Source organism: Vipera berus (genome assembly GCF_964194415.1).
Source record: "Vipera berus genome assembly, chromosome: 14".
NCBI classification, from domain to species: Eukaryota; Metazoa; Chordata; class Lepidosauria; order Squamata; family Viperidae; genus Vipera; species Vipera berus.
In genome coordinates, this window is record NC_138217.1 from 1,513,642 (window position 1) to 1,654,403 (window position 140,762).

A 140,762-nucleotide genomic window follows, 5' to 3' on the forward strand; every position below is an offset into this window, starting at 1 on the left:
AACTCTGTTGTGGACCTGATGGAGATAATAATGCAATATGGGAAGGTTTCTGGATTTAAAGTTAATGCACAAAAAACTAAAATTCTGGCCAAAAATATGACAGTATCGCAAAAGGCCCTTTTAGAAGGATTAACTGGATTTGAGATTGCTAAAAGGGTCAAATATTTGGGGGTGTTTTTGTCACCCTCTAATACAAAGTTATATAAAAATAACTATGAAAAATTATGGGGGAAAATTCAAAAAGAAATGGAGAGTTGGGAAAAATTGCAATTGTCTTTGCTGGGAAGAATCGCAGCAGTGAAAATGAATGTCCTGCCTAAATTTCTATTTTTATTTCAAATGATTGTTGTTGTTGTTGTTGTTAGCTGCGAAGTCGTGTCCGACCCATCGCGACCCTATGGACAACATTCCTCCAGGCCTTCCTGTCCTCTACCATCTTCTGGAGTCCATTTAAGCTCACGCCTACTGCTTCAGTGACTCCATCCAGCCACCTCATTCTCTGTCGTCCCCTTCTTCTATTGCCCTCGATCTTTCCCAGCATTAGGCTCTTCTCCAGTGAGTCCTTCCTTCTCATTAGGTGGCCAAAGTACTTGAGTTTTAGCTTCAGGATCTGGCCTTCTAAAGAGCAGTCAGGATTGATCTCCTCTAGGACTGACCGGTTTGATCGCCTTGCGGTCCAAGGGACTCGCAGGAGTCTTCTCCAGCACCACAGTTCAAAGGCCTCAATTCTTTGGCGCTCAGCCTTTCTTATGGTCCAACTTTCACTGCCATACGTTGCAACTGGGAAGACCATAGCCTTGACTATACGCACTTTTGTTGACAGGGTGATGTCTCTGCTTTTTAGTGTGCTGTCTAGATTTGCCATGGCTTTCCTCCCCAGGAGCAAGCGTCTTTTAATTTCTTGGCTACAGTCCCCATCTGCAGTGATCTTGGAGCCCAGGAAAATAAAATCTGTCACTACCTCCATTTCTTCCCCATCTATTTGCCAGGAATTGAGAGGGCCAGATGCCATGATCTTGGTTTTCTTAATGTTAAGTTTCAACCCAAGTTTTGCACTCTCCTTCTTCACCTGCAACAAGAGGCTCTTTAGTTCTTCTTCACTTTCTGCTATTAGAGTGGTATCATCTGCGTATCTTAGGTTGTTGATATTTCTTCCGGCAATCTTAATTCCAACTTTTGATTCATCTAGCCCTGCCTTTCTCATGATGTGCTCTGCATATAAGTTAAATAGGCAGGGCGACAGTATACAGCCTTGCCGGACTCCTTTCCCAATTTTGAACCAATCAGTGGTTCCGTGTCCCGTTCTCACTGTTGCTTCTTGACCCGCATATAGGTTTCTCAAGAGACAAATAAGATGGTCTGGTACTCCCATCTCTTTAAGAACTTGCCACAGTTTGTTATGATCCACACAATCAAAGGCTTTAGCATAGTCAATGAAGCAGAAGTAGATGTTTTTCTGGAACTCCCTAGCTTTCTCCATGATCCAGCGTATGTTGGCAATTTGATCTCTAGTTCCTCTGCCTCTTCGAAATCCTGCCTGCACTTCTGGTAGTTCTCGATCCACATACTGCTGAAGTCTAGCTTGTAGGATTTTAAGCATGACTTTACTAGCATGAGAAATGAGTGCAATGGTGCGATAGTTTGAACATTCTTTGGCACTGCCTTTCTTTGGAATTGGAATGTAAACTGATCTTTTCCAATCCTGTGGCCATTGTTGAGTTTTCCAAATTTGCTGGCAAATTGAGTGTAGCACTTTTACTGCATTGTCTTTTAAGATTTTGAATAGCTCAGCTGGAATACTGTCACTTCCACTAGCTTTGTTGTTGCTCAGCTTTTCTAAGGCCCACTTCACTTCACATTCTAGGATGTCTGGCTCGAGGTCAGTGACCACCTCATTGTGATTATCAGGGACGTTAAGCTCATTCTTGTATAGTTCTTCTGTGTAATTTTGCCACCTCTTCTTAATCTCTTCTGCCTCTGTTAGGTCCCTGCCATTTTGGTCCTTTATCATGCCCATTTTTGCATTAAACGTTCCCTTCATTTCTCCAATTTTCTTGAAAAGATCTCTGGTCCTCCCTATTCTATTATTTTCTTCTATTTCTTTGCACTGTTCATTTAAGAAGGCATTCTTATCTCTTCTAGCTATTCTCTGGAATTTTGCATTCAATTGGGTGTATCTTTCTTTTTCTCCCTTGCCTTTCGCTTCCCTCCTTTCCTCAGCTATTTGCAAAGCTTCCTCAGACAGCCATTTTGCTTTCTTGCATTTCTTTTTCTTTGGGATGGTTTTGGTTGCTACCTGTTGTACAATGTCGCGAACCTCTGTCCATAGTTCTTCAGGCACTCTGTCTATCAGATCTAATTCCTTAAATCTATTTGTCACCTCTACTGTATATTCAACAGGGATATGATTTAATTCATACCTGAGTGGCCTAGTGCTTTTCCCTACTTTCTTCAGTTTAAGCCTAAACTTTGCAAGGAGCTCATGGTCTGAGCCACAGTCAGCTCCTGGTCTTGTTTTTACTGACTGTATAGAGCTTCTCCATCTTTGGCTGCAGAGCATATAGTCAATCTGATTTCTGTGTTGACCATCTGGTGATGTCCATGTGTAGAGCCGTCTCTTGGGTTGTTGGAAAAGAGTGTTTGCTATGACCATTGTATTCTCTTGACAGAATTCTATCAGCCTGTGCCCTGCTTCATTTTGCACTCCAAGGCCAAACTTGCCTGTTATTCCAGTTATCTTTTGGCTTCCTACTTTAGCATTCCAATCCCCCATGATGATAAGAACATCATTTTTTGGTGTTAGTTCTATAAGGTGCTGTAGTGCTTCATAGAACTGGTCAATTTCATCCTCTTCAGCACTGGTGGTTGGGGCATAGACCTGGACTACTGTGATATTGAATGGTTTGCCTTGGATTCGAACTGAGATCATTCTGTCATTTTGAGGATTGTATCCCAGTATTGCTTTTCCTACTCTTTTATTGACTATGAAGGCTACTCCATTTCTTCTGAAGGATTCTTGCCCACAGTAGTATACCTGATGGTCATCTGAATTAAATTCACCCATTCCTGTCCATTTTAGTTCGCTGATACCTAAGATGTCAATGTTCAGTCTTGTCATCTCTTCTTTGACCACGTCCAGTTTTCCTTGATTCATGGATCTTACATTCCAGGTTCCTATGGAGAAAAAATCTTTACAGCATCGGACTTTCCTTTCACCACCAGACATATCCACAGCTGAGCGTCCTTTCGGCTTTGGCCCAGTCGCTTCATTCTTTCTGGCGCTACTAGTACTAGCCCTCTGCTCTTCCCCAGTAGCATATTGGACACCTTCCGACCTGAGGGGCTCATCTTCCAGCGTCATATCGTTTTGCCTTTTGGTACTGTCCATAGGGTTTTCATGGCAAAGATACTGGAGTGGTTTGCCATTTCCTTCTCCAGTGGATCACGTTTTGTCAGAACTCTCTGCTATGACCTGTCCGTCTTGGGTGGCCCTGCACGGCATAGCTCATAGCTTCATTGAATTACGCAAGCCCCTTCGCCACGACAAGGCAGTAATCCATGAAGGGGATTTCAAATGATACCGGTTCTTAAAAAAGATTCTAATTTGGAAGAATGGCAACGGGGTATCAATAAATTTGTTTGGGCAGGGAAAAGGCCACGAGTTAAACTTAAGATTATGCAGGATACTCGTGAAAGAGGTCGTCTCAAAATGCCTAATCTTAAATTATATTATGAAGCTGCTGCGTTATCAGGAATAAGTGATTGGATTAATTTGACACAAGAGAGATTATTAAATCTTGAGGGCCACGACTTGTTATTTGGCTGGCATGCATATTTGTTGTATGATAAGAAGGTAGATAATGTATTTAAAGTGCATATTTTAAGACAGGCATTGTTGAGAGTTTGGAAGAAGTATAGACATAAGTTAGACTGCAAGATGCCGTTGTGGGCAATTCCAAAACACGCAATAGAAAATATAAATGTTGGTTTCAAACATGATGTGACTACGTATAAGGAGATTTTAAGCTTGGAAAGAAGTGTCTGGTGTTTAAAGCCGTATAACCTCTTGTGAGATGAGAAGATTGTTCAAACTTGGTTTCAATATACTCAGTTATGGGCCAGGTGGAAAGAAGATCAGAAAACTGGTTTTGCAATGACTGACGAAAATTTGATAAAGCAAATTAGAAATCAGGGTCCAGCACATATCAAACGGATATATCTTGCATTGATAGAAATTGACTCAGAAACAGAACTTGTTAAAGATTGTATGATAAAATGGGCCCAGAATATCCAAGAAGTTATTACAATGGACACGTGGGAAAAGATCTGGGTGAGGAACGTAAAATTTACACAAGCTCAAAACCTAAGAGAGAACTTTTATAAAATGTTTTATAGATGGCATTTATATCCTAAAAAGCTTGCAAGTATGTATCCGAATTATCAGCCAAAATGCTGGAGGTGTGGTGGCGAAGATGCAACATATTTTCACATATGGTGGACCTGCAAAAAGGTTAAGGCTTTTTGGATAAAAATTTGGTGGAATATGCAGAAGATCTTCAAGCAAAGGATAAAGTTTTGTCCGCAATTGTTTTTGTTGGGTATAATTACAGATGCTACTGTTGTGGACACTAAGCTGATGTTGAATTTAATTACAGCAGCAAGACTTTTAATAGGTCAATATTGGAAGAAGGAGGAACTGCCGACTATAGAAGAATGGACTTTAAAGGTTTCTGACCTGGCGGAAATGGCAAAGATCTCGGCTTATTTGAAAGATCATTCGCAAGAACGTTATATTATGGAGTGGAAAAAATGGATTGAATATATCCAGAACAAATATGGGACTAAAAAGTTTCATTTAGCATTTGAATAAGTCTTCCTTTCTTTTTTCTTTTTTTTTCTTTTTATATGTAATATTAGTATTGCTTGTAGTTATCTTATCTGAGCTAGAGAGTGATAGATTTAAGAATTTATTGTTGGTAGCATATGGATGTTTATGATTGTTCTTTGTTTTTATACCTTGTACTTAGCTCTGGGAAGTTGGGGGGGGGAGGGGGAAAGGGGGGGAGGGGTAGGGAGGGATAGGTAGGGGTGGGGGGAGGGGGGATTGTTAAAGATAAAATGTATTCTAAAACTTTTCAATAAAAAAAAAAAGAAAGAAAGCAGAACTCTTGAAACAGGCATTGTCTCAAAAGGAAACTTTTATTAAGGGCTAGTGACAGTAGGGAAGGGAAGGCGAGATCTGGGGAAAATCCCGCTCAAACGGTATAGTTAAACGAGCAATATTCCTCCTCCCACCAAAGTCATAATGTCCATTTGAAATCCAGCCAATCCACAGGTGGCACAGTCGGTGTGCATCTCAAGGTCTTCTCCAGTTTCATTTCTGCATAACTCTCTCCTGATAAGGGAGGCACTTTCTTCTCTCAAATGGATAGAGGCGGGAGAGGAAAGGTAGAAAGCAAAAGTTATCCCAAGCGGAAGGAAATCCTCCCTCCTCCCAGCAGAATGGCAGGCCCCAAACAATAGCATATATGCAAGAGGGAAAACAATAAGGGTTTGAGGATCTGACAACCGGTTTATATCTCAGTTCAGGCCAATCTCAGCTTCTGCTTAAAATGTTATTTTTAGCCCCTAGCTCTATGCCCTTCGTTGGGTCTGATATTCTGTCTTCTGTATGACTGGGAGGGAAATCCGGGCTGGCCGGCCTTTCCTGTTTCTGCCCTGCTTTTGAGGTAGCCCCTGCTTTTGGTCAAAGATATGGCCGGTGTCCCCCTCCCCACAAGAGTCCTGCTGCTGGAAGGACACCTCCCACAGTGCCCCCCCAATAGCCCTCAGAGTCTTTTATTCTGGGCACAGGCAGCCAGGACCTCGGAAAGCCTGTTGCTGCCTATTTAGTTTAGTTTAGTTTAGTTTATTAATATTTCTATACCACCCTTCTCCCGAAGGACTCAGGGCGGTGTACAGGGCAAGAATAAAACATAAAGTTACAAAAATTAAAAAGTTATTAAATACATGCCCATAAAAAACAATAAATACATTAATAAAACCCCCAATAAAATGATAATAAAAACCCCAGCAATCCCACCCTCAGGCCAGGCCGGCTTGTTCGAACAGGTATGTTTTCAGATCGCGGCGAAAGGAGCGAAGATCCGGCGCCGTCCGGAGCTCAACCGGTAACTGGTTCCATAGCTCCGGAGCGCCCACAGAGAAAGATCTCCCCCTGGGGGCCACCAGTCTACATTCTCTGACCGGTGGCACCCTGAGGAGTCCCTCTCTGTGGGAACGCACAGGGCGAAGGGAAGTTGACGCCGGCAGCAGGTGTTCCCTAAGGTACTCCGGCCCCCTGCCATGTAGGGCTTTAAATACCATAACTAGTACCTTGAATCTCACCCGGAAGACAACTGGCAGCCAATGCAGCTCACGGAGCAGAGGTGTGACATGGGAGTATCGGGAAACTCCCAACACAACTCTCGCGGCTGCATTCTGTGCCAGCTGGAGCTTCCGGGTGGTCCTCAAGGGCAGCCCCATGTAGAGAGCGTTGCAGTAGTCTAGTCGTGAGGTCACGAGCGCGTGAGTGACCGTGCATAGATCATCCCGGCTTAGATAGGGCCGCAACTGGCGCACCAGGCGAACCTGGGCGAAAGCCCCCCTAGTCACAGCTCCTATATGGTCTTCCAGGGTGAGCCGTGAATCTAGGAGGACTCCCAAGTTGCGAGCCCTATCTACGGGGGGTAATAATTCGCCCCCATAACGAGAGGTGGAATGTCCGAATAAACCCGGGATGAAGGTATGCAAAGCCACTCGGTCTTGTCGGGGTTGAGTTGAAGTCTGTTCCTCCCCATCCAGACCCGAACCGCCTCCAGGCAACGGGACATCACGGTGAGGGCATCACTGGGGTGGTTTGGGGTCGAAAAGAAAAGCTGGGTATCATCAGCATACTGATGATACCCAACTCCAAAACCACGAATGATCTCACCCAGCGGTTTCATATAGATGTTGAACAGGAGAGGCGAGAGGACCGACCCCTGAGGAACTCCACAAATGAGAGACCTCGCGGTCGACCTCTGCCCTCCTGCCAACACCGACTGCGAGCGTCCCCGGAGATAGGAGGAGAACCACTGCAAAACCGTGCCTCCCACTCCCAACCCCCGGAGACGCCGCAGCAAGATACCATGGTCGATGGTATCGAAAGCCGCTGAGAGGTCTAATAGGACCAGAACAGAGGAATGCCCCCTGTCCCGAGCCCTCCAGAGATCATTCACCAGCGCGACCAATGCCGTCTCCGTGCTGTACCCGGGCCTGAAACCCGATTGGCACGGGTCTAGATAATCCGCTTCATCCAGGACCAGAGGGAGCTGATGTGCCACCACACTCTCAACAACCTTCGCAAGAAAGCGAAGGTTGGAGACAGGACGAAAGTTGTTCAATATAGCTGGGTCCAAGGCAGGCTTCTTGAGGAGAGGCCTCACCACCGCCTCTTTCAAGACGGCGGGGAAGCTACCCTCACTCAAAGAGGCCGATATAACTGCCTGGAACCAGCTTCGTGTCCTCTCCCGGGTTGCATAAACCAGCCAGGAAGGGCACGGGTCCAATAAACATGTGGTGGTGCTCAGCCTCCCCATGATCCTGTCCACTTCCTCCGGAGTCACAGAGTCAAACTCCTCCCAGGTGATATCGACAAGACCACCCGTGTCCTGCTCGACAGACTCTGCCCAGTCAGAGTCCAGACCGGTCCGAATCCGAGCGATTTTGTCCGACAGATGCTGGTTAAACTCCTCGGCACGACCCTGCAAGGGATCCTCCCTCACCTCCTGATTCAGGAGGGAGCGAGTCACCCTAAACAGGGTGGCCGGGCGATTATCTGCGGACGCGATAAGGGCGGCGAAGTGGTTAGACCTCGCCTCCCTTATCGCAGCGAGATAAGACCTAGTATAGGTTCTTAGTCGCAATCGATCGGATTCGGATCGGCTGGATCTCCAACCGCTCTCTAGGCCCCGTCTCCGACGCTTCATCTCCCGGAGCTCCACGGAGAACCATGGGGCTCGACGGGATCTGCACCGGGTCAGGGGCCGCAGGGGTACAACTCGGTCAAGAGCCTCAGTGGCTGCCCTTTCCCAGGCTTCCACTAAGGTATCTGCCGAGCTGTGAGCAAGGGAGGCAGGTGGGGACCCCAGCGCTGCCTGGAACCACTGGGGATCCATTAAGCGTCTGGGGCGGTACCATTTAATAGGTTCCACACACCCACGGCGGGGGGTGGCAAAACGGAAGACCAGCCGCAGGAGATGATGATCGGTCCATGACAGGGGCATAACAATTGGGGAGCCCCCACCAAGATCATCTAACCACCTATTAGCCTATGCTAATTGCTATCTATTTATCCATCAAATTTGTATCTCACCACAATTGCAAATGGATTCTTGGCAGCCAATGCCTGGCAATAGTGAGTACTCAGAATAAACCGCAGAAAGTTTATCTACTGTACAAACTGTATGCCATGCAACTTAAAACCTGGCATTGGCATCCAAACAGCTTCTGGAAAAGCTCCATCTTCAGATGCTTCTGGAAGGCAGACAATTTTTTATTTTTATTTTTAATCCCATTTATATCCCGCCCTTCTCCGAAGACTCAGGGCAGCTTACAATTTAAAGCACAAATCAATGTGCTTAGCAATAGCCTTCATTCTATGTATATGCCTGCTTATTAGGGCTTTTGCCCCCCCCCCAAGTGGCATTATTACAAAGTCAGCTTATTGCCCCCAACAATCTGGGTCCTCATTTTACCTACCTCGGAAGGATGGAAGGCTGAGTCAACCTTGAGCCTGGTGGGATGCGAACCTGCACTAATTGCAGGCAGCTGGTGTTACTTAAGGAGGCATTAGCCCACTGCTCCACCAAGGCTCATTGATCCTCCCTCCTGTGGGATGCCCTCACAGGCAAGCAATGACTCTGGGCTTTCCCCCCCCCCACAACAAGCTCCCCAAAATGGGACCAGCCAGGCTGACTCAGCTGGAGAGTGCCAATCAGACTTTATTTTACCCACATCTCCCTCTAAAGTTGCCCTCATGGCTCTACAGAGGAGGCCCTTTAGGGTACTGGTAGCTTTCAGGATGCCCTGTTCTCAATCAGGCCCCTCCCAGTCCCAGACCAGAGGGAAGAAGGCTGTGCAGAGACCCTCCAGCTGCCCAAGCAGGCCCCTTCAGAAGAGGTGCTGCCATGGAGGGCAGGAAGATGTCAGAGATGTGGCTGGGGGCAGTGTGACCCCTAGGTTGGTGGATATGGGGGAGCTGCAGGGAAAGGGGGGGCAGAGGTGGCAGCCTGTGGCTCGTGGCGTGGTAGAGAGCTGGTGAGGCCGGCATGATGGGACTTGAGACCAAGGAGGCAAGACCACTTTTGAGAGAAATGGAGGCACTCACGGTGTGGCATTGTGGGGGAAGCACACTCACCTTGTCTTTGCTGCCCTGGACTTGGGCAGGCAAGCAGGTGTGGCATCTCCTGGGATGCTTTTGGCCTATGGCTGAGGAACCAGGGGTTGACCTCAGACCAGAGGCAGCCTGGAGTCTGGTGCTGTGGGAGTGCCAAGCTGGGGGGCTCTCAGTATGGCTGGGGATACTTTTTCTTCTGGAATTGCAGACCTGGAGGGTGGGCTGTGGGATATCACACACACCCCAGGACCTTCCCCTGGAGCCTGCCTTGGGGGCCTGGTCTGGTATTTTGATCACCAGCCTGATCCAGAGGGGAGGGAAGAGGGCTAGAGTGGCCCCCTGATAGGACCAAAGTTGCCTGCTCCCCAGGAAGGCCCAGGAAGCCCATCCCCCACCCAGGCATCCCCTTGTCCAGACCCGCTCCATGCATCGCACAAGCCATGATTAAGCGGATCAGTATGGAATACGGTATTGAATAAGCCACACCTGAGTAAGCCAAAGCTAAGTTATCAGCCAGAAATGCAGGTCTAGAGATGTTCTTAAAATTTTATGGATGCTTCAGAGTTGCACTTCTAAAAGAAACGGGTGCAACCAGACCAAAGAACTGATTTCATGGACAGTTTGTAAGGAAATTGAAAATACAGTCCAGCCCGACACATACGTGGTTACTGTGGGAAAACAGGAGGAAGGAGCACAAAGTTGCATAAAATGCAAGTCAGACAATAGTAAGAACAGTAAATGAAATACTTTCAGATCATGGATTTAATGTCTCCCAGCAGTCACATTAAAATGGCAATTTGGGAACTGCAGTGGCAGATCTGCGGGGTGGCTGTCAGGGTGTCAATGGCTGCCACTTTTGCCAGAAACCAAGTTTGATACTAACTCAGAGGCCCATAAGCCCCTTTAGGGCTTAATGGACATCTGAGTCCAGCACTAATGAATGCTGACATTCAGAATTCACACAATGGTTTCTGTTCTCTTTATTTTTTAGCAGTTCTTCCCTATAAGAGTCCCAGACAGGGGAAGGACAAACCTCAGCTGAGGCCGATTAGTTTGGGAGCTCACATTCCCACCCTGTGATGAGTGAGGAGGGGCTGGAAAACAGCCGGCAACGACTGAGTGAACTAGCAAGCAGCCCAGCCAACACCCAAGAGAAAGGCCAGGCCTGCCCCGCCCCACGTACACCCTGACCTGACCTGCTAACAGGCAGCAAAGTGTCACAACTTCGAAGCGTTGGGTGGAGGGTGCCAGGAAAAGACTGTTTTCAAACTAGCATGGCTGATTATGACCCAAACCTACTTGCCTCAGTTGTGGGCTTTTAAAAATGCATTGTGTCCCATTAAGCCAATGTTGATTTTTAGCAACCACAAAGAGAGATTTTCTCCAGGAGGCTCAGTACCCAGCCTGGCTCTGGGGGGTCTTCCAGAGATGCCCCCATCTCTGCTCTAACAAGCCCTTCCCCCTTGCTGCTAGTCGTCCTCTTCTGTTTCCTTCTGTCTCTCCCAGCATCAGGGACCCCTTTAGAGAACTGGGTGTTTGCATTATGAATCCAAGGGATCATCTGAGCTGGTCATTTGTGCCTTGAGTCAGAACTCTGGGCTGATTTCTTCCGTGATCCATCAGCTGTTTCCTTGCCTGTCCATGCTCTTCCCAGGATGCTTCTCCAAAGCCAAAAGGCATCAATACTCTTCCTATCCTGCTTCTCTAAAGTCTGACCTTGGCTTCCATAGAGGGTCACAGGGAATGCCATGGCTTCGTAGGTATAGAGCATTTGAATATCTTCTCCAAGACCTTCCGGCTGCTCTGCCAAGCACTTGACTGAGGTGTATTTCTTGATGGCTTGATCCTCTACTGTTGATGATTGGTCTTGAAGGGCAGAAGCTCTCCACTACTTCAGTATCTCTTCCTTGTCAATTCAAAGGCTGGCGGTTCTGCTTGCTGTCCTTAGTCTGGTCTCTATATTTAATTTAATCCTGGTCTTTCACTGTACTGCGTGACTTTGACTACTGAGGCTTGTGGATGCTTTGCATTTTCAGCTACCTAGCCAGAGTCATCAGCACAGTGCAGCTTACTGACGTTTTCCCCCTCAGTTTTGAATCCAGGCTCCTCCCAATGCTGCTCCCCTTAATACATTGTCAGTATTGTGTAGTGGGTCCGACGCAAGGAAGAGGCGCCAGCCGGTGTGTGAGTTCAGCTCTTTATTGGAGGGGGGCAGCGAACTGGGGAATGAGGGTTACCTGGCCTCCTTAAATACCTAGCCAGGTAAGCGGACAGCCAATGGGGTTGGCCCTAGGTTTCCCGCCGAAACTGGGTTTCCCGCCAAAACCGTTCAGGCCAACGCCCCTTGGTGGCTGTTGCTATGCAGGTGCCTGCATACATAACACCCCTCCCCCCTTAGAGAAGAACCACATAACAATGAACAACTTGCAACTAACTATAACTATATACACTGTGTGTCAATGAAAAAAAACCAATGCAACTGTGTAAGGGTCATTTGCACACATAGTCCGACAGGTAGGCAGGTGTCCTGTGAGGCCGGGTGGACCGTCTGGGTGTGGCCTGGCCCTGGGCTTGGACGGCGAGTTCCTGGGGCCTCTGTACTGGGTTGAACAGAACTGGGTTCAGGAGGCCCTCCTCCTCTGGCTCCTGCTCTGTGTTGCTTCTGGTTGGGCTGGCCTCTCCTGGGGTGTGGCTCTCCGGTTGGACTCTTCCTCTGAGCTGGTCGATGTGTCGCCTTATGTGTCTGTCCCCCTCCACCCAGACAATGTAGGAGAGGGGTCCAGTTATTTCAACCACTGTTCCTGGAACCCATAGGTGCCCTGCCCCGTAGTTCCTTGCCCAGACCAGGTCCCCCACGTTGAGAACTCTGTGTGCTGGTGATGATGACGATGAAGAGGGTGATGATGCTGATGCTGATGGTGGTGGTGACCTAACCGTCTCGGCTGCTACCCGGTCTGGGTGTAAACGGTCCAGCTTGGTAATGAGGTGCCGTCCCCATCGCAGCTCTGCTGGGCTCTCCCCGGTAGCAACGCATGGTGTAGTGTGCTGGGCGAGTAGGAATTTGGCCAGTCTGTGGTGCCAGTCCCCGCTAATGATGCGCCGGAGTGCATCTTTGGTCGTCCTTACCATCCGTTCGGCTTGCCCGTTGGTCGATGGATGGAAAGGTGCGGAGGTGGCGTGCCTAATCCAGTTCGCCTTCAAGAATGCCTGGAAATCAGTAGCGGTAAACTGAGGCCCATTGTCAGACACAATTACGTCAGGGAGGCCGTGTGTGGCAAAGAGAGCTCTGAGCACCTGGATTGTCCTCCCCGAGGTCATGTTGGGCACTGGGACTACCTCCAACCACTTGGAGTGGCTGTCCACCACTACTAAGAATAGCTGGCCCTGGAATGGCCCTGCATAGACAATGTGGATGTGGGACCAGGGTGTGTGTGTGGCCTCCCACCTGTGCACGGGTGCGTGTGGCATTTCCGGTCTGGATCTCTGGCACGTGTAACAGGCCTTGACCCGTTCCTCAATGTCCTTGTCCAGCCCTGGTCACCAGAGGTAGCTTCTGGCCAGGGCCTTCATCCTAACCACCCCCGGGTGTCCCTCATGTAAGGAGTCCAATACCCTGCCCCGTACTGCGGTGGGAATGATGACTCTGCTTCCCCAGAGGAGGCAGCCCCTGTGTGTGGAGATCTCGTTGCGCCTGGTGAAATAGGCCTGGAACTCAGCTCCCAGGGACTTGTCCTGCCACCCTGTGCAAACCCAGGAATGTACCCTGCTCATGATGTTGTATGTGGCTGTGTGGCTGGCAATGTCCTTGGCATGAACTGGGCACTCTGGCAGCTCCTGCAGTGCTAGGATCTGTGTGGCTGGGGCTGGGTCTGGATCAGGGGTGTCTATGGGTAGCCTACTTAGACCGTCTGCGTGGCCCATCTCCTTCCCTGGCTTATGTACCAGCTTGCAATTGTAGGCTGCAAGGAAGATGGACCACCGGAGCATTCTGGGGGACAGGATTTGTGGGGTCTCCCTGTCCGTTGTGAACAGGCCCAGGAGTGGTTTGTGGTCCGTGTAAACAGTGAACTCCCTGCCATACAGATAATCGTGGAATTTTTTGATACCTGCCACGATTGCCAGGGCTTCTCTGTCGATTTGGGCATAGTTTCTTTCTGCTCCAGACAGCGTCCTGGAATAATAGGCTATGGGGATTTGCGCCCCATTGGGCTCAAGGTGGCTGAGTACTGCGCCCACACCATAAGGGGATGCATTGCATGTGATGCAAATGGGCTTGGACTCGATGAAATGGGTTACTGTGGACTTATCTGACAGTAGTGCTTTCAAGGCCTTGAAGCTATGGTCGTGGGCAGCAGTCCAGACCCATGCTGCCTGCTTGTCTAGTAGCCTGTGGAGTGGCTCTGCAATGGCTGCCTTGTGTGGGAGGAATGCATGGTAGAAATTCAACAGGCCCAGGAATGCCTGTAGCTCTGTCTTGTTCTTGGGTGTGGGTGCTAGCTTGATGGCCCTCACCTTGGATTCTGTGGGGTGAATTCCCCTGGCATCTACTCTGAACCCCAGGAATTCTGTGGAGGGCACCCCTATGCTGCATTTCTCCCTTTTGAGTTTAAGTCCAGCTGTGCGTAGCCTGGACAGTACCTCCCTGAGCCTACTTGCTAGTTCTTCTGCTGACGCTCCTGCAATCAGGATGTCATCAAAATAGGGGCAGACTCCTGGGATGCCCTTGAGTGTCTTCTCCATGACTTCCTGAAAAATGCCAGGAGCCACGCTAACTCCAAACTGCAGCCTGTTCACCTGGAACGCCCCCCTGTGTGTTACTATGGTTTGAATGTCAGCTGTAGCCCGCGTGACCGTGAGTTGCTGGTACGCCTGCGCAAGATCGAGCCTTGCAAAGATGGCACCGCCTTGGAGGGAAGCGAGAACGTGGCTGACCGTGGGGACCGGGTAAGCGTGCGGGTTTAGGGCGCGGTTCACCGAACACTTGTAGTCGGCGCAGATCCTAATTTCCCCATTGGATTTGAGGGGGTGACGATTGGGGTTTCCCACTCCCCCCCATCGACGGGCTCTAAGATTCCCTGGGCCACTAGCTTATCTAATTCGCGCTCTATTTTTTGTTTGAGCGCGAAGGGGACTCGCCGCGGCCGGACCCTAATTGGGGGAATGTTCGAGTTAAGCTTGAACGATATGAGGGGCCCTGTGTACCTGCCCAGTGTCCCGTCGAAGACGTCTGCGAACTCCTTGCAGACGGTCTCGATGGGGTTCCCCTGGATCCGGTGGATCCCGGTGACTGCGATTCCCAGGGCCTCAAACCAGTCTAGGCCGACTAGGCTGGCTCTCCGGCCCTCCACTACTACAACCCCCAGGTGCTCTTCGCGACCCTTAAACCCCACCGAGACGGTGGCCTCCCCTCTTACCTTGACCGGTGAGTTCTGGAAATTGGTCAGGGTTAAATTTGTAGGCCGTAATTTAATCCGCTGCTTGCTCCGGCTATTTATGTAGTTAAGGGTCTCGTCCGAAATGATCGAGACCGCTGATCCGGAGTCAAGCTCCATGCTGCAAGGGATGCCTTGCAAGCAGATTGTTAATCTAATTTTAGGCTTGAGTAGCCGGCGGCTACCCGTGTGATTAATGGCCAGCCAGCTCTCAACATAGCCAATTCGCGTTTTGGTCGGGGCCCCAGTACCTTCGAATGGTGATTCCTCCGGCTGCAGCTCGTGGATCTCCTCTTGGGGGCGGCGGCTCCGGCAGACCGCGGCTATGTGGCCTGTTTTCTTGCAGGCCCGGCACGTGGCTGACCGGAACTTGCAGAGGCTGCGCACATGGTTCCCACCACACCCTGCGCACTTCTGAGGGTTAGCGGCGTTGCTGGGAGGCCTGGGCTTGTCTGGCTGTCTGGCTCGCTGGTCTGGGGTCGACTTCCGCTGGAGGAGGTCGATGCTCTGGTCGTCCTCCTCCAAGGCAAATTGCCGGTGAACGCTGGTCGCCTGGTTGCCGGACCGGGTTTCCTGGCAGGTTTGGATGGCCCCGCAGGCCGCTTCGTGGGCGAGGATGGCGTCCTCGGCTTCCTGGAGTGAAACCTCCTCTCGAACAGGCGCTCTTGCAGCCGCCTGTCACGTAGGCCGCAGATCAGCCGGTCCTGTAGCCGCTCCTCCAAGTTCGACAACCTGCAGGCGACGGCGGCTTCTCGTAGGGCGGCAAGGAAATCAGCACCAGTCTCGTTGGGGCGCTGGTCCCTTTTTTCGAATTGTGACCGTGCGGCCACCTTGAAGTGCCGGGGCTTGAAATGGGTGTTGAGTCTGGCCACGAGGTCCTGGTACGCGACGGTGTTGATGGCCTCCTGGGGGAACAGGTTCGTGGCAATCTCCAACAGTGCTGGCCCCCCGAGGCAAAGCAGTGCTGCCGCCTTCGCACCATCCTCTGATATCTGGTTGAACCACATGTACAGTTCAACGTGAGCCAGGTAACGGGCCCAGGTCTCGGGGTGGCGGGTGTCGAACTCGTGGGGTTGTCCGGCTCTTGCCATGGCGGTGCATTGTGCGGTCTGGGTTTCGGATGCAGCGACCGGCGTGGTCCGGTCAGCTGGTCGGCTGGCGGTCGAGGGGGGGAGAAGGAAGGAAAATGCCTTTCCCTTCAGCTTGCGGAGCGTTCCCCCAGTGACTTCAGCTCTTGGTCGGCAGCAATCCCACCTTCTTCGCCACTATTGTGTAGTGGGTCTGACGCAAGGAAGAGGCGCCAGCCGGTGTGTGAGTTCAGCTCTTTATTGGAGGGGGCAGCGAACTGGGGAATGAGGGTTACCTGGCCTCCTTAAATACCTAGCCAGGTAAGCGGACAGCCAATGGGGTTGGCCCTAGGTTTCCCGCCGAAACTGGGTTTCCTGCCGAAACCGTTCAGGCCAATGCCCCCTGGTGGCTGTTGCTATGCAGGTGCCTGCATACATAACAGTCAGCATGCAGGCTGAAATAACAAACGGAGAACACCTAGCCTCGTTGCACCCCTTTGTCAGCCCAGAACTGGTCTGGTTCCCCAAGTTCTCTGCCTGGGGCTTCCTGACTTGCTAGTAAGTTTCTCGGGAGGGTAAAGCAGCGTTCTGGAGGGATTCCTGTTTTTCTGAGCAGTTTTCGCACCTTGGCATGTGTTATGTATTGATGTAAATTGCTTGGAAACAGTAATAGTTAACTGCTGTGTCTGTTTAAACTCCAGACTGCTTGTCTCCAGAATTGTTAGCTTGTGTTTTAAGCAGGAAATACTGCTTTAATTCCATTGGCTGCTGCCTATTGGTGGTCTGTATAAATAGAAGTTAAGCGGCAGTTCGTGCCGCTTCTGTGTTAACTTAATAAACGTGTTGTTGTTTTTCACCACCACCTTGTCAATGCCTCACCGATCCCGATACTTAACAATGGCAACGAAGGTGGGATGTGCTGCTAAGGAAGAGAGAGCTAAGAGTCACTAAGGGGTAAGACCAGGCATCAGCGCCCTGGTAGGAACCATGTTCCCCCCTCTGCCTGCCAGCAAGCCCATCCTAAGGGACCCATCCCTAGGATTAACACAGAAGCCTTTAGCAGCACAAGGCATTGAGAGGTCGTTAACAGCTAACCATGGCAAGCTGTCGGAGTTTGACCTGTTGCATCTCGAGAGGTGGAGCTTGTATGTTTCATGAGTCGAGAACTATCTGCGGGCTAATCAAGTTAGCGAAGATGGCTTAAAGGCCACAATGCTACTGTGTGTGTGTGTGTGGCCAGGCGACATTCAATATAGCTGAAAACCTAGTTACTCCAGCTACACGAGAGTCGATCGCCTACTCCAAGCTTAAGAAGAAGCTCAAGGAACATTTTGAGCCGAAGCTCTCCATCATTGCATGGAGACATGCATTCGAGCAACAGGAGTAGCAACCAGGAGAGTCTGCTGCTGAATTTATAGCCACACTACGACAGGCATCCCGGCTCTGCAATTTCACAGACCTCGAAGGGAGACTGACAGACCATTTGGTATGCAGGTTGAGGAACAGGGACCTTCAGCAGAAGCTGTTTGCAAAGGAAACCCTGACGTTCCAAGATGCCCTGAAAGAGATAATGGCCGAAGAAGCTTCTGGGTGAGCTGTTAAAGCCTTACGGCCCTCCAAGAACAATCCCAGCCCAGAAACCGTCCACCATGAGGATGCAGAAAGAGCCGATGACTCAGACATGGACAATGAGATTGACTGGCTGCGGAAGATGCCAGAAAGAGGACAGCGGCCATTTGAAAAGGCAGTTCCCTTCACTCAATGTGTGGGGTGTGGAGGCAGACACAGGCATTCGGAGTGCAGGTTCTGTATAGCAATGTGCCGGGCATGTGGCAAACAAGGCCACATAACCACCGTCTGTAAAGGTCGCCAGAGGGACGTTCCACAAGAAGAATTCCCCAGGAAAGGTACAGGGGCCCTGGGGCAGAACAGAGTTGTCTATTGCTCCAGTAAAAGGAGCGTCTTTAGAACAGGTGCCCATCACCACCTAAAAGAAAAGCTTAGGCTTAAAGTCAAGCTTCAAGGAATTCCCTGCCGCATGGAACTGGACACAGGGTCAGCTCTGTCCATAATTTCTCAAAGAACTTTTAACAACATATGCAACTGCAGCGGCAAAAGAGTTAAACTCAAGCCATCAAATCTGCTCTTAATGGATTTACAAAATTCCTGTGTAGCAGTTAAGGGAGAAGCTACACTCAAAGTGCCTTTTGTTCTCAAACCAAAAATAGATGCAGAGCTGGACAAGCTGGTGCAACAAGGCATGTTGCAGCCAGTAGATAGCAGTGTGTGGGAGACCCCCATAGTTACACCCAGGGCTTTTTTTCTCATAGAATGCTCAGAATGGTGTGCCGGCACCTTTTTTGCAAAAAAAAGAGCTCCCTCTGAAAGCCTATTGCAGGGCTAGGCAATCTTGGCCCTTTTTTTATGACTCGTGGACTTCAACTCCCAGAAATCCTGAGCCAGCCATGCTGAGGGGAAAGGGAGAGGTTTCCAAGCTCAGCCATGCTGGCTCAGGAATTCTGGGAGTTGAAGTCCTTGAGTCATAAAAGAGCCTGCACTAGAGGAGGACATTAAAATTATTTACAGGGTTACTTATTTAGGAACAAAACTTTTAGAATCTAAAACAGCTAATTCAAAAAAGCCAACAGGAAAGAACCTCACATTTTTCATCTGCTTCTGTCTTTTGGAAGGTAAAATTAGATAACAAAATAATCTATTTCCTATGTTAACATCTCTGCAATGAAATCAATAAAGGTAACAGGAAAGAAATGAGAAACATTTTTCTCAATGTAATATGTCTTATTCTGGATCAAGCTGTTGTATAATGATTTCTCCCCTTGCTAAGATCCCTGTGCTGGTCTGTATAGGTGGATTCTATCATTGATAACAGCTCTTGCCAGATAGTAGAACTCATGAAAATATCTTTTATCATCCAGAAATACCTTTATTTGCATGCAGAGTAGATTACAGCAGATGAAGTGAATTAGATGATAACGCATGATATTTCCAAGGTCAAAAGACAGTATCAACTCACAGTGTCTGTGCGTGTGTCTGCCGGTTATGGAGGAGCACGTGTATCTGCCGGTTATGGAGGAGAGTCCCCAGGGAGAAGAAGGAGGAAGTCAATCCCAGAAAGGGGAGGGGTGAGAGGCACATGATCAGGAGAAGGAGGAAATATGTCATAGGGAAGGAGGAGTTGGCTGACCAGGTCAAGATAGCATATTATAATTTCCCCAAACAACCACGTGGTGGTAGCACACTCCCCATCTGGTATTTCATAATACCACTATAAACTTGATACCGGTAGGTATGCAAATACAAATAAATGGTTGCGATTTGCTTGTTGTCTTAAAAACCTGAGAGATATAAGAAATAAATCTGAGATATATAAGACATAAAAACCTGAGAGATATAAGAAATAAACATGCATACATATTGCAATAATAAGAATTGCCATTACAGGCCTAAAACAGTCTAATTTAAAGTTCAAATCACTTTTCTTCTTGGAGTCAGGATCCAACCAGGAAAGGTGATGAATTCAGTCTTCAAGAGGCAGAGGCAGGACAAGCTCTGTGATGGGTCTGATGAAAGTTTTGGTGCCTTTCAATTCTTGAGCTTGTTGGTCCTTGAGCAGAACAAGGTTTCTAACTTGGAGATTGGGGTGAAGATGAGACATTTGAGACTGGAACATGATTTTGTTGCTCCCCGCCATACTGCTCCCCGCCATAATTCAAAGCAGGGTTGGATGCAGGTGGTTGCTGTGAATTGCCTAGAAGTGGAGCAGGATGCATAGCTGTAGCGTGCTTGTCACTATCGCATTCTGTGCACTTGACAAAGGCAAAATGATCATATGAAGCACAGCACCTGTAGCATATTCCAAGTTTTTGGAGAACCTCTTTCCGCTCTTGTACAGTCATTGCTCTAAGCTCACGACATTTTCTAAGAAGGTGAGGTTTTTTGTGAATAGGACACTGACGATTAGGATCTTCATCCCCACCACCTGAATCACTCCATTGAGGAGGAGATGGTACAGGAGGTGAGATGTCCGTTTTTCTTGTAAGCACAACTCCACGTGAGTCTCTGTGTTGAGCTGCTGTGAAACATGCCTTGGTGATGATGATGGAGCAGGCACACTGGGTTCACCGTAGTTGAAGCTGGGATCATTTCTTCTCCAGGCTTGGTGGCTGATGAACCTGCAAAAATATGAGAATGGGGGGAAAGAAACACCATATTGTTCTTTGTAGTCTGAGCCTTGCTGTGTCCATTTCTCCTGCAGGCTGTATGGCAGTTTTGACACCACTGGATTGACACCATGGGAGGTGTCCAGGTAGCTTAGACCAGGTAGACGTGGGTCTGTTTTTGCCAATTCTATCTCCATGAGGAGATCACTTAGTTCCTGGAGCTTGTGATTGTCTTTGTTGCCTATCTTCGGAAAGTTTTGTAGTTGTTTGAATAGAGCATTCTCTGATGCTTCTGGGCTTCCGAAGGCTTGTTCAAGTCTTGCCCACGCAGCGGTGAGACCTGCGTCTGGAGAGTCAACATGCACTGATCTTAGTCTTTTAACATGATCTGCAGATTCTGGCCCCAGCCACTTTATGAGTAGATCGAGTTCCTCCTTGGCGGTAAGGTTCAGATCAGCAATAACAAGTTTGAAGGTTGATCTCCAGGATCTGTAGTTCTCTGGACAGTCATCAAACTTTGAGAGGCTAGTGGAGATGAGCTCTCGACGGGTCATATGTCTGGCGTAGTCAGAATGGTCTGATCTCTTACTCCTTGATGCCAAAGAAACTTGTGGGACCCCTTGGGCGTGAAAGTTCTCTGGTGAATAAGGGTGAGGTATATCAGGATAGAATGATGTTGCAAGAGCGTTCGGCTGTGGTGTAGTCCCTAAGGCTTGTGCTGGCTGTCAATTCAACCGTTGTTCATTGCTGGAAGTTACGTTGTCATTGGCAAGAGGTGATGCAGTTTGTTGGCGTACCTGTGTTGTGGCGTTGAAGAGGTGCAGGCTTTTGCAGGCTTGGGATCTGTGTGCTGTTCGTAGGAAGCACAGTTGATGCACCTATGTTGTAGTGTTGAGGAGGTGCAGGCTTTCACAAGCTTGGGGTCTTTGTGATGTTCATGGGAAGTACAGTTGATGCACTTGTGTTGTGGTGTTGAGGAGGTGCAGGCTTTCGGAGTTCTGGGGTCTCTGTGTGGTGAGTCAGGACAGCGTTGTTCGTAGAAGGTACAGCAGATGGCACTGCATCATTGCAAACATTATGCTTTAGCACATATTGACTGGTGCATTCCATCGGATCTTCCACTTCTATTGGAATGGAACAATCTACATCGGTGCTTTCCTGCATTGCCTGTTCATAGACCTTCAGTTTTGCTTGGGCAGCTGCCTCCTCCCTTTCCATTCACAGAATCCTTATTTTGGATTCTGACTCTGCTTGGCAGGCTTTGCTTTGAGCTTCCATCTGTGCTTGGTGGGTTTGCTCTGAGCTTCCATCTGTGCTTGGTGGGCTTTCTCCTCTGCTTGGCGGGCTTTGCTCTGAGCTTCCATCTGTGCTTGGTGGGCTTTGCTCTGAGCTTCTATTTCAGCTTCCTTTCTGGCAAAAGAAACATGCACTTTCTTTGCTTCTAGGTGTGCACGGGCCTCTACCAACTTGTCATGTATCCTTGAAGCCCTGGAGCGAGAGGATCTAGCAGAGCGTACTGTGACTTTAGTTGATGTGGATCTATGAGATCTCGTCTCCTGCAGTTCAGCAATACGGATTTCTGCCTTATACTTTGCATCTTGCACTACGGAATCTCTTTGCTGGTTTAGTTCATCAATCGTAGTTAGCTCTGCTGAGGAATCATCTACATTAGAGTCATTCAAAAAACCTGTGTATTTTGCAGACAGCCACTGGTAACGTTCATAAGCTGCAGATAGGCGATTAATTGTTGTTGTTAGTTGCGAAGTCGTGTCCGACCCATCGCGACCCTATGGACAACGTTCCTCGAGGCTTTCCTGTCCTCTACCATCTTCTGGAGTCCATTTAAGCTCACACCTACTGCTTCAGTGACTCCATCCAGCCACCTCACTTTCTGTCGTCCCCTTCTTCTCTTGCCCTCAATCTTTCCCAGCATTAGGCTCTTCTCCAGTGAGTCCTTCCTTCTCAATAGGTGGCCAAAGTATTTGAGTTTTAGCTTCAGGATCTGGCCTTCTAAACAGCAGTCAGGGTTGATCTCCTCTAGGACTGACCGGTTTGATCGCCTTGCAATCCAAGGGACTCGCAGGAGTCTTCTCCAGCACCATAGTTCAAAGGCCTCAATTCTTTGGCGCTCGGCCTTTCTTATGGTCCAACTTTCACTGCCATACATTGCAACTGGGAAGGCCATAGCCATAACTATACACACTTTTGTTGACAGGGTAATGTCTCTGCTTTTTAGTGTGCTGTCTAGATTTGTCATGGCTTTCCTCCCGAGGAGCAAGCGTCTTTTAATTTCTTGGCTACAGTTCCCATCTGCAGTGGTCTTGGAGCCCAGGAAAATAAAATCTGTCACTACCTCCATTTCTTCCCCATCTATTTGCCAGGAATTGAGAGGGCCGGATGCCATGATCTTAGTTTTCTTAATGTTAAGTTTCAACCCAAGTTTTGCACTCTCCTTCTTCACTCGCAACAAGAGGCTCTTTAGTTCTTCTTCACTTTCTTCCATTAGAGTGGTATCATCTGCATATCTTAGGTTGTTGATATTTCTTCCGGCAATCTTAATTCCAACTTTTGATTCATCTAGCCCTGCCTTTCTCATGATGTGCTCTGCATATAAGTTAAATAGGCAGGGCGACAGTATACAGCCTTGCCAGACTCCTTTCCCAATTTTGAACCAATCAGTGGTTCCGTGTCCAGTTCTCACTGTTGCTTCTTGGCCCACATATAGGTTTCTCAAGAGACAAATAGGATGGACTGGTACTCACATCTCTTTAAGAACTTGTCACACTTTGTTGTGATCCACACAATCAAATGCTTTAGCATAGTCAATGAAGCAGAAGTAGATGTTTTTCTGGAACTCACTAGCTTTCTCCGTGATCCAGCGTATGTTGGCAATTTGATCTCTAGTTCCTCTGCCTCTTCGAAATCCTGCCTGTACTTCTGGTAGTTCCTGATCCACATACTGCTGGAGTCTAGCTTGTAGGCTTTTAAGCATAACTTTACTAGCATGAGAAATGAGTGCAATGGTGCGATAGTTTGAACATTCTTTGGCACTGCCTTTCTTTGGAATTGGAATGTAAACTGATCTTTTCCAATCCTGTGGCCACTGTTGAGTTTTCCAAATTTGCTGGCAAATTGAGTGTAGCACTTTTACTGCATCGTCTTTTAAGATTTTGAATAGCTCAGTTGGAATACTGTCACCTCCACTAGCTTTGTTGTTGCTCAGCTTTTCTAATGCCCACTTCACTTCACATTCTAGGATGTCTGGCTCAAGGTCAGTGACCACCTCATTGTGATTATCAGGGACATTAAGCTCATTCTTGTATAGTTCTTCTGTGTAATTTTGCCACCTCTTCTTAATCTCTTCTGCCTCTGTTAGGTCCCTGCCATTTTGGTCCTTTATCATGCCCATATTTGCATTAAACGTTCCCTTCATCTCTCCAATTTTCTTGAAAAGATCTCTGGTCCTCCCTATTCTATTGTTTTCTTCTATTTCTTTGCACTGTTCATTTAAGAAGGCATTCTTATCTCTTCTAGCTATTCTCTGGAATTCTGCATTCAATTGGACGTATCTTTCTTTTTCTCCCTTGCCTTTCGCTTCCCTCCTTTCCTCAGCTATTTGCAAAGCATCCTCAGACAGCCATTTTGCTTTTTTGCATTTCTTTTTCTTTGGGATGGTTTTAGTTGCTACTTCTTGTACAATGTTGCGAACCTCTGTCCATAGTTCTTCAGGCACTCTATCAGATCTAATTCCTTAAATCTATTTGTCACCTCTACTGTATATTCATCAGGGATATGATTTAGTTCATACCTGTCAGCTCACAAAGGCTGCATTCTTTGGGATAGTAGGGTCGTAGTTCCAAACTCTTTGAGGACTAGGATCTTAGAATCTCTGCACGAGGGACATCCTGGAATTGTCAGGATGAAAGCACTCACAAGAAGTTACCTGTGGTGGCCAGGGTTATATAAGGATATTGAGGCCCAAGTACAAAGTTGCCACGTTTGCTAGCAATCCAGACCCGAAATGCCTCAAGCCCAAGTTCACCGCTGGGAAACCACACAAGCCCTGTGGTCAAGAATCGACATAGATTTTGCGGGACCATTCCAGGGACAGCTGTTCCTCAATGTCATGGACAGTCACTCTAAGTGGTTAGAGGTCGCACCTGTCCCAACTATGACTACTGCCAGGACCATCCAGGAACTGCGCAGAATCTTTGCGGGTTGTCTGACATTTTAGTGTCCAACAATGGGGCTCAATTTACCGCTGGAGAATTGCAGTCCTTTTTGAGGGCTGACATGATCAGGGACGCCACTTCGGCTCTCTTTCACTCAGCCTCAAATGGTGAAGCAGAACGCATGGTCTGGACAACCAAAGAATCGTTAAAGAGGATCGTAACTGGCGATTGGCAGCATCGGTTGGCAGACTTTTTACTTTGCCAATGCACGACTCCCTGCACTTCCATGGGCAGAAGCCCAGCAGAACTTAGATGGGGTTGGTGCTTAATCACTCAGTTGGATCGTCTGCATCCAGACCGAGTTGCCTCAGACACAGCACAGCCAAAACCACCATGAAGCTTGCAAGTTGGCAACCAGGTTTGGGCACGAAACTACAGTCCAGGGGCACTGTGGGTGGTAGCTGTGGTTTGTAAGGTGTCAGGGCCTTACTCTTACGAAGTGGTCCTAGAAGTTGGTCGAGTGCTACACCAGCACATCGACCAACTGTGCAGGAGGCTAGTGAACCAGTCACAGGATAATGACTCCCGTGAAAGTCAAACCCAGGGTCAACACGACAGTGGCCTGGCATTGGCATCTTTGAGCACTGGCGAGGCTCCCAGAAGAGAGGATGGGGCACTAGTGGACAGTGAGTCTCTCCGGAACTCAGAAACTGCACCCACTGAGCAAAACCAGCAGACGGCCCTGACTTCCAGCTCTGCAGAAACTGTTCCACCAATGGACATTGGCTCAGGTCTACCCGGACAGACCAGCCAGAGATACGAGTCTACCCATAGCGAATGGGTCCCACAATTCCAGTCTACCCAGCCTGGCAGGTGAGCTGGTAGATTGGGAACCTCCAGAGGTATTTGCAGGATTAAGTTCAAAATTTGACATTGTGAAGTATTTAGGGGGAAGGGGTATTATGTATAGATGTAAATTGTGACTGCTTGTCTCCAAAATTGTTAGCTTGTGTTTTTAAGCGGGAAATACTGCTTTGATTCCATTGGCCGCTACCTATCAGTGGTCCGTATAAATAGAAGTTAAGCGGCAGTTCGCACCGCTTCTGTGTTAACTTAATAAACGTGTTGTTGTTTTTCACCACCACCACGTCAATGCCTCACCGATCTGATACTTAACAGCATGATTGAACCAGTCCAAAGCCTCTCTGCAATCAGCGAGGCCCACCCTGCCTGTTTTTTTTGTATTCTTTGGCTTTCTCCCTTATCCAGCAGGCATGAGAAATAGTGCCTCCTGTTGCTCAGCCATTCTTCTGCTGGCTGGAGCATCTGGCAACTTTTTCCATGCTGGGCCTTTTATCTGGTAGATGATCCTAAGCACAATTTGGTTAGGATATGAAACTAAGGCACTTGTACGGTAGTTGGTCTCTTCCAATCTGTTGGCCACTGTGTAATTCTCCAGATTTGCTATTTAAGACATTTATGGCCTGAGGAGAAGATAAAGGGTGGGGGGATAAGCTGAAGATGGACTGGGTGGGATTAAAATGGAAACCTCAAGGACCCCACTTCCCATTTCTCCGAATTCCTAGGACTCTCCTCCTATCCCCCCCCACCCTGGCTGCAGCAAAGGAGGGGAAGGGAAGGAGGCCGGAGGGGCCCTTTGCAGCCAGCTCGGGAGAGGGACAGGTGTGGGTGTGTGTGCTGCAAGAGGGTCACCGACAGAGGTGGGGTCAGGCTTAGGCTCAGCCCGTTTTTCCTTCCCAAGCAGAGAATTAGCAGCTGGGATTTTTTTCCTCCTTTCGAGAAACTCCAAGGTCCTTTGCTTGTCTTCCCGGACAGTGAGGCAGTTCGCCAAGCGCGCGCGGAGCCGTCGAAGTCCGGGCGAGGAAGGAACGTGGAGGGCTGCGGCCCCCAGCCCGGTGCGCGTCTCCCCGTCCGACGGCCGCCGGCAGGGGCGGGGCGGGGGCGCGCTTCGAAGGGGCGGGGCGGGGGCGCGGGCCTGCCCGTCCCTCCTCCCTGCCCAGCCCCCGAAGGGCCGCCCGGCCCTGGCGCTACTCCGAAGGGCGCCTGGTCGGGGGTGGCAGCCGAGCGGGCGGGCCACGGCGGCGGTATGGGGCTCTCGAGGCGGGCGGGCTGCTGCGCGGGGCTGCTGCTGGCGGCCGTCGCGGCGGCGGGCGCGGGGCTGCTGCTGCACTTCCTCGGCCGTTCCGGGTGCGACCCTCCCCGCTACTGGCACGCGGCTGTAGCCGCGGACACCCGCAGATGCTCGGAGGTCGGCAGGTAGGAAGGAAGGCCGCCAAATAGGGACGGGCGGGAGGCGCCGTCGGCGGCCGCGAGCGGGGCGGCCGGCGGAGCGGGGGATGAACCGCGGTGCTCCTTGCCCGCTTTTCGCCGCCGCCGCCACCGCCACCGGGCTGCTACGGCGGCGGGGCGGCTGCAGACGGAGCGGGAGGGGGGAGAAAACCGACGGGGCTTTTTCAGCGCTTCTCGAGCGCCTCGCGAGCCCGGAGCTGAGCAGGGAAGGAGGCGGGTGGCTCCGTCTGCCGCCCGGCCGTTTGGGTCGCCTCGCCTAAGCTCAGCTCCCAGGCAGACCGAGAGGCGCCCAGGGAGCAAGACACCGCTTCGGAGCCTCCCGCCTTTGATCCGTTTCATTGTGCAGGCTCACTGCTTGAGATGGCAACCTTATACAGCGTTTAAATAAATGTCCAATAATTGTTGGAACTTTTCCTAGAGCATGTCATATACCGTACAGTCATGTCATTTGCTGTTATCTCTTCAATAAGTCCTTAACTTTTAAAACTTAGCTTCCCTCATTCTTCGCACTTACCCATTTCTTACCCATTTCTTTCGTTTTGTCTCAACATAGTGTCTAAATGCACGCAATTATGATTTAACAAACTAATTGAGAGGGGTTTACTGTAAGATGTGAAGCCAGATCCTCTATTTTGCTTGTTTCCTAGAAAAGAGGAGTTCAGGAGAGGTGGCGTCTTTAAAAAAGAAAACCTCTGTAACTAGACTGGTTAGAGTTCTCTCTGGATGGATTTCAGTTCTGTTGCAACTTTTCTTGCAAGACCAGGAGGGTCTTTAGAGACCTTAGTTGTCATTATCTTTCTACTCCGATGGCATTGTCAAATAGCCCAGTGGTTATCACCTCTGGGGTGCCATGCATTGTGGTCAATGAGTTTTAACTCAGTTGGGAAGATTGACTTCAGCTACACTGTATTACTTCTTACTTCCCTCCATGTAGATGTAGACTCATTGAGTAGCGTTTGTCAGCCAGTTACAAATCCATCTGGTGGTGATGCTGTCTATCACACAATTTTCTAGCTTTCCAAGAAGTAGGTTGTGGTCTATGTGGTTGAATGCCTTGCTGAGGTTAAAGTATACTATGCCCACAGCATTTCACTGGTCTACTAAATTAATCACTTTGACAAAGAATGAAGTAAGATTTGTCTGGCATGATCTGTTTTTGACAAACCCATGTTGGCTGCTAGTTATAACTTTGCTTTCTTCGAGGTGTTCAAGCAAAAAGTTATAAATCATACCTGTTTTAACATAATTTTTATTAAAGATGTGAATTGCAGTAATAAAAGCTAATACAAACTCAGAAAGAGAAAGAAAATAAAAAGTGCAAACAAAAGAAAAAGAAAAAATGAAATAAAGCAAAAGAAAAATATAGAAAGAAGTGATTTCCAATCTTCCTCACAAGTTTGGTAGCTCTTCACCCCATAAAGTTACAAGCAAAGCTCTTTTTCCCTATTCCATCTCTTGTTGTTGTTGTTAGCTGCGAAGTTGTGTCCGACTCATCGCGACCCTATGGACAATGTTCCTCCAGGCTTTCCTGTCCTCTACCATCATCTGGAGTCCATTTAAGCTCACGCCTACTGCTTCAGTGACTCCATCCAGCCACCTCCTCCTCTGTCGTCCCCTTCTTCTATTGCCCTCAATCTTTCCCAGCATTAGGCTCTTCTCCAGTGAGTCCTTCCTTCTCATTAGGTGGCCATCTCTTATCTATAAACAAATCCATAAAACATAAGACATCAGTTTTTCAATCCCGATATCAGCAAAAAGTCTGTAAAGAGTTCCCAGAATTTCATAAAAATATATCTTACCTTGATCAAATAAACCAACTTTATAATTTCTTCCTTTTATCTCTGAAAATCTTAATTTTTAATTAGTTCAAATATTGTCATAGGATTTGATCTCTCTTCCATTCTTTATCCCATCACATAAATCCTCTCCCATTCTTCAAGGCTTCAGCAAACCTCTTTTGAAAATCCAATGAAAAGACATTATCCAAGTCATTCTTGCGGTATGTCATTCGTATTTCCCCTTTAAGTTTTAAAACTGCAGCCTGCTCCTTTTGTATATCCAAACCCCATCTGGATCATTCCCTTGGCTAGTCACTTGTTCCACTTTAAATGCCTTCTCTGTCTTATAATCTACATTTTTTTTTAATCCCATTTATATCCCGCCCTTCTCCGAAGACTCAGGGCGGCTTACAATCTAAGAAGCACAAATCAATGTGCTTAGCAGTAGCCTTCATTCTATGTATATGCCTGCTTATTAGGGCTTTCGCCCCCCCCCCCAAGCGGCATTATTACAAAGTCAGCTTATTGCCCCCAACAATCTGGGTCCTCATTTTACCTACCTCGGAAGGATGGAAGGCTGAGTCAACCTTGAGCCTGGTGGGATGCGAACCTGCACTAATTGCAGGCAGCTGGTGTTACTTAAGGAGGCATTAGCCCACTGCTCCACCAAAAAACATTGTTTTTAATCCAATGTTTATGATACTATTATTTCTGTAGGATTAGTTTCACATCTGTCATTCCTTCATTAACAACCATCACACTTAGTCGATCCTTAGAAGCAAATATTTAGCAATATTGTTGATATTGTGGCTACTAATTTTTCACTCCATTCTTCAAAATTTAGATTAGACTAGAATCATGGAGTTGGAAGGAATCTTTGAGGTCTCCTACCCCATTTAAAGCAGGAGATCTTATACCATTCAGACAAATGTTTGTCCAGTGTCTTCTTGAAAACCTCCAGCAATCTCTGTTAATACTTCAAACATTTAAGATAGAATAGAACTGGAAGGGACCTTGGAGGTCTTCTAGTCCAGCCCCCCCCTCCTCTGCTCCAGCAGGAGAACCTATGCCTTCTCAGACAAGTGATTGTCCAGTCTTTTCTTAAAAACCTCCAGTGATGGAGCGTCCATGATTTCTGGAGGCAAGCTGTTCCCCTGGTTAATTGTCTTCACTGTTAGGAATTTTCTCCTTAATTCCAGGTTGCTTCTCTCTTTGATCAGTTTACAGCCATTGTTTCTTGTCCTGCCCTCTAGTGCTTTGGTGAATAACGTGACCCCCCTCTTCTTTGTGGCAGCACCTCAAATACTGGAATACTACTATCATCTCTCCCCTATTTCTTCTTTTCATTAGAGTAGCCAGACCCAAGTCCTGGAGCCGTTCTTCATATAGCCTTTGATCATCTCAGTTGCTCTTCTCTGAACTTTTTCCAAGGTCTCAACATCTTTTTTGTAGTATGGTGACCAAAATTGGTTGCAGTATTCTAGGTGTGGCCTTACTAGGGTTTTATAAAGTGGTACTGATACTTCGCGTGATCTTGATTCTCTGCCTCTGTTTATTTAACCCAGGATTGTGTTAGCTTTTTTGGCTGCTGCTGCACACTGCTGACTCATAGTCAAGTGATCGTCCACTAGGACTCCAAGGTCCCTCTCACAGTTTTTGAGCCAGGTCTCACCTAATCTGTATTTATATCTTTAATTTTTCCTGCCTAAATGTAAATACATTTGCTTTTCTCCACATTGAAACTCATTTTGTTGGATAGGGTTCAAGTTTGTCAAGATGTTTTTGAATCCTGAGCTTGTCTTCTGGGGTGTTGGGTATTCCTGCCAGTTTAGTGTCATCTGCAAATTTGATGAGAAACATAGTATTTGTATCATTTTGCAAACTTGAATCCTAAGGCAAAGGCCAAGTTATTTTTTCCCCTTTTTCCCTGGAATCTTTAATCTCTTGAAGTGCCCAATTTAAGTTGTCAGATCTCTAATATGACTAAACAAAATAAGTTAGGTTGCCACACAAAGCTGTTTCTTTTGTATAGTTATTTCTAAAATCTTATGGTAAAGGTGCAATTCTTGTCTGGACCCTTAATTTATTTATAATTTTCTTGGTTCCAAATTTTATTTAGCTTTTTGTCATTTATTTCGAATTCTTCAAGTTCTTAAATTTATAGGTAATTTTTGCTATATTTTCTAATTTTCTCATTTTTTATTCAAAAATGAAGATAGACTCACCAGATTTGTCATTTCAAACCTCTCTAGTACTTTTAAAATGATTAGATAAGCCATTTCTGAAAGCGGCCTTTAAAAGTCTCCCCCGTTACCATGAGCTTGATGGCTGATTGCTTCATCTGTGGGCACTGAACCCCACCCGAGAGACCCCTGCCCTGAGGTCTCCTCACAAGGTGCATCCGTCTGTGGACAATTTCCTCTCCTCTCTTCACCGAAAGAGGTTCTGAAAGACAGGTCTTTGGACTTTGCTGTGGGCACGTTCTTGGTTCCAAATTTTATTTAGCTTTTTGTCATTTATTTCGAATTCTTCAAGTTCTTAAATTTATAGGTAATTTTTGCTATATTTTCTAATTTTCTCATTTTTTATTCAAAAATGAAGATAGACTCACCAGATTTGTCATTTCAAACCTCTCTAGTACTTTTAAAATGATTAGATAAGCCATTTCTGAAAGCGGCCTTTAAAAGTCTCCCCCGTTACCATGAGCTTGATGGCTGATTGCTTCATCTGTGGGCACTGAACCCCACCCGAGAGACCCCTGCCCTGAGGTCTCCTCACAAGGTGCATCCGTCTGTGGGCAATTTCCTCTCCTCTCTTCACCGAAAGAGGTTCTGAAAGACAGGTCTTTGGACTTTGCTGTGGGCACGTTCAGCTCATCATGGAAGTCTACACAACATACTTTAGCTTTTCTGAGATTCTAGTCTCTCTTTCTTAAGTAAGTTTTGGACAACCAGGTTTGCCTGAATGGAAACATTCTGCATTTAAGACACTTCCTCACACAATGGAGGGGTTGAGAAAGTGGTGAACCCACAAGCAAAGATCCTGTGCAGTGCCCAGATTCCCTGCCCTCCGCCAGTAAGCCACAGGGTTGCCATTCTGCAGAGGTCAACTAGGATCTCTCACCTGCGGAGACCCCCCCCCAGCACTTTGCCCTCCATCTCACCGGTTGAAAAAGCCAAGGGAGGAGCAGGATGGAGATGGGGAGGGGCAAGGGGGGAGAGAAGGAGAGAGACACAGAGCAGCCAGAGAAAGGGAGATGTGAGCAGAGTCTCCCTCAAAGGGTGGCAAGACACCTGCCAAGCAAGCGCTGCCCTTCATGCCACCCTTTGCCTCACCTCTTCTTCTCCCTCAGGAGGGGCCCCCATCAGGAAGAGCTGGCAGCCCCTCCCAGCCTTTGGTTGCCAGGCACTGGCTGGTGTGGGATGCAGCTGAGCCTCACAATAGCATTTGTTAGCCTTAAAAGGGGATACCAGCTCCTTCCCATTCTTCTCAGAAAATACAAGAAGACCCTTCCCCACCATTTAAATATTGGGGGAAGGTGGACCAGGGTTACTGGAGGCAGCAATTCAGGAGCATCTCTTAGGGACCTATGCAGATGATTCTCTCTCTCTCTCTCCCTCTCCCTCCTTCCTATCTATCTATCTATCTATCTATCTATCTATCTATCTATCTATCTATCTATCTATCTATCTATCTATCTATCATTATTATCATTATCATCATCATTTTCAGAGGGCAGGACCTGTATGCTTGGTTTCTTTTAACAAATAACTCTTTCAAACATTCTCTTATCTTCAAGCCATTTCATTAACTTAAAAGGATTGAATGTTTGAATATTATTTCTGTAAGGGGTTTCCTCCGCCTTCCGGGTCCACCTTCAGGCGCTGCAGGATATCCTCTTCTTCCTCCTTGGTGTGTCCCTAAAAGTTGTTTCTGATTTCTAGAGATGCAGAAGGCCTCTGTGCCCTTTGCTCATTCTCATTTCCCTGAACTTCCTCCTCTTTGGTTTGTTCCTTGTTGCTTGTCAACGCTACTGACATCAAATGTTAGCTCCTTTCAGCTTCAGGGCCTTTTTGGTCCGGGGAATAATCTTTCATTTTCCTCACCAGTGGTAATGGGGCCATTCAGTGTTCCAATCTTTGGACTTTCTTTCCTCTAGCGCCAATTTGTCCTTGCTGCAAATATAAGTCAATTTGTTTTGAGAGAGGAGAGCAAACACACCATAGACGTCTGAATTATGTCGGTTCCTCTTCTGTTTTTTAGGCAGCACTAGTAGAAAGACACACAGGGAAAATTGAGTACAGTCGTTGAACACGCTGTCTTCACAAACTTTGTTCCAACTTTGGGCCAGTCACTCTCTTTCAGCCCAACACAGGGGGTTATAGCTGTGGGAAAGAAGGTGGGAGTGTATTAGGTATGTTCTCCACCTTTAGTGAGCTATAAAAATAACAACGGTGGAATACAAATGAACAAACAAATTAACAAACATTGTATTAGCTGCCTCTGTAGCATATGTTTGCCCAGTGAATTGCCTCTCCAAAATCTGGTTGCCTTATATTCCTAGGCTGCAACTCTGCTTACTCAAGCAGGCATTCACTCCCTCACAATCAGCAATTATCATCAGCAACTCTCAGGACACATTTCTTGTAACAGCAACTGTTTGTGAGCTGTCTTTTTCCCCACAATAGCTGAGCGTGCAATTCCTCAGAATCCCTGGCTGTCTAGACATTCTCTATCCTTCCCTGCCCCTTCCTGCTGATGGATTGTGTTGCAAGTCTCCTTTGAGCTCTGCTGTTTGCTTAACCAGTGAGGACAAACAAGCGCACCAGAGCTGGAAGGGAGAACTGCATGCACTTTGTGGGTTCATCTGCATCCTCAGAGATGGTCCGCGGTCTTCAGGTGAAGTCCTGCTCCCCACTACAGTTAGATCAGCAGCCACCGGTCACTAGCCTCTGCCTGCTGAAGGGCACCATTGAACCTTTCAGGCAGCTGTTCTGGTCCAATCTGCCTTCCAGAGGCAGAGGCCGGTGACCCCATTGTGCCGGATTTCCCCGGAGAAGCTCTTCAGCTGCCGCTGGGTTTTTGATGTTTCACGCTCTGTCCTCTCCATGCCCCACAGGGACATCTTGAAACGTGGCGGCTCCGCTGTGGATGCTGCTATTGCAGCCTTGATCTGCACGTCAGTCCTGAATCCGCAGAGCATGGGCCTGGGCGGAGGCCTTATTTTCACCATCTACGATGCACCCACAGGTAGGCTCATCCAAGCTCAGGAAGAAGAGTCCTCCGGTGGGACCATTAATGTAGCAGCAGGCACTGCTCCTCAGAGGGCTGGTCACTTTTGACTACTTTGAATTGTGTTTTTTAAGGCCCTAAGGAAATTAAGAAAGTGTAGGCTACCAACAAACCATAGCTTTAAATGTCGATTGAACACGGGGTTTGTGAGTGAAAGAAGAGATTTAAGATTGAAATCTAGGTAAGCTTTGTCAGGACAAAGCTAGATGTTATTCATCACCTCCACAGAAGCTGTGTGGATTTTTCAATGTGTTCTTTGGACTGCAGGAAAAATTGAGGTGCTCAATGCTCGTGAAAGGGCTCCCCAAAACATCACTGAAGGTTTGCTGAAAAAGTGTACAGACACTTTGCTTCCAGGTAAGTGTACAATTCAATAATGCCATGGTTTGTATCAGTGGGGCTGGGGAGGAAATGCATGCTTGGGGGATTGGAGACCCTGTTCTTTGATCTATTTGGGAGAATCAGCCCGGCAGGTGTTACCTTGACCAAGATATGAACTCATTTCCACCGGAAGAAACATGAAGCTACCTTGGGATAAGAGCCACACACACCCCCCCCCAGAGGTGGTTTCACCATAGAGGCAGGTTGTGTAAGATGGCATCGACACATTGGCTGGCCTCACACACACACCCCAAACCATTATAAGTGTCTTCAGTCCAGTGTGTGAATCAAGTTGAGCTTTGCAACCCATGATTAATGGCTTAGGGTTTTGTGTGAATTAGACCATTGTAGTGTATTCAGCAATGTTTAATTAAAAGAATGCATGGCTTACAGTGATGCATTGTGCCACTTAGATGCCCTAAGACTTTTAGAATTTCACATGTCAATCAATCAATCAATCAATCAATCAATCAATTAGTCAATCAGAATAGGAAAGGGACCTTGGAAATCTTCTATCTAGTTCAACCCCATGATTAAATAGGAGATCCTATACCATTTCAGACAAGCGACTGTCCAGTGACTTTAAATACCTTAAAGACTTAAAATGTGGAGGAATTTAGCCTCTTTAATCCCAAAGAGGATTCCTTAAGCAAACATACAGGTGGGCATTCATATCAACAGCCATTCTCTTCTGACTTATGACCCTTAAGAACATCAACCATACTTGCATCTGAAAGGGTTTTGCTAGAATGAGTGATCAGCTAGGCTAGTGTTTCTCAACCTTACTGATTTTAAGATGTGTGGCTGGCTGGCTGGGGAATTCTGGGAGATGGTCCACACACCTTATCAAGGTTGCTAGGGTTGAGAAACACTGAGGTAAACACTCAGATTTTTCTACTCATAATTTTGGTACTTTTTTACAAGTCACAAGGGAGTTCTGGAACTAACCCAAGCAATCTAATAGTGAAATTGGGGTGATATATAGAAAACTAATTTGAGAAGACTCTGCATTAACTATAATGCCTTCCTTCGACAGGATCTGAATGGATTGCTGTTCCTGGGGAACTTCGTGGCTATGAACAAGCTCACCTACGCTACGGCAGATTGCCATGGAAGGACCTTTTCGAACCCACCATTGAGATGCTTGGCCTTGGAATCCAGATACCAGAGGTTTTGAGCCAGTTTCTGAAATTCCTGGAGTCACCTTTGAAGAACTCGTCCTTATGGTGAGATCAAACTTTTAAATGTGGGATTGGCCAATGGCAGGCCACTATCCTGTTTGGATTCTTTACAGCAACGTTGAAAATAGCCAGGCTAAGAAAGTTTTCTATAATCCTTTTGCCATCACAAAATAATGCTTGCTACTTGGGAGAAGATTCTTAGAAATATGAAACTATCTTCAAGGTTCTCTAGTATGAACCTTCCTATTCAGCTTCTATGAGTCAAGTCTTTTCATACCTCTTGATACCAACTGGACTTATACGTGTACATTTGATTTCTGTCTTCTAAGTGATGAACGGAGTCTCTTATTTTCAGCCAGCTTCTTTAATCCTTGAGCATTTTTAAATGCTGTTTCTGTCTTTTAAGCATTCTATATCTCACCGAATACTATATGATCTGCAAATCTGATGTCTATCCCCTCCACTTTTTTATCCTAAACCTTGTGGTACCCCTTAGTACAACCCTCCAATTTGATTAGGAACTAAGGATATTTGAGTATAATAAAGTCAACAGTTGACCATGTATTAATTAAGTTGCTAATTAAAATATGGGATACACTATCAACTGCTGTGCCCAAATAAGTTACATTGTGATAATATTCCTCTTACTTCCCTAATCTGATTTATATAGCTGTCCATCTGGCACAAGTGACTCTGAGGTGGCTTACAGCAATAAAACACACAAACCCACCACATGTAGCCCCTCCCCCACTTCCCAAGGATAAGGCAGGACCCTGCTCAGCATCAATAAGAACCAGCCATCTGACCTTAGTAGTTGAGGGGTGGGGAGAGACAGTCAGATCGTCAATTGCAAAAACACTGTCCATAAAATTACTCAGTAAAAAGAGGAAGGTCGTTGTATAAAGCATGTAATTCACAAATCTCTGCTGACACCTAGGTAGTATCGCTGTGTTTCCAGGTTGTGCCCAGGCTGATCATCTCTAATCCCTCCCAGGCCTCCATTGTTTGACTGGCATGCCCTCCCCCTCCCCTTTGGAAAAGAGGGACCTTGGCCTTATCCTTCCAGCTCCCCAAGAAGGATAAGGATAGATAGGGAAATAGCACCACAGCCCCACTTTCAGGGAAGGGGCAGTGGGGGAACCTGCCCTCCTACCCCTTGGCCCTCAGGAGCTTCAGCCGCTCCCACCCGCAGAACCTTCAGTCCGACACAAAGGGAGAAGACCCGCACATCAAGGCAATATCTGGAAAGGGTGGAAACCGTGCTCGCCCAGAGTGATCCTAAATGCAGTACCAAGAGAAATGGACAGGGAGTCCTTGCCTTATGACCACAGTTAAGCCCAAAGTTTCTGCTGCTAAGCGAGACAGCTGTTAAGTGAGTTTTGCCCCACTTTTCAACCTTTCTTGCCACAGTTGTTAAGGGAATCCCTGCAGTTGTTAAGTTAGTAACATGGTTGTTAAGTGAACCTGGCTTTCCCATTGACTTTGCTTGTCAGAAGATCAAAAAAAGTGATCACATAACTCCGGGACACTCCAACCGTCATAAATATGAGTAAGTTGCCAGGTTTCTGAATTTTGATCACATGACCACGAGTTAAGTGAAAACTGGTCATAAGTCACTTGTTTCACTGCTGTTGTAATTTCGAATGATCTCTAAATTTAAATGAAGTCGCGGATTACCTTTATTTAAAGGAAAGTCATATCTGGCCACAGATTAGAGACTCGCCTCCATTCTTGGGTGTTAACCAGAGCTGGTTGTATCTAGAGGCTAAACTGGGGCTTACACAAAGAGGTCCCAAGAGCAGGAACCGCTGACTGGCGCCCTTCTTGGCCTCCCTTTCAGCCAACTGCTTTGCAGTGACCGAGGAGCCGTCCTGAGCCACGGAGAGGACTTACACTGGGCAGCCCTAGAGAAGACCCTCAAGGCCGTGGCAGAAAATGGGGCTGAAGAATTCTACACCGGGAAGACGGCAGAAAAGTTAGTGCAAGATGTCAGAGCTGAAGGTAGGGCTAAGTTGCACGGTTCCTTCTGATGTTCCGGCCAGTCACAAAGTGAATAACCTGCAGTTGTTTCATGCTGGGGTGATCTCTGAGCAATGCAGCCACTCAGGTTCTGTGCACTGGGGCAGTGCCGGACCCTCGGCTGAGAGAGGGTGAGCCTGTGCCTGTGGGGAGAAGAGGCTCTTGCTTGGCCTGTCTGACCTCCCTTGTGCTCTTCCTGTCCCCTTCAAAGGGGCTTGGGAGATGCTGGAGTAGAGAGAAAAGGCTCTCCGTGGGCATGGTAGCTCCTTCCAGCAAGCCTTGGAGGCCTGGTCAGGCGGGCTCCTCTTGCCCAGAGGCCTTCCAGAGGCCTCACTGGTAGTTGGGGCATGAGTCCCCTCGGCTCTCGTCACAGCCAGAGAACAGGAAGTAAACAGGGAGAATTAATGGATAACTGGTAGGAGTGCAGAGAAGGCAAAATCGGGTCTTGCTCTGTCCTGCTTTTCACAACCAGATAAAGAATAAGAGGAAGCAGTGAGTTACACAGGTTTGTAAATATGTCCTATGGCTTCTAGAAAATTTCCCCCTTTTGTAACACTCCAGTCAACAATCCGGGAGGACAAACGTCATACTGTTTTTTGCTGAACTCTTGGCTCTGATAATATTTCAGAGAAGCCCCCTGCATCCCCAGCTGCTGCAAGCTCTTTAGGTCAAAATGGGAGCATTGCTGAATATTGAAATTGCAGCTAGCAGTTTGCGTGACATAAATGGGTCGACCACGGGCTCTTCCCCAAAGCCATCCACGAGTTCTTAAGGCAGTAGAAAACAGCAGCAGCATTTTTTGTTGCCCCCTCGGGTGATCCTCTCCTCCCACAGGTACAGAGCCTGCCAAGGGTGCGGTTCTTACTTCTGGAATGTGGACACATGAAAGTCAGGTTCATTTCACATACAGATTTTGCGCTACCTCCACAGCATGCTAAGCCCATGTTCAAAACCAGCCCAAACCAGCCAAAAGACATCAGGAGATTTGCTCTCCTTCTTACCCCCACCTCCCTTTGGGGGCCCCTCCACTACTCCTGCTGGTCGGCAGCTGTTTGGACTGCTCCAAGTCCTGGTCTACAGAGGAGAAAGTCTCAGTGAAGAGAGCCCAAGACTCCCAGTGCCCAAAGCAGAGGGAAACGAGAGGGGAAGAGATGCTGACCCAGCCCAGCTCTAGGACAACTCGCCACAGCCAACTCGCTGTGGGACAATTCAACACTGTATTAATTGTTTCATTCAGTTCTTTTTATTACTGGTGACCATGTTTTTCTTGAAACATTTGTAACTTTTGACTTTATTATTATTGGCCACGGTCCCATTGAAATAAATTTAACTTTTGTATTTGTTGAATTGTCCCTTGGTGACTTGTCCCATTCCGGCCTGGAACAGCCAAGAGGTGCCAGGATCCGTCCAACCTGCAGGGATCTCTGCACCTGTGAGGTCACAGCCATGCAGAATGGATGTTGGGGTAAGGGAAAAGCAGTACTTTCTCACCAGCACAGCGAGGGATGCTGTAAAGTTGACTGAGACTTGGGCTGCAGATAAGAAAAAGAAAAATGCGATACATCCATATTTGTACCACAGTTTGGTTCAAGTGGGGAAGGGCTCTGCAATGGCTAAGATAGCCAGTGGTTCTCCCAATGGTCTCACTTTTCCAAAATGGCTCTCACATGTAGTTGCACAGAAGTCCACTTTAATTATGGATACGGAATCAAAGATCTTCTCTCCAGAAAAAGGGGCAGAGAAGAGTGAGCTGCTGATAGTTTTGAAGGCTGTCTGTTGGTCACCACGGCAGCTCTCAGGCTCAAATCTGCTCCTAGTCTGCAGACTTCAAGGAGAGAGAGAGAGAGAGGGGGGGGGGATCACCACGCAGCTCCTTTCTGAAAATTATCCCCACCTAGGAGGATTGAAAGATTCACTCTCTTTTGCCGTCATTGTTTAGGTGGCACTTTGACATTGGAGGACCTCAAGAATTACCATGTTGAACTGGTGAAACCCTTGAATATGTCACTGGATAAATATACCATATTCTCAGCCCCAAGGCCAGCAGCCGGAGCAGTCCTTTTCTTCATTCTCAATGTCCTAAAAGGTAAACGAGCAAAGGGCAGCTCTTGGGCCCCAGGGGCCTCTTGATTAGCCAAGGTAGGGGCCCAGCTGGGGAAGAATCACAGCTGGCTTTTGGGTGGTGAGGTTCTTGTGATACCAGATGGGGAAAGGCTCTTCTTGGAGAACTAGCTTGGAAATTCATCCTCGGTGATAGTCCTTTAGCTGGGCTGGCAGTAAAAAAAATGTATGGTCCATTGCAACTTATTCCATAAGTCAAGCACCAGGCTTCTGCAACAGGCTTTGAGCCTTCCCAAAGAGGGCTGCCCTTCCTCCTAAGACACGGTTTCTCCACCTTTAAGACATGTGGGCTCAACTACCTGGCTGGGGAATTCTGGGAGTTGTCAAGATGGAGAAACCCTGTCCTTGGGACTTGCTCAAGGCTTGGGTTTTTCACCTAGGAACCCAGAATTCTACCTGCCCGGAACTGAGGGGGATGGGACCTGTATCTGGGTCTTTACTGGCATTAACAGGGACTTGGGGTGATTGCTGTCTGAGCACAGGGCACTGCTGCAGCATTTATTCAAGACCAAACAATTGCACAGAAGCTTTTTTTCCAAAAGCAGAATTGTTAACTCATGGCATAAAGCAGATGATTCTGGAGGAAACCCAGCATGGTGCTGCCTGCCAGATTCAAATTAATGTGGTATTGCAGCATCTATTCAAGATACAAATGAGGGCTGCGCAGAGGCTTCAGCAAGAGAAGAGGGAATAGAGGGTTTGAGTTTTCTTTTGTTTACAGAACTCGAGTTCTTTTCGTACAACAATTTTCTATGGTTAATTTGGCTACTTGCTCTTCACCTCCAATAACTGTCATTACAATTATTCTGTGATGTTGAAAGCCACTCCTTGCCCAGATGGTTTTCCAGAATATTAATAGTATATAAGCTGTGGTGGCCCAGTGGTTAGAATGCAGCACTGCAGGCTACTTCTGCCGACTGCCAGCAGTTCGGCAGTTTGACTCTCACCGGCTCAGGGTTATCTCAGCCTTCCATCCTTCTGAGGTCAGATTGTGGGGGTCAATGTGCTGACTCTGTAAACCATCTACAGAGGGCTGTAAAGCACTGTGAAGTGGTATATAAATTTAAGTGCTATTGTTATTGCTGTATTGATCTTTTTTTGTTTTTCGTTTTTCTTCGATAGGAATAAGTTTTTTCCCAAAGCCACCCACATTACTTTAGTTTTAATGAGGCAAGTTATTCTTGAGCTGAGCATGAATTCCACTGTAATTATTATAAATTGTAGCATTCATATTTATGAAGTAATTTTGCTTGATAAATAAGAATGCTACAATTTCAACAGCTTTGGCTGGTTGATTAAATTAGAGTATATAATTATATGGCAATGGATTTTTGATTCATTGTTGTTTCTTTTTTTTTATTAAAGAGTTTTACAAAAAAGGTTTTGCAAAACATATCCCAAAAACCCACCCGCCGAAAACCACCCCTCCCCCCCCACTTCCCAGAGCTGAATACAGGGTCATAAATATAATAATCATATTCTAACTAAAATTATCCATTATAAAATTACCGTAACCAAATTCATAACGTGCTTTAACTCCCCTTTAACATTGATACATTCAAATTATTAAAAACATAATAATAATAACTTAAACAAAAATATAATCAATACTAATACTAAAGTTAATAAAAATCTAAAATCTACTCATAAGCTAAATGAAACTTTTTAGTCCCATATTTATTCTGAATATAATCTATCCATCTCCTCCAAACTGAAATATATCTTTCTTGCGAATGATCCTTCAAATAAGCAGAAATCTTAGACATTTCTGCAAGATTCGATACCTTAAGTACCCATTCTTCTATAGTAGGCAAACTATCCTTCTTCCAGTATTGTCCCACCAGTAACCGTGCTGCTGTTATCAAGTTCAACATCAAATTGATTTCTTTAATATCACAATCTACAACAATACCCAATAAAAACAATTGTGGAGAAAACTTTATCTTTCTCTTAAAAATCTTTTGAATGTTCCACCAAATTTTAATCCAAAAAGCTTTTATATTTCTACAAGTCCACCACATATGAAAATAGGTGGCATCTAAACTATCACATCTCCAGCATTTAGACTGTAGGTTAGGATACATGTTAGACAACTTTTTGGGATCCAAATGCCATCTATAAAACATTTTATAAAAATTTTCTCTCAAATTTTGAGCCTGAGTAAATTTAACATTTCTGACCCAAATTATCTCCCAGGTGTCCAACGAAATTGGTTCCTGAATATTTTGTGCCCACTTTATCATACAATCTTTAACTAATTCCGTTTCCGAGTCCAATTCAATTAAAACATTATATATCCTCTTTATATGTGCACGATTTAAATCTCTAATTTGTTTTACTAAGTTTTCATCTGTAATTGTAATGCCAACCTTTTGATCTAACTTCCACCTAGCTTTCAGTTGGGTGTATTGGAACCAAGAGTAACTTATGTTTTCCTGTTTTAACTCATCTAATGATTTAAGTTGCCAATTATTCCCTTCCAATCTAAGTAATTCCTTAAAGGAAAACATATCCAAACTCACTCCCATAGATACGCCTTCTATCGCATGTCCGGGAATTCCCCAAATCGGTATTTTATAATTTAGATTCATTGTTGTTTCTGATACTGTATTTTAATGATGTTCTTGTTTCCTCAAATTAGAAAAGATATGAGTTAATTTCTTTGCATGCTCTGATAGAATTCCTTGATATTTTAAAATGTTTTTTGACTCAAAAGTCCCCAAAGTTTTCATATTGTGGATTGATACATTTTATTTAACCCTTAGGTAATGAGTTAGTGAATGGTTTGCCATATAAGGATGGCTTTCTTTTTGTAATTTGCCTTTAAACCTTTGACCTGTATAAGCAGAAATTCTGAATATAGACTTGGTCTTTTTGTGGCCACTTTGAGCTCCACAATTCTATGATTTTATGATAACAGAATTGAGTAAAGAGCCAAACATAAGATTTTACTATATGCTTTCTTAAATTTTATACTCCTAATCTCATTTAATGTCATTTTGGATTCTGTCTATAGATTTGAATAAATCAGCTTCAATACTCTTGTATTATAACTGTAGAAACAATCAAGATTTTAGGCTGAATTTGTTTATCTTGGGCTAAGGATTTCCAGGAATTCTTCTCAGCCAGGACATGGAAGGGAAGATAAATGTAACTAGGAGGAATTTAATTCCAGAGTTAATTGACATCATGCAAAGCCTTCCTGTAAAGACCGTGACATTATTTATTTTATTTATTTTATTTTATTAGATTTATATACCGCCCTTTCCCGAAGGACTCAGGGCGGTATATATATTATGTTAAACTAATTCCCAAGACATCTAATACATTTCCTTGGTAGGAACATCTTACAAGATTTTACCTTTTGAGAAAGGGAGTTTTACCCATTTCCTGTCTTCCAGCTGGGCCTCCATCAGAGGTTGTTGGTCAGTGGGAGGAACAGGGAAATTCATTGTTTAGGTCTTTAGGCTCACTTTGAGACTTACTACCTGGAGATCTGGGCAGGAACGGGAATCCTACTGGGACGGGGATTTCAGTGCAATGCTGCAAGAAGGCAGAAGCCTGGGGCCCTTCCCCATGAAAACTTTGTTTATGGGATAATTCGATTTGAAAACAAGATCCAGATATTTGTTTTTAGTGAAGTGAGACTTTAATAACATTATTGTTTTTCTAACCATTCAGTTCAAAGAGAGCTGTTTTGAAAACTTTGGCAGACATGAAAATAAGCTTGATCTATCTCAGTGTTTTATTCAATGTAAAATTTTATTTTTTGGGTCCAGTGGTTGGCCAACACCACCCTGGAACGAGGAAGGTCATTTTCCAGCTGTTTGTTTCTGCAGAAACAGAGATCCCGACTCTTGGAACAGAGTTCCAAATGAATTGCCCTGAGTAAAAGCTGGCTCAGGTATTTATATACAAGGTTTATTATTTAAAGCATTTCAATCGATGTGACTTTTTTCTCAAGGCTAGTGTTCACACTTGGTTGATTACATTTGTCATTTCTGCTCCAAGATTACATTTGTCATATTTAGTACAAGATTACTCACAATGGGTTCTTGTGAAACCTTCCTAATCCTATCTCTTTATCAGGACTTGTCTGCCTGTCTGTGGATTGTTTGTTAGTTTCTCAGCTGGCAAAATGAAGCTTAGATAGTCCAGTGCATAATTTAATCAGTTCTAACTTTTGGTGGCTCATTTCTACAGAGTGTGATTGATTCCTGCCTGATGCTGTTTAAAGCTCACCGGGAATAGCTGTCTACAACTATTAAGAATGTCTGGCCCTGGAAGGGCCCCCCATAATCTATATGTATCCGGGACCAGGGGTTGTGTGTCGCCTCCCACCTGTATACTGGTGTGTGAGCTTGTTCTGGCCTTGACTTCTGGCATTGGTAACTCCCTGCTACCCTTTCCTCGATTGCCTTGTCTAACCCAGGCCACCACAGGTGACTCCTGGCCAGAGCTTTCATGCGTACGATCCCCGGGTGCCCTTCGTGTAATTCGCAGACGACCTTGTCTCTAAGTTTCTCTGGCATTACTACCCTGTTTCCCCATAGTAAACACCCTAAGTGTGATGACATTTCGTCCCTTCTCCTGAAGTATGGCTGGAATTGTGGTCTGGGCTTTCCCTTGACCACCCTCCTTGGACCCATGCTGCTACCCTGCTTAGTACTGGATCCTTGCTGGTGGCAGTGGCAATGTCTTTGGCTGTTAGGGGGCATTCTGGGAGTTCTTGTAATGTGAGGATTTGACCCACTGGTGCTGGATCTGTGTCTGTGTCTGGTAGGGGTAGCCTGCTTAAGGCATCTGCATGGCCCATTTCTTTCCCCGGTCTGTAATTTATGGAAAATGTATATGCTGATAGGAATATTGACCATCTCAACATCCTAGGTGACATTATCTGGGGGGTCTGTTTGTCGGTTGTGAAAAGACCTAAGAGAGGTTTGTGGTCCATGAATATTGTGAAGCTCCTGCCATGCAGGTAATCGTGGAATTTCTTCACACCTGCCACGATTGCTAATGCTTCTTTGTCAATTTGTGCATAATTCCGCTCTGCCTTGGTCAGAGTTCTGGAATAATATGCTATGGGCCTTTGTTCCCCCTTGCTGTCCATATGACTGATCTCTGCCCCCACCCCATATGGTGATGCATCACATGCCAGGTATATTGGCTCACCCTCTATGAAGTGGGTGACTGTGGACCTGCTGGACAGTATCTCCTTTAGTGTTTGGAAACTTCGTTTGTGTTGTTTCTGCCACTGCCAGGTGGTTTTCTTGTCAAGTAGCCTGTGTAGTGGTTCTGCTACTTTATGTGGTAGGAATGTATGATAAAAGTTTATGAGACCTAAGAATGCTTGCAGCTCTGCTTTATTTTTGGGTGCTGGGGCTGATTTAATTGCTTTTATTTTTTCTTCAGTTGGATGTATGCCTTGAGCATCAATCCTGTATCCTAAAAATTCAGTGGATTTTACCCCAATAGAGCATTTTTCCTTTTTTAATTTCAGCCCTGCAGCTCTAAATCTCCCCAGTACCTTTTCCAACCTCTCAGCTAGGACTCCCTCGGTTTTCCCTGCTATTAATACATCATCAAAGTAAGGGCATACCCCAGGTATACCCTTTAAGGTCCTCTCCATCACTTCTTGGAAAATGCCTGGGGCTGTAGCAATGCCAAATTGCAATCTGTGGACTCGGAACGCCCCCTTGTGGGTAACTATCGTCTGTGCGTCTGCCGCTTCCCGGGAAACTGTGAGTTGCAAATACGCCTGCGCCAAATCGAGCTTGGCAAAGATGGCGCCGTTCTGGATCGTCGTGAGGACCTGCTTCACTGTGGGGACCGGGTAAGCATGCTGTTTCATCGCTCAGTTTAGTGTCGCTTTATAGTCGGCACATATTCTCACGTCCCCGTTAGGTTTAAGGGGGGTGACGATGGGTGTCTCCCAGGGGCCCCCTTCTACCGGTTCCAGTACCCCCTGGCCTACTAACTTGTCTAACTCCGCCTCAATTTTTTGTTTGAGTGCCTTAAGCCTTATGGGGGTTACTGCTGGATCGAGATTAAAGTTAATGGGTGGCCCCCTGTACTTCCCCAATGTGCCATCGAAGATGTCTGCGTAGCTGTCGCAGACGGATTTTAGGGTTCGCTGTTGTATGGTGTTTATTCCCCCGACCCATATGCCTAACGGACCGAACCAGTTGAGGCCGATTAAGCTGGTTCTTTGGCCCTCAGTGACTAGGAGGTCTAACAGCCCTTTGAACCCCTTGAAACAGACATCAAGGGTGACTCTTCCCTTCACTTTGATGGGTGTCCTCTGGAAGTCTGCTAACTGTATTTGTGTGTGTTTGATGGGTACTCGCTGCCCACTTCTGGCTTCGATGTGCCTCAGCATGTCCCCAGATATGATGGACACTGCTGCCCCCAAGTCCACTTCCATTTTACAGGGGATGCCCTGGAGCCTGACCTCGATCTTTAGTTTGGGGCTTAGTAGCTGGTTGATGACCACCCCCTCCCCCTGGCTAGGGCCCTGTGCCTGTGGCCTGTGGGTCTCTTTGCCACTTTTGCGGGGGGTTACCTTACCTGCGGCCCAGGCGTCAATGTCATGGAGGTTGTTGCGGGGTCTGCCTCTGCAGATTATTTGGATGTGGCCGGTTTTCCCACAGTTTCGGCATTTTGCGTTCCAGAATCTGCAGCTGGCACGGGGATGGTTTCCCCCGCAGCTTCCGCATTTGGCTTCGGGGTCTCTTTGTCTGCTTGGGCCTTCTCTCGGCGATCTGTGCAGTTGCGGTGGTGGTGGTCTCCTGGGACGGTCGGTGCCTTCCGCTCGATTGGTCCTCGCCGGGATTTTTCCGATTTTCCGGGTGATCTTGTCAATGTCCGTCTCCCACAGGTAGTCCTCCACCCCACCGTCCACAAGGCACTCTTGGTTGATGGCTTCAGCCGCGCCGTTGCTGTTATGGGGGGGTCGCGTTGCCTCGTGGTTTCGTACGTGAGTAGTTCGTCCAGAACTTCTTGCAAGTTCCCCGTGGGCTTTGCGATGATTCTGTTTTGTAGTTGTTCATCGCGTAGGCCTAGGACCACTCTGTCCCTAATTTGCACCTCCAGATTGTCATATTTACAACGGAGTGCGGCTTCCCTCACTGCAGCCACAAATTCTGTTATGGATTCCCCCGGCTTCTGGTTCCTTTTCTCGAAGATTCTTCTCCAGAAAAGCTCCGATCGTTTGGGGGTAAAGTGCTCTTTGAGTTTTGCTACGAGCTCGGCATAAGACACGCTGGCAACGGCGGCCGGCTGGCACAATCCAACGGCGACCCGGTAGACCGGTGTACCGCTGATTGTTAGTAGCGCGGCAGCCTTCTTCCGGTCTTCTGTTATGCCGTTCACTAACATGTACCCCTCGACCTGGCCGACGTACTCATCCCAGTCCTCCAGATATTTGGGGTCGAATTCTCTCACTGAGCCGACTTGAGCCATTCTTGCTTCCCGTCCGCGATTCTGTACCGCTGGGCTGAAGACTCGTTGTGCTGCTGACGGCTATTTGAATTTCCCGCTCCGCGCGCTTTCTGTTCACGTGCCCTTTTCTCCGCTGTTCTGCCACAATCCCATCCTCGTCGCCACTGTTGTGTCCGGCTGGGTAACAGATAACACGGAGACGGATCTGGGTATAGTCTGTTTATTAAGCTGCACGTGGTAGAACTGGCCTCACATGGCCCCGTGTTGCTTATATGTCCGGCAAGTGCCGGACGCTAGCCAACCACCCGGCTGGAATCTCCCGCCTTGCCTCAGGTACCCAACCCGGTGCCCAGGAATTCCCGCTGGCTGGATTAGCCAATCACAAGGCTGTGCAGTTGTGTACAGAACAAAAGCCATGAGTTGAAACCTTTTCTTGTAAAAGCCGTTCCTTTCCTAGGGAACTTATGGCTTTTGCTAATTGAGAAGAAAACCGCAGACAGTGGCAGCTTCTTCTCCAGGTCCTCACTTGTCCAGACACTTCCTGGGTTTTTTCGGAGGGTGCTTTTGTGTTGCTGTCTCTAGAATTTAAAGGGGAATCTCCCTATTTGTAGGATTTCTTTACTTTATATTCATCATTTTATATTCTTATGCTATCAGGCTATTACAAATGCCTCCTTAAGTAACACCAGCTGCCTGCAATTAGTGCAGGTTCGCATCCCACCAGGCTCAAGGTTGACTCAGCCTTCCATCCTTCCGAGGTAGGTAAAATGAGGACCCAGATTGTTGGGGGCAATTAAGCTGACTTTGTAATAATGCCTCTTGGGGGATGTGTGTGAAAGCCCTAACAAGCAGGCATATACATAGAATGAAGGCTACTGCTAAAGCTTGTAAGCCGCCCTGAGTCTTCGGAGAAGGGCGGGATATAAATGGAATTTAAAAAAAATATCGTCACTGGTTTTGAAGTTCCACAGCTCTGGAGGACTTAAATGCCTTATAAGTCAATAAACTTTCTTCATAGTAAACTCGAGCTGGTGAAATTTATATTAGTTTTTACATGGCTTCTAGAATAACAAGCCTGAAACACAGTTAAAGAATGGGAAATCAGTTTCCTGTGAACTGCAGGTAATATAGCAACAACCAAACATGAATCTAAGGAACATTTAATGTTGCGATCACCTTGCTGCTGGAGATCGGAATATTAACTCTTTTTGATTTCTTCTTGTCCTATTACCTCATCTGAGGCTCTCATCAATGGGATTATCAATGTGTTGGGCTCAATTGCTGCATCTTAAGAATGCAAATGTTCTTCTTACTTGCATCCATGGTGTTTGGAGTAAAGATATCAAGAGCTGACATGGAAACAATATTGTTTCGTCTACAGAATTTTGTTATTTAGTTGAGCATAACAAAAGTACAGGTAGTGCTCAACTTACAACCATTTGTTTAATGACTGTTCAAAGTTATGTGGTGCTGAAAAATGTGAATTATCACTGCACTTAAGACCGTTGCAGTGACCCCAGTCACATGATCAAAATTAGGCTCCTTGACAACCGGCATGTATTTACAATACTTGCAGCATCCCAGGGTACCATTTATGACCTTCCTACAGGGTTTCCAACAAGAAAAATCAACGGTGGAAGCCAGATTCACTTAACAAAAGTGTGATTCACTTAATGACCATGGCAAAAAATTGTTAAAATCAGTCACAACTCACTTGATGATCACATCAATTAGTGATAGAAATTCTGGTCTCAGTTCTGGTCGTAGCAATAACAGTAGCCCTTAGACTTATACACCGCTTCACAGTGCTTCACTGCCTTCTCTAAGTGGTTTACAGAGTCGGCCTGTTGCCCCCCACAATCCGGGTCCTCATTTTACCAACACTGGAAGGATGGAAGGCTGAGTCAACCGTGAGCTGGTCAGGATCAAACTGCTGGCAGTGGAATGCAGAGTCAGCCTGCAATACTGCACTCCAACCACTGCGCCACCACGGCTCATAAATCCTTGTAAGTTGAGCGCTTCCTGTAAACATTTTTTTAAGTCTGTTGATGGGTAGGTCATTCACAACTCTCCTTGTCTTTCAGGGTTCAATTTCACCAAAGTGGATCTGGAAGAACCAAAGGGAAGAGCAAGGGCCTATCACTACATCGCAGAGACCTTGAAGTTTGCCAATGGCCAAAGAGCAAAATTAGATGACCCCAAATTTTCTAAAATAAATGAGGTGGGTCTTTCCTGGAGCTCTCCTTCAGATTTTTGGAATTACATTAGGGTCAGCAGGTCAGTGCTCAGAGCCATCCTGGTGCCCACTTGCATGTGTAGTAGGTGTGTGTTAAAAACTGGTACTTCGCTCCCAGGATCTTTCATCTCAGATGACAAGGGCAACGTTATTACTGTTTTTTAAACTTCCAGATGAGTGGAAGTTAATATCTATTTTATTCTTTACTTATTTACCATTCATAGCCTGTATTTCCAAACCATTCTTTGCAAGGTAGGTCTTAACTGTCCCCTAAACATTATAAAATGAGCTCGATATTTTTATTTTGAAGGGAGCAAATGGCCCAGAGAACATTCTGATGCCGTTCACAGCACAGAAAAAGATGTGCCAACTGTTGGGTAACATCATGAAATCAGCATTTAAAGGCGGAGTGCCTCACCTTTCGGTCCTCACCACTGCTTGCATGTGATATGAAAAGAGAGTCCTGAATTTCTAAACTGCTTTTTGCAACAGCTCAGAGAAGTCAAATAAAGATAAAAGTTCAAATCTACAAGCAGAATAAGGAAAATATAAAAGTTTTTCTGATTTCATATTGTATGAAGATGCTGGAAGGATAAGAGGGCAGCTATTTAATTTACAGCGGCTCTGACTGAGGCATCGGCACATCCTGTGTGCTAATGCAGCAAAGAGAGTCTTTCTTTTCCTGGGTGCCCCACCCCTCGTTCTGCACACAGAGCCCCGTAAAAGGGCACAGCTTTCTCTGCAATGGGCTGTGTGGCTCAGTTGCTGGGAAAGCAGCTCTGAGCCTTCAGCTTCCCTTGCTCCACTGTCCAGAAACTCCAGTTTCTGTTCACAGCCTTCCTGGCTTGTGAGCATTTTGGAAAGTGGTCTCAGGGCCACCCATGGCAGTCTCTTTCCCTGACTGGAATGCCCGCCCTTTCAGGAGGTCCTCCACGAGATGATGTCAGATGCCTTTGCTGACCACATCAGGCAGTTGATCGACAGCCGGGGTGACCACCCAGCCAGCCACTATGACTCTGCCTATCTGAGAACGGCCCCCTTTGGCACCTCCCACGTGGCTGTTTTGGCAGAAGATGGGAGTGCTGTGTCAGCCACCAGCACCATCAACCACCCGTAAGTGGGGGCAGCTGTGGACCTGTGATGCTGAGGGCAGCCTTGACTGTTTGGCCCTCCATGTCCAGGAGGTCTCACCCTTGGTTTTTTTGCTAACTGCCACCTCCTTCCAGTTAGAGTCTCTGCAGAAGCACCTGTGGTCACTCCATTGAAAGCCACTCCCAGTTGCCGAGTCCACCCACAATTCCATGTGTGAAGCTGACCCAGGGGGGCTTGTGCTCCTCATGGCCTTCGCTTCCAGGAACAATTCTGCTCCTCCTTTGTTAACTGAAGGTCCCACAGGCAAAACCTGTAAAATGTTGGGGAGGTTGCTCGCCACCTTCCCCGGACTAAGTCAAGGCCTGTCCCTCCAGAGTCCCCTCCCAAGAGCTTCTCAGCCAGCAGAGGAGCTTTGCCTCCTTAAGGAGAGGCCTTCCTTCCTCGCAGACATGCCAAGAACGCCCAGTCTGAGAGGGAGGCTATTGCTGAGGCTGGCAGGAAAAGGGTTCTCTGAGGACACGTGACACAAGCCAGAGAAAAGAGCAATAGCACTTAAGACTTATATACCGCTTCACAGTGCTTCTACAGCCCTTTCTAAGCGGTTTACAGAGCCAGCATTTTGTCCCCAACAATCTGGGTCCCCATTTTACTGTTCTCGGGATGGAAGGCTGTCAACCTTGGGCTGGTCAGGATCGAACATCCCCATCTGAGGATGCCTCTGGGGCCTATGATCCTTGCAGGACCTGCCCATCTCTGTACCAGGAGGTGGGTAAGGTACCAGCTGAGCCCCCTGGAGCCCCATTCAGAGGGGGTACCTGAGGCCACACAGCCAGATTCACAACAGCCTCTTGATCAATGTGTTCCCAACCCTGTTCTCCCCTCCCCCGTCTGCTTTCTCTCTGCTTAGGTTTGGCTCAATGGTCTATTCGCAGCAAACTGGGATCATCTTAAACAATGAGCTGGCTGATTTTTGCATGAAGCAGTCTAGTGAAAGCATTTCTCCAGGTAAAGACCACTGCTTCCCCCCCCCCCAAAAAAAAAAAGAATCACACTGAACTCTCTGGGTCTTCCTCGGAGGCTAGAATTGCTGCTACCTTATGTGTGGGTGTTGGGTTTCCGAAGAGATGAATCCTGTAGGAAGCCAATACTTTGGGGTCCTTGGTGCTCTCTGAGCTCGGTTGATTTATTACAGACATTTCATTACTTGATGATGGTGATGTTACCTAGTTTGATAATTAAAAGTTTGCAAGACAACCACCAAGCCCAGAGAGCACCACGGACCCCACAGTTCAACTCTGTGCTACAAAGATTCTCTTCTATCAGCTAACACTTTATCCTGTTCTCTCCCCAGGAGAGATGCCTCCCTCCTCCATGACACCATCCATTCTTCTTTCTAAAAATGGGAAGTCCAAGCTAATAATAGGCGGCTCAGGTGGGCCCCTCATTATCCCTGCTGTAGCCCAGGTAAGCCATGGGAAGCCCACTGCCATACACGAGAGCCGCCCTTGAGGATGGCCCAGAAGCTTTCATTAATAAACCCCACCCTGCAGAGTCCAGTTCAAAGCCTTGTTCCGGAGCTGCCGCCACCCCCCACCCCCTGAGTGTTTTCCTCTAGTTCTGGGATTTTCCTGGAAGAAGCTGTTCTTCTCCTCAGCTGAGAGCTAGCCAGGGGTTTCCCTTCACAGCAGCCTGGTGGGATTATTTTTCCCATGAAGAGTCAAGTTTTAGTCATGTTTCTATGCAGTCAAATCCCTTTCATTTACAGGAATAGGCAAACTCCTGTGGGAGCCCTTGACCTTCTGTGGCTGGATAGATGTTGCAGTTCAAGTGATGAGAGAGCTTGGGGCAAAAGACTACCTTGATATAATTTAATTTAATTGCATCCACTGAATGCTCCCCATGACTATTCCTTAGCTTCCATGAGGATGCTCCTGGCCAGACGTCTTTTTCATGGGTTTATCAAAGGACTCTCTGTTGCAGGCCATCGTCAATAAGTTATGGTTTGGGTACGATCTGGATCAAGCCATTAGAGCGCCCATCCTCTATGCCACCGGGGATGGCTCCATTCTAGTGGAGAAGCGGTTTCCACAGGTGAGATGCAGACCTGATTCTGGGCTTTTCTCTTTCTCCCTCCACCCACCCCCCCTAAATTGGTGGTGGGGATCTCGTGTCCTGCACACATGTTCACAGCAGCAAGGCTGGGTGAAAAAGTCCTCCTTGAGGAGAGCCACCTCCGTTACTTCCCAGGCTTGGTCAGGTTCTTACTCCATGAAGCCTGTCTGGGATTCCTTCCCCTGTCTCATTGTGGGAGGCATTTGTTGGGGGGGGATGCTCACGGAGCTCAGCTACTTTGCCAACTTTCCAATAAAGGAAAAGAAATAGAACAGGCAATCCCATCCCTTCTGCCTGCCCCCATCCCTCAGCAGGGCATTCTCTCCATCTTCTCCTAGGTGAACAAGAAAATGGAAGGTCAGTCATTTGCTTTAGGAAGGGTGGGGGTGAAAGGGTGAAAGGGACAGAACCGAGAGAAGAGGGGTCCAGCTGGAGACTTGGAGGAAGACGTTTCCAGAATAGCTCCCTTGTCTGTTACTCGGATGGAAAAGTCCCCAATAACTTCAGAAACTTATTTTGAGGTACTTTGGGCAGCTCTGCAGTGTCTTCCTGTCCTGGAATTCCCTGCCCAGCTGATCTTCCCAGAAATGGACTTTAGATTGTCCAAGTCCTGATTCTGGGATTCACCTCAGTGGGTCGGACAGCCATCCAGTCTCTGAAGACCCCCAAGAAAGCAGAACTCGCCACTTCATGGGGCAGTCTGTTCTACTGGCTTACGACTTGTAGTGTCAGGAAGTTCCTCCTATGCCTAGCCTGAGCCTGCTGCTACCTGCTAGTTGTAATCCACTCACTCTGGTCCTGCCCTGTGAGTCAGTGGAGAGAATGAGGCTCGTGTACCCTGAATTAGAGCAGCCTGTTCTGCATCTGCCCAGGTCTGGCCAGCCCAGCCTTCTCCCGAGGGGTCTTCCGGCTGCCTCGTCTCATTGCCCAGGCCCCCCTTCCTGACCTGGTGGCCCAGAGAGCCCTGCAGGAAGTCTTTGAAGGGGGCATGGGGGGCATACTGTTGCTTTTTTCTCTCTCTGCAGAACCTCACGACCGCTTTGATCACCCTGGGGCACTCAGTCCGCACCGCACCGCATGCCCTGAATGTGGTGCAAGGCATCTCCCAGGAGGGCACCTGCATCTTCCCTTACTCTGACTGGAGGAAGCGAGGAGAAGCCTCCGGCTACTAGAAGCCGTGAGAAGCACCGCAAAACTCTGAGGCAACTGTTCTTCTTCTCTGGCGGTTCTGCCATCAGCCTCTGGATGCATTCCTGTGCAAACCCCCCCCACACACACACACAGAGCCCAAACTGTGTTCTACATTTCTCCTCTGTCAGACCTAACTTCCTGCTGCAAGTTGCCCCGAACTGGACTTTATATCTGCACACTCGAGACGTTCGTCCTGCAGCAAGAGAGAAGCTGAGTGACGAGTCTGTCTCCTGCGAGTCCAGAAGTTGAGGGCAAGGGGTGCGGGGCTGAAGTGGCCTCTTCTCTCTCCTGAGGTAATGTCCTCCTGGAACCATTGAGTGTCTGTGGCTGATGGAAGCCGAGGATGCCCAGCGAGGAAGATTGAGACTGGGACGGGTGGGAAATTACGTGACGGAGCCTGAATTTGGTAGGAACGCGGAATCCTGATGGACACCCCCTTCGGGACTGAAGAGAGCAGAAATGCTGCAGCCTGCGTGGCAGAAGCTCTTCCAAGCTCCAGGCTTTGGAGGAAGCTTTTGCTCAGGGGAAAAATGAGCAAGGAGCCTGGCAAGCGAATGAGCCAATGCCCAGGGGGCCTGAGGCAGCCCCTCCCCCAGGGGTTGAGTAGGGTCTGCTGCCAAAGCCCTGCAGAACCCAGGAGCCATTAACCTTTGATGCAGAGGCCTTTCGTGGACCGAGGTCTCAGGCTGGGGGGGGGGGCAGGAACTTTTCCTGTTCTTATTGCTGAAAGTGAAAGTTGTATTCCCAGCTGCTGAGCCTTCAATCAAAGCTGCAATTCTGCCGACTGTTCCTGTGTTGGTAACAAGCGGGGAGGCGAGACATGGGGGAGCTCCACTAGGAATGGGGGAGTCATTCTGGATTATGAGCTTTTTTTATTTCTTCATGCACACATTTGCTCTATAGAAAGTTTAAAGTATATTTTCACAAATTATTTCCAGGTCTGTTTCTTTTCAAATCTCATGGCCTTCAGAGCTTCCCAATACAGAAACATTTTATTTTAGGCTGGGAATTGTTTGTGGAGGATTTTCAAGGATTTCATTTTTTCCCTTTGGCCATGGCACCTCTTAACCAGCCCACTCCAGCCACCCTCCTTGGGGTCAGCAGTGCAACATGGGCAGCTTTCCCTTCGGCTTGTCCTCAGTGGGACACCAAGGGTGGGGGGCAATGGGCAGCTTCCCCTCTGGGGTCCAGTGGGCCAGCCTGCTCATTGCCTTGGTTCCACATACACGTCCACCCACTATCGTGCTGGGAATTGCCTGGATTGTGCTCGCTTTTTAAAATTGGTTTCCTTGATCCAAAATGGGTGCTCAGTTTCCAGAAAGCCCAGTTTCTAGGTGGCTGCCCTTCCTGGTGCCAAAGGAGAAATTGGAGAGCATGAAAAACCCTGTAAGTGTAATCAGAAGAAACTGGTTATCCGTCTCCTGCACAGCCACATAATTTTTGGTCTCTTTCAGGTAACTGAAGAAACTTCGCTTGTTTTATTCCCCCAACCAAATTCCGTGGATTTGAATTATCTTTAGCAAGCTTTCCTCTAAAGAAAATCTCTGAATTAACCTCACCTCATTTTTAAGGAAGAGGAGGATAATTAAATATGAGCTACACGATATGAAAAACAAACCAGAGAGCCAGCTCTGCCATCCTTAGTAAAAGAACCCATCCCTTCAACCAAATGGAGCTGAGGGTCTTTCTAGCTGGGGCAAGCCTGGCACAGAGTCTCACTGAGGTCTCCTCATCACCCTGGAGAGAGGCATTGTTAAGTGACAGGTCACACGTTCCAAACTGGACCTCCCAGCTTATCTGATTAATGGTGAACCAGCGGCAGGAAGGGTTATATGACACACAAAAACCTTTTGAAAGAAAAAACTTAAAATGATGCAGAGAAATAGATGAAATGCAGCAGCCACGAAGCTCCTTACTTAGAAAATGATCTATCAGATGCCCGGCGTGGGACAGGGAAATACCTTGTTGGCCACAGACTTGCCAAAAAGATGTTGAAGCTTGACTAGAATCTTTACATAACACTTGAGAAAGGATGAAAATATTAGGAACAGCCTTTTTATAGTTAGCTATTTTGAAGTAATTTCTGCTTGACCCTGGCCCCATTTTGGTTGGCACCCCACTAACCCGTTGGCTTCTTGCTCCGGGTGGGCGATGCCTTGTGCTGGGAATGGCCTGGTGCCTGTTGGCCCCTCAAGAGCGCGGGGTGGGTGGGTGGGGGCTCTGATCTGTGGGAGCTGCCTTCCAGCCCACTCTGGTTTGCTGGGGCAGCAGAAGGGGGCATGGCTGGCAAAGGGGCGAGAGAGCGCTCTCCGTCTCCCAAGGCCCATGTCTTCTCCCAGTCCTCTGTCTTCTGAACCTGGGTCAAAAACCAGCCCAATTATCAGGTTTCCTTGCACCTGGACGAGGCACACTTGGGTTTGCTGACAGCCCATGTGGAGGCTACCCCCTCTCCCTCCCTCCCTTCCGAGGGAAGGGAATCTCCTTCTGCTCTATGTTTGCCAGTGCAGAGCGCCATCTGCTGACCTGTCTGGGAAAGGGACCCGTGGGAGCAGCTGGGATGCCTTTTCTGCTGCCAGAGACACAAAGCCACAAAAGGCACTTTGGGTTGTCTGGCTTTCTCCAGGAGGCCTTGCTAGCAATTCCTGCATCCAGTAGGGGATCCACCGAGGAACCAATGGCCAGATTCTGTGGATCCTTAAAAAATGCCAAGGCCAAGCGGATGCCAACTCTGGATTTTCCCCCCATATCTCTACATATATATAGTATTTGTCAATGAAGCAGTGTCCCATGGTCATCTCATCATCCTATGTTCATTATAAATCTATCCCACAGTCTGCATTGGTGAGATGCAGAATCACTTGCTCCAGAGAGCTGTAGAAGGTGGTGAGCCGGCCAGTCTCAGCCTCCTGAGCTCTGTGTAGCTGGCCAGCTCAGTATCCTGCCGGGAATCCCCCTTTCCGGGAATCGGAGGCTGCAGCCCAGCCACTTTCAGTCCAGAGAATGGCCTGCACCACAGCGCCTTCATCAGTCCTCTTCACCTCGTGTTTCCTTCTCACCAGGTCTTCTTCTATTTCCTAGGAAGGAAAAAGCAGGTGACGCGCCCTCATCTTCAACAGATCCAAAAGCATTTCTTACCTCAGACTCTTTTGCCTTGGGGGCCAGAGATGACTGCACTCAGTCAAGAGACAGCTGCTCCCAGCTGTGGTCTCAGGGATGTTCTGTCACAAGTTACCTGTCAGCTGGATTGGACAATGCTACTATTTGGGAAGCCCCTTGAGCTAAAGGGAGCAACTTCACCCAACCTGAGACTCTGCGTGTTTTAGAATTGTAGCCCTCTGATTCCCAGGCAGCCTAACTGCACAACACTATGACAGAAGTGGGAAAGCCAATCCTGAAAGAGAACCCTTCAGCTCTTAGCCCTCTTTGGGTTAAACCTTTCCCCTGATCATTCCATTATTGAACAGACCTTTATCACATCCTTCTCCAGAAGCGTAGCTGAGGGGAACAACTGGTTATGAACTCGCGGCTCCTCCACAGCAGTCTTAACATCATAGCCAAACCACAAGGCATTGATGATTGTCTGCACGAAAGAAGAGGTACGGGATTAGGTCTCCAAGCATCTCCTGACAGGATTGAAGCTGATGTTCTTTCCAGGGATCCATGAAGCCAGGATGAATTGTGAGAGACCCCAGAGAGACTTTAGCTGCTCAGTAAAATGTCTGCCTTGCCAAGGAGCTTTGAGATGTACTTGACAATCGCTTTAGCCAACAACAGTTTTCCCCAAGGGGCTGAGTGTGGTGCTGGCCATCCCTCCCTCCCCCTCCCCCCAATTACGTGAAATAGATAATAATGGAAAGCTCAGAGCCACCGAGGAATTTCAACATGGAGCGATTTGAAACTTTCCTTCACTTTTTCTGGGATTCCAATTTTACTGTTCAAACTGTAAATTTTGAGGGGCTTGCAAATCCAAATGTAACTTTATATGAGAGACATCCACCAACCTTTTCTCTCCATCTTCCTTTCAACTCCCCCAATCCAAAGCTGTAGCTAAACCCATTCTATGGCAAAGAGTACAAAATTGATATAACTATGTGGGTTAAACCTCCTTTTTCCCCAGAAAGACAAAATCTAGACAGCTTCAAAACTAGTCTGTTCAAGAACCTGAAAGGAAAACCTGGTGAGGCTTTGGAAGCCACTTCTGTCTTTTTCTGTCAAGTATCACACGCACATCCCCTTCACTGGGCTGATTCAGCCCTGTTTGCAGATCTCGGTCTTAGCTCAGACTTCCCTCCTTAGGGGTCTCCATAGTTGACCTAGCAACATCTCTGGTCCTGGGAGGCACACTGGTATCCCCAGAGCAGAACAGAGATGCCCACCACTTGCCCTGCTGCCCGTGAGTGCTGCCCGTCCCACCCCACAGAGAGCCCACGGGGTCCAGGGCTTCTTGACGGAGCAAGACGAGGTGGTCTCCAGAAGCATTCCTCAGCCTACCCAGCGTGACCCACCAGGGCTGTTGCTGTTGTGATTTTTGTCCCTCCAGAAGCACCGACCACCATCCTGACTTTGTTCTTCTCATCCACCAGGATAGTCGGACACATGGATGAGAAAGGTTGTTTACCTGTTGGGGATGGAGCCAGGTGAGATGCATTGCTGGACACGATCCTCGAACATGCCACTTAAACCACTAGCCAGTATAGTTGTAGTAGTAAATATCCTGTGAACTATGTGCTGGTTCCCATCATCCCTTCCTTTGCTCCTGTACAGGTGAGAGAGCATGGGAGGGGTTGGCCAGCCAGCATCTTACAAAGGTAACTTCTCCCTGTGCAAGAACGGCTGAGCCTTTCATCATCCTGGCCAGAGTCCTTGCTGCGTTTTTACAAACCTGCCAGGGCTGTCTTCTCTCAGGCCTGTCATGGAGCTTCCCAGGGGCCCCCCGAGTGGGGCTCCACCGTGCTTGTTTGGGTGGCGGGACCAAGGCTGAATTACACAGATGGGGCTCGCCCTTCTCTGCCTACGGTCACCCCAGATTCTGAGGCAGGAGTTGGGTGATTGGGTAAGAGCTGATCATACAGGCTCAAGGGGAAAATATCCTCAGCACTAAATCCTAGGAGAAATGGGGGACTCCTTCCCACAATCATCCCCTTGGTAAGCTGCTTTCTAGGCAATTTCACAGTGCTGTTATCCCTCATGGTTAGCCTCAGGTACAAGTTGGATTTTCCTGTTTTGTAAACAACACAACTTATAGGGAGTCAGGGCTTTTCAACCGGTGGAACATGTACCACTAGTGGTACATTGGCACCTGGCAGGTGCTATGCATATGACGGGTTGAACAGCACTGTAAAAAAAAAGTGTAAAAGTGGATGAGGTGAAGTGGCAGCAGCACCGCCCAGGATCAAAGCGTGGAGCTCCAGCTGATTGGCGGTGGCCTTGGGGGTGGCAGGCAGCCTCACATCATCTTCGGCTGGAGATTCAGCTAGAGCTGCTTGAGGCATTGCCTGCCTGGGTCCTGCTGAGAGCCCAGGATTGGCACGCGCAGCTCCAGATGATTGGGGGTGGCAGGCAGCCTCACGCAGTCTTCAGGCAGAGATTCAGCTGGAACTGCGTGAGCCATTGCCTGGGTCCTACTGAGGAGGAGAGAAGAGAGGATATAAAGGGGGTGAGAGAACAGAGGATATAAAGGGGGGTGAGGACTACCTGTACTTTATCACTTTTCCCCCAATTTTTTTGGTCATCAAGTTTTTGACACTTTGCTAGGCAACTGGTGGTACTTGAAGATTGCCATATTCTAAAAGTGGTACAGTCGGTGAAAAGGTTGAAAAACCCAGCTCTAGAGGGCATCACAATCAACACAGGAAAGCAGTTGCTGCCCCCAAATCAGGGAGAATCTCCACTGCCCAAAACGGAGAAGACACAATTCCCATGCTAGAGCGACAAGGGAAGCAGGGAAGGGGGTTGGTCTGTGTGTCCAGGGGGTTCCAATGGAGGACATGGAGGGTCACCAACTGGAACTGGAGATCAAGGATGGCCTCACCCCACCCACCCCCCCGCTTGGGAGTCTGTGCTGCAAGTGGGGTTCAGACAGGATAGCAGTCTTCCAATGTATCTCAGGGGCTGCCACAAAGAAGAGGGAGCCAAGCTATTCTCCAAAGCCCCTGAACGCAGGACAAGAAGCAACAGATGGAAACTAACTAAAGAGAGAAGCAACCTAGAACTAAGGATAAATTTCCTGACAGTGAGAACAATTACTCAGTGGAACAACCTGCCTCCAGAAGTGGTGAATGCTCCAACACTGGAAGTTTGTAAAAAAAAAAAGACTGGACAACCATTTGTCTGAAATGGTATAGGGTTTCCTGCCTGAGCAGGTATAGGGGTTGGACTAGATGACCTCCAAGGTCCCTTCCAACTTTACTACTACTACTACTACTACTACTACTACTACTACTACTGTTAACAGCATTTGCATGATCTGTGAAAAGCATCATTGCCAGAACACTGGGAAGGAAAAATAAAGCTCAGAATGAGTGCATCAGCCATGAGGGCCTGAAAGAAAATGTCTGGAGCTCACATCTAAGAACGTCTAAGAACAATGTCTCCAAACATCTTTTTCTACCATATTATTCTAATCTGTAGAAAATAGATGAATATCTTTGAAAGCAAAAGGGCTACAGGTGAACAGAGACCGTTTCTGTACAGACCTATAACGACCAGGGAAGTCTCAGAAGCAACTACAAAGAACAAACCATGAAGGATGCCTGGTCCCGGAGTCTCTGCTATTGCCAGGCTCCAGAAACCAAGAAACACCCATCGTGGCTCTTCTAAACAGCCTCCTTTATCGTTCCTCACCTGTAGACAGGTAAGCGGGGCAGCCTACAAATATTATGAATAAATAAATAAATCTTGCCCAACTCCAGCTGTCTCCTTGCACCATCCAAGAGTTCCTCTGGGAGTTCCCAGGGAGGAGTTGCTCTGTCCAGTTCTCTTCCTCCCTCTCAACCTCTCTCCACTCTGTCTGGAATGCAGCCCCTCCCAGCTGGGAAGCCGGGCTACATTCCTCCCCCAGGAACTCAGATAACCTTTGCAGGGCCCAAGGACCTCTCTTGTCAGGGACTTGGAAAGAGGCCAGGATAACCTTAATAGCTAAATAAGGACGAAGATTGACTTCAGTCAGAAATTACAGACCAAAATCAATAATGAATTACCTTGAGTTATCTTGAGGCAAGATGGGTGGCCTATAAATTTAATAAACAAACAAACAAACAATGATTATAAGTTGTTCACAATGATTTTAGCTGAAAGGTTGAAAATAATAGATGCAGAGAAGGCTTTTGATCATTTGAACTGAACTTCGTTTGTTGAAGGTTTTGGAAGATATGAATTTTGGAGAGAATATATATTTTGCAGATAGCGCAAATCATTGCTAATGAAGATTTAGCTAAACCATGTGAGTTTAGTCCTTGAAATTCCTCTTTTAGTCCCTGAAATATTAAATAGAGATGTGAGACAAGATGAGAGGGTCACCGGTGAAAAGATGAAGAAAGAGTCGTAACAAGTTAAGAGCTGTTGTAGATGACTTGATTTTGATTTTGGCAGATTCTTCAAAGGGAACTGAACTTTGAATGAGTAAATTAATAGAATTTGGATGATTAATCAACAGAACACAAACATGTTAATTAAAATATATAGTGTGTTTTGTGCAGTAGCGCAGAAGCCAAGGGATCGCGGGGCTCCGCACCCTATGGCAGATTTCTGCCTGCTAATTGGGCCTGAAGTCGCCCCAAAGAGGTGACATAGAAGGAAGGAAGTCCTTCAGATTGAGGAGAGATGGCGGTCGATCCAATTAGTTTGGGAAAAGCCCTCCAGAAACCAGTAGGAGAAAGACTAGCTTAACTTCAGAGCCTAGCCCAACCTACAAGCAGCCGAAGCCCAAAAACACTATTTTAAGTTGATTGTAAACAACGTGTTTGGAACTGGGTAAGAACAGTGATTTTCTCTCTTCTACTTGATAATTGGTTTTCTGGAAAAAAAACAACCAAGAAGCAAAAAGCCTCCGAAAGTGAGAAGGAGGGGGATCTTTGCCCCACCCTCCTACAGACAGAAGCGGCGAATTAAACCATTTAGGGGGAACAGAAATGTACTGAAATGAAATTAATATAAGACTTAAATCAGGATAAGTTTGGTGGAATTTCCTAAGACTTCCCTTTCAAATCATGAAAATAAAAAGAAAATAATTGCCTATTACTGAAAAACGAACTGGTGCTGACATCTAGTGGTGGATAAAAATATACAACAGCAGTTGTTCTATAACAGGAACTGGCAAAGCCCAGGAAAAGATAAATTTGTTTCTGGTGACCTTCAATGTCTTAATAACAGATAACAGCTGTGAAGAAAAAAGAAAGAAAACATTTTGGACTATCTACAAAGCAAGGATTATAAACTTTAGAAAAAAATTTGACCTTTCTGGATTACAAATACCTAGTTAACTGTGACTCTAAAGCTGTTTGCAGAGGAAGGAAAACCCTGATTTTTTGCTATCATGGAAAACCAGAGATCTGCAGAAAGAATGTACCAAGAAAAAACAAACACTTTCCAGGAGGAGATATATGCTATGTTGCAACTAATTCAAACAACAATGATCTCAATCCATGAGGAAAGTAAAAATAACTTTGAAAATATAAATGAACACATCTCCAATTTAACTTTAGAACACAAAAATTCTCAGAAAATAAAAATAGAGAGTGAGCAGATAAAATAAACAACTCAGTATGAGCCAGAGGAAAGAGATTTAAAGATGAAACCTAACAACAGAAAGAAGTATGACTTAACTCAGGTGGAAAAAAAATCTACAGGAAAGATAACTTATACTCTAAGATTGATTACAAAATAAGCCTGAGGACAAGAAAAATGATTTGACAAAATGGATTACAAAGCTGCCAGGAGAACTACGAGAACTTGAGAGACAAAAAATGATAAGTGAAATTAAGAGAGAAAGAAAGGAAAAGATCTTCAATGAATATGAAGAGGTGAAACCTTCCTATAAAAACATCTTATCTGTTTTGTCCTTTGTACCTGTAACAACTATAGGAAGACTCTTTGATTCAGCGAAGCTTATTGATCAGGAAAGATGTTTGGCAAAAACAAAAGGCTAAAGTGAGAATTAAAAAATTAGATGATGGTATTTATCAGAGGGAATATTTAAAAAATAAACATTTGTTTGAATATGGTTAAAGAAATAGAAAGAATTTGGATATAAATGAATTTTAGTCTAAGAGAGATGAGCCCCTCAAGTAACAATATTTTTTCTTTCTTTTTTCCTTTGTGTTTTGTTTTTTGACATGAGAAATATAAAAATGTTGGGATGGTTTATATAAAGGACAAGTTTTAGATACTTAAGTGTAATCGATCTTGAGAAAATTTCAAATGGACAAAACTGTTTCAGATAGATTCAAAAGATTAGATAATTGAATTCATTAAATGGAATATTTAAGTAGTATACTATTTTATTTTATTTTTCTTTCTTTCTTTCTTTCTTTCTTTCTTTCTTTCTTTCTTTCTTTCTTTCTTTCTTTCTTTCTTTCTTTCTTTCTTTCTTTCTTTCTTTCTTTCTTTCTTTCTTTCTTTCTTTCTTTCTTTCTTTCTTTCCTGTTCTTGAGATGGTCTGTATGAGGAAAAAGACTTAAGTGTAATCAATTTTGAGAAAATCTTAACCTGTAAGAATGTTTTGAATATGGTGGGGAAAACAAATTTAAATAAGAATTTTGTAAACAGGATCTATGATGAGACAATCAAGACGATCAGTTAGAAAAGAAGCTTTATATTGATATGTTTATTATTTGCAGAAACATTAGAAATGTCTAAAGTTAATTGTCATTCATTTAAATAATAAGAATTGTATTAATTCAAGGTTGGGAAAAGAGAACATTATTGCAAGAAGAGAAAATCAAGCAAAGCCAGTATGTGGACTATAGAATTAAACTAATTGTATGGAATAAATATAAACTCAGGTTTTGCCCCAAAATGCCTTTGTGGCTTTTAGCACAAGAAGCATTTTACAGACCATATATTATAAGTAAACATAAATGGATCACCTATCAAGATGTACTAAAATAAGTGCAATTAAAGCCAGATACTTTTCTTTTGGGACCTATGGACAAAAGTTGTGGAATTCTGCAACTGCAGCAAGATTATTCCATGCTCAATAGAAGAGCTAGATTTTATCCACAGCAGAGGAAGGTTGATGGAGGGGATGGAAATTGCAGAGAACCAAGCTCAGCTGGCCTGCCTGGTTACAGAGAAGGCAACATCTCTACTTATGGTTGACCTGAAAAACAGCAACCCCCCCCCCAACTTTTTGCATGAAACAAAAAAGGCACTTCCGATTTGTGGTTTTAAAAATTAGAATTATGATTTTTTAGAATCATAGGGTAAGAGTTTTTTTAAATTATATGTATAATTGCTGCAAAGGAAATTGAAAATTTCTGTATCTTTTTGATCCTTCTTTCCTTCCTTCCTTTTTTCATCCACTGCTCTTTATTAGTTTGTATTGGTTTTTATGTGTTTTGTAAAACTTTAATAAAAATTTATTTTTAAAAACGAGATAGGGCTAAGAAGCAGGCCTTAAGGCACAGACCACAGAGAAGAGTATCTGCAGTAGATGGTCAAAAAAAGGCAATCTGAGCAAAGCTTCACACAAAAGAATGTGGCTGCCATCTTGACTTTTTTGACCACCCACTGCAGATATCCCTGAGTTGCGTGAGAAGTGGCAGCCCACTCCCTGGAAGCAGCGGGGGCTTTCCACGGATTGCCTCTCCCTCCGTGGCTGCAGAGGCACCTGGCGCTCAGGGAACCGAGGGGGTCCTGGGGAGGGGGAAGACAGAGGCTTCCTGGAGGAGACCCTCCCCAGAGGGGCCCGGAGGGGGCCGGGTGATTTGCTCAAGCAGCAGGCGGAGAAGTGCGCAAGCAAAGCCTTACCTGGGGCAATGAAGTTGGCCACCGAAGGGGGGACCCCAAAGCCATTCACTATGTGGGGGGAGCTGAAGTCGTCCATCTCATTGTTGAAGATGATGCCATTCACAAGGGAACGGAGGTCGGAACCGAAGCTACAGAGGCAGGCAAGAGAAATATGTGAACCCAGCAGCTCCACTTTGCACCCAGCTTTCCTGCCAGCCATTCCTGGAAATGCCGAAGCTCCAAGGCCACAGGAGTCCTGTTGCCCCTGCGCAGAGCCCGGGCATCATCAGCCCTCTTCCCAGAAGGCCAGTGCAGAAGCCAGACTGACCAGCAGGCAAAGGCCAGGGGAACACAGGTGTTTCCCTATTTCAGGGCTGTCTAGAGGGGGAAGGAAGGCAGCAGAGGGGCTGGGGCAGTGCCAGGACATATCTGGGGAAGAAGCATGTTGTACACCCAGCCAATTCAGCAGGAGGGTCAGGGAAGAGATTGTGGGGAGCAATGGCAGGTGGCACAATGGAAGTGAGGCTGTGTAGAGTTGGGAGTGATAGCTACTTAGCTGATAAGGGAGTGGCAAGCAGCTCTGTTGGGGGCTCTTGGGGAAAAACAGACACAATTTGCTCTCATTAACAACAAAACAACAGAACAACACTCCTGCTTGTGCTCATGTGTGTGTGTGTGCGCGCATGCACACACACACACACACACACACACACACACACACACACAAACACACCCCATCCAGAAAGATCAACGCTTAGATCAAGACTAGGGTGGGCAAGCGTCCAGGCACTATGGGGCCAGTTCCCTTGGCTTCTCTCCACCGGCCACTCCCCCTTCTCAGCTTTGGGAGCCTGGGGCTTGTGGGGGGAAAGCCACGATTTGGGGAAGGGTCCTCCAGAGCACCTCAGCCCTGACCCTGCTGGGAAGGGCCTGGCTGAGCCCTTGCCCTGGAATCTCACTAGTGGTTGATGGTGCTGGTGGCCGATACCGCGCTGCCATCCTCAGCTACGACCGAGACATGGGATGTCCCAGCATGCTCTGGGGTGTAGTAATCTGGTTCATAGTAGTTGATGTTATGGGTAGTGTTGGTGATTTTGCCCCGCAAACTGTCAGCAAAGGACTCTGATGTCATGTTTCTCATCACCTAGACAGAAGAATGGAAGGAAAAAGGAAAAGACAAGCGATAATTCACAGGCCAATGATCTTCCTTGTGTTTCTCCTGAGCAACTAATGCGATGGCCAGCTTGTCTCTTGGCTCAGCCCCCAACAAAATGCAGCTGAGTCACATGGTTCTGTTCAGCCAGGGGCAATGGGAAAGGGGTGTAGGAAAGAGGCAAAGGAGCAGAGCAGGGCACGGAGTTACCTCGGTGAGGTTAACAAATGCAGGGTCTCCAAGTAAACTCCTCTTGGCGTAGGCAAAGCGGAAAGCCTCCAAGATGCGGTGGTACGTCAAGCCCTTCTCTTCTGGAGTCAGGGTGCTGTTCTTAGAGAACCGGAAGCCTGCCGTGAGAATCGAGCACAAACATCAGGCACGTTAGGGACCATCAGGCACCAAGGCCAGAGGTTAGATTGAACAAGCGCTGCTGCTGGTATTCAAACTTGGATGAAGATATAAGTTGATGCAAGTTTTCCATGAGATGGTAGGAAATGATGGCTGTGGCAAGGATTATCTGAAGCAAACCGTCAGAGAAAGATGGGTGGGGAGGGGGAGGTTTATTTATTTATTTTAATCCCATTTATATCCTGCCCTTCTCTGAAGACTCAGGGCGGCTTACAATCTAAGAAGCACAAATCAATGTGCTTAGCAATAGCCTTCATTCTATGTATGTTGTTAGTTGCGAAGTCGTGTCCGACCCATCGCGACCCTATGGACAATGTTCCTCCAGGCCTTCCTGTCCTCTACCATCTTCTGGAGTCCATTTAAGCTCACGCCTACTGCTTCAGTGACTCCATCCAGCCACCTCATTCTCTGTCGACCCCTTCTTCTATTGCCCTCAATCTTTCCCAGCATTAGGCTCTTCTCCAGTGAGTCCTTCCTTCTCATTAGATGGCCAAAGTATTTGAGTTTTAGCTTCAGGATCTGGCCTTCTAAAGAGCAGTCAGGGTTGATCTCCTCTAGGACTGACCGGTTTGATCGCCTTGCAGTCCAAGGGACTCGCAGGAGTCTTCTCCAGCACCATAGTTCAAAGGCTTCAATTCTTTGGCGCTCAGCCTTTCTTATGGTCCAGCTTTCACTGCCATACATTGCAACTGGGAAGACCATAGCCTTGACTATACGCACTTTTGTTGACAGGGTGATGTCTCTGCTTTTTAGTGTGCTGTCTAGATTTGCCATGGCTTTCCTCCCAAGGAGCAAGCGTCTTTTAATTTCTTGGCTACGGTCCCCATCTGCAGTGATCTTGGAGCCCAGGAAAATAAAATCTGTCACTACCTCCATTTCTTCCCCATCTATTTGCCAGGAATTGAGAGGGCCAGATGCCATGATCTTGGTTTTCTTAATGTTTAGTTTCAACCCAAGTTTTGCACTCTCCTTCTTCACTCGCAACAAGAGGCTCTTTAGTTCCTCTTCACTTTCTGCCATTAGAGTGGTATCATCTGCATATCTTAGGTTGTTGATGTTTCTTCCGGCAATCTTAATTCCAACTTTTGATTCATCTAGCCCTGCCTTTCTCATGATGTGCTCTGCATATAAGTTAAATAGGCAAGGCGACAGTATACAGCCTTGCCGGACTCCTTTCCCAATTTTTAACCAATCAGTGGTTCCGTGTCCAGTTCTCACTGTTGCTTCTTGGCCTGCATATAGGTTTCTCAAGAGACAAATAAGATGGTCTGGTATGCCCATCTCTTTAAGGACTTGCCAGAGTTTGTTATGATCCACACAATCAAAGGCTTTAGCATAGTCAATGAAGCAGAAGTAGATGTTTTTCTGGAACTCTCTAGCTTTCTCCATGATCCAGCGTATGTTAGCAATTTGATCTCTAGTTCCTCTGCCTCTTCGAAATCCTGCCTGTACTTCTGGTAGTTCTCGATCCACATACTGCTGGAGTCTAGCTTGTAGAATTTTAAGCATAACTTTACTAGCATGAGAAATGAGTGCAATGGTGCGATAGTTTGAACATTCTTTGGCACTGCCTTTCTTTGGAATTGGAATGTAAACTGATCTTTTCCAATCCTGTGGCCACTGTTGAGTTTTCCAAATTTGCTGGCAAATTGAGTGTAGCATTTTTACTGCATCGTCTTTTAAGATTTTGAATAGCTCAGCTGGAATACTGTCACCTCCACTAGCTTTGTTGTTGCTCAGCTTTTCTAAGGCCCACTTCACTTCACATTCTAGGATGTCTGGCTCGAGCTCAGTGACCACCTCATTGTGATTATCAGGGACATTAAGCTCATTCTTGTATAGTTCTTCTGTGTAATTTTTCCACCTCTTCTTAATCTCTTCTGCCTCTGTTAGGTCCCTGCCATTTTGGTCCTTTATCATGCCCATTTTTGCATGAAACGTTCGCTTCAACTCTCCAATTTTCTTGAAAAGATCTCTGGTCCTCCCTATTCTATTGTTTTTTTCTATTTCTTTGCATTGTTCATTTAAGAAGGCATTCTTATCTCTTCTAGCTATTCTTTGGAATTCTGCATTTAATTGGTCATATCTTTCTTTTTCTCCCTTGCCTTTCGCTTCCCTCCTTTCCTCAGCTATTTGCAAAGCTTCCTCAGACAGCCATTTTGCTTTCTTGCATTTCTTTTTCTTTGGGATGGTTTTGGTTGCTACCTGTTGTACAATGTTGCGAACCTCTGTCCATAGTTCTTCAGGCACTCTGTCTATCAGATCTAATTCCTTAAATCTATTTGTCACCTCTACTGTATATTGAACAGGGATATGATTTAATTCATACCTGACTGGCCTAGCACTTTTCCCTACTTTCTTTAATTTAAGCCTAAACTTTGCAACAAGAAGCTCATGGTCTGAGCCACAGTCAGCTCCTGGTCTTGTTTTTACTGACTGTATAGAGCTTCTCCATCTTTGGCTGCAGAGCATATAGTCAATCTGATTTCTGTGTTGACCGTCTGGTGTCCATGTGTAAAGCCGTCTCTTGGGTTGTTGTAAAAGAGTGTTTGCTATGACCATCGTATTCTCTTGACAAAATTCTATCAGCCTGTGCCCTGCTTCATTTTGTACTCCAAGGCCAAACTTGCCTGTTATTCCAGTTATCTTTTGGCTTCCTACTTTAGCATTCCAATCTCCCATGATGATAAGGACATCATTTTTGGGTGTTAGTTCTATAAGGTGCTGTAGGGCTTCATAGAACCGGTCAATTTCATCCTCTATGTATATGCCTGCTTATTAGGGCTTTCGGGTCCCCCCCAGTGGCATTGAAGAGGAGTGTTGCTGTAGTCATTGGGGAAACCTAGGGAAATTCTGGAAAGACCATATTAGTGACTTGGGGTTTTCCTGGACTCACAATTCCTGCTATAACATCAAATTGGAGCCACAGCTGGGAGCTGTCTTCATTCAGCTCGGACATAAAGTGAAAAGTAGCAACAGTGAATGCAAAGGTGGATTTGTGAGGCCTCTGACCTGAAAAGGCACAGGTAGAAATGAATAACATTTGGGAAGTGCAGTACTGCTTTGTGTTGCCCAAGCAGAACAGATTCTTCCTGCCCTACATTCACTAAGGAAGGCATGAATGTCTATTATACCTTCTTTGATTTAGAAAACATAGGCAATATATGTGAATTATGGAACGCTTTATGTGAATATGGAGATTGGTGGCTATAGGGAATAAGTGGAATGAAAGGAAATGCCAGAGTTTCAGCACGGAGTGGCACGCGGGGATAAAAACACAAGGAATAATAAGCGTGTGAAAGAGCTTTTGGGGGGGCAAGATGTGGGGGGAGGTGAAGGCAAATGGGTGTGCCACAGAAAAGAAGGGGTCAGTAGGTCAAACATCAGAGGGGCCTGGATGGAAGCAAGACCAGCAGGAGTGCACAGTGCCAGCCTCTGCTGAATAGAAGCCATACCTTGCAAAAGATTTCTGAAGGAATCCAAGGAAGAGCCTGCGGGGCAAGATTGGTGGAATTGAGCGGAAACCCCCCTGGAATTGGAACATTTCTCACACGGGGGTCTGGGGGGTTTCAAGAGGATCATGGGGTAGAAACCTCTTGAAGTACCAGTTTCACTTGGACCGTTTCTCCCTGATTGGAGAGCAAAAATGGTGCAAGACCTTGCAGGTAAACCCCCCAAGCAGAAGTGCAAAAAATGCCAAATAATTTGGTCCTTGTGATTTGCTTCTTTTCTATGTTTCTGCCTTTGGAGGAGAGTAGCTTTGAAAAACCATTAGGGCCATCTAAAGTTATAATAAAATGTGATTAAAACTAACACGAACCAATGCTCCATACATCTGAAAAATCAAGGGAAAATAATGAAAGGGGAAATGCCCTCAAAAGGGTGCAGGTGAGGAAGGACACCTTGCCTGGCAGAGACAGAAACACCAATGAAGAGGGAGGTGAAGCTGCCACACGTATCCACTGTCTTCTCATGGTGCAAACAGTTCCCACCATGGGGGGGGGGAGGACATTTCTGATGGCAGCCAAACAAAGCCCAACGATACAGTCCCCTACCTAACCCTCTTCCCCAAACTGTCCTGCATTTCAGGACTCGCTGTCCTTGTCCTTAGTCCCCCCCCCTGCCCCAGGAGGGGCTGGGAGAGTCAAGCCACCTTAGCAGAACTTCTGAGAGACTGAAGCTCCCTGTGAGGCCCTTTAGCTGCCCAGATGAAAGAGGAAACGGCACAAGCTGACTAAAGGGCACCCACCAGGGAGAGAGGTGGGCAGAGAGACAAGCTTAAAGTATCTGGCAGGCTATCCAGTTGAGGGACACCCTAAAAACTGCAAAACAGTTCAGCCAAAGAAAACTGCCTGTCCCTGGATCAGAAGGGGGCCCCTTTAACCCATTGGGGTGGAATGGAGGGGCCTCTGGCTGAACCCAACTCAACGGGGTGCCATTGCTTGGGGTGATCCTGCTGCAGCATTTTTCATAGCTCACAGTCCCATCCCGTTTCCCCCCCCCCCCCACCCTTACTCTGTTGAAGCTGAGTTGACGTTCTGGTTCTGGGGCAATTTTGCAACCCTCATGAAAAGCGAATGTCCCAATGAAACCCTCTGAATATTAAAGAAGCGGAGGAGTCCTTACCTTTCAGGATGTTGAGAATCAGGGCCAGCACAGGACCACTTAGAGGCGCACTGGGCACATACATGCTGAACTGGCCAAGGTGCACTTTTAAAGGGTTTTCTTCCAGGGTTGGTCGGTAATCCCTCAGATCCTCCATGGTAAGGATCCCACCTGGAACAGAAGGAAGGTAGTCCTGACAACTGATCACGTGGAAATGATGCATCCCCCCCCCAGCTCTGGCTCCCCCACTGCCAGGAGCACCGTCTTGCTCCCGGGGGAAGGTCACTCACATGGCGCCCAGATAATGGGAGAAGCGTTGGGCATCCTCTCCTAATATTTAACAATAAAAGCACATCTTCTAAGCTTTATCGACTCTTGTAGTATGCAAGCAACTACATTCCCCAGTGCAACTTCTTGGCGGGCTTTTCACGAAACGCCCAGCCTGCAGTCTCAGGAGCAGCTGATGACCTTGGTTCCCACTGGATAAAAGTTTCTTTAGACTAGCAAAGCACCTGACAACCCCCCTCCTTCCTTTCTATGCATCAACTGAAAATGAATATGGAAAATGGCCACAGCCATGCTCGTTTTTAAAGTTGACACAGGTGTTATGATGACCCAGAAGGTGGTTGAGGGCCAGTTAGAAAACCAAGGATGTCCATAGACAGAGTCCATTTCTCTTCTTGAGCTGAAGAAGGCTGGAGGAAGGGCTGCCTTCCCCTTCCCCACTCAGAAGTAGAACAAAATATAGTGACTGGAAGGATGAGAAATAGGTCCCGTGTTTTAGAACTACCCCTGCATGAAGCTCGAGAAAGGTACCATGTTTCCCCAAAAGTAAGACACTGTCTTACTTTCTTTTGGGCTCTGAAGTAAGCACAGGGTTTTACTTTAGGGGAGGGCTTACTTTTTGCCCATACTGACACCAGTAGGCCTGTGTAGACACCATGCAGGGTAAGGTTGCCACGCCCACCCCCGCCCAGATGCCCTCGCCTCCCCCAAGTTTTTTTTTTTACTAGTCTACCTTTCAGCTGCATTCCGTTTCTCCGTTCACTTCTCAGCCTTTGCCACGTGTTTGTGGGACAAAAAAAATAATCAGTCAGACTTTCTAACTTCTCGCAAGATCTCAAGGAGTTAGAAAGTCTGACTGAACTTTTTTTCCCAGTAGTCCCACAAAAACGTGGCGAAGGCTGAGAAGCGAATGGAGAAACGGAATGCAGCTGAAAGGCAGGTTAGCACCTGCCGCTTTGGTGGCTCTGTGGGCAGAGCTGCGAAGTTCTCTTCCCTGACACAGAAGAGAATGGACAGGTAAGGGGGGAACCTGCCCCACTTGTTCTGCGGCCACTTTCGGCTAAGCCGCATTGCTCTCGCCAATGGCACGGCCGTGTGGGTGGAACAATCCGGGTGGTGGTAAAGAACCGGTATAATGGCATGTGGCTCAGAAGGGGAGAGGATCCGCCAGGCCTCATGGCAGCAGCATTGGGTGTGACGTGGAAGGCGGCAAATGGCCACGTCGTGCCAGAAATGCCAGAAACCTCCTGCTCAATGCCGCTGCCATGAGGCCACGGAACAAGCCAGGCGACGGTAAGGAGCCAGTATACCGGATCCCCCTTCCCCCATCAGCTTCACCTCGTCACAGCAGGCCATTCGTGCAGGCCCTTAAGTAGGGCTTATGTTCAGGGGAGGGCTTATATTAGACCCACCCCTGAAAATCAGCTGGGGCTTACTTTCGGGGGCGGGTTTACTTTCAGGGAAACACGGTAGCAATAAACAGGCAAATGAAATATTTTAACAAAGGTGTACCCCTCTGACTGAAAAGGAGGACCCAGGTTTAGTTCTAAGGACCCAGCACACCCAATGGACCCTGTGGATGAGTCTCCATGTTGTGTACATTAGGTAGGAATTCAGAGGCTGTTCACACTAAGTGTATGTGTCCCCAAACCCTGCTTCTTGCTTACACACAATTTACAAGACATGCAGATTCTGGATGGCCATTCATTGTTTGCACCAGAGATGTTAACAGCCTGCATCCATCACTGCAAAACTATACATTTCTTTCTCTTAACTATGGCATTTAGCATGATTTCCACAGGGCAGTATAATCTTAAATTGTGTAAATGTGATCACTCCCAGATTCTTGTGTCTTCCACAGAATTCCCTCACCTACAACACCTAGTTCTTTCTGCCTGCCCTTCTGTGGGTGCCTGCCTTGCCCCCCATCATTGGTTCACCCAAGAATTCTGCAACTCAGCAGTATGCTTTGGCCACACAACGCTGGGCTCTTGTCAGCCCTCCTAGCTAACCAGACAGGAAGCACAACCTGATGAGCTAAAGCTCCTTTACTGTAAGGCTGCATTAACAAAATCTTGCAAGTCTGAAGACAGAAGCTTCCCTCGGCTACAAAAGTACTTGATCCATTAGTGCAGATCCATTTCTAAGTTTCTTCCTCTGTCCGTTTAGCCACTTAGGGACTCCGGCCTCTCTTGCCTGGTTGCTTCCTAGGCAGCTTCTCTTCCCCTCGTCCCCCAAGGTCACCCACACAGCCCATTACAGTTCTGTAGCAAGGCCACCTTTGCAGAGTGCCTCCCGCTCCCCACCCCGAGATAAACTATGGGGCAGTGTTCTCAGCAGGGTTTGAAACACCATCAGCTCTTTTGGAGCAAATATCCTCATTTATTATAATTTGCCATGGAACAAGTTTTGCTAAGTGGCTAGCAGAAAAAGCCCCCCTCCCCCGCAGAGAGAGGGTCCTTGGTATGTGTATGCAGACCTTCCAGCAGGGCAGACCCTGCCCTGGACTGGCTGCTGAGTGCAGGGATGCAACCCCCCCTCAGAGCCAGGACAGGACACAGCAGCACAGGACCAGCTGTTTTGCTGAACCAGAATGGAGGAGGAACAGCCAACGAGCCTCTCTTGGCTGCCTGAACTGTGGAATGCTCCCCGAGCAGACAACGACAACTGAGACCCTGCTTGGCCGATAGTTTGTGGTGCTCACCTGCGTCTTGGACCTCGGCCACCATCTGCTGTGCCAGGCTGCCGGTGTAGAAGGCGTCTGCACCCTGCTTGGCAATGGTCTCGTAGGTGCTGGCCAGTTTGGGCAGGCGGAGCAGCTGCTTCTCCCGCAGCACCTTCCCACTTTTGCAGAAGACCTGACTGAGGACAAAGGCATTACTGGAGAGAGAGCTGCAAGCTCTGCCAGAGTGTCTCAAAGAGGCGACACCTTCATCTCCCAGATTTCCCCAGCCAGAATTGCAACTGAACAGGACAAGTACAGAGTTCAATGGATAGTGAGGACTACAGAAAAAGCAATTGCTCCCATTGAGGACTGTATACTACATGAGCCAGAAAGAGGGCTGTGGAAGGGAAGGGAACAACGCGCCATGGGACAACTCACTGTGAAACAATTTAACAATTCTATTTAATTATTTAAAATAAATAAAAAAATATTTAAATTTTTGTCGATTATATTTCATTCTGTCCCTTCTTTTACACCCTTTCTTTAATGATTCTATCCCACCATTTCTTTGTTATTAGTGTAACTTTTGTCCTGCAATGAGTTGTCCTGTGGTGAGTTGGCCATGGTGAGTTGGCCGTGGTGAATTGTCAATAGACCCCTGTGAAAATATCTATGGACCCCTCACATTCTGGACATGAACTGTTTCAATTTCTGTCCTCTGGATGCCACAATAGGGCATTGCATTCCAAAATAATTAGACACAAAGATACTTTTTCTTCCGTCCCATCACTCTGCTGAACACAGCACCATCTTAGGCCTGAAGATACTTTACCCATGTAGTAGGGCTGTATTTATTTATTTATTTATTTTTATTTTAATTCCATTTATATCCCGCCCTTCTCCGAAGACTCAGGGTGGCTTACAAGCTTAGCAGTAGCCTTCATTCTATGTATATGCCTGCTTATTAGGGCTTTCACACACACACCCAAGCGGCATTATTACAAAGTCAGCTTAATTGCCCCCAACAATCTGGGTCCTCATTTTACCTACCTCGGAAGGATGGAAGGCTGAGTCAACCTTGAGCCTGGTGGGATGCTTATACTTATCTTCTCATCTTTCTCATCTTCCTTCTCCCATTGGTATCTATGATTTATCACTTGTTGTTATGTATTATGATTAATGATTGTAATTATGATCTATGATATATTTATTTTATTGAATTTATTGAATTTATATACCGCCCTTTCATTTGTTGTTTGTATAGATACTAAGAGCTTATGCACTGGAGACAAATTCTTTGTGTGCCCAATCACACTTGGTCAATAAAAAATTATTCTATTCTATTCCATTCCATTCCATTCCATTCCATATTTTCTATTCTATTCTATTCTATTCTATTCTATTCTATTCTATTCTATTCTATTCTATTCTATTCTATTCTATTCTATTCTATTCTATTCTATTCTATTCTATTCTTTCTGTTATTCTACATTCTATTCTATTCTATTTTCTCTTCTCTTCTCTTCTCTTCTCTTCTCTTCTCTTCTCTTCTCTTCTCTTCTCTTCTCTTCTCTTCTCTTCTCTTCTCTTCTCTTCCATTCACTATACAACACAGTCCCTGCCCTGGTGCATGTCTGCTTAAAATCTGGTACCTGCTGGGCTACATAAACTACATGGTGGGCTCTACTCTCCTGCTCCTAGGAACATTGGGGGTCCCTAACTTGGTGTGCCCCACTCAGTTAGGTTACCCCGGATAGAGAGATCTTTTAAAGCTTTTTTTCTGTTCAGAAAAAAGATGTTTGAGGGTAAACCACAAAGTGAGCGCAACCCCCCCCCTTTTTTTTTTAAGGTCAGTTTTATACTTTTTCCAAAGCATGTCCTGTCTTAGGGTGGTTTCTTGTGTGGAAACAAAATTCGAGGAAAAGAAAGTCATGACTCAGTATCAGGTATCCTGCTGCTCCTCGTTCTCCCCATAAAATTTAGCAGGAACCTACTTACGAAGCACATATAATTAGCTCAATCTCAGCCTCTCTCTTTCCTGCACCTCTTGCCTGTTGATTTCTAATCATCCTGCTCCATCACAGGCAGAGTCTCTCCCTGCCACGTATCCTCTTCTCGGTCAGCCACGTTCCAAGGGCCTCTCGTTAGCCTCCCTCACCCCAATTAGCTGAGCTGAGCTGCTGGCTGGGAAACCTCGCTGGCTGGAGCAAAGATAAGGAGGCCGCCTCACCCTTCTGCGCTTCAAGGAATCTGAGGAAAGGGATGCTGTTGAGGAGACCCGAACACGGCCCCATCCATCAACCTGGAACGTCCCGTCTATTTCTGTACTTTTTAACGCTACTTTCATATTTAGGCACCAAACCCTAAGGATGCCCTCGTGAAGCAGCAGAAGCAGCCAGATACACAGGGAACTGACTGGTCGCCTTAACCTGCCTAGGCAAAGAGGAAGGTTTGACCTGCTGATAAAAGGCCATGGGGCCAACACTAGGGTGGTTCTATGGGGAGTGCTGCAGGAGATTTTCCCCAAATCGCACTGTTAGATGTTTAGTGCCAGCCATTGGCAGTTCCCCAAAAGGGTCATCAGATGGAGGCAAAGAGGTTTCTTTGCTTCCACTGATGAGCCAAGGGTCCCAGACCCACAGCCCCATTGGCGAGAGAGTTTTATGGTCAAGGAGGGGCCAAGACCCCCCATAAATACCTCTGCACGAGGGGCTGCTTTTTGTTCTCCATTTTTCAGTCTCCAGTTCTATCTCTACTCCTAACCTCTATTTTAGTCATGTAATCCTAGCTTGTTTTGTTTTATTTTATTTCTCTCTCACATGCAGGCATGAATGCTTTCATGCCAAGTATTTCTTTCTCTTTGATCTATCTTGAATAAAACTAATATGATTGCATCTCTGCGTGATGCCTTTGCTTGGGAGCTCCTTTAACGATTCATTGTGAGAACACCTCACAAGTTGGTAGCAGAGGATGGTTTAAAGGAAAGCTTCCAAGCCAGCCAGGAACTAGCCAACGAGATGTCTGAAAGGCCCGGCACCAATCCATTTATAACAGATGGCAGGACTTCTACTATCGTGACCAGGAGTCATCGATCAAAGACAGCCTCCCTGCCTACATCCAAGACTTCAGTCCCTGAAGCAACCTCAGCTGCAGATGAAAGCACAAATGGCCTTCATCCCGTCAGAGGATCCAGCAGAGCGTCTAGGACCCCTTCACATGCCTCTCTACAACTGAACGCCACAGAGGAGAGCATAGAAGGATTACAGACTGTCCAAGGCTGCTCAGATGCTGCAGAGACGGACCTGGCTGAGACCAAACGCCGCGTGAGTAAACTGACTGCACAGGAACGTGAAGAGCTGCTTAAAGATATCCTTGCAATGCAGGAGGAGGGAGGGGCAGCCCAGGGAACAGCTCAGAAAGCCTTAGAACCCCTGGTGAGCCTCTCCCTAGAGACCACGAGGCCCCCAAATATGGCGCCCGCCTCCCTTAGTGACCCCGGGACCCCAAGGCTTTTGGCGCGAACCCGCCCCCCCAGCTGTGAGCTACAGCTTCCTGGGGCAAGCGGAAACAAGATGGCTCCGCCCACGTGGTCTGGCACAGGAAACAAGATGGCGGCCCCCACTATATCTAACAAAGACTTGATTTCTTTAAGTCTGGAAAGCCAGCAATCCGTGGCTTCCAACCAGAATAGCCTGCAGTCCCTGGCATACAGCAGAAATGACATGCAATCCCTGGCTTCCGAGCAAGACAGCATGTATATTACTGATTTCTCCCCCCCACAAAGCCTAAAATGCTATGATAGCAATGATGTCTGTCCAGCCAAAACTGTTACAACGGCTCTCCAGACAGCAATGCAAGCTCTGGCCACTGCCTTAGAGGCTAGCAAGACAGCGGCCAAGCAGACGTCGGGGGTGCCCACCCCCCCTCCAAGGCCTCCCATCCTCTCCCCAGGGCCCAACTGCCGGGGGGAATCCAGCCTGCAGCCTCCCAACAATCAACCCCCGAGGCCTCCCACCTTCTCTTCAGGTCTTCATGACCAGCGAGGGCAAAGAGAAACAGACAATGATGAAAATCCATGTGCTTGCAGCAACAAGAAAGAGATGCCGGCCGGCAAATCTGGGCTCCGCCCCCCCAATGCCTCATGGGAAGAAGGGAGAAACCCTGAACAACGCCCTCCCCCGGGTCACATGGTTCCCGGGCACGCCCACCTGGAGTCAATAAGTACTCAAGAAAGGATTCCCTCCTCGACCACTAGAGGGAACCCTTTCACTGAAGGACTCACTTCAGACTTAAGCATTTTTCCGCTTCCTTTTACATCAATGGACATATCAAAAAATTTTGAAAGTGGGTCTGATAAGGACTCTATTCCTGTAACAAATTTGCCAAATGATTTTAAAAAACTACAGCTGGATGGGGAGAATTATAGCAGTTGGAGTAAAGATATACAGCTACATCTCTTAAAGAATGGGATTCTACAAATGGTTCGGAACACCCCCCCTCCCCCATGGGGACGTCAAGAAGAGCTGCGACACTTGCAGGCTTATTCTGCTCTACTCAGTTCTCTGGACAATAACTTGTTCCCTAGCATTCCAGCTGGTCTCAGAGCTGCTGAGGTCTGGAAACTGTTATACAATTTATTCAACAGCAATACCATTGGTTCCATCACCAGATATACAACTGAGCTTTATACAACCAAACTGAAGTTTGGTGCCAGCATGCCTGAACATCTTGCAAAATTAAAGGCACTCAGGACTGTGACGTGTTTCTGGACTGTGCCATTTGCAAGAAAACAAAGAGAAAGGCTGCTCCTATATCAAAGGTGTCATCCCGTAAGACTCAACACCCTTACCAACTAGTACATGTTGATTTGGTTGGGCCTTTTACACCATCCCTAGGAAAGAAAAGGTATTTTCTCACTGCCGTTGATGATTTTTCACGTTACGGTCATGTGTATACTCTCACAGAGAAATCTGAAGCCTTTGACGCCATAAAGTCGCTGTACAACTTCGTAGAGACTCAGTACAAGACCAAGATCGCACAGTTGCAGAGCGATCGCGGGGCTGAGTTCATGTCTCAGAAGTTCCAGGACTGGGTAAGGCGTAAGGGCATCCGCCATTTTCTAACTGCACCGTTCACCCCGTCGCAAAATGGTGTAGCTGAGAAAAGGAATGGAATCCTGCAAACCATGATGCGTAGTCTGATTGCAGACGCGGGTGTCGCAGAGTCATACTGGGGGGAGGCAATTCATTATGCCAATTACATTTTAAACCGCACCTGGAGCAGTGTCGTGAACCAGACCCCATATTTCCTGGTTCACGGTAGGAAACCAAATCTGGCACATTTGCGTGTGTTTGGCTCCTATGCATGGGTACACATCCCCAAGCAGCTGCGGAAGAAGGGGAGATCTGTTTCCCAGAGACTAAGGTTCTTGGGCTATGCTCCTGGCTCCAAGGCCTATCGTTTCCTGGGAGAAGGGGGCAGGCCTGTGACTTCCCAATCTGCCTCTTTCGAAGAGGACTCCAATTGGACTCAGATCCACTCAAATGATCTGAGCCCATATGCCAACCGACCCAGCAAGGACACCCCGACCGCGACATCGCCAGAGGCGACCTCGTACCCTGCCACCGACGAAAGTGAGGAACAAGACGAAGATGCGTCCAGTCCCATGGAGGAAGACACACCGTCTTCACCCCCAGCGACACCTCAGAAACCCGCGGAAGAAAAGAGCGGTGAGTGGCAAAAGGTAAGGAGGTCAAAGCGGTCCAACAAGGGGGTCCCGCCAAAGAGAATTGACATTGGCCACATCGCGTCTGTCAACAGCGTTGTGGTCACCCCAAAATCCTTCTCTGACATCCAGGAGCTGCCCATCGAGGAGCAGGAGAGATGGCAGCTCGCGATGGAGAAGGAAATGCAGAGCTTAAAACAACTTAAGGTCTTCACCCCCCAGCAACCTCCAAAGGAGAGGAAAGTCATTGGCACAAGGTGGGTTTACAAGGCCAAACCACTTGCCAATGGCCTCTACCTATACAAGGCCCGTTTGGTAGCCCAGGGCTTCGCTCAACGTTATATGGAGGACTACTCGGAGACTTACTCTCCAACCGTCCGGGCAGAGAGCGTCAAGGCCGCCCTCGTGACTGCAGCCGCTCTGGGAGAAGAAGTCTTCCAATTTGACATCCAGACGGCTTACCTCCACGCCAACTTGGACCGGCAGATCTACGTGAAGGCTCCTCCTGGCTACCAGCAAGAAGGGGGAAATACATGGTTGCTTCACAAAGGGTTATATGGTCTTAAGCAGTCAGGGAAATTATGGTATGACTGTCTTAGAAAGAGTTTAGAACGAGTTGGTTTCTCAGAATCTCATGCAGATCAATGTGTTTTCACACGCAATTCCAAGGGAACCACAGAACGGGTGTTAGTTTATGTGGACGACCTATTATATGTAGGGCCTAACAAGGAAAGGTGTGATGAATTTGCAAAGGCCCTGGAAGAAAAGTTTACTCTGAAGTCTTTGGGGCGGGTTGACAAGTACTTGGGTGTGCATATTTTGGCCACTAAAGGGGGGTTCGCTCTATCTCAAAAAGAAAAGATAGAGGAATTACTGGCCAAATGCAAAATGACAGAATCTAATCCTACGCATAGCCCAATGCAAACTGACTTTTACAACCTCACCCATAAGGACGGTCCTGAGTTCACAGATAACACGCTCTACAGATCTGTGATTGGCTCCTTGCTATACATCAGCAATTGGAGCAGACCTGACATAGCTTTAGCTGTGAATCTATTGTCCAGGCACGTGGAACACCCAAAGGAATTCCACTGGACTGCTGTCAAAAGGGTGCTCAGATACCTAAAGGGCACAGCTGATGCTCTTCTCATGCTAGAACCAGAGAAGGGGAAGACGGCCCAGCTCTCCGCTTACTCAGACGCAGACTGGGCTGGCGACTCCAAAAGTAGACGGAGCACTTCTGGTTTCCTCATATTGCTAAATGGCTGCCCAATACATTGGCATGTTAGGCAGCAAAAATTTATTTCTTGCTCCACGGCCGAGGCTGAATTTGCTAGTCTGTCAGACACGGCCAATGATTTGACTTGGTTCAATGAGCTGATAACAAACATCTGGGCATCTCCCCCTCTGCCCATCCAAATTCTAGAGGACAACACTGCTGCAATTGCAATCTCGGAGGCTTATGCAGTAGGCTCCAGATCTCGCCATATAGACATACGCTATAAAAATGTCAGGCACCTTGCGAAAGAGGGTTTTATACATGTTGAGCACTGTAATACAGCTGACCAGATAGCTGATCTGTTTACCAAGCCTGTTCCCGTTGACCGGCACAACCTTCTGTGTAAGCGTTTGTGTTTGGCCTTCTGAATGTTTTCATACATGTCTATGACACCTGCTCGCCCCTTACATACATTCACTGGTCCCTGTCATTGGCTGGCAAGAAGGGGAATTGTTAGATGTTTAGTGCCAGCCATTGGCAGTTCCCCAAAAGGGTCATCAGATGGAGGCAAAGAGGTTTCTTTGCTTCCACTGATGAGCCAAGGGTCCCAGACCCACAGCCCCATTGGCGAGAGAGTTTTATGGTCAAGGAGGGGCCAAGACCCCCCATAAATACCTCTGCACGAGGGGCTGCTTTTTGTTCTCCATTTTTCAGTCTCCAGTTCTATCTCTACTCCTAACCTCTATTTTAGTCATGTAATCCTAGCTTGTTTTGTTTTATTTTATTTCTCTCTCACATGCAGGCATGAATGCTTTCATGCCAAGTATTTCTTTCTCTTTGATCTATCTTGAATAAAACTAATATGATTGCATCTCTGCGTGATGCCTTTGCTTGGGAGCTCCTTTAACGATTCATGAGGTGTTCTCACACGCACAATGGTCTTGAAAGGGCCTTCCCTTCTGATTTTGGATTCCAAGCCAAAAAGAAATATTCCTTTAACAAGATCCTGACCAACAGTTGCCATGGTTGAGAAGCCTTCCTTGCTTCCTTCCTTGCTTCCTTCCTTGCTTCCTTCCTTGCTTCCTTCCTTGCTTCCTTCCTTCCTTCCTTCCTTCCTTCCTTCCTCCCTCCCTCCCTCCCTCCCTCCCAGCTGGCCCCTGAGCCACCGCCTGCAACCCCCCTGTTGAGAAGAGGACACGTCTCCCCCCACCCCACCCCCAGCAGGGCATGACCTGCCTTGAGCCGAGGTGCTCCCCTGCCGCCTACCACAAGGATGGGACGCTTTCCACTTCACTGCTCCTGGACTCCAGGGCTTTGGCCAGGCCTTTACCAACAGGGAAGCCTCCTCTGGCTAACTGGATGCTGGGCTGAAACAGCTCCTTCCAAGGCAGTTTGCCATGCCGTTGGTGGGCCATTTCGTAGCCACGGATTTCTCCTGGAACCGCAATGGACAATCCACCTGAGCAGGCAAAAGACACAGAGATCAGGACTCTGGCCAGCCCACTCCCCTCTCATCCAGGACCATCAACATCATTTTGGTTTCCGCCCATAATCTGTTTTCTGCTTCACTATAAACTGAGTGCCCAGAGATAGTTTGCAAGAGTCATTGACTTAGGCAATGCATTCTTCCTGTTGGCCTCTGTTCTCCACCGGGTTTTGTGAGTGTTCAAGAAAGAAACACTCATTTTGAGTAGAGTTTTTAAGTAGCATGTAGTTTGTAGGTAGACATCTTTATTACTTGTACAATCAATAATTACTCTTAATCTTACCTGCAAAGTCTTTGCAGTTTCAAGGCCAAGAATCATAGGGCTAGAAGTGACCGTAAGGGGACCAACCCTGATGTGCAGGATCCCTAGAGTGTCTCTGATGACCATTCAGCTCAGATCACAGGCAGGAAGGTAAAGGTGGGTGAGTAGATGCACAAGACCACAGAAGACATGAGACACTCAGTGAATCTTCTTGCACAGTGGGTGGTCCTGGCCAGCCAAACCATCCCACACTTTCCTGAGCCTAGTCACCTTCAGACTCTCTTGCGGTCCATGGACCCTTGATCCCAAGCTCATGAGGAGGGGCCCCTATGTGCTGCCAGCTACCTCTGGCGGTGCCTGCCCCTTGCTTTACCTTTCTGGGACAGAGCGGTGTTGTTGCCAAACATGTCTCGGGATGCATTCTTGGGTGCCACTTCTCTGGCGTTAATGATTTCCACTTTCCCTTGGAAGGTAAGGAAAAAGGTAAGTTCTGCTGCCTCCCTTTGGGAGAGTTAATGCATAACCTATCCAAGCTTTCTGAGCCACATCTTCAAGGCATAATTCAAAGAAAGGTCAGGGATCGGCTTCAACTGTTTCTTTGCAAAGGTTTTGCACTTCAAGAACAAAAGTCATTATGGATGCCCTGCCTCTGTGCCGGTTCAGCAGTCAGTCACCAGCTACTTCTCTGTATATCATTTGACATTGACCTCATGCCTATTTTTTGAAACAGAAGCGTTACTTTTCAAGAGCTAAGTAACAACGTTTGGTTGAGCAGGCATATCTGAAATTTGAAAGCATTTTATGGGCAATATCGCCAAACAGGAGTAGGGGAGGTCTGTCAACAAAATCTCATTTAGCAGAAAAGAAGGAGGCCAGGCTGCTCTACTCCTCATGACCCCAGCCCCAGCTGTACCCCCATCTCGTTCCCAGAAGGCTATTTCATGTTCCAGATAACCTTTTGCGTGTGTGTGTCTCTGTGAAAAGTCAGACAACTTTCTAAGCTGAGTAGGGGTTGAATCACCCAAGTTTTCTCCCCATACCTGTGGAAGCAATGTGTATTTTTGGAGCATCCTTGGAAATATTTAAACATAGATAGACTCTGGCACTTTGCTGGCAGCATGCCAAGTTTCCCTTATCTTGGTGAATATTAACCCAAATGAGGAAAAGTCTCCAAGGTATCTGAGGCTGCTTATGTGAGCTCGTATGCTGTGCTACAAGCTCACAAATCCCTTCCATTTCTAATTATTAGGGTGGTGTACACAACCTATTTTAACACGTTGAACAAGTCAACCATTCCTTCAAGAGATCTCGTACAAGATCTTAGCATCTCTCTCTCTCTCTCTCTCTCTCTCTCTCTCTCTCTCTCTCTCTCTCTCTCTCTCTCTCTCTCTCTCTCTCTGTGTGTGTGTGTGTGTGTGTGTGTGCGTGCGTGTGCATGTGTGTGTGTGTATTGACTTATCACTCCCACTTGTTTTCACAACATAATGGTCTTACTCCCAGTGCCAAAAGTAGGCAAAGGCCCACTGATCAGCAGAGCTGGGAACACCATCCCTGTCTTCCGTGCACATTTTCCAGAATCCCCACACAAGGCCACCACAGCTCCTGCCCTCCTTACCCTCTGCTGAGAAGATGGTGAAAAAAAGGCCCCCTCCGATGCCCATGCTGTGGGGGTTCATCAGGCCCACACACAGGAGACTGGCAATGGCAGCATCCACAGCGGACCCCCCCTTCTGAAGGATGTCCCTGCATGGGGTGAAAGATGAACATTGGGTGGATTTTCCCAGGACACAGCTCAAGGCCTGGGCAGCAAGGAGAGAGAAGGAGATCACAGCTGGCCAAAGGAGTTCCCCAAAATTAGGAGAAGAAGATCAACTAAGGTGATTAAGGGCCTGGAGACCAAAACGTATGAAGAACGGTTGCTGGAATTGGATATGTCTTGTCTAGAAAAAAAGAAGGATTGGGGGTGACACGATAGCAATGTTTCAAAAACTAAGGAGCTGCCATGAAAAAAAGGGGGGCTGTCAACCTATTTTTTGAAGCACCAGAAGGCAAGTCAAGAAGCAATGGATGGAAACTAACTAAGGAGAGAAGCAACCTAGGATGAATTTCCTGACATAGCAATCAACCAATGGGAAAGCTTGCCTCCAGTTGTGGGTGCTCCATCACTTGAGATTTTTAAGACGAGACTGGACAGCCATTTATCCAGAATAGTATAGAGTCTCCTGCTTGAGCAGGGGGTTGGACTAGAAGACCTCCAAGGTCCCTTCCAACTCTGTTATTCCATTCTGTTCTGCTGCTTAAGGACTTCTGAGGCTGCATCTAGCCAGATGCTGGTGCTAAAGCAAGCCAGAAATTTTTTAGTTTTCTTAGGGCTGCAGGTCCCAGATCCAGAAGTGACTGGTGGAAGAAGCCAACATCATTTATAATTGGAATTAGGGTTAGGGTTAGAATTAGACGGGTGGGGAAGGCAGCTGGCCAGCCGATTGGTATCTACTGATAGATTTGTAATAAATGAGAAATGACTTTTTACACTCAATTATTTATTGAAGGACACGGAAACATCTTCATACCCCTAAATTATACTTCTGAAACAAAAGGGGTAACCAGGAGCAGTGAATGCTGTTCTGTGGGAGGGTTTTTGTTTATTCGTTTGTTGTTTGTTGTGCCTCCAAGTCAGTGTTGAGCCTTTGAAGTGCAGTTTTTTTGGCAAAGTTTTTCAGAGGTGATTTGCCCTGCTTCCTTCCTAGGGCTTAGAGAGAGTGACTGGCCCAAGGGGTGTCAACTGGCTGTGTGGCCAAGGTGGGGCTGAACTCACAGCTTCCCGGTTTCTAGCCTGTGGTCTTAACCACAACACCACAGCGGTTCTCTTTTATTTGCTGAAAAAGCAAATTCCTGTGGCAGATTTTACTTCAGATGTCATTTGGAGGCTGTCTGGATTGTGGATTTTGAAAAAATGAAGACTTGAAGCTTTTTCCTGCCACCTACCAGCAACACTTACCTCCCGATGACCGAACAGGGGCCTGCATCGGTAGCCACTGCTGCCTTTGCATAGATGTGCTTCTGTGGCTGTGGGCGCAGCCCAAAGAACAACCCAACCCCAATTGCAATGGCCAAGAGCACCGCCGTCAGGGTCCCGATCTTCAAGAGCTTCGTGTTCATATTTCTTGAGAAATAAAAGGAGAGGCGGATTAGCAGAACTGCCAGAGCAGTCAAGGCAGAAACAAGGACAGTTCACGCCGCAGAGGCAACCCTCCCCGAATGGCCAATCATCGGGGGGGGGGGAGCTCTGGCTAAGGGGTGGGTGAAGCTTCTTGTGATCAGTGGTTTCAGCTGGTGCACTGGCCTCAAAGGCTTCCTATGTTCTCATTCAGTTTCTAGAAATGTGACACTGCTGGGAGTCCCAGAAGACAGAAACACCACCGATTATTTCAAATAAGTAAGCACCGCTATAGATAACGGCTGCAAACCTCATATTGTCATCAAGGCTGGTAACAAAGATGGGTCCTGTGAACAAATAGGAAATCATGCTTCCCCCTGACCAAATCATCTAGTCCTCCTGCCCCCCACTGCCCGTCCTCTTCTGAGTTTCACCAGAGAGGAAGACCTCCAAAAAAGCCAGGGGAGCCTCAAGGCATGACAGGAACAGATTGTGCAGTCCATTGAGTGGTGCCTCCCGAACAAGGCACAAGCAGCATGACCTGATACCAGTACGGAGCCCCCCCCACCTGCAACCTGAAATTCAAAGCCTCCCTGCCCTCCCCCTCCCCAGTGTGCTGGAGGTGGGGTGAGATGAGGGACAGGAGATGTGTTCTTGGCACCATTACCTGCTGTTATATGGAGCAACGTCTGGAAGCAGGGCTCCTTCTGATCCCAAAGCAATCTATGGGGATTCCTTCCTTTCCTCCTTTGTGGAATCTCTCTGGAAAGAAGCAGCTGGGGAAGATCAAAGGCTTTCAGCTGTGGGACAATCTTTGTGCCCCAACTGCCCCCACCAAACAATTGCCCTGGTTGCAGTTCTCCGTGGATGAAGCCCTTGCATTCCAACTTGGGGGTCATTGGGAGAGGTCTCCAGCAGTTGTGGGGAAGACTCCATCCTGGACCACCAGACGAAGACTCTGAAGTCCTGATTTCCTGCTCCCAGCTGCTGCTGCTGCTGCTGCTGTTCAAGGTGAGAGCAGCAGGTCCCCACCAGCCCCATTGTTCCCTGCCTTGAGCGCCTATGGGGCTCGGCAGGCCTGCCTTCACCCAGGCCTGGTTCAGAGGGGCCCTGGCTTCCTGCAGCTTCTCCCTTCCAGAGGCTCCGAATGAATCAGCATCGGCAGGTCACCGACTTGCTGGCTGTGGGCACGGCCCCATCGGCCAACCCATCCCCCTGCCAGGGTGGGCTCCTGCTCCTCCTGGCTGGCCTTGCAGAGGACGAGAGGCTGCCTGAGTGGCCTCTGTCTCGTCTCTCTCCTGAAAAGGGTAGCACCGTGAGGGGGTCTTTCACAACCCTTCCCCACTACTTTTGTGAAAAGTGAGATTTTATTTCACTACAAAATGCTCTATTTGGCACCTGGGCATCCCTCCTCTTGAATTCCTGGTGTTTGAGTCTTAGTAAAAACATCTCAGATTATGCTCTTCATTGATTTAATGTTTGGAAAAATGGATCACAGGATGTTATCCAAAAGTGGAGATTGGCTTCTGAACATAACAGTTTTAGGCATTTGGGTTGTCATCATGTACTTTGGCAAACATTCAATTTCAACATCAAAGCGAAAGCTAAATTTGTGTATTTATTAAATTTCTAGACTGCCCATCACCCTTGCCTGACTGGTCTCAACTTGACAAGAGGCTAAGACTAAAAATATTTTCTTATGATAGTGTTTGCTATGAATTTCCTTTTTGTTACTTCAATCACTTAATATTTGTTTAATATTAGCTAGTTCAACCGCTAACTCTAACCTTTCTTCAAATGGAGATTTTATGAAATCATGGAAGGGACCTTGAAGATCTTCTAGTCCAGGGCTTTTCAACCAGTGGTACAGGTACCACCTGTGGTACATTGGCACCTGGCAGGTGGTACACAACCATCCTAGAAAAGTAGTAGCGAGGGAAGGGAATGAGCTGAACCAGTGGCAGCACCGCACAAGCCTGAGTGAGAGACGGCTGGAGCTGCAGGGCTGTCAGGGCTCAGCGGAAGCACCAGGATCAGCACCAGGCTCCAGCTGGAGCTCAGCACTAATCCTAGCGCTTTTGCTGAGCCCAGAAGAAGCACCAATCAGTTGGAATGTTACAGCATCTCCAGGGTCTTGTGATTTACATTCAGATGCTTGGCAACTGATTCATATTTATGACGGTGACACTGTCCCAGGGTCGTGTGAAGTGACCAAAACCTGCTACAACCACCCAACAGACAGGGAGAATAAAAACCAAACACACCCCCACCCCACCCCCGCTGCCAATCCTCAACAGAAATGCTCACAACAATGAAAACCTCAGACAGGAGGAAGAGCGCCGGCGGGCAGGCAGGCAGGTGTCTTGCTTGGCTGTGGCTTGGGGGGCATTTTTTTCAGTGCCATTGAAACTTTGAACAGTCACTAAGCGAACTGTTGTAAGTCGAGGACTACCTGTACTTCATCACTTTTTTCCTTTTTTTTTTGGTCAAGTTTTTGAGACCTTGCTAGGTGACTGGTGATACTCGGATGTCGCCATATCCTAAAAGTGATACAATGGGTGAAAAGGTTGAAAAGCCCTGGTCCAGTCCAGCCCTCTACCCAGGGCAGGGGTCCCCAAGCCATTGTTGACAAATGGCCGTCCCGCCTCTGCTGGAAACCCTGCACAACCCTCCAGCAGCCAAGCTCTTCCCCCGCATCAAAGCTCTCCCAGCCAGGCAGGTCCCTCCCTCCTCTTCTGCCCACCGGTTCTTCTGCTGCCAGCAAGAGCTGTGGAGAAGACATCCACACCCTCTTGCTTGTAACAGCCCTTCCAGTACTGCAAGATTGCCAGTTTCACAGGGCAGCTCTGGAACAAAACCCTGAATGAGTGAGTTGTGTTCTGGGCACGAGAGGTGCTCATCCTCCTGCTTGTCTGGGCGTGAGACACGCCTCAGAATAGCTGATTGCGTCAGGACCAGAATCCCGGCTAGTCATTTCCACAACCCTTCAGCTTAACTCCCCCCTTGCCTTACGTGGCCTCCCTGTTCAGAGACGTCATGGGGTCCAGAGAGAAACTGAGCTCCTGGGGCCGAGGCGGCCTCGCTTCCCAGCATTCGTGGCTCAGGAAATCCCTCCATGCAAAATGGAAGGCTGCAAACATGGAAGAATTTTGGGTGCAGTGATTTCTTTTAAGCTTACTAAGGACATTTCTTGTTAGTTCAAACTCTTCTTTTAATGGAAATCACAGCACTGAGCACCAAGCACATCTAGTATTCCCCAGCTGATATGATTTAACCTTTTCTTTCATTTAACTTGAAATGTTTTGAAAAAGGTTATTTCCCTATTAGTATGGCTTTATATTGAATTTATAATAATATTCTTATCTTGTAAATCTTTCTTAACAGATACATATTATCAGTCGGATTCTGATAACTGGAAATATGGAAGAAAAGTAGCTGAAGGTTAATCTCTCAGCCAGAGATTCTTTGAAGTGTGATCTGGACCCTTTAGGAGCTCCTAAAAACATTTGGCTCACAATTCCTGTCCCTCCGCCTCCCACCCCCGACATTAGTCTGAGTCAAGGACTTCCTTGTTGCAGGCATTTCATAACATCTGTGGTTTTTTTCAACCACCATAATTGTTTGCTTACACACCTTTTACCACATTTCCCAGAAAATCTAAGAGCAGTGCTGTCCTACCTGCCCTTCCAGTCCATAATCTCTCAGGTTGGCCAACCAGAACTTGGCATCATGCCACCGCCAGAGAAAGGGGGATGTGCAAACAGGGCAATGACCTTTGGGGGCCTATTGAGGGATGCATCTTGATCCATTTTCCCCAAGGCTTATTAGCAATCTTTCTCTGTGTTAAAGGGATTTGCCCATGTGCTCAACAATTAATTTTTGACCATAGAAACAGGAAATGTTCTTCATATAGAGCTGACCGGACAAGTGTTCCCAACAAGTTTACATCGCTGGTTCCTCCCAGCCCTTCAAATCCAGTGATTTGAATGCTCTGCTTTCACATAGTAAGCCAAATATAACCTAACCAAAGTGGCTGGATTTGCACAAACATATTAAGCCACCATCTGACTATGGCTAATGTTAACCAAGTTTAGGACATGCCAATGGATCCACTAATCTTTACGTGTGAACAGAGTGGGAGTCCATGTGGGTTGAGGATAGACCCCCCACAAGAACTGAACCAATATTAACCTTTCTTCCCCTTCTCCATCAAGAGCCTTCATACAAGGGAGACCCCGAGGAGCAAAGGTGGAAGCCTGCAGAGAAACTGACTTGGGGCTGGCTAGTGGGAGGCTTTCATCCCCGCTTCAAGGATGACTCTGGGTTCGAGCTTTGCGACTCTGACTTTGCATCGTTCTGAAATAGACACCTTATTAAATAGTGCATTGAAGTAAACATGGCAAAGTTGAGCAATGTGGTGCCTCAATCCCAAAGAGCTGCAAGTCGACTCAGCATTGAAAATGCTGCTCCAGATCTGATGCAACCGCAGGTGTGCTGATGAATTTTGTTATTTATTTGTTTGATTTTTTAAATAATATTTTATTAATTTTCCAATTTTACATTTAAGTATTTAAAAAGCCCCCTTCATGGATTACTGCCTTGTCATGGTGAAGGGGCTTGCGTAATTCAATGAATCTATGAGCTATGCCGTGCAGGGCCACCCAAGACGGACAGGTCATAGCAGAGAGTTCTGACAAAACGTGATCCACTGGAAATGGCAACCCACTCCAGTATCTTTGCCATGAAAACCCCATGGACAGTACCAAAAGGAAAAATGATATGACGCTGGAAGATGAGCCCCTCAGGTCGGAAGGCGTCCAGTATGCTACTGGGGAAGAGCAGAGGGCTAGTACTAGTAATGCCAGAAAGAACGAAGCGACTGGGCCAAAGCCGAAAGGACGCTCAGCTGTGGATGTGTCTGGTGGTGAAAGGAAAGTCCGATGCTGTAAAGATTTTTTTTCCATAGAACCTGGAATGTAAGATCCATGAATCAAGGAAAGCTGGACGTGGTCAAACGAGATGACAAGACTGAACATCAACATCTTAGGAATCAGCAAACTAAAATGGACAGGAATGGGTGAATTTAATTTAAAAAGCATTAGGCCACTCAGGTATGAACTACATCATATCCCTGATGAATATACAGTAGAGGTGACAAATAGATTTAGATATGATACACAGAGTGCCCGAGTCCTTCGGGAGAGGGGCGGTATAGAAATCCAAATAATAAATAAATAAATAAATAAACTAAGGATGGAGGTTCGCAACATTGTACAACAGGTAGCAACCAAAACCATCCCAAAGAAAAAGAAATGCAAGAAAGCAAAATGGCTGTGTGAGGAAGCTTTGCAAATAGCTGAGGACAGGAGGAAAGTGAAAGGCAAGGGAGAAAAAGAAAGATACGCCCAATTAAATGCAGAATTCCAGAGAATAGCTAGAAGAGATAAGAATGCCTTCTTAAATGAACTGTGCAAAGAAATAGAAGAAAACAATAGAATAGGGAGGACCAGAGATCTCTTCAAGAAAATTGGAGAGTTGAAGGGAACGTTTCATGCAAAAATGGGCATGATAAAGGACCAAAATGGCAGGAACCTAACAGAGGCAGAAGAGGTGGAAAAATTACATAGAAGAACTATACAAGAACGAGCTTAACGTCCCTGATAACCACGATGAGGTGGTCACTGACCTCCAGCCAGACATCCTAGAATGTGAAGTGAAGTGAGCCTTACGAAAGCTGAGCAACAACAAAGCTAGTGGAGGTGACAGTATTCCAGCTGAGCTATTCAAAATCTTAAAAGACGATGCAGTAAAAGTGCTACACTCAATTTGCCAGAAAATTTGGAAAACTCAAGAGTGGCCACAGGATTGGAAAAGATCAGTTTACATTCCAATTCCAAAGAAAGGCAGTGCCAAAGAATGTTCAAACTATCGCACCATTGTATTCATTTCACATGCTAGTAAAGTTATGCTTAAAATTCTACAAGCTAGACTCCAGCAGTATGTGGATTGAGAACTACCAGAAGTACAGGCAGGATTTGAAGAGACAGAGGAACTAGAGATCAAATTGCCAACATATGCTGGATCATGGAGAAAGCTAGGGAGTTCCAGAAAAACATCTACTTCTGCTTCATTGACTATGCTAAAGCATTTGAATGTGTGGATCACAACAAACTGTGGCAAGTTCTTAAAGAGATGGGCGTACCAGACCATCTTATTTGTCTCTTGAAAAACCTATATGCAGGTCAAGAAGCAACAGTGAGAACTGGACACGGAACCACTGATTGGTTCAAAATTGGGAAAGGAGTCCAGCAAGGCTGTATACTGTCACCCTCCTATTTAACTTATATGTAGAGTACATCATGAGAAAGGCAGGGCTAGGAACTAAAGAGCCTCTTGTTGCGGGTGAAGGAGAGTGTAGAATTTGGCTTGAAACTTAACATTAAGAAAACCAAGATCATGGCATCTGGCCCTCTCAATTCCTGGCAAATAGATGGGGAAGAAATGGAGGTAGTGACAGATTTTATTTTTCTGGGCTCCAAGATCACCGCAGACAGGGACTGCAGCCAAGAAATTAAAAGATGCTTGCTCCTGGGAAGGAAAGCCATGGCAAATCTAGACAGCACACTAAAAAGCAGAGACATTACCCTGTCAACAAAAGTGCGTATAGTCAAGGCTATGGTCTTCCCAGTTGCAATGTATGGCTGTGAAAGTTGGACCATAAAAAAGGCTGAGTGCCAAAGAATTGAGGCCTTTGAACTATGGTGCAGGAGAAGACTCCTGCGAGTCCCTTGGACTGCAAGGCGATCAAACCAGTCAGTCCTAGAGGAGATCAACCCTGACTGTTCTTTAGAAGGCCAGATCCTGAAGCTGAAACTCAAATACTTTGGCCACCTAATGAGAAGGAAGGAGTCACTGGAGAAGAGCCTAATGCTGGGAAAGATTGAGGGAAAGAGAAGAAGGGGACGACAGAGAATGAGGTGGCTGGATGGAGTCACTGAAGCAGTAGGCGTGAGCTTAAATGGACTCCAGAAGATGGTAGAGGACAGGAAGGCCTGGAGGAACGTTGTCCATGGGGTCGCGATGGATCAGACACAACTTTGCAACTAATAACAAATTTAAAAAGCAATGTGGTGGCTGGGTTAGTCAATAGTTTGATAACAAAATCTTTAGTACAAATCTCAAGTTATAACATCAAATATTTCCTCTCTTTTTCCCTTAACATTTACAGTCTCATATTTAAGCTGATACAGTTCTTATTATATCAACTCAGTAAAAACAACATTATTACATTTATTAATAAAATTTTAGCTTATACATATCTAATTATTTTTACATTCAATCTTCATAAACAATCCATATCCTGTTATTAATTTTTCCCAATTTTTTGTTTCCCATCAATATTCCAATTTCATCTTTGATATTTATAATTTTCAGGTAATCAAGATTTCCCTTATCTCAATTCATAACAAAATCTAATATCAAAAATACATATTTTATCTATTTGAATATAATCTTGTTCTATTTCCTACATGTTATCTATTTCCCACCATATTAAATCATCTACTTAATAATACAAGATCCCCTTTAATAAATCAAAACCATTGTATATATTACCTGGGTTAATCAATAAATCAAACATATTCATAATATTTTTTTCTTTTAGGTGTAATTTTTAAATATTAAACAGATAAAATCCTAATTTTCAACTAATTTCAAAATATTTTAAATCTAATGACCAGAATTCCCCTTATCTCAACTTCTCCCTCTAACCCTCTAATTAATAATATGAAATCCCCTCTAATAAATCAAAACCCCAAGTTGTCTCCCTATTATTCCAATTCCTCATAATTGCCCTGATATGTATATCTGTTTGATTTTTTACGCTGTCTTTATAGGTAGCTCAAGGCATAAATATATTTAATACTCCTTCCACCTCCTATTTTCCTCACAACAACAACCCTGCAAGGTGGGTTGGGCCAAGGGAGAAGGATTGGCCCAAAGTCACCCAGCCAGTTTTCACACCTAAGGCAGGACTAGAACTCAAGATCTCCTGGTTTGTAGCCTGGTGCCTTAACCAGAAGACCAGACTGGCTCTCTAATCATCATCCATTATTATTTCAGTTTTGAAACTAGGATATCTAGCTCAACAAGGCTGTTTGAAGTCAAGGTGGCTTCATTTAACCTCAGAAAAGTACTTCTTTCAGCAAAGGGAAAGTTCTGATTAGAATGGGCCAGTAAAGCTCTGCCTAGGTTGAGAAAGAACTTGAGGCAATTGGACAAGCTGAGTAGGCTTAACAAGGACCAAATTTTCCATCTCCCAGCACAACACGCACAAAAGACTGTTCTGACCTCTGTTCCCCATCTGACCTTCTCTGCAAATCTCTTTCTCTTGTGTTACTTGGGAAAAATAAGGGCAAAAGATTGCCGCTCCACGCCTTCTCGTGTTGGGCTCTGTAATTTTGTTTCTGGCTACATCCTTCCCATTCCTCCTGTTTTTAGAAATGAAAATGTAGTCCCCTGGTTGCAAAAAGTTGGCTCTCCCCTTCAAATATAAGACTCTTTTTCAGGATAAAATTGTATCTTGCCTGTATCCATTTCATGTTCCACGGTATATGCACTGACTCTTCCATGTTGTTTCTTTCTATTATCTATCTTTATCTGTCTAAGAGACCCTACATCATTTCAGATTGGTGGCTGTCCAGTCTTTTCTTGAAAACCTAAAGTGATGAAGCACCTACAGATTCTGACAGCAAGCTGTTCCACTGGTTAATTGTCCTCACTGTTAGGAAGTTTCTCCTTAATTCCAGGTTGCTTCTCTCTTTGATCAGTTTCCATCCGTTTCTTCTTGTCCTGCGTTCAGGTCCTTTGGAAAATAGGTTCTTTGTAGGAGCCCGCTGCTATCTTATCCCCCTAGTCTTTCTTTTCTCTAGACTAGCCAAACCCAAATACTGCAACTGTTCTTCATATGTTTTGTCTCCAGGCCTTTAATCAGTTGTTCTTCTTTGCAGTTTTTCCAAAGTCTCAACAGCTTTTTTGAAATGGGATGACCAAAATTGGATGCAGTATTGCAGGTATTACTTATTTTCTATCTATCATCTATCATCAATTTATCATCTATCCATCTTTCAATGGATCCATGATCTATCAATCATCTCTGTCATCTGTTTATCTGTCTGTCATCAATCATCTATCAGCTATCACCTAGCTATCATCTATAATATCTCCCTCAATCTCTCTCTCATCTATCCAATTTGCAAAACCATCTGACTTCCAGCTGCAAACCAGTTTTGTTGCCATTTCAGTTGCCAAATGTTCATGCAAGGCAGCAGCCAAAAGCAGCAAAGCATTGGTATGATTTTGAAGCACCTTCCCCAAATTCTGCAGTGCAGAGTCTGCCACCCTCCCTTCCTTTAAGGCTCTGAAGGGAAGCCCAGCTGGTCACAGGATTTTCCAACCCCTGGGAAGCATCTGCGGGAGGGATCTGGCAGCCACCACCATCTTGTGGGTCTGGCGGGGTTGCCATTGGTCTTGCGGGAAAGACCTGCAGGTACCACCTCACCCACGTCATTCTTTCCTGCTGCCCTCCCTTGTTTGGGGGAGGGGGTTCCTCCCAGGACATCCATATTCCAACTGCCCCCTCTTCGGCTTCACTTTGGACTGGCCCTGCAGGGCACCCAACACTGGCACACATGTGCACTGTGCAGGGCATGAGAACATGGAGGGCAGACGGGCTCGGCCACCTCCTACCCAAAGGGAAACATCTGGAAAAGGAAGGCCCATCACCTGACCTCTGAGGCTGCACAAAGCCACTCTGGCATTGAGCCAAGATCATGTGAACTATTAGTACCGCTTTATAAAGCCTTAGTAAGACCGCACTTGGAATACTGCTGCCTGTTTTGATCAGTATATTGTGAAAAAGATGTTCAGATTCTGAAAAGAGCACAGAGAAGAGCAACAAAGATTATTAGGGGGCTGGAAGCTAAAACATATGCAGAACAGTTGCAGGAATTGGGTATTTCTAATCTAGTGAAAAGACGGACTAGGGGGAGACATGACAGCAGTGCTCCAATATCTGAGGGGCTGACATAAAGAAGCGGGGTAGGTCAACTTATTTTCCAAAGCACCAGAACGCAAGACAAGAAACAATGGATGGAAACTAATCAAGGATAGGAGCAACCTAGAACTAAGGAGGAATTTCCTGACAGTGAGAACAATTAATCAGTGGAACAGAAGTTGCCTCCAGAAGTTGTGGGTGCTCCATCACTGGAGGCTTTTAAGAAGAGACTGGACAGCCATTTGTCTGGAATGGTATAGGGTCTCCTGCTAGAGCAGAGGGCTGGACTAGAAGACCTCCAAGGTCCCTTCCAACTCTATTACTCCATTCTGTTCTTTCTGATGTCTGATGTCCATCAGGTTATGAGAGAATCTGCCCAGAACAATGGGCTCCAGACTCAGAATGCCACTCTGGGACAGTCTGGATGCTGCTACCTGCCAAGCATTGATGGAACTCCAGAAATTCAATGGCTGAGGAAGGGACCCCACCCCACATGTGACTCTGACCTCTGAAGCTGAAAGAACTTGGACTTCAATTAGTGCAGGTTCGAGTCCCACCGGGCTCAAGGTTGACTCAGCCTTCCATCCTTCCGAGGTAGGTAAAATGAGGACCCAGATTGTTGGGGGCAATAAGCTGACTTTGTAATAATGCCGCTGGGGGGGGGGGCAAAAGCCCTAATAAGCAGGCATATACATAGAATGAAGGCTACTGCTAAGCACATTGATTTGTGCTTTAAATTGTAAGCAGCCCTGAGTCTTTGGAGAAGGGTGGGATATAAATGGGATTTAAAAAAAAATCCTTTTCCCCCCCACTGCGGATTGTCCTCGACTTACAACTGACTGCTCAGTGATCGCTTAAAGTTCCAACAGCCACACACCCCTGGTGGTCACACATTCTGGACAATGAATCTGCTTAATAAGTGCCATCAAAAAAGGCGGTAAAATCAGGCTAAGTCGCATAGTCACCTGCTTATCAACCAACACGACTTCCAGGCTTAATCACTCTCATAAATTGCAGACTCCCTATATAGGTAATCCTCAATGAGGACCCAGATTGTTGGAGGCAATTAAGCTGACTTTGTAATAATGCCGCTTGGGGGGTGTATGAAAGCCCTAATAAGCAGGCATATACATAGAATGAAGGCTACTGCTAAGCTTGTAAGCCGCCCTGAGTCTTCGGAGAAGGGCGGGATATAAATGGAATTTAAAAAAAAAAGCCCCAGCACACTTTGTGCAACTGAAATGACCAGCAAATCTTGGTGCTTCCTTTCCATAGGGAAGAGCTGCACCAGTTGTTATGCAAGAGGGATTGAGAAAGATAGAGATAGAGATAGAGGAGATAGATAGAGACAGAGACAGAGACAGAGACAGAGACAGAGACAGAGACAGAGACAAGGATGGAGAAAGAGAGGGAGGGAGGGAGAGGGAGGGAAAGAAAAAGGGGGAGACAGAGAGGGAGGGAGGGATGGTGTGTGTGTGTGTGTGTGTGTGTGTGTGTGTGTGTGAGAGAGAGAGAGAGAGAGAGAGAGAGAGAGAGAGAGAGAGAGAGAGAGAGAGAGAGAGAGGGAGGGAGGGAGGGAAGGAAGGAGACACCACCTCGCTTTGCCTAGCTTATGGCTCAACATTGTTCTGTGTCCAGAGGGTGACAAACCTCCCCCCATCAAGCTGGACCCTTTGCACGGCCAGGCAGCCCCTCCCCTCCACATTCCTACCTTTCTGCCCTGCCAGGGCCCTGGGCTCAAAGTGCCAAGACGCTCCCCTGCAGTTGCCTCTCCTGGTGGCCTTTGGTTTGCCAGGGAAGGAGCCGTGTGGCAGCAGCCGCCGCCGCCACAGGTGAACTTTATAAAGGGGAGGGGCAAGGAGGAAGGGAGCCAATGGCCTGGGCAGAAGACAGGCTGAAAGAACGTGGACTTCACGCCCTGCTTCTGGGGCTCTGCCTCACAGGGAAAGGCCAGAAGGGCAGCTCCACCGTTTGGAAACAGGCAGGCTAAGCCCTTGAGGTGCCTGGAGGAGCATCCCTGCCAGACGCAAGGCAAGCGGTTGCCTGCTTTCCGCTCCCCTCCTGCCTGGCTGCAGCAGAGCAGCAAAGCCACCCTGCAGAGAAGGACAGCTGGGCCACTTCCGAGGGCCCTTCCCAGCCTATGAAAGGAGACCCCGAGCCGTGTGCTGCAGGCTGGCAGGAGGCTGGAGCTGAAAAGACGTCTCTTCTCACCAGATTGGGATCCAAGAGAGATTCTCTTCAGTTCAGCGAAGGATGCTCTCCCTGCCCCGGGTCCATTGAAATCCATTACGATCACATACGAAAGCTATTTAGGCCTGAGTGAAGCTGCTTAGCACGCAAATTCAAACGAAAGGTGAGCCTTGCCCGCTTTCTTCTACCTGCGGAATGAAGGGGGGCCATCAGCCTCTTTCTGCCACCTCCCTTTGCTGGGGAGGCGGCTCAGGTCCTCTGTAGCTGCTGCCCCAGCACTCACCACCTCCTCGCAGCCCACCTCGCAGTCTGCCAGGGGCTGAAGGAGAAAAAACCCTGGCATTCTGTCTCTGCCCCACTGGCAAGCCCCGGGCCTGCAGAGGCACCAGGTTGACAAATTGTGCCAGCCTCATTCTCAGGCATCGGCCAAGTCGAGCAGAGGGCTTGGGGCATCCCTCAACCTTTCTCCCCCCCCTTTTCTAAAAACTGTCAGCTGGCAGGGAAACACCTGCCCATCAGCCTCCTTCGCCCTGCCTGGGAGTGGCAGGTGGTGGGTGTCAAGTGGCTTCACGTGGGTCACTCTGGCCCCGAACACAGGAGTCCGGAAGGGGGCGGGAAGGGTTAGGGTCTGGTGGCCAAAAAGGGTGTGTCTGTGTATCTGTGTAAACCAACGTGGGGTGGCCAACGGAACCAGCAGGCTCACTGACCACAACAGAGACCAAAGGGTTGGTGGTGTGTAGATTGCCTCCAGAGCGCAAACCAGAACAGCTAAGAGCGACTCGAGGCTGCCCTGGCATGGGCTGCAGACCAGAGGAAGGGGACCCACATGGCTGCAGCATGAGAAAGAGGCAGGTATGCTCAGCCGTTATGGGCCAGTGAGAAAAGCCACAGTGAGAAAAAGTAGCATCTTTTCCCCTCTTCCAACACCGGCTTGGGTGGCCTCAAAGGGGGAGGAAGAGCTTTGTGGAGGGAAGTCAGCAACTGTGGCGACTGGAAATGGGGGGGCAGGAGAAAGGTCAGCAGTGGGGCAATCCGAGAGGGCTTCTTCCGGTCAGATTCTGCACTTCCCATAAATGCTCCACTTGCCTTCCAAGCACCCTGAAGGGATGTGCCAAAGAGCCAGCTGGTGCTGGGCTTCACAGACTCAAAGTGGGGAGGGGGCACCCACGAGAGACATTTGGCAAATGACACTTCTTCACACATATGTAAAGTCTTTGTCTAAGCACATCTGCACTGACCGGTCAAATAACAGACTTTATTCTTGGCTTGGAGAAGTCCAAATTCAGTTTTATCCCACCAGTGGATGCTCTCTCCCCCGCGTGCTGCAAAGGGGCTTTCTGCCACCCAACGCAGGGACCAGCCACGTCTGAGCGGCTCTTGGTTTAGGCCGACTGGGAGGAGGTGGGATGGAGGTGGAAGATGGAGAGGAAACCAGCAAATAGGTGTTTACAGAAACAAGAGGATGGCAGCTTACCTAGTTTCCAAAACAGCAACAGCTTTGCTATGAGGAAGTTTGCTTCATGTGGGAGAGAGGATGGGCGAGATCCTTATGCAACATGGAGCGTTGTGATGTGCCAAGCAACCAGGTGAAGCCTGATCCTAGACAAAATGCCAGTTGGACTCTGGCCAACAGAAGCAAAACATTGACTGACCTTGTTTTGGCAGTTGTTACTGTAATTCTTTGGGACATTTTGCACCAGTCTCAGCTGAAGTATCCCATAATAACCAGTAAGATGAGACCCTGCTGAAATACATCCTGCCAAAGGGGTGGATGAGTTGGGAAGGGCTTGCTCCGAGGGATCTCGGAGTCCTAGTGGATAATCACTTAGATATGAGCCAGCAGTGTGCTGCAGCTGCCAAAAAAGCCAACACAGTGCTAGGCTGCATTAACAAAGGGACAGATTCAAGATCACGTGAAGTACTAATACCACTTTACAATGCCTTGGTAAGGCCACACCTGGAATACTGCATCCAGTTTTGGTCACCATGATGTAAAAAAGATGTTGAGACTCTAGAAAGAGTACAGAGAAGAGCAACAAAGATGGTCAGGGGACTGGAGGTTAAAACATACAGTATAAGGAACAGCTGCTGGAATTGGGTATGTCTAGTTTAACGAAGAGAAGGGTTAGGGGTGACATGATAGCAGCGTTCCAATATCTCAGGGGCTGCCACAAAGAAGAGGGAGTCAAACTATTCTCCAAAGCGCCCGAAGGCAGGACAAGAAGCAACAGATGGAAACTAATCAAGGAGAGAAGCAACCTGGAACTAAGGAGAAACTTCCTGACAGTTAGAACAATTAACCAGTGGAACAACCTGCCTCCAGAAGTTGTGAATGCTCCAGCACTGGAAGATTTTAAGAAGAGACTGGACAGCCATTTGTCCGAAATGATATAGGGTTTCCTGCCTGAGCAAAGGGTTGGACTAGATGACCTCCAAGGGTCCCTTCCAACATTATTATTATTATTATTATTATTATTATTATTATTATTATTATTATTATTATTATTATTATTATTATTATTATTATTATTCATCGCAGTCAGCCAGATGTTCAGACTGGATTTGGCATTTTTGTCTACCTATCGAGTCCTTACCAAGGACCTGGGATAGGCAGATGTGGATGTTTGATGCTATTACAGATATCGTCGCAGGATGGAAGCAGTTCCTAGTAAGGCTGCCTTTTGCAATTGACTGATGGCGAATTTGTCAATGCCGATGATGGTGTCCAAGTGGTGCTCCAGTTGTTTTGCAATTGCACCCAAGGGGCCTGTTACTATTGGTACTACCCTTGCTTGCCTTTGCCACAGTCTTTCTATTTCTATTTGTAGGTCTTTGTATGTTGTTGTTGTTGTTGCTGTTGTTGTTGTTGTTGTTGTTGTTGTTGTTATTATTATTATTATTATTATTATTATTATTATTATTATTATTATTATTATTATTATTTCTTGCATTAAGAGTGGCTGGGTTCAGATCTACTTGGCCAGAACAGTCCCCGCTGGGCATCTGTGCGGTGGGCACAGCCGGCATCTCCCTTAGGGCTGAATTGATCCAGACAAACTGAACCTGAAGGGGAGGAGGTCAAAATGCACCAGCCTTTTGATGGAAAGCTTCTTGTGAGCCCCGACAGTTGATAGGTGACTAATTTCTCTTTCCATTTGCTATGAGGGCCCGGCCTTCCTTTCATGTGGTAAAAGTCCACTCTGGCCTGGCTTCTTTCTTTGATCCCTCTGGGGTGCCACCTGGGCAGCCAGCCCAGGGCTCCAAGGTGAAGCCTACAATGGGACTAGGTTCTGCTCTGGCCCACCACCTTCAACCCAGGGCAAAGGTTGGGAAGAGAGGGAGTTCACAGTCAGTTCACAGATTGGCTCAGAAGGACATCTCAACAACGTCTTGAGGCCACTAGAATGCCAGCCAGCTCATCGGGGTGGGGGTGGGGGAAACATGCCTGACTGAGCTGGACAATGGCCCTTGAGAGATGCTATCTTCTAAACGAGTCTTTGGCTTGAGCTGACCCAAGATCTTCCTGTTTTACCAGTAGAACAACCTTCAGGCAGGGATGGAAGAAGCCTCTGCAGGTAAGACGATAGTGCTTTATAAGTAAAAGGTACCCCAGAACTGGCCCAAATCCCTTATGATGTAAAGGAAAGCAATCCGGGCCAACCCAACATTTCCCACCTAAAGGAGGAGATCTGCAGAATTGAATGGGCACTTGCCTGGCTAAGTTCTGAGCGGCTGGCACTCAGAGAAGGCAGCTGTAGCATGAAATCACCACCACATTTTGCCAATGACGACAAAGGATGAAGGTGATAACAGCGCTGCTCAACTCACCTCTTGCAAGAAGCCAGCCCTGGTTGCCTCTACTTCATCCTTCACTGGCCTTGGTGAAGGATCTGCCCAGGAGCTCCCTGGCCAATTCCATCACTCTCCACACGATGCTGGCCCTGAAGCTCCCACCCACTGAGGCCCCTGCTGCATCTCAGTCCTGAGTTCACTCTTTCTGACCTCCAATGATGGAGGAGGGGGTCACCAGGTGGGTTGAGGAGCACAGACTTCTGCTGCAGGCCAGATGTGGTCCTGGGCTCAGAGAAGCCCCTCCTGCTTTTCAAGCTGCTGTTTGGGTTGCTAACTTCCATCAGCACCCTGTTCTTTGGGGCTGCCGTGGGGTACCTGGTGCCCCTCAGCCAAGGTGGAACTGGGGCTGCAGCACTGAGACAGGCGAGCTGTGTGGTCGGGCAGCTGAAATTCCCAAAGTGTTTTTCCTAAAATATGGAGGATTTTCCTTCCCGGCTCAGCTCCCTTGCATGCTGGTCTTCATTATCTTGAGGCATTGTTTACTGCCTAGAAAGGCAGAGTGGAAATTTTGTGACATTTGTACACACCATTCAAGGCCTACGTTACGTGTCAACGCTGCTAACATTGGATGGAAACAATGCCTCGATGTTCCTTGAAGAGTTTCATCTGTCGGAACCATGACAGTATGGCACACTTAAGCACACGGCTGATACGTTCCAGATGTTCTGAGTGGCCACCCGCTAGTTTACAGTGCTCAAACCAGAGGGAGCATCTTTATCCCAGCAACTCAGAGACGAGGAACCAAGACCCCCTCCGTGGTGCTGAAGAAAAGCAGGAAAGGACGCCAGAATCCCAAAGGGTTGGGCCTCTCTGCGGGGACAGGCTACAGCGGCGACCCTCAGCTTATGCCCAGCAAACTGAGCAAAAGGGGTCCACGCAACGCAAGAGACGGGAGGGACCTTCGGGATCGTTACGTCCAACCTTGCCAGAAGCAGGAATCCAGGATCTCCAACGGGTGCACCACACAGACTGTTTAAACCCCCATCGCCCTTACCTTCAAACCAAAATATCAAACCAAAATCCTTTTCTTTTTTACACCGGAGATTCTTCTGTTGCACCTATCAAGCACAAGGGGGGGCGCATGGGAGGCTCTCTTCCTGCACGACAGCCTGACTTTGCGCCCCCAACCCCAACGCCCCCACCTGTCTAGCGGGCTGGCTTAAGTCGTGCCGGGTCCCAGACCGAGCCCCCGGTTGCTGGCCGGCAGAGCAGGCGGGGCGCTCCGTCTCAGGTCCGTTTTGTTGGCCTCTGAGGGTCCCAAGGGACGCTCTACTCTGCCTCGAGGGGGGTTCGGCGGAGACCGGGCAGCCTACGCGAAGTTTCCTGGCGCAGAGGAGCGGGCCGCGTCTCCCCGGACCAGAGACGCGGCCGAAGATCGGCTCTCCCCGGCCGCGCGCCGCGCGCCCGTGCCCAGAAAAGCAGAGCCGCCTCCCGCGAGCCGAGGGCGGAGGGCGGGCAGGAGCCGGAGGGGCCGCGCGGGCAGCGCCAGCCGGGCAGGAGGGCGCCGTCTGCTGCACGGCGCCGCCCGATTCCCCCCGGCCTCCCGGCGCGACGGGCGACGCGTCTCGGGCGGCGATGGGCTCCCGGCTGAGCCGGCAGAGCGGCGCGGAGGCGCCGGGCGTCCCCGCCCGCTCCAAGGGGCCGCTCCGCGGCAGGAGCCGCCCAGAGGAGCAGCTGCGCCGCCGCGGCCCGGACTGCCGGCTGGCCTCGCTGCTGCTCGGCTCGGAGAAGCGGCCGGCGGGGCTGCGCAAGAGCCGCCCGGCGGCGCCCTACGTGCGGCGGGTGGGCTGGATCCGCGAGATCCAGGCCACCCTCCGCGAGCACCGGCACGAGCAGGCGGGGCAGCTGCTGCGGCTGCTGCGGAAGGTAAGGGGGGCGGGACGGCGGCCCCGGCGCTTTTCTTCCCTCCGGCGGGCGAGGCAGACGCGCGGAGCCCTCTTCGGCAGAGCGAGCCGGGCGGGCGCGTCTCCGGCGAGAAGCTTCGCTCGGAGCGCGGCTGTCGGGCGGGCCGGCGGCTGGGAAAGGGCGCCGCGGCGGGGATGGGGAGAAAGCGCGGCGAAGGGGGGGGGGGGGCGGGGAGCGGCGCTTCCTAACGGCACGGCCGTTGGAAGCCTCTCCAGCTCGGTGGGTGCAGGCAGCCCCCAAAGACCAGCCGGGCAAAGACGTGGAGGCTCCAATCACACACACACACACACACACACACACACACACCCCGCGGGATTTTGTACTAGCTGACATTTTGGGATTTCCCCCCTCCCCCGCAACACCGAAAGAGTCCCCTGACCTGGAGGCAGAAATGCGGCAGACCTGGGGCCGGTTACAAGAGGCTGCCCGGGGCAGTGCCAAGCAAAAGACACCCTCCCCTGGCAGCCCTGCTGGGATGGCAGGTTTCCCCAGGTGTGGATTGTCCCAGCCTTTCCAGGCCCAGTTCCAAGGGCAGGCCAGCCTTTGTGTGACTGCTGGAGAGCAATTGTGTTGCCCAGTCCGTTGTTGACTCTGTCAGTTGTGGGTGCTGTGAGTTTGCTGTAGCTTCTGCTCCTTAGTCAAAAGTGTCCTCCTGATCCAGAGAGACCCTGCACCTAGCAGGAGAGCAGGAGGGGTGGTCAGTGGTGCCAGGCAGGTGAAGACGAGTGCCCACTCGAACACCAGGGTTGGAAGAGATGCTAGAAGAAGCAGCTTTGTCAAACAAGCTCTGATGGGGGTGGGGAGCAGTTGCTCTTGGACCTTTTTTTCTATCAAAAAATTCAGTTGGTTCATCTGCCCAAGAGCTGCTGCCAGCAATTTTGCAGCTGGGGATTGCATTGAAAGAGTTTTAAGGACCTCAGCTACAAGGATGCAATCTTTCCAGCCTCTGGAGCTGCCCAGCACCTGAGTGATGAGATCTGCACCCTCACCCTCCAGAGGCCTGGCTTGCTTGCTGGCCAGTGGCATGGCTGGGGGGCTTCCTCTTCAGTGCCCACCCAGTTCTTAGCCACTTTTGCTCTCTGCTCATAGGACCTTGGCCTGGAGGGGACGTTCCTCAGTGAAGTGCTCTACAAGAAGGCCACCTTCCTCAACCTGGTGGACCCCATCTCCCACGACCTCCTCATGAGCCTGGCCAGAGACCTGCAGTGCCCCAAAAAGGTAAGGGCCACTGGGCCCCTTGGGGGGGAGCACGTGCCCTAAGGCACCATGGCACGTAGGTCTCTGGGTGGGGAAAGAGGCCACTGTCTGGGGGGCCCTGCTGGCACCTCCTCCAGAAAAGCTTGGCTGCCTGGGGGCTGCATCTGCGGAAAGGGCAGACCAGGGGGCCAAAAGGCCTGATGGCCACCATACAGGGGCCAGTTCCTATCCAACCGCTAGGAGAGCTGGTCTTCCTCCTCAGCAGGGTAAAGGGCACGTGCGGCCTTTCCCTCCCACTTCGGCCTGGCCGAGGAACTCCAGGCCTCAGGCACCCTCAGGTCCTCCTGCCTTGGGAAGAAGGACAGAAGCAAGTTGCGGTATCCAGCCACCGTCACCCCCGTTGGGTGTAGCTGTGAGGAAAGGGGCAGCTTCATGTTGCACACTCCTTGCCGGGAGCCCAGAGATGCCTCCTCCTCTTTCTTCCCCTGCTGTGGGCTAAGTTAGGGAGGGGAGTTTCAGCTAGGAAAGATTGGAGGGGCTTCCCAGGCCCTCGGCCACCCTTGCCCTGGCCCCCAGCCTGCCTCTGCCCTGAGGGGGGGGGATGGGCCTTGATCTTGTCAGCTGGCCCTGCCTCCCATGGTTATCCATGTCTCCCCACGTCCTCCTCTGCAGAGACCTCACAGGATCCCCTCTCCAAAAGAGCAGCCTCTGCAGCGATCCAGTCACCTCAGTCCAGAAGTGCCAGTGGGAATCCCAGGAACCTGCCAGAGAAGCCGGGTCTTTGGGCCGTGGCTCTTCTGGCCCTGCTCTGTGTTCCTGCCCTGGATGAAATGGGGGCAGAGGCAGGACAGGCTGGCAGATGGAAAGGAGAGGTTTTTAGGCTGGCCTCCAGTAGAGACACTTGCTGGGTTTTTTAGATTTAAAAATGTTCAGATTATGCTGCTCTTCTTTTAAGAGGTACAAAAGTTCTATTATGTTAGGGACTCCCAAAATTGAGATCTCTGGATTTCTGAGCAGAGCCTAGGTGGAAGAACAAAAATGATCCAGTAGAATCACAGGAGAGGATCGGCATGTCCCCCAATGGCTGCATGGTCTCCTCTGATTCCTGGCTGATAGTCACCGGAGCCTTTGGAAAGGCAAAGCTGCTGGCTGGAGCCAGGCATCTCCCAGGGCAGAGCTCAGACCCTGAGCGCTTGGAAAGGAGGCAGATGTGGGACTGGCAGCTCTGAAACTGAGAGGGGCCCCGGCCCCTGCCCACGGCTGCCACTTCCCTGCTTTCAGGAATACGATCCGTGGAAATCCTCCGACCGGATCTGCCGGCAGCTGATCTACCACTTGACTCCACACTCCAAATGGCATTGGTCTGGGCTGCCCCATCGCAAGTCCCACAGCAGGTGAGCAGAAATGGTGTGCCACAGAAATCCTTCTGTGGATGGTCGGGGGTTGCAGGAACCAGGAGGAAAAGCAGTATTAGAGGGTGTGACACGAGCTCAGTTTCCACAGCAGATGAAATCCAAAGTAACAAAACAAGCAGCATTCCAAACAAATTATAATATAATAATGCGATAGCCTAGTTCACACAATGTGATTAGACAAGGCCCAGATTTCCATCCACAAAAGTCTGTTTAGGGCATAAGGTGCAAGGACAACAGCTGAGCCAAAGACGCCCCTCCCCCTTGTCCTTCTGCTCCTCTTCCGGCCAAGGCAAGCCCCCTTACCCAGCGCCATTCCCCGGCAGCCAGAACACAAAGCAGCCGTAGCTCACCGCACTCGCTCCAGCTCCCCCCCTCCCCACAGACACACAGCAGGAGGATGGGAAATTAGATCCAGTGGATGGAAGGGTTGCAAGCGCTTATTTGGGGTCTAATGCTGCAATCCCCTCCCCCACCATGATCTTGGGTGTGGGACCTCCACACAAAACTTACTCAAACTCCTTGACTGAGGATCAACCAATGGAAAGGGATGGCTTGGCCAAAATAGCTGGCTCAAGCTAGGCCCCTGCAGCAAACAACGGTGGTGCCAGACTAGACCAGCCTACGGTAACGCCGTCATGCACTGCCTCAGTGCACTTGCACCCCAAATGGAACCCAAGCAGGCCAGGTGGAGCATTTGTGTGATGTGGCCCATTTTGGATTGTCCCCCTCCCCCTCTCCAGACACCCAGTTTTCTGAAGGGAGCAGCCCTTCCTTCTGAAGCCCCTGGCCTCTCTTTTTCTCCTTCTTCAGCCTGAAGTGGAGCCTGCACAAGAAGCCCAGCCAAGAAGCCCTCGATCTCTCTGGGGTCTCTCTCTCCACACGTGACCTCCAGCGTCTGGCCAGCTACCTGCAGAGCAGCAGTGGCCACCTTTTCACCATAGACCTGAGTTTCACTGACCTGAAGGATGAGGAGATGCGCTTCCTGATGCCTTTCCTGTGGTCGTTGCCCAGCCTCACTCACCTCTCCCTTAACGGGAACCAGCTGACCCGAGCCACTGTGAAGGACCTCACCGACGCCATGAAGGACATGGCCAAGTTCCCCTCCTTAGCCTGGATCGATCTGGGCAACAACGTGGACGTCTCTTCCATGCCACAGCCTCTGCTTGTTGGCCTGCGGAAGCGGCTCAGCCAGCAGACAACCCTGCCCACCATTTACGAGTCCTTGGACTGTGCTTCTGAGGCACCCAGTGGGCCTGAGACCAGCTTGCTGGAGGAGGAGGAGGAGGAGGAGGAGGAGGAGGAGGAGGAGGAGGAGGAGGAGGTGCTGCTGCAAGGGGAAGAGGGTATCCCACCAGTGACCAAGCGCCGCTTCCGCCAGCAGTCATGTGAAAGATGACTGGACATGGAGGTGTCCTCTGGAAGACTAAAGCCATGCCTGCAGAAGCTCTGATGGAAGAGAGGCCGCACCAGGCCTCATCTGCCCACTTCCTTGAGCCTTTCCAATCCTGACTTGCTCCCCTTGCCCCATCCTCTTCCTCCTCATGGGGCTTTCTAATGTGCACCAAACCAGGCTAGTCACTTACCATGTTGCCGCAAACCTGGCGAGCTAGAGAAATGGAGACCATCTGGAGATGCAGAAGGTGGGCAATTGTTGTTGTGGGGAGGCGCATGGAGCAAGCAGGCCCCAGGCCCATCCTTTCCCAGATGTGCCGGGTCCACAGGTCGAGAGAGCTGTGTGAGAGTGGCATGGAAAGACTGGATAGGGGCCGAGACGGCACCAGGATGGCACAGCCTGCCTCCTCCCCCTCTTCCCCGCTGAACAAAGGGTGGCGGAATGCGAGGCATGTGGTGTCTGCAGCCCAGACACGTGACCGGTGGCATTGCAGGGATCGTGGGGAGCTGAAGTGGGTTGCACAGGTGCTTGTCTGGGGGGGGCTGTTTGGAGCATCCCTTTTCCCACTAGTGTTTCTGCTGTTTGGGCTGCATTCCGACGCCTCTGTGCTTTCTGCTCTGAGTCAGGTAGTGATGGTGGCCCTGCCTTATGCCCAGGAGGAAAGAGTAACCTGGGCAAGGCCAGTTCAGCAGAAGAACCTTGTGACGTGTGATCTGATAGTAAATGACTTTCCTGGAGAGAGGATGAAAACATTGGTCAGCACTTCGCTGGGCAATCATTGGGAGTTGCAGAAGCATCTCTAGAAACACCTGTTGAGATGTTCCCAACTGTTTCTTCATAATGGGGGTTTCCTTGCTTTGCCACCACTTGGCTTTTCCCTCAAAAGGAAGAATGTGCAGATTTTCAGCTGTGCCTTGAGGGGGGGCGGCGATGTTCCTTCGTGGAGAAATTGCCTCTCCTCAGTTTAATTACAGAAAAAGCCTCCCCACCAATCAATTTAGGGCGTACAAAATAGTGATGACATCTAAGCCACAGCTGAAAGGTCAGAGCTAGACATGAGGCTGCTAAGCCATTAATAAGTGGGTTTGCAGAATGCATCGCTTGATTAGGGTTTATCCTGTGGCTCAGACTGAAGAATCTTTTAAGATGACAAAAACTCGGAGAACTTGAGCCACTGATGATGATCCAAAGGTGTTCCCAGGTGGCTTAGTTTCAAAGTGTGGCCATTTATGTGCACCTTTGGGTTTCATTCCATACAAGCCCATTTTTTTGGAACCCAAATCCTGTACAGATAAAAACTTAAGATGCAAATAAATTCTCCCCCCCCCCCAATGCAGTCCCCTAAGCCTTGGGCAGCCCCTCTTGAACACCTGCGGCCCACTTATTAGAAGCCTCTGATAATAACCAAAGCTAAGAGTTCTGCTGGTAAGACTTGCAGGCTTTGCAATGAAGAAGCTCCCTGGTTGAGAGACCTCCAGGCAGCAGAGGAAAGGTTGTCCAAATGGATTGAGAGAGCAGGATCACTGGTCATCTTCAATCGGAGGAAGTCAAAACCTTTTCTCAATATGTAATATGATACTTTCCCTTACAATAAAATTCCCAATTCTGGTCCAAAAGGTTTTTGTTAACCTCTGAGACCAAACCAAACACATCATCCTCTACTACAGGGGTCCCCAACCCCCGGTCCGTGGATTAGTACTGGGCCGTGGCATGCCAGCAACTGGTCCACAGAAACAAGTAAAGCCCCATCCGCAGGATGCAGGCAGCACACACAACCAGGCCCACTCCGGTCCACGCAAAAACCTCTCCCCACAGAACAGGTCCCTGGTGCCCAAAAGGTTGGGGGACCTCTGCTCTATATAACTCTCCAAATCCACCAACGCATGCTCACAGATAATTAAAATTTTAGAATCATATGAGTGAACACAAGTATAAAGATACTTGCTAGATAAACATTTTAAAGTTTTATTCTGCATTTTGCAAAGATAGGGAAAAAATCAAAACTTAAAAACATTTAAGCACTAATAAGAGCTCTTATACCTTGCCATGATTTAGATTTTATGGGCCTGTGTTTTTATTTTATGCATTACCCATCTGTCCACGTTTGAAGTTTGCAAAAGAGCACCTGGATGTTCCACAGCACTACTGGCAAAATATACTGTGGACAAATGAAACCAAAATTGAGTTGTTTGGGAAAAACACACAACACTATGTGTGGAGAAAAAAAGGCACAGCACACCAACATCAAAACCTCATCCCCACTGTAAAACATGGCGGAGGGAGCATCATGGTTTGGGGCTGCTTTGCTGCCTCAGGGCCTGGACGGATTGTTGTCATTGTTGGGAAAATGAATTCCAGAGTTTATCAGGACATTTTGCAGGAAAACGTACGACCATCTGTCCACCAACTGAAGCTCCGCAGAGGATGGGTGATGCAACAGGACAATGACCCAAAGCATACAAGTAATTCAACAAAACAATGGCTTCAACAGAACAGAATACGCCTTCTGGAGTGGCCCAGTCAGAGTCCTGACCTCAACCCGATTGAAATGCTGTGGCATGACCTTAAGAGAGCGATTCACACCACATCCCAAGAATATTGCTACACTGAAACAGTTCTGTGCAGAGGAGTGGTCCAAAATTACTCGATTGTTGTGCAGGTCTGATCTGCAACTACAGGAAACGTTTGGTTGAGGTTATTGCTGCCAAAGGAGGGTCAACCAGTTATTAAGTCCAAAGGTTCACATACTTTTTCCACCCTGCACTGTGAATGTTTCCATCTTATGTTCAATTAAAACATGACAATAGCTAATGTTTGTGTAGTATTATTTTAAGCAGACTGTTTTTCTATTGTTGTGACTTACATGACGTTTAGAGCACATTTTATGGCCAATTCATGCAAAAAACCACATAATCCCAAAGGGTTCACATACTTTTTCTTGCAACTGTATATCTCAGTTAAGTCAACGACACACAGCAGATGCTTTCTTCCTATTTTGTAAGAAACATATTTATTAAAGTACACGCAAATTTAGCACACTTTTCTCTTCAGCAAAGCAGGGTTTGATCCCAAGTTATCGCCGCTTCTGGAAAATGTTGCCACGCCCCATTCCACGTCCCCTTCCTCTTGCAGCCACTGGAGAAAAGAAACAGAACACAAAAATCAGCAGCAAAGGACAAACAGGAAGACACCCAGTCGTGCTGGATTTGGAATCCACAGATGTTGCTGAGAAGACTAAAAAGAAGCGAGAAAGCAGCAGGTGGAAGTAGTTGCTCTGACATTTTAAAGCCAATAAAACAAAAGCCCTTCTCAAGTTGTGAACTCCACAATAGGCAACACAAATCTCTGTCCGTCCTACTCTCTCCACTTCTGGAGCTGCATTTGCAGCCTTTCCTGGCGGGGAAGGAGGATGCAAAAGCTGGCGCAGAGGAGGCGGGAGCCCTCCCTCCCTCCCCTCTCCCGCCGGTGTCCTCTGGGCAGGGCAGTTCTCAAAACTTCCCCCCCCCCGGGCGGGCCAGGGGTCCCGGCCCCCTCGGAGGAGGGTCACGATCGGGGCGAGGCTGAATCGTCCGAGACCGGATCTGGTGCCATTTATCGACGGGCGCCCGGTGGTGTCGAAGGGGCCTTTCAGATGTTGGGGGTCCTTGGTGCAAAACGGAGGGTGGGGGGGCGTCCACGGAACCCCCCCCGCATTCCCCGAAAGAGGCTCGTCGGAGCGACCCCGGCCTCCCTGGCCCCTTCGCCAGCCGGGCCACCCGCCCCCGCCCCGCCTCCCCGCCCGGCCGGGGGGCGCCGCTCACCCTGCGCCTTGAGGATGGCGGCCTTGCCGCGCCCGGCGCCGGAGCCCTGGTTCTTGTTCTTCATGCTCTTCAGCATCGGCGCGTTCTTCAGCATGTCGGGCAGGATCAGGAAGCGGATCTTGCTGCCGCGGATGTAGACCTGCTCCAGCTGCGCCACCCGCCCGTCGCGGTAGGTCACCGTGATGTTGGACATCTGCCGGGCGGGAGGAGGAGGAGGAGGCGGTGAGCCCCGAGACCCCCCACACACCCCCCCGGCGCCCCCCGCCCGCCCGCGCCCTGCCTGGCAGTTCATGTTGTCCTCGGCCTCGATGAGCTTCCCGCGGTAGACCTCGCCCGTGTTGGTCTCGCAGGTGACGATGTGGCCCTCGGCCTCGTGCAGCACCTTGATCGGCACCCCGATGGACATGGCGGCGGCCCGCGGAGGAGGAGGGCGATCCCGGCCTGCCCCGCGCGCGCCGCTCTGCCCCGCCGCCTCTATGGCGCGCCCCTCTCCGCGGAGGAGGAGGAGGAGGAGGAGCGGCGACGCCCCGCCCCCCGCCCCCCCAGCGCCATGAAGAGCCCGGCCGAGGAGGCCGCCGCGGCGCCGCCCGCGGGTGGGTGGTCCGGGCCGGGGGCGGCCGGGAGAGGAGCGGCGGAGCTCCGGGCCCCGCTGGCCTCGCCCGGCCCTGCCGAGGCGGCGGCGGCGGCGGAGGGCGGCGGGGAGGCGGTGCAGCTGAAGGTGCCGGCGCTGCAGCAGCTCTCCCACTGGGACTGCGGGCTGGCCTGCTCCAGGATGGCGCTGCGGTGAGTGGCCGGCTCCGTCTGGGGCAGGGCGGGAGCGGCTCTTCCCGGCCGCCCTGCCCTCCGAGGAGCCGAGAGACGAAGCCTCGCCGATGGGGAGGAGCGGCGCCGAGCGAGGCCGGCCGGGAGGCCAGGCGGGGGCGGCGAGGAAGGCCGAGGGGCCGTATCGGGTGTGGACCCCGCTCTGCCCGCGCCTTGGCCTTTCCGACCTCTGCCTGAGCCTTGCCGTGGGAAGCCTCGCTGGTCTCCAGAAGGAAACGGTCGCCTTTTTCTGCCCTCCCCATCTGACCTGGCCTCAGGTACCTGAACCTGCTGAACGACGAAGACTTCCAGAGAGCCGTCCGGGACCTCCAGTTGACCAAAAGCATCTGGACGATTGACTTGGCCTACCTGATGCGTCACTTTGGGGTGAAGCACCTGTTCTGCACCCAGACGCTGGGCGTGGACAAGGGCTACAAGAACCAGGTAGCTGGCCCGGCTGCTGCTGCTGCTCCAGACACGAAGGGCTTCTAGGTTCTTGCACGCTCGAAGAGGCGTAGCGGTATTCACGCTGCCCGATAACATTTGGCGCCGTCTACTAGAAATCCCTGGGCTGCCTCAATGAGAGGCTTGCCCTTTGCTCACAGGATGCCTCAAAGCCTCTTTTGAAGCCTTCCAAGATGATCTTCATTGGCAGGCTTGGTTCAAGAGGGCTGCCCCACCTGTGTTCTCTTGGGGGAAGCGGAGGGGGGCTTCCTAGCAGTCGCTTCTTAGGCTTTCCACCGGGAGAAGGGTTTGTCATCTAACGTTTGCTCCTTGTCTTCTTTAGTCTTTTTATAGAAAACACTTTGACACAGAGGAGAACCGGGTAAACCAACTATTTGCCCAAGCAAAAGCCTGCAAGGTGCTGGTGGATAAACGGTGAGCTCCGGGCTGATGCTTTGCCTTTCTTCTTCTAGCAGGTGATCCAACTGTATATCCAGTTGTGCAGGGTCTGTTATAAGCCAGAGTACCTAAACAAGACTGCACCACCTTCCTGTGTAGCCGTGAGAACTAACAGTCCTTTGGTGCTGGGAAATAAATCTACCTAGGATGAGTGGGATACGCTGAGCAAAAGGGTCCGGTGTGACTGAGGCCACTTTTTTCTAGCTTTTTTCCTCTCGTTAAAAGTGCTAGAGATAATAAAGGATGGCGTTCCGAATCTGCTTGTGCATGGACCAGGTGTGCCAGTTAGCGAAAGATGATCAGCTTCAGCTGAAGTGCTCTCCCTACTGCTTGCAGTTTTTCCCACATCCTCATTTCTCACGGGTTGTGGTTCCCCTGCAATGGGTAATAATATTCCATGGGCAATCCTAAGGGACCTCCCAAGGCATAGTGTGGCTGTTAGTTTGAAGGGAAAAGTTGGAGAAGGGGTGACGCTGATGGACCAATTTGTTCCTTCTCCTTGAGGACAGGAAGGGAAGGATGGAGAGCCCACTTAATAGCCGGTTTCAAGTAACTTCAGCTCAAATAGAGATGTGAATTGCAGATGTTTGGGTGCATGCCCAGACTGAAAGGAGGCTTTTGAGAGGAGTTGAGCGGGTAAGAGCAGGAGGAAGACTTGTCAGTGGCAGTGACTCAGGGAAGGATCATGCAGGCCACGGATGAGCTGTTGAGACCTTGGCGTTGGCCTAGAGGAGGGGGGAAAGTGCTGGGGGGGATTGGAGGGCAGAGAGACAGGTGGATATTCCACCCTAGGAACTACTCAGGGGACTGAACCACACCTGCCCTGTTCTACTTTTTTCTCATAAAATTCCTCTGGCTTCTGCTTTTATGTTTATTTAATCCTGCTTCATTACTTTTACAAATAAGGTGGCAAGTATGCTTAATACCTACAGAATACAGAGTAACAGAGTTGGAAGGGAACTTGTAGGTCATCTAGTCCAACCCACCCACTCCCACCCACCCCTGCTCAAGCAGGAGACTCTGTACCATTCCTGCCACTTTCTCCTCTTATTTTCCCCACGACAACCCTGTGAGGTGGGTTGGGCCAAAAGAGAGGGACCGACTCAAAGTCACCCAGCCGGCTTTCATGGCTGATGCAGGACTTGCACTCCTGACCGCCTGCTTTCTAGCCTTCACCACTAGACCAGGCTGACTTTGTTCTAAATGTGGAAACTGCCAAAATGTTCCAGGTTTTGTTTTTCCCCCAAATCTTACATTTGGCAGAAGTTCTGGAGCAGTTGTGGCTTTGAAATAAAACGTCCCTTGGGCTCCTGCAAGATGTCTTGAGATTGGCTCATTTTGACGGTAGCAGCCGGTCGGTTTCTCTGACCAGAAGCAGGAGGGAGCAACAGGCTGGACTCGGTTGGGGTTGACTCCTTTTGCAAGGGGGTATCCTCAGAGGCAGGATTGGCCCCGCTTGCTGTTGGGGTTCTACCCAAAATATGGGAACTCTGAGTGAGCCTTACTAAAGTCGGATGAAAAGGTGCAAAGAAAGTGGGCTATGCTGCCTTTGAGGATACCAGCCGCAGGCATGCCCAGGATGGGATGCACAAGTTTCACGTAGGGAAGATCCTGCTGGTTCTTTAAGTGGTCGTCTGCGGATTCCCCTGGAGCGGCTTCCCGCCTGTGTTGACATTGGAAAGCTGTCGGGGCCTAACTCGGCCTTTGGGCAGGGGGCCATTGTGGAACAGCTGCATCTGTCCGAGGAAGTTCCCTACCTTTATCTCCGGCTTGTGAACTAACACGGTGGTCTTTTACTCGCAGAACTTTCTTGGCAAGGGGATGGCAGATGGCCACTCAAAGAACCACAGTTACAGGTAAGCAACCTGTTCTTCTGCCTTGCGGTCTCACACAGAGGAGAGAGGAGCAGGCTGTGCGCCCTGGAAGTGGGGCAGGGTCCTAGCCGAGTAGATCAGGGCTAGAAGCTGCTTCCTGTGCAAATGAAAAATCCTCCTTGTGCTTAATGGAACCTGGGAATGGAGGACGTGCTCTGGCCACCGTGCCGGTGGTAGACCTAGTTACATTACTGATGGGAAATATTTGTATCTCAGGGTTGAAATGAGGGGTCCTTGGTGCTCTCTGAGCTTGCTTGTTTCTTTGCAGACATTTCGTTATCCTAACTAGGTAACATCATCAGTGTTAGTTACATTAAATTATTATGTGCTTTTATCCTGCTGTTTAAAAAAATGTAAATAGTTGCTTGCAAAAAGGAGTGTGTGTAAATAACCGTTCAAACTGCCGACATCTATGAAATAATATTGTGGAGCCGAGGATGTGCGGTGAGAGATATGCACATTTGAAACTCTTCAGAAAATGCTTTGCAAGAGAGATGTAGGAAAATTGAGGATGAGAATGCTAAATTCACTTCCAGGGCAAAGGAAATCTTGGGCCATAGAAGCAGGGAAGATATGAAGAAAAAGATCCAGAGGCAAATCCTTAGATTTGCATACAAAAGGTAATTCCTTTCAGCCAAAGATCCCGGCTCTGGTAGGGAGTCCCTGGAGGCTTCACCCTTCCCTATCTGGGCTGGGAACCCCCCCACCCATTTGGGGGGAGGGGAATGGTGCTCTTGATCCCTGTGCCTGGAAGATCCCAAGAGAGCTGGGGCACAGCTCCAGCCAGGGGGGAGGTCCTACCGGGAGGTCCCCTTTCTGATGCCAACAAGACCTCTGTCGGTGGGCATGGTGGCAGTGAGAAGAGGTTGGTTTCTGTTTTGCTTGGAGTTGTGTTTTGGGAGGTGAGGAATAAGAGAAGGCGCTCATTTTAAGTTCATGTGTGTGTATGAAAATCCGTCAGCTGTATAATTTATACTAATGAATTGGGACTATTTAATTAGATTTTAGTTTCTCCCTTTTACTTCTTTTTATGCGGCCTCAACCCTTTGAAGCCCCCGGCAGGCAGCTCTAACCTCGGCGTGGTCTTTGGGCCAGAGAATGGCGTTGGGCGTCCTTTCTCTCGAGGAAGGCGGCACGTGCTCTGAGGCGAAATGCCAAGACGGAAAATGGGCCGAGCGGGGGAATGGTGGAGGCCCTGTTAAGGCTGCTGCTAAAGTAGGCCAAAAGGAATCGGGGCCCACGGGATCCTCTCCTTGGGCAGGTGGGGGGAGTGGTTCTCGTTTGCCCTGGTCCCACTTACTGGCTGGGCCCCCTCCAGTGCCGGATCCACAAGGGCCTTTGTTTTCAGCCGCTGTCGCAGTGCACCCACAAGAAGACTGTGCAGATTCTCTCTTGGAGGCCGATTTGGTACTTTTATTTTAGCAGCATATAGATAAAATTGATAATTGGTGTTTTTGTAGAAGGGGGCAGCACTGTGTATAGCACCCGATCTGTATCAAGTTCTGGTTTGTGGGATAGAATCACAAACAAACAAACCAGATTTCACTCATTTTCTTTACCTAAATCTCTGCCCATGAGTTGACCCTTCTGGGGCTAGCGGGTGATTTCAGTGCTGGACGGCAGGAGGTCTAGCTGAGAAGCTGCTTTGGGGAGGGGGCGAACACAGAAAGGACAGTTCACTCTCGGTTAGCCAAAGTTGTTTTTCTTAAGTAGTTGATTTTCCCCACTCAGACCTGTGGGATTCCCTCAGTTTCCAGCCTGGAGGAGAGCTTTAACTCAATCAACTCAGAGCCCAGTTTAGTGCTCTGCTCTCCACTGCAGGTATAAATAAAGGTGACCGGATTTGCCTTGTGGCAGCGATGTGGAGGGATCTGCCGCCCCTCCTGGGATTCCAAATGCGTTTCACTTCCCCCGTGCAGCCAAGTTTCTCCAGCACTCGGAGTCCCTTTGCGTGCGCACGCCTCACTCCCATCAGGCTCTCGTGCTGGGAGGTTGCTGGATTCTGCCACACAACCGTCCACACTGGGTGGCAGCCGACATCGGAGCAGAAGGTGGAGCGTTTTCCCTGCAGCTGCCTCTGCCCCTTTGGCCCGGGGGGGGGGCTCCTTTCACCCTCAGCGCCCGGCCGGCTGCCTTGAAGTCGAGGGGAGGGGGTGGGCCGGATCCAGTTCAGAGGCTGCTTCCAGATCCTTTTCAGGCCCCTGAGAGTGAGAAAAACTGTGGAAAAGCTGCTCCTGTGTGGCAGATGAGAGAGGAGCTGCCTGCTAAGCCCCTCCCTCCCCCCCCCTGTGGCTTTGACTGCAAAGGTGTCAGCTGGAGGGCCAGGAGAATCCAGGCTCTTTTGGTTGCCCTGGCTGGTGTCCTCCTGCCTTTTCTCCAAAGGCTCAGGCTGGCCTCCCAACGGCTCCCTCCTTACGTCCCCCAAGAGCCTGCCGAGGGGATTGTGCAGAAATTGTAGCCCAAGAGGAGTGGGGGGGACTCGGGCCTGGGTCTCCCTTTGTCTGGAGGCTCTGCCTGCTTCTGTGAGGGGGCTTGGGGAGAGGCTGCCGGGCGTCTTTCCCTGGCCCTTGTCAAGTCGTGGCTGGGCCTCAGTGGGAACCCGTAAGTAGCCTCCCCAGTGGGGCTCCCTGTGAGAAACAGTGATGGAAGACCCCTGAGGAGGAGCCCTTAACTTTGGGGGTCAGGAAGTGCTTCTCCTTCCTTGCTTTTAGCTTTCAGGAGAAAAAGTAGAAAATGTTACATCTGTCTGTGGATACAAGAAACGTTTCATTGTAATTTTCTTCCTTTAGTTTGCTCTTCTTCTGCCTTATTAAATAAAGCCAAAACATTCCTTTGAGGTCAGAAGGGTTATACTAATTGCTGCTTCTGATGGGAGAGCCACTTTTACACAAGAGGAGATACTGTATCCTGTACATACTTTATTTTTACGCTGTCCAGAGTCCCTCTAGGAGGGAGATGGGCAGATGATAAATAACTATTCCTGAAGTAAGACGTTTTGGCCCGGAGTACTCCAGTTCCCCCGGGTCCCCCTTTGCCCCAAAGGGCTCTTCTCTTCCTCGGGGCTCCTGGCGTGGGAGATCCTCTTGAACCCAGGTTTCCTCCTTCCCTTCTCCGGCAGCACGGTGACCATCCGGGACATCCAGGAGCACCTCTCGCAGGGCCACATCGCCATCGTGCTGGTCAACGCCGTCTTGCTGCTGTGCGACCTCTGCTCCAGCCCGGTGAAGTACTGCTGCTTCCTGCCCATCGGCCAGAAGTGCTTCTGCCGCAGCCCCGACTACCAGGGCCACTTCATTGTCTTGTGTGGCTACAACAGAGCTTTGGGGTGCATTTATTACAACAACCCTGCCTACGCGGACCGTGAGTAACTGCGCTCTCGCCCAGGTGTCGGCCTCCCCACCCCCACCCCGCGGGAGCCCTGTGGGTCTCTGGGCGCCTCGTTTCTCATGCAGTGTGGTGGGGGTCAGGCGATCCCTCCGCAAGGGGGCTGCGCGTAGGCTGGGTGCTCTCTTGCCGCTGCCCGTGTCTGACTCTGGTCCCACTCCACAGGAACATGCAGCACCAGCATCCATAACTTTGAAGAAGCCAGGACCAGTTACGGCACAGACGAGGACATCCTGTTCATTTACCGAAACAGCTGACCCTCCGGCTGAGCTCCCAGCTCACTGCCATCTTGGCAGCCATCTCAGGACTCCTGGACTGCACCGGGCTGCAAGCAAAGGAGGAGAGTGTATTTATGCCACCTTACAGCAGAAGGTCCGTTGCAGTCATAATAAATTACAGAATGTGGTTTCCAGTTGGGGTCTGTCTGGGGACCCCAGGTGATTTTGCCACGGGGGTATGTGTGCCAACTCTGGCCCCAGACCAAAATGTGGCCGATTCCCCCCTCCCTAAAGAAAACTAAACTGGGCTCTCTTCTGATGCTGCAAGAGGATCCGGTGTGGTCGCCCAATCTGAAGTCTGCATCCCTCCGAGCCTTTCCAAGTCCACCTCTCTTTCTGCTCCGGCCAGGCTGCTGCCCTAGGAAAAAGCAAATCTGTAGATCTTTGCACATTTGAAGTCTTGAGATGCGGAATGTCCTTTCACAGGAATAAAACTCTCAAAGGCAATCCAGCCCCCTGAATTCCGTAGGAGCAGCTCCTATCCTAAGTATCATTCACAGTTTTCGAGTCTTCTGATAAAAATCAAGCAAATAAAAAGTAATAGAGGGAGAAGGCAGAAAGGAAAGAAAGGAATTGGTGTCTTCTTTAGAGCCACTGATTGCGATTACTGGGGGTGTTTGTGTCTCCTTCTGGGAAAGGGGGACTTCCCAGAAGGAGACACAAACACCCCCAGTAATCGCAATCAGTGGCTCCTTCTGAAGCCTCATTCCCGCTTACAGGGACTTTTTAGGTGAGACAGAGTTTTGCAGTGTTGGCAGAAGGAAAATGTTTTTTTTTCAGAGGACTAAAATCCTTTATGTCTACAGGTTTTCAATTGTGTGAATCAGCACTTTGTCAATCTATCATTTTGAATAATGGCCATTTAATTAATACTCTCTGGTTAGATAATTTGTGAAAGGCTGCCAGTTCTGATTGTGCTTAATTTCGTCTTTTAAAAAGAGCAGCTGCGTCCTTGTGCTAGTTCAGCAGCCGCAGTTCATCAGCATTCTCCTCGTTGAGCTCGGCCAAGACTCACGTTTGCCCGGAAGTCGGCTTGGCTAGATCCAGTCAGTTTTTCCTCCCAGCTAAGCCAGGATAAGCCTGCTGTCTGGACACAATCACTCTTAAGGGGCTGCCCTTCTAGCCGTCCTTAACTCCTGCCACCTAAGCGAAGCTGTGGACCTGCCTCCCACCCTTTGCTCCAAACTAGCCACCTGGGTAACGGCCACTCTGGACCTCGGCCTCGCTTTGCCAGTTTTAAAGTGGCCACAGCAAGTCCAAATACGATCCGTTCGGGCCCTGAGAAGGGCTGAAGCCCTTCAGGAGAAGGGCAGGGCCTTGTGTCCGGCAGAGAGGCCCAGCTCCTTGGTGCTGCCTGCTGGGTGGGGAGGAGAGCTGTGCCCCTCGGGGAGGCCCAGGTTTCTACCTCATCAGACCATATTTGTCTGCTCTCAGTTGAGGTGGGGCGGGGAAGGCCCTTCTCTGGTGGCTTGAAATAGCTTTGTGCTGTACGTCTGCACTGTGGTCAAACTCTCGTAAGTGCCTATTAACGGCAGAGAATTCTGGGCAGTATCTTTGAAGTTATCCAAGTGAAGATACCGCTTCCTAATTCTAGCCCAAAGAAAGCGAGTCGGATGAGGAGCGGATGGAAGTGGGCAAGGGTGACATTTTATCAAATGGGACCCTTGTTGCTCCCACCTAGACCGTCTGTGTCCCTTTGGATTTTCTGCAGTTCTTGCCAAGGGAGGAGCCCAGCTTTCAGAACCTTTGCTTGGGGCTCTTTCTGTCTTGCCCCGCTCTTAGTACTGGGTTTGTTCGTAAATAGTAAAGAATGTGCTGCTTCTAGTCTCCAGTTTAGGGGTGCTGCTTTTCAGGGGCTCCCTCTGAACAAAGCCCAGCAGAAACAGCAGCTGTTTTCATAAGCAAACTCATTAACAAGGCTGAGGATGTGTCTCCATCTGTCGGAAAGGTTGCTTGGTTACAAGGTGCTATCCTCACAAAGGAAACATTCACGCAGCTGAGGTTGGCCATCTGTCCTGGCATTCCACAGATACGGGTGATGCGCCTGCCGCCTTAGAGGCCAATGGTGGGGGGGGGGGCTTCCCAGTCTTGGTGCAGAACCTGCAAAGGGGCAAGGAGAGCTCTGGGTTTTGCCTTCCTGGCCAAGAGGGCAAAGCTGTTTCTGGCGGAGCGGCTGGTGCAAGGGAAGGGGCTGGGGGCCGCCACTCTTGGGAGGGAGGCCAAGGCATTGGGGCAGTCAGAATGAAGCCTGGGCCCTGCAAGTTTCTCTTCGTTTGGGTGCTTTGGACAAGGAAATGTTTATGCAAACGTCGTGATCACATGAGAGTAAAAGGGAAGAAAATCTGTAAAATAAGTTTTATATACAAAAGTATTTGTAAATCACTCAATAAAGCCTGCTTTCTTGAACACACTTAGACTTTTTTTTAAATGGAATGGGTGAGGTGGCTAAATCAGGAAAAATTCACTGATTTTTTCCCCCCAGATATTTCTGCTACTCTTTCTAGGTTGATGCTTTGCTGGTTCCCAGAGGATGGAAAGAAAATCCGTCTTTCAAGGAAGATGCAGTTTGATTCCTTTAGGTGCACGGGTGTCAAACTCGCCACATCACGTGATGTTTCGTGACATATTGCAACTTTTTTTTTGCATTGCCAGAGCTGGGGTTGGCGCGGCCTCCACATGATGCAACCGGACCATGGGCCAGCAGTTTGACACCCCTGCGAGAGATGGTTTCATTCCTCAAAACAGTACAAATTGCTGGCCACTGCAAAGCGCTGCAAGGGAGTGCTTGGTCCTTCAGCAGCGCCGCTCCTTGCGTGGAAAGTGGCTTTGGGAGCTCATAGGCTGTGATGGAGCACAAACACCCCCCCCAAGTGTCTACTTTAGAGGGAGTCCCAGTGTGGAAGGGTGCTCAAGAGTGAAATTGGAAAATGAAAGAGAGACTCCCAAAGCCACAGGACAAAGCCTGCCCAATAGGCACCCTCGTGCCTGGTTGTCAATCCACCTTGGGAGTGCAGGAGGGCCTTATCACTCCTCTCAAGGCAGATGAGGAGGGGTCCCTGGAGGAGAGCTGCCAGCCTCTGAAGGAACTGGTTCTTGAGGTGGGAGAGAGGGAACAACAGGTAGGAACCCTTAGAGAAGGCTGGACTCTAAGGAGGCCAGTGAGACCTTGGGGGGAGGGGGGCAACCTGCTTCTCCATGCAGAAAGACAAATTTATTTTTATTTTAATTCCATTTATATCCCGCCCTTCTCCGAAGACTCAGGGCGGCTTTACAAACTTAGCACCCCCCTTCCCCCAATCCTGCCCTTCCTTGAATGCAGTCCACCATCCTTCTCGCGGTTGGGGTGGTCCTGTGATTCTGTGTCTGCCTTCGGGAGCGAGAGCCCCATCTTGACCTGTGCAATTCCCTCGGGGAGTTGAGCAGTGCCACCGGTCACTAGTCTAAGCTCAATGCAGCCAGCGGTCTGCGCAGTAGCATCTCTTCCCACCCCCCCCACCCCCAACAGTCTTGGCTGTCCTTTGGCTCAGGTTTTTCTGACTTCTTAAATACTGCACAAAGAACTGAACACAATACTGGAGGTGCAGTTTGGCATTAATACAAAATAAAATGGAACAAGCAACTTCCAAGTAGGAAGCTACTTTTCTATGGCTTGTGCCTAAAATTCTTCTGCCTCCCTTTCAGCCATTATTTTTCTTTCCTCCTTGGACCAAGCGAGGCCTTTGGCCTGAAGCCTCCTTTGGGCTGGAGGAGGGGGAGGGGCTGGTTCCCTTAGCCTCCTTTTTGTTCTTAAATGTTTTAAGCAGTTTGCAAACCACCTGGTGTTGCAGGGCCTTGGGAGGCTAATACATTTCATTAATGCCCCAAAGGTGTTTTTCCCAAAAGCAATTGGCCTTTTTCTTTCCTTCAAGACATTTTGCCTCTCATCCAAAAAGTTTACTCAGTTCTGACCAGATGGTGGAGGATGGAAGGATTTATATTCTTTGCAGTCAGCTGGTCATTAGCACTCTCTGAGGCCAACTGGAGGTTCATTTGTGCCCTCAGGGTCACCTGAATAGGGCACAATATCGCATATTTCATTAATAATCCCCATCGTGTTCTGTGTGTTTCGTGCTCATTCCCTCAATGAAACCTGCCCTTGTCTCTCTGAAGTTTGACTGTTGAACTTCCAGTCTACTTCTGCAACACTATTAAGATACTGCGCTGAAGTGGTCTTCTGGATTCCATCCAGGTGTTCATCACCACTTGGCTCTCCCTCCACCTCTCTAGTAAAGGAGAAGACCCTGGTTTGCCCTGCTCTCTTCCTCGTGGGCATCGTCCACCAGTTCTTTATCATCTGATAATTTGCCTTTCTGAACTAAGAACTTCTCTTGAGTATATCTCACCTTCATCAAAGGCACTTTATAATTGTTTTTAGGATAGGATAGGACCAAATATTTCCATTCAATGGGGAGACTCTAGGTTGATGCTTGTCTCCATGCCCCATTTACAACACAACTTTTGCAGCTGAGAAGGTATCAGGGCAGCTTTTAATATAGGGGAGCAGATCAGTCAGGAAGAAACAGTTCGGAAAGCAGAGGCCATTCCTGTAAAGATGGAACTATTTGGAGAAGACCCTTCTCCCTCTGGGCAGAGAAGTCACATCAGGTCCCGGTCATAATGCTGCTATTCTGAGGGGAATGTTACTTCGGGACTGAAGAATTTGTGTCAAGCAGCGAAGCCTCCTGTCTCTGGGACCGCTGCCTGCTTCCAGCTTGCCAACAGTGCAGGAGGGGAAGAGGGGAAAGCTTTGAATCCACAGGTGTTCCTTATCAACCTGAGAGGTGAGGAGTTGTTTTGGCAGCTAAAGTTTCTTCTCATAATAATTACGGGAAGGTATATTGGACAATGACCTGAACTGTCAGGGATCGGAAAGTTTTACTCTTTTAATTATCTCTTTCCCGCCATAGTTTCAGAGTTAGCTTTTCTTCAAACTTGCTGGATTGTTTTATGCCTAATAAAGTTAACATTGGAGTTCATCAGTTATAGTAGAGTTGGAGTTGCCTAAGTCACTGAGAAAGATCCACCCCGTATTCCACTGTAGTCTGTTAAAAAATGTAACGGTTTTCCCACTTAAGGCCAATGCCCCCACCTGTACCTGAACCATTGATGGTAGAAGGGGAACACCATTTTGAAATTAAAGAAATCCTTGACTCAGGCACACAGAGAGGAACCACTTAATACGTAGTAGCACGGAAAGGTTTCCCTTCAGCCCAGGACAAATGGGTAAACAAGAAGCACATTAAGGCCCCTAGAATACTTAAATGCTTCCACAATCGGTACCCAGATAAACCAAAATGAGTATAACCTTTGTTTTCTTGTTCTCCATTTATTAATTTCTCTCCTGCAGGTACAAAGCTTTTAGGCAGTGTTTTTCTTCTAAAAAAAAAAAAGTGCCGGAACTCTCATCTTGGCGGGCGCAGGAGGTGGGGGCGGCGCTGCTGCAGTCACGGGTGCGAGGGGTGTTGGTGGCGGGCTGCCCCCCGGGGCCAGAGCCAGCACAGCTAGTGCTGTGGGAGCAGCGGGGCCCACTCTATATCGCAGGGCTGCACAGGGCGGGCGGCAGAGGTGGGGCAGGCCAGGCGATGCAGGGCGGCCACTTAGGCACGCAGAGCGAGGCGATGGTGGCACAGGCCCAGTACCAGGTAGGCCACCAGCCTGGCTGACATGGGTGAGCACAAGGAAGGAGTGCACATGGACTCTGCAGAACCCACCTCCCACTCCTTGTCCACTCTTACCTAGGTGAGATGGTGTAGTTGGGCAGCAGGGAGGGATACAAAGTTCCTGCCAACTTGCCTTCACTGAAGACAACTTGCCAGTGCAACGTTTGCCGGTCAGGTCTTTTGGCATGCTCAGCAGCAATTCCTATTGGCTTTAGAAAGCCAATAGGCTTTAGAAAGCCAATAGAGGGAGTAGCATAGCTTGTGCAAAAGCTTTTTTTGTGAAAAAAAGGGTGCCAGAACGCCATTCTGAGCGTTCTATGAGAAAAAAAGCCCTGCTTTTATGTTTTAATCTTATGATTTTAAAAATATTGTAAGTTGCCCCAAACCTCGCCATGTGGATTGCATACAAATATTATATAATTGGTAAATAAAGGTAGAACATATGTTAAACATACATCAAATGATAATATGCTTCCCTACAAAGTCAATTCTTGCTCAATGACAGACCAAGGAGTTAACTCGGAAAGGCAAGAGGAAAATCTAGAAGAGGTCTGTGCAACTTGTAGAAGGGAAAGGCCAACACTGAAAAATTAAAAATCTTTGTGGTCTGCAAAGGAATGCTGGTGGGCTAATCAATGATTTGGTGACTAGAGGAGCATCTACAGTGTTAGAGTTCATGGTCATGGTAAGCCATGGAGGCACTAGGCAACATGACTTTCAGGGCAGTGGTGGTGATTTTATTACTTCTTTTTTTTAAAAAAAAAAAAGTCTGTGCTCTGTCCAAGGGTGCTTGGTAGGCTGCATGTACAGGCCTGGTCTACAATTTATTTTGGAGCATTCAACTATCTAGAGCAGGCATGTCAAACTCATTTTGTTTGAGCAACTTCTCATAAAAGAATTGCCATTAATTTGTTTTAATAAAATAATTTAAATCAATTTTTCACTTGATTTCAAATTAAATGAATTGTATTTGGTTGACAATGAGATTTTTTTAGTACAATTGCCAAATGCAATAAACTGGTTTTAGGTATATGTGTGCACTAATTATTTCAACACCAATACATTTTAACAACATATTCTATTTGTAAATGAATGCAAATGCAAATTATACAATTTTTTGTGCAAAAATAAAACAAAATAACAGATTTAAGAGCTGTTATCATTAGTTATCCTTAGATAATTCCATCATCCAAAACTTTGTTATACTGTATTTAACGAAAAGATGCTTTGGGATTAAAAAAAAAGACTGACTACATTTGATTGTGTATCACCATGGCATTAAAACAAAATTCGAACAGTGTATGAAAAATAAAGGTTCCCTAAACATCTGCCGGCTATATCTATACATTTTCCTTGATAGCACTCTATTCCCTTCTTTTTAGCCTTTTTTTCCCAACTTCCCAGCTTAAAAAAGGCAAGGCACCGGGAGCTGAAAGTTACAGAAACTGTTTAAGCAGGTTGCTAAGCAACCTGTTCACACTCGGCCCTTAAAACCCTCCCACTTTTAAATTAGCCTGTACGGATCGCATTTCCTTCGATTTGAGCCATCTGAAGGCCTGTCACTGCAATGCATTCTGCTGCTCTGCAACCTGGCTGCCTGAGGAGAATTTGGCTGTCTGGAACAGTTTCCTTCAGCTTTTGTGTGTGTGTGTGTGTGTGTGTGTGTGTGTGTGTGCAAAAAAAGGTGCCGGAACGCTGTTCTGAGCATTCTATGGGGAAAAAAGCCCTGGATATATCACATATAATTGAAGATTGTAATTAGTTGCGTGTGCATGTTCAGCAAGTGTGATGTATTTGTGCTGGCATTTCTAGGCCTCTTTCCAACCACATCCAGAAAAATTTGTAACAAACACTGGAATTCTTAAGGCCATGTTTGGTATTTCCCAGCAATCTGTTACTGGAAGGAAAAAACAATCCCTGCTGTGTTACTGATCCCAGAGAAGCATTTGCAGGTATCCTTAGGGTGCCATAGTTATGGATGAGAAATATTGGTTGCAAAGTTGGCATTTCTGGATGCAATACAGATATTTTGGACTTATTTTTGTTTCTTTGCATGTTTGATATTTTTAAAAAGGCATATGCTACTGACTACGCTTATGCACATATGTAACATCTTTTGCTAGGATACATGACCACTGCTTTTCCAGAATGTGAAAAGTGAAAGATTGTGACTAAACAAAATTTTAATGTACAGATAATACCACCAGAAATTATTTTAGCCTTTTTAATAAAATGGAAAATATCATATATAGTTACGTATATACTAGTTTAATTATTTAAAGACTGAAGTGCAACATAACTAGATTCTAAATAATCTATTTTTCAAAACACACAACAGTCTAAACAATAAAAGTAAAGTCCAAATTAAGAATATTTCATTCTTAAGAATTGTTTAATTTAAAGTGGTTTAGTTGTAATAGATGGTTAGATTCAAAACGGTTTTCAAGAATATGTACAAAAGATTTTTTTTCTAGCATCAGCTAATTAGACATATTACATTGAGAAAAATGTTTCTCATTTCTTTCGTTACCTTTATTGATTTCATTGCAGAGATGTTAACATAGGAAATAGATTATTTTGTTATCTAATTTTACCTTCCAAAAGACAGAAGCAGATGAAAAATGTGAGGTTCTTTCCTGTTGGCTTTTTTGAATTAGCTGTTTTAGATTCTAAAAGTTTAGTTCCTAAAGAAGTAACCCTGTAAATAATTTTAATGTCCTCCTCTAGTGCAGGCTCTTTTATGACTCAAGGACTTCAACTCCCAGAATTCCTGAGCCAACATGGCTCAGCTTGGAAATCTCTCCCTTTCCCCTCAGCATGGCTGGCTCAGGATTTCTGGGAGTTGAAGTCCACGAGTGATAAAAAGGGCCAAGATTGCCTAGCCCTGCAATAGGCTTTCAGAGGGAGCTTTTTTTTGTGCAAAAAAAGGTGCCAGAACACCATTCTGAGTGTTCTATGAGAATGAAAGCTCTGCTTTTAGGGGGGCACCATATCAGGTCCCTGTCAGAATGCTGCCATTCCGAGGGAAGGGGGGAATGTTACTTTGGGATTGAAGAATTTGATGCTTTTGCTTTGAGGAATCTGTGTGGGAATTAGGCGCTCCTTTCAGACCAGCTCCCGCCTGTTACCAAGGTGTCAGTGCCAGAGAATGATTTGTTATTACCTTCTCATCTTGGAGCTTTCACACCTTCACGCAAGCGGATTGGCTCCTGATGGACTGTGGCATTGGGTTGGGGTTCGAATAATGGGTAATTAGCTTAACGTTTCACGCGGCAACTTCATATTCCGTCTGGCTTCTCTACAATCACTTTCTCTCAGTAAAAGATCCTTTTGAAATAACGCCTGTTTCAAGAGTCCTGCTTTCCTGAGAAGAGAGCCGAGGCAGGACCTTACAGGTCACTCTCGGATGACGTTGGGCACAAAGTTGGGCTGGGCAAATGCAGCAAGTGCCTCGGCATACATCTTGTACCTTCCAGTCATCTGGAAAAGGGAGAAAAAGAAACCACTATTTTCACACACCAGCTCTTGCTGCAAACATTTCCAGAATGGTATTTCAAGCCTAGGGGCTAAGTTGTTTTTTAAGCAATCACGGTTAGCATCCCCTAACAAATATTCACATTAGTGATGGAAAAGGAGGTCCAATTTTCCAGGATTAACTTACCAAATGCTTCATAAAATGAATTACTCCATCATTATATATCTGAACACGGCAACAGCCTGCTCAGATGCTATAAAACTACAGAATCTGACAAGAAACGTTCTGTTCAGGGCAGGTTGTGTTACCTGCACTCTGCAGAGACTCTCGGCCTATGATGGGCAGCTACAGGTCAGGGCCAGAAGGCAACCAGGTTGGTGGTCAATCAGTGCTTCCTGGGGTCTCATGATTGGCTCTCACCGGTCCCCAAAGCTACTTTCCAATAGCTCTCAGTGGGGCCACACTGGTCCACAGCTCCAGCGGCATCACGGGAACACTGAATGTGTGTGGAAACCTTTATATCAACTCTCCTGAGGGGGCAGTCTCCCATTTTATACGCTGGAGAATCACTCGAAGGATGGAGGGGACATATCCAGATAAAAATATTTTGCCCAGAGGAACAAGAGAACCCTAGCCCTCATGCAGGAAGTCCAGGAAGGAAGGAAAGAGGCTTCTGCTGTCCAGCCAGCAATGTTCTGGGAGAGATCATGATCCTGCAGGACTCCATCAGCATCAGAGATCTCAACTGCGCTCTCTGTGTGTGTGTGTGTGTGTGTGTGTGTGTACGCGCTAAATCCTTGGGGGAGGGCAAAGGTCATCCTAACAATTGATCTGTTTGGCCTGTAAAATCTTCTATTAATAGACATGAAGATGAAACAGAGATCTGAAAAAGGCCCCAGGACAAGTACTACAAAACTGATCCTCCTGAGATCCTTCCTTGCAATGCAGGATGTTGATATGGGAAGAGCTGCATCCTGCCAACTTTTTCCCCACCATCGCTGGCCTCCAAATTGTTTCCAGTCACAATAAATAGGGCTAGCGTAAAATGTTGTTGTTTTTTAGTTGCGAAGTCATGTCCGACCCATCGCGACCCCATGGACAACGTTCCTCCAGGCCTTCCTGACCTCTACCATCTGCTGGAGTCCATTTAAGCTCACGCCTACTGCTTCAGTGACTCCATCCAGCCACTTCATTCTCTGTCGTCCCCTTCTTCTATTGCCCTCAATCTTTTCCCAGCATTAGGCTCTTCTCCAGTGAGTCCTTCCTTCTCATTAGGTGGCCAAAGGATTTGAGGTTTAGCTTCAGGATCTGGCCTTCTAAAGAGCAGTCAGGGTTGATCTCCTCTAGGACTGACCGGTTTGATCGCCTTGCAGTCCAAGGGACTCGCAGGAGTCTTCTCCAGCACCATAGTTCAAAGGCCTCAATTCTTTGGCGCTCGGCCTTTCTTATGGTCCAGCTTTCACTGCCATACATTGCAACTGGGAAGACCATAGCCTTGACTATACGCACTTTTGTTGGCAGGGTGATGTCTCTGCTTTTTAGTGTGCTGTCTAGATTTGCCATGGCTTTCCTCCCAAGGAGCAAGCGTCTTTTAATTTCTTGGCTACAGTCCCCATCTGCAGTGATCTTGGAGCCCAGGAAAATAAAATCTGTCACTACCTCCATTTCTTCCCCATCTATTTGCCAGGAATTGAGAGGGCCGGATGCCATGATCTTGGTTTTCTTAATGTTAAGTTTCAACCCAAGTTTTGCACTCTCCTTCTTCACTCGCAAGAAGTGTTACATGTTTTGTGCCAGCCCATGGCAGTTCCCCAAACAGGTCATCAGATGGAGCAAAGAGGCTTCTTTGCTCCCCTGCAGCAGCCCCATTGGCGAGAGAGTTTTATGGCTAGGGAGGGGCCGAGACCCCCCATAAATACCTCTGCCCAGGGGCTGCTCCTTTGTTCTGCTTCTCTTTTCTATCTTCTCACTTGCATGCATTCTCTATCATACAAGCATGGATGCTTCCATGCCATATAGCTCTTTTTATATAACCTGTCGATGAATAAAGCTTCATAATGACTGCATTTCTGCATTCTGCCTATTTTACTTGGAAGCACCTTAACGTCCCATCGATCTCTTGTGAGAGCTGTTTCACAAGAAGAGGCTCTTTAGTTCTTCTTCACTTTCTTCCATTAGAGTGGTATCATCTGCATATCTTAGGTTGTTGATATTTCTTCCGGCAATCTTAATTCCAACTTTTGATTCATCTAGCCCTGCCTTTCTCATGATGTGCTCTGCATATAAGTTAAATAGGCAGGGCGACAGTATACAGGCTTGCCAGACTCCTTTCCCAATTTTGAACCAATCAGTGGTTCCGTGTCCAGTTCTCACTGTTGCTTCTTGGCCCACATATAGGTTTCTCAAGAGACAAATAAGATGGTCTGGTACGCCCATCTCTTTAAGAACTTGCCACACAATCAAAGGCTTTAGCATAGTCAATGAAGCAGAAGTAGATGTTTTTCTGGAACTCCCTAGCTTTCTCCATGATCCAACGTATGTTGGCAATTTGATCTCTAGTTCCTCTGCCTCTTCGAAATCCTGCCTAGCATAAAATACAGGTCAGCAAGACCTGGTTGTAATTCTTTGAGCCATGGTGGCGCAGTGGTTAGAATGCAGCATCACAGGCTAATTTTGCCAACTGCCAGTAGTTCGATTCTGACTGGCTCAAGGTGGACTCAGCCTTCCATCCTTCCGAAGTGGGTAAAATGAGGACCCAGATTGTTGGGGTCAATAGGCAGACTCTGTAAACCGCTTAGGGCTGTAATGCACTATGAAGCAATATATAGGTTTAAGTGCTATTGCTACTGCTTTCGACCCTCCCAGACACGTTTTGCACCAGGTGAAGGTTCTGGGTTTCTTCTGAGATAATGCAAGATGGCTGCAGCTAAGCAACTCACTGCTGAAGCTGAGACTGGTCAGAGGTGTTTGGGCCAGAGAAGCTGCTCAAGGCCGTAATGACCGATCTGGGGTCCCATACAGCAAAGGCCATTCCGGGTTGGGGGTCCTGTTCGTCTGCCCTGCCTCTGGGCTCAGAGGGGATTCTTGCCCCTGAGAAGCAGCCACAGCACTGCTGAAGTACTTAAGGACACAGTGGCTCTTAAATAAGTAAGAACCGTGGGCAATTCTTGAAAATATCTTCTTAGGTAATCCTTTTAAGAAGTGTCAGATATGACTAACTTGGATCATCATGATGAAATTATTCACATTTAAATTACAGTACTTGTTTTTCAAAAGAAAGGATAATGAATATTTCTCCAATCTGTAATAGTCTAGTCTTGGTCACTCAGAATAAAATATTATTTTCTAATTGTTGATGACCATATTTTGCAGGTCCTACAAAATATTAACCTTCCCTGAACAGATGCATTTTTCTGGAACACAAATATAAAAGATGATATTCAGAAGAATAAAAGCCACCAGAGTTCAAAATTCCCAGATCTGAAATGTGCATTGAAGAGTTTGAGAGATGAAAAAAGTCTTACCTTGAAATTCCATTCATCATTAACTTGTCTGCAAAGATTTAGATCCATCTCTGCCACCAAGAGTCCATCTCGGGTTCTTGACAGTCCTGGGGTCCGACTTCCATTTGGAGCGGCTATATAACTTGAGCCATAAAAATAGCCCAAGTCACGATGGGCTTCATAAATTAATACAGAACAGGATTTTATTAATAGTCAACAAAGAGATTCACCAAAGCAGAGCGACGATAGCATGTGATCAGGGCCCTATTATTCTCCTGTTGGAGATAATTTAGATCATCCCTTGCCCATCAGGTTCCAATTCAAGTACCCCAGAGAGAAGATGGAGAGAGCCCCCCAGCTTCCCAAGTGCTCTATTGGTTAGGCTTTTCATTACCCTCCATCGGAATCTGCCTTCCCGTTAATCCTGCTCTCTGGCAAGAGTGGGACACCTTGATTCTTGCTGATGTGCCATCTCCCCAGCTGCTATCTTCTCTTCAGGAATCTTTCCCCAGGATTCTCTTTGCCCATCTACCTAACCACCCATTAGACTCATATGGGGCCTTTTCTTCAGCTCGAGGGATATAAACAGCCGCCCCCCAGTTCCAATTCTCAGAGGGGGGGAGGGGAGAGCTTAGCCACCTAGTGAATTTCCATAGTTGAGGATGGACTTCGACCTGCTCTACTCCGGTGCTCTAATCTGTTCTCCTGACACATTTCTTGGCTGCCTGTTCACCCTCCCTCTCCTTCACAGAAGCCTTTCCAATTTGTCTGAATCCTTTTCAGAAGCCCAGTGTTCAACACTGGCCACAGTTAGTTCACGGAGAACAGAGTGAAATTTTGTTCTAGTTTGTGACCAATTACAACTCTAGATTCTTGTCATGTTCACTTTTCCAAGCAATAATGTGTTTGACTCTTTTTTCCTTAGTGCAGCATTTCAGTCTAACGTACTTCCGTTGTTGTTTCCCAGCTACCATCAATATCACTTTCCTAGGAAGGAAAAGGGCAGGTGGACGGAGGCAGTGCCCAGGCTGGCATCCTCCCACTCCTGCCAGATTTCAGCCCTCAAAGACTTTGGGGAGACAGTGGGGGAAGAGCTCCTGCAGTTGCCAGCCAGTCAGCCAACCCCCCCCCCCCCAAGGAAAAAACCATACGCACCCGGTTTTCCATCTCCAGATGTAAAGGGATTTGGGAAAAATTCCTGTAAGAAGCCAAAAGGTACAAACTTACTTTAAATCAGGGGTGGGGAATATGGCCCTTTTATGACTTGTGGACTTCAACTCCCAGAATTCCTGAGTCATTCATGCTGGGTCAGGAATTCTGGGAGCTGAAGTCCACAAGTTACAAAGGGGCCACGGTTCCCCATCTCTGCTCTAAAAAAACCAGGAGGCCACATTAGCCAGCAATCCTTGTCCATCCAACAGCTTCTGTCTGCCTTGGAAGAATTTATTGCATCTTCTCAAGCGGTTGTTGGCTTTGAGAAGGGAACATGGAAAGCAGAGATGCCTGTACCTTCCGCCCCACCTCCCCGGGGCAGGTACCTGATGACCAGACCCCCAGGAACACTGGAGGTGCCTGGAGCTTCCAGGGGCAGGATCCCCCTCGGGGCAACAAGCAGAATTGTGGTTGGCATTCAGCATGTCTAGGTGTTGGGGAAGGAAGGGAAGGGTAAGACTCCTTAGCAGGAGGGGGCACTTCCCTCCCCGGAAACGGTGGGAAGAAGGCAGCTAAGAACACAGGGAGAGTTTGAATGTTCCCCCCACACATCCCTTATGGACTTAAGCATACACACAGGTGTCTTTATCAGCTTCTATATCAAGTGTTTATTAAATATTTGTTATAGAGAGAATTCTGTTAAATCAACCATGTTTCATGTTAAACTGCTCCATATTTAGTGCAGAGAGAGACTTTTAGCCACAGTATAGCTAAGAAGCACCTGACTAGCTGAGAATTGATTCATGGCACGAGCCCCTCTCCCCCATGCTCCTCAGAATGGGGATTATGTACTTGACACACAAGACAACCTCGCAAAGACTATTTTCTCTAAAGTGAAGGTTTCTAAAGTCAAATCTTTGGCCAAGGAGAGCCGAAAGGCCTTACCGTCCCCACGCGGTTGATGGCACAAGTGAAGCAGTGGTTGGCAATGGCGGCATTTCTTGCCTCGATGGGCCACATGGATTCACTGTAAAGGCCACCAAGAAAATTATATTCTGCAGACAAACTTTCTCTCCCACCCACGTGGCTTGTTTTGTCATGAAATGGGCACAGGGCACCTGCTGCCCACTGGGCACCCTGATAGACATGCAATGAAATGCAGCAAACATCTCGTAAGACCATGAATAACCAGGGATGAAAAATGAACCTGCCCAGGAGCTACAGAAGAGGGTTAGACTTGGTGAAGGAGCCACTCTGAGAGGGCCACCACGTGGTCCCCTGGGCACGGGGCGTTCAGCAAAGCAGAGCGCTATGGGAAGAGGGCCCTTGTTGCATTTGACTTACGCCTCAAGGCAAACTGAAAGCCAATGAAACACTTTCTGATAAAACCCAGTGCCACGTTTTGCACCAGTTGAACATTTCTCCAGCACGTTTCAAGGAAAGTCCAATTTACAAAGTCTCACTGTTTGAATGACAGACCAGCTAAGAGCGGGTGCCGGAACTTCACCTTGATTTTCCCAAGGTAGTGGTGAACTGAGGACCATCTGAAACACCTGATGCCAAAGTTTTAGAGGCAGCATGACCCAACCAACCAACACAGCTGTCTCCCCGATTCTACCGATCACAGGACCTCTGTTGGGTCTGTTTGGACTGAAGCAGCGTTTGCTTATTTTCATCCTATCCTTCTTTGCATCCAAACCATGATTGAAGAAGTTGAAGAAAAGATGTGGAAAAATTATGGGGAAAACCCAACTTCCAAACTCCATTTGGGGGGGGTCTGGCTCCTTTGGATCTCCTTAAAGGAAACATGATGGTCTAAAAAATCTGTCATCTGAAACAGCATCCAGTATATAAACTTAATAAAACCTAATCAGGAGGAACCTGCCTGCGACTAGTTATTTGTGGTTATGGGTGAACTCGTGCACACAGATTACCTGCTTATGAAGCATTCCTTTACGTTTCCTACGTAATCTTGGACTGCTCCATTACCCGGTAGTGGGTGAAATAATAAGGGTTGTATCTTGGCTCTATCACTGTTTTACTTTTTGCATTCATGTAACCTAGGTTCCTTACATGAAAAAGATTCCACCTCTAAAACTTGAAAATCGGTCTTCTGTATCTGTGCAGCTATGCACTGATGCAGAGAGACAGAGACAGAGATAAGGGTGGAGGTTCGTTCTCTGAGCTTGTGGGTTGGTTTCTGAATATTTTGTTACCAGGCTAGGTAAAATCTTCAGGGGACTTTAGGGGGTGTCGATGTTGGCGGTCCTGTTTATAAGGGCTTCCTGTGATCAGTAGGTCTTGTAATAGGGAATCACTTCGGATGAGAGTCTTGTGATGGGTCTTGTGTGGGCCAAATCAGGTGAGGATCTTGTAATGGGGAGGGAAACATTAGGTGAGGGTCACTGGGAAGTGAAGGGCTGGTTGAGAGGTGGTTGGGGGTTGCGTGAGTTGGTTGAGGGTCCTGCTGTTGCTGGTTGGCTGTGCGGCTGATTTGACTTCTGAGGAGTTCGTAGGCTAGTTGTAGGCTGCCATCTATTGATGGAATTATTTGTGGAGTGCCAGGCTTCAATAAACTCGCGAACATGACGATAGTGTAGCCGATGATCCTTGTATAGCTCCAATTGATCCAACTGAATCAAAGGCCCATCGCAAGACCCTCACCTGACGTGACCTCCCCATCACAAGAGCAACTGACCGCACAAAACCCTTATAAAGAGAGAAACACTGACACCTGCTAAACTCCGCTAGAGATGTTACCTAACCTGGTAACAAAAGCTCGGGGGAGAACAAATCCACACCGGAGCTACAGATATCTGCCACCACTGCAAGAGAGAGAGAGAATCGAGGGAGGGAGAGGAAGAGAACAGAGAACTTAAGCTGGCAAGTCTGCACTGCTGACTGCTTGGGAAAAGGCTCCCAGACTTCTCAACAGCGCAAGCAGCAGATCTCAGAGAAGCTGGTTCGGGTTCCTCCAGGCACTTCTGATGAGGAGAAAAGGGAAGGCCACGGCCTCCTTTTGGCTCTCCTGGCTGAAGGGGCAGACCCAAACATGCCGTCCTCTTGGCAAACCAGGACGTGCTGCAAAATGGATGGAAGGATCTGAGCTTCTGGAGACAAGGTTTTCATTAAAGACAGGTAAGTCACAGACCTGAATCCAGATCAAGAGACCATCTGAATGCCTTCTCATTAGGAAGCTGCCAAATCCTGCTATTCGTGGGATCTATCCAGCTATTTCATTCCATTTTTCTGCAACAAAATGATGGTTACTATACCTGAGTTTGCCAATAGTGGCCGAAGGGTTAAAGATGATCTCTGCTCCATTCAAACTGTACATGAGCCAGTTGAGGGGATGATGGCGACCAAAGCAAATATTCACCGCAATCTTCCCAAATTGGGTCTCGAACACTGGGTGTCCTCGGTCCCCTTCCAGGTAATATCTTGACTGCAAAAGAGATGATCCGCCACCTCAGGACTAAATCACGGTTAGAACTCTGGAGCCTCTTCTACTCCCACCCTGAACGGCTGCTCTCCACCTTCTTCTCACAGATTTCAAGATGGAGAACCCACTAGCCTCTGCAGATAGGCCACTAGAGCAGCACGTACTGCCAAAAGCTTTGTTCTTACATTTAAATGAAACCTAGGTGGCTGCAACTTATATCCCTTATTTCTGGCCCTAGATTCTGTGGCCTGGGAAACCGTTCCTCTAGGACCCCCTTTTATGTAACTGGACCCTGGCACCACTTCTCCCTTCCATCGCTCTTCTGCAGACCATCCTCAAGGCCTGGGTCATTGCTGTCCTCTGAATGTCTTCTGACCTGCGAAAAGCATCTGAAATGTAGTGCCCAGAATCACCCACGATGCTCCAGGGCTGAGGGAGGGGTGGGTGAAATCTTCCCCTTCTTTAACGCGGTGCTTTTTCCACCATGGCTCTGAAGTGCTTCGCTCTTGGGTGCGAGAGCTTCCGACAATCCTCTCGCACCCAAGACGTTCTCCAACATCGTGTTTCAAGCATGAATCCATCACCATGTGCATCCCGTATTTTACCCCTCTAAATATAATACCTGGCATTTTTCTCTGTTGAGGAACATTTTGTCCTGCTGATCCCAGACGTCTACATTATCCAGATGAGACTGCAATCTCCGTCGCTCTTCCGGGTGTGAGCCAGACCTCCCAGCTTTGTGAATGAGTCTTCCAACAGATGTCTGGGTAATGGAAATATCCCATCACAGCCACTTCAGGGTGTTTTGAAGCTTCCATTATTGCTTTAATAAATATTCCGACCGGTTGGTGGTCTGCAACAGACTCCCAGCGAGACGTCTTTCCTATAAGATTTCCCTTTTATCTTAACCCAGAGGCCTTCTAGGCTTGTATTACCATCGATGTTGGGCCAATCCAGGACTTCAACACCTCTCTCCCCTTTTGTGCTCCACTTTCCTCTGATTCAAGGTGTCCACATCAAATCCAACGTTTCTCTGGGGGGGGAAATCTTGTAATCCTTGATAGGTCTTTGTGCCTCATGATACTCAGCTCATGTTGTTACCTGTATTTCAAACTTCAGTGCAGGAACAGTGAAGATAATAAATTTGATTCTGCCACTTCAGTCTCCCCTTTGCTTTATTTCCTTAGTTTCTTTATTAAACTTGTAGCCTCCAACACATTTTATTTACCTATTGTGTTTAATTCATTACCTACAAGATCACTACTTGCAAATGATTCTCTAGAATCTCTCTAGTTGCATTCAGTTCTTTGAAGTTCCCTTCCTTGAAAAAAAAGTTAATTAGCAGGAAAATAACCCAAGTCAGGACACAGAACAACCAGAGGGGCTCATTTCAGCCCGTCTCGTCCATTTGACCTCTGTTGCTACTACCTAGCTGTAAGCTGGTGGTAAAAGCTCTGTGGCCAATCTGAAGGTATTCAGAATAGCTAAAGAAAGCTTTACCCATTTCTTCCAAGAGCAATTTCAGTTGTTTTGCTGGACTTTGCACAAATAAATTCCTATCTAGTCTACGTCCAGCCCCATCTAGAGGACACCCCACCAGGACTGAGCTGTTCACAAGGCCGACCTCCACGCGTGTCCTCTTCCCGCAGACCCCTCCCTCCCCAGTCCTCTCTCGCTTCCACATGAAACCTGGATTGCTGCTCCGCACCTTGGTTTTCAGAATGCTTGGCTTGACCCAAGGCCCAATTCTTCAGAAGACATTTTGAGCGCTCCCACATTCCCAGGAAGTCCCGGCGGTCAAGGGGCAGTGACTGGTGATGCTTGGCAGTGTCTGGAGGGGGGGAGGGGAGGGAAGCTGGATGTTTGGCTATGCCAAATGTCTGCTTGCACCCAGAGCCGCTTGGTGGGTTGGCTCCCCAATCGCTTACAGATTTGCAGCAATGCTCAGGTGACTGGAGGCTTTGTCCTTTGCCTGGGATTATTCCACTATCACAGTCTGACCGTGGATAAAAATAAACCTGCAGTAGAAAGTAAATTTTCTGTACGGCTAGTAAAAAACAACATGTGGAATATTCCAGGGAAGGAATTATTCTGATTGCGTCGCTGGTTGCTTGGGGGGGATTAGGGTATACACGTCTCCTCACTAGAAACCCGGTGGCCATTTGTTCTTTCCTTTGTCGTTTGTCCACTTGGTTAGGAGAGGGAGACCTAATGGAATCTGTTCCAGAGAACCTTTGCCCCAGAGGAGATACGGGCCTTCACCCCTCTGCTGGCACACTGACATCTTCCTGGCTTCGCTGAACCTTGATGAGGCAATTGCAGGTCCCAGAACAGGTTGCAAAACTCCAGGGCTCCAACCCTGAAGAGCCCCTCCTGGGGCAGTCCCACAATGCAGCTCCTCCACCTTGAATCTCAGATCCTCAAAACAGCCCATTTCGCCCTTGAACCCGCAGTTTTGCCGTCGAAATGGGATCCAGCGTGGATGTTTGCCCTGGAACGCTTTCAAAACCAAACGCTTTACATCCTCTATCCTTCACCAAGCAGCCAGGCCTGGAGAGGCTCTCCTGCCCTGCCTGGCCGAAGAGAGGAAGGGGGCCCTGGCCTCACCCCTGCTTGCTGGGTGTCCATTTTTTTCTTTGGGCTGCTCAGCTGGATCATCCAACTTTGCCTGCTCCGAGGTCTCTGCCTTTCCATCAGCTGCTGTCCCTTGTGGGGATTAAGCCAGGAATTCTTCCCTCTCAGTGCCGTGGGAAGGATCAGCCACCATTTCCAGTCCAGGGAGCGCTTTTCTGCCACCTCCAGACCCCAAAGCTCCAGCCCTGCAGAGACAGCTGAGGTCCCCGTGCTCCCCCCCCGGCCATCCCACACTCACCTCATTGAAGTCGCCCACCCGGGGGATGTGATTCTTCCTGCTCTTCCCCAGCACAGAACCGGAGCTGGAAATGACCACGGCTGAATTCCACAGGGTTCCTCCATGGGCAGCGTCCCTTTCCAGGATGGGAGAGACCACAACCAGATTGTGTTTCTTAGCCAGCTGCAAACAGAATTATGCCACGTTGTATTCAGCACTTTGGGTGGGGGGGTTGTTCATTCAGACAGGTGGCTGCACCAGAAAGGGCAATGGAGGAGCAGAACTGCCCTTTTGCAGAGCACCTCTAAGATCATCCAGGAGCACCATGTTCAGCGTTCATTTTCTAGAAACACAGCAATTATCCTCTCTGTGCAACTTAAAGTGAATGATTACATTATTGCCCTTTCTGGAAAGAGCGTTTTGTATTATATTTCAACCTTGATAGGTTATGTCTTTCTTGATCCAATTACCTACTCTCTTCCTTCCCCTTGGATCATCTTGTGATCCCATATGTCTGAATGTTACCACAACATCCCCCAGGATGCAATTAATCTCACATTAATAGTCACCCATTCTTGAACTTACACTTTAGTGAAAATAGTCGAGATGCTAACCAGAGCATTTTTGTCCCTTTGGAGTCAGCAAATCACTTCACAGAACAAGATGCTTCTCACTCAAGAAGGGAAGATGAACTTTCAGGCAAGTTTACTTGGATGCACAAAGCTGCAAAGATGCAGCCTCCTCCTCCTCCTCATCAGAGACCCAATCCTCCCATTTTGATTGAAACAATAAATGGAGCCAAACAGGACCACCCAGACTATACATTTCTCACTGTTAATTCCTTCCCAACACAATCTCATAACAAACAAATGTCCGATTTAGCTAAATGGGTCTGACTCCAAAATGGCGGTGTACACAATCACAAGCATGATCAGTCATAGCCTCCTTCTGGCAGAGTGGCTGGCTCCTGCAGTAAAAGATATTCATAGTCCTCCCAATTTACAGAAGGATGAGAATGTATAGAGGAAATGCAGGATATGAATGCAAAACAATATTATGCAGAGCCAAACTGTGTGCCACAAACAATGTTAAAAGAACAGCATGCGTGTCAACCCAGGGCTCCATTCTGGGCTGCAGAGGCCTCTGCAGATGAATGGATGCCGAGGCTGATGTGTGTGAGTGGTGGCAAGCGACTGCAGAAGAAGTGGGCCGGTGGTGGCCACGTGGGCTCCTGCTGGACGGGAGTGTGGGTGCCGCTGCCATGAGGCAAGGCAAATGTTGGGGCATGGGAAGCCTGGCTGCAGGAGCCCTGAGGTAAACAGGCGCGTGGGGCAGCTCCACATCTCCCCGTCTGCCTTACCTCACCTCACGGCAGTGGCACTGCAAACAACCAGACGGAACGTGCGGGCAGCCAGCTGCACAGGCTCTTAACTAGGGCTTATTTGGGGGGTATGGCTTATATTAGGCACAAACGTAAAAATCAAGCTAGGGTTTATTTTCAGGATAGGTCTTATTTTTGGGAAAACATGGTGTTTGCAGGGGGGGAGCAAAAAAGGACTTCTCTACCATTTGGCAGAATCTTGTGGTGGGTCCGTCTTCTGCTGATTCAGCAAATTCAGTCCATGGCAGTTTCTCTTGAGTGCAGAAAGCAAACGGCATGGCTGGTGAAATAGCATAAAAAAATGAGCACCAACTTTGCTCTGGTTAAACAAAACGGTGTTTAACCTGGTCAGGAAGCCTGTAAATATTGACTGACTCGCTCTCTGCCACTAATGCAATCATCTCTGCAAAGATGGAAATCTAAACCAGGTGAGCGGGGTTGACTTTGCTGTTTTATATTCCTTAAAATCAAAGTCAAGTATTTGCAAAATAGTCTTCCATTTTATTTTAAAACTCGATTTCCTAAGAGAAAATATTACAACAAATTTCAGAGGAATACTGATATGGGCCTTATATTAGGTCAAGCTATTTTCCCCCATCCAGGCTGTTCTGTCCCCTCTGCTGAAGCCAATCAGGATCGATCTATCTATCTATCTATCTATCTATCTATCTATCTATCTATCTATCTATCACCAATTTTTGGCAAATCCTGCCAAAAAACCCAGTCCCACCAAGCCCTCCCCCCTCCCCCATCACTGCCTCTCCTCTGCCCACAAGAATGAAGGAGGGAGAACTTCCAGAAGACCCTAATCCTCCACATCAGGGTCAGTCACCTCACCTCTCCCCCCAGGCCCCTCCCTCGGGGCTCTGGCCAGGAGC

At 48.0% G+C, this 140,762-nt stretch overlaps 6 protein-coding genes across 8 annotated transcripts in view; 3 read left to right on the forward strand and 3 right to left on the reverse strand.

The window, feature by feature from the left end:
* Positions 1 to 26,354: 26,354 nt before the first annotated feature.
* GGT5 (gamma-glutamyltransferase 5) lies at positions 26,355 to 54,348 on the forward strand. The gene is made up of 12 exons (XM_081339334.1): positions 26,355 to 26,547; positions 33,478 to 33,608; positions 33,918 to 34,007; positions 35,068 to 35,257; positions 37,053 to 37,213; positions 39,171 to 39,317; positions 48,877 to 49,013; positions 49,951 to 50,141; positions 51,028 to 51,125; positions 51,472 to 51,584; positions 52,101 to 52,211; positions 53,258 to 54,348. Exons 1-12 carry the CDS (start codon positions 26,378 to 26,380, stop codon positions 53,402 to 53,404), a joined length of 1,686 nt encoding a protein of 561 aa, XP_081195460.1. The 5' UTR covers positions 26,355 to 26,377; the 3' UTR covers positions 53,405 to 54,348.
* A 1,255-nt stretch (positions 54,349 to 55,603) lies between these two features.
* On the reverse strand, positions 55,604 to 86,115 carry GGT1 (gamma-glutamyltransferase 1). Its single transcript, XM_081339108.1, has 13 exons — positions 86,003 to 86,115; positions 85,177 to 85,341; positions 83,794 to 83,921; positions 82,552 to 82,641; positions 81,697 to 81,889; positions 73,526 to 73,683; positions 70,558 to 70,707; positions 65,734 to 65,870; positions 65,330 to 65,514; positions 64,392 to 64,519; positions 57,929 to 58,041; positions 56,890 to 57,003; positions 55,604 to 56,497 (listed from the first exon to the last, which is right to left on the reverse strand). The coding sequence occupies exons 2-13, from the start codon at positions 85,335 to 85,337 to the stop codon at positions 56,354 to 56,356; spliced, it is 1,701 nt and encodes a 566-aa protein (XP_081195234.1). The 5' UTR covers positions 85,338 to 85,341; positions 86,003 to 86,115; the 3' UTR covers positions 55,604 to 56,353.
* A 16,891-nt stretch (positions 86,116 to 103,006) lies between these two features.
* Positions 103,007 to 108,260, forward strand: LRRC75B (leucine rich repeat containing 75B; the record flags this gene model as incomplete). The annotated part of the gene is made up of 4 exons (XM_081339335.1): positions 103,007 to 103,297; positions 104,426 to 104,554; positions 105,815 to 105,927; positions 106,759 to 108,260. 4 exons carry the CDS (start codon positions 103,007 to 103,009, stop codon positions 107,342 to 107,344), a joined length of 1,119 nt encoding a protein of 372 aa, XP_081195461.1. The 3' UTR covers positions 107,345 to 108,260.
* Positions 108,261 to 110,321: 2,061 nt separating this feature from the next.
* On the reverse strand, positions 110,322 to 111,630 carry SNRPD3 (small nuclear ribonucleoprotein D3 polypeptide). The gene is made up of 3 exons (XM_081339338.1): positions 111,422 to 111,630; positions 111,142 to 111,334; positions 110,322 to 110,476 (listed from the first exon to the last, which is right to left on the reverse strand). Exons 1-3 carry the CDS (start codon positions 111,545 to 111,547, stop codon positions 110,415 to 110,417), a joined length of 381 nt encoding a protein of 126 aa, XP_081195464.1. The 5' UTR covers positions 111,548 to 111,630; the 3' UTR covers positions 110,322 to 110,414.
* Positions 111,631 to 111,691: 61 nt separating this feature from the next.
* Positions 111,692 to 120,787, forward strand: GUCD1 (guanylyl cyclase domain containing 1; the record flags this gene model as incomplete). 3 transcript variants are annotated; one of them, XR_014027944.1, is made up of 7 exons in its annotated part: positions 111,692 to 111,924; positions 112,221 to 112,386; positions 112,730 to 112,821; positions 115,256 to 115,339; positions 117,838 to 118,079; positions 118,269 to 118,996; positions 119,036 to 120,787. XR_014027944.1 is itself a non-coding variant. In XM_081339337.1 (6 exons), 6 exons carry the CDS (start codon positions 111,692 to 111,694, stop codon positions 118,358 to 118,360), a joined length of 909 nt encoding a protein of 302 aa, XP_081195463.1. In that variant the 3' UTR covers positions 118,361 to 120,787. The 3 variants fall into 3 exon arrangements, 2 of the variants coding, with proteins under 2 accessions (XP_081195463.1, XP_081195462.1); XM_081339337.1 differs by having other exon boundaries at positions 118,269 to 120,787; XM_081339336.1 differs by lacking the exon at positions 115,256 to 115,339 and having other exon boundaries at positions 118,269 to 120,787.
* Positions 120,788 to 126,438: 5,651 nt separating this feature from the next.
* The window catches only part of UPB1 (beta-ureidopropionase 1), a 17,087-nt gene continuing 2,763 nt past the window's right edge, over positions 126,439 to 140,762 (reverse strand). The window contains exons 4-10 of the mRNA XM_081338659.1: positions 140,070 to 140,164; positions 138,525 to 138,686; positions 135,486 to 135,655; positions 133,156 to 133,237; positions 132,214 to 132,256; positions 131,080 to 131,234; positions 126,439 to 127,560 (exon numbers count right to left, since the gene is read on the reverse strand). Coding sequence (XP_081194785.1) covers positions 127,477 to 127,560; positions 131,080 to 131,234; positions 132,214 to 132,256; positions 133,156 to 133,237; positions 135,486 to 135,655; positions 138,525 to 138,686; positions 140,070 to 140,164 — 791 coding nt within the window. The 3' untranslated portion in view covers positions 126,439 to 127,476. The remainder of the gene's footprint in view (positions 127,561 to 131,079; positions 131,235 to 132,213; positions 132,257 to 133,155; positions 133,238 to 135,485; positions 135,656 to 138,524; positions 138,687 to 140,069; positions 140,165 to 140,762) is intronic.

Coding starts and splice junctions, on each gene's coding strand:
- GGT5 (XM_081339334.1), top strand. CDS start 26,378: ATGGGGCTCTCGAGGCGGGCGGGCTGCTGCGCGGGGCTGCTGCTGGCG. Junction 39,318..48,876: donor CATTCTCAATGTCCTAAAAG/GTAAACGAGCAA, acceptor CTTGTCTTTCAG/GGTTCAATTTCACCAAAGTG. Junction 49,014..49,950: donor AATTTTCTAAAATAAATGAG/GTGGGTCTTTCC, acceptor CCGCCCTTTCAG/GAGGTCCTCCACGAGATGAT.
- GGT1 (XM_081339108.1), bottom strand. CDS start 85,337: ATGAACACGAAGCTCTTGAAGATCGGGACCCTGACGGCGGTGCTCTTG. Junction 82,642..83,793: donor CACCATCTTCTCAGCAGAGG/GTAAGGAGGGCA, acceptor TTACCTTCCAAG/GGAAAGTGGAAATCATTAAC. Junction 56,498..56,889: donor TGGAGAAGGATGTGATAAAG/GTCTGTTCAATA, acceptor TTTCCTTCCTAG/GAAATAGAAGAAGACCTGGT.
- SNRPD3 (XM_081339338.1), bottom strand. CDS start 111,547: ATGTCCATCGGGGTGCCGATCAAGGTGCTGCACGAGGCCGAGGGCCAC. Junction 111,335..111,421: donor AGGACAACATGAACTGCCAG/GCAGGGCGCGGG, acceptor CCCGCCCGGCAG/ATGTCCAACATCACGGTGAC. Junction 110,477..111,141: donor CGCCATCCTCAAGGCGCAGG/GTGAGCGGCGCC, acceptor TCTTTTCTCCAG/TGGCTGCAAGAGGAAGGGGA.